The following is a 121,370-nucleotide window of genomic DNA, read 5'->3' as shown; positions in this document are numbered from 1 at the left end:
ACCTTGCAACTAGTATATCCTAATGCCCAGAAATTTATTATGTATATTAGGACATTAATTAGGTAGGGATAACACAGTACAGCAATTTGTGCATGTGAGAATTACAGTTATTGTTGAAGACTTAGTATTTGGGCATTAAAAGACCGAGTATTTGGGCATTGAAAATCTACTGGCAACCACAAAAGGCCTTTAAAAAAATCTGGCCCATACCCTCTTCCCAAAGCCAACCTCTTCTCTGCTTCAGCAATCTTCAGTGTTTTAAATCCAACTGAACGACAAGCTGAATTTCAGGATTTTCTTTCCTTCCAAGGTTGACTCTACATAAAACCCACTATCGTTTACATTCCGACGTAATACTATCATGAGAAAGGCACCCAGGGTTTGCTATGGCAACCCAACAGGAAATGCTCCCATTTCAAACATCTCCAATACAAGGATCATAAAGACAAATAATCTGTTGATGATTACCATTGATTGCTTTCCCCAGCTTTTGATTGAGAGCCTTGTTCAAATTCAATTTATTCTTGCTCGAATGCACCCACAGTTTTCACCCAACTTATTTTCTGCCATCTGCTGTGGGTGTTTCTTTAGCTTGTCAGATTAGACTCTTAAGTTTAAAAAAAAAAAAATACAATATAAACTTAAGATATATTGATTACAAATACACAAATCTATTATCTTTTAACCTATCATATTTCAACTTTATTAATACAAGTTTTTGATTTTAAATTTCAGCGCATTTTCCTCCCTTTGATAATTCTCTATCAGTAGTGTGTAACAATGCAACCACTTTAAAGTTTTATGACTGTAGCTCATTTTTTCAAATTCAAGTATTTTCAAATTTTTAAGTGTTCTAATAATTTGCCACAATGTTTTTGCTAACAACCTAGAAGCAACATCTACCATTTTGAAACATCTACCATTTCCAGCAAGTTATACTATGAAAGCAAAGAGGAAGGCAACAGCCACCCTACTCGTAGCTGGATTTTCTACTGGCTAAGTCCAGATTCACCAGGATATGCAGGTATCTAGCTCTCACCGAGATCTGGTAGCTACCAGTACTTGAACAGGAGACAGACACGTGGTGGGTTTGCAGGCCTGAACATTCAGGAAGCTGAAGACTTTGCAAAGAAATTTTTGGATGACGTGTTGTGGCTGTTCAGTCAATTGCCATTGACTTGTTGAAGCCAAGGAAGCCTGGTTTCTGAGTTAGGTCCCAGACATAAGACTCTGGGAATATAAAATAGGGAATGATACGTATTCACAGGAAGAGCAATCAGGTTAACCATGGAAGTTTAAACCTAATTTTTGCCTAGCTTTCAGATGCTCAGACCTGATAAAGTTGAAATTATCCTTTGGTCAGAGGAGGCAATTCTCTCCTTCTACTCTGCTCATGTGAGACCCCACCTGGAGCTCTGCATCCAGCTCTGGGATCCCCAGTACAAGAAAGACCTGGACCTGTTGGAGCAGGTCCAGAGGAGGGCCACAGAAATGATCCAAGGACCGGAACACCTCTGCTATGAGGAAAGGCTGAGAGAGTTGGGGTTGTTCAGCCTGGAGAAGAGACGGCTCCAGGGAGACCTTCGTGCAGCCTTTCAATATGTAAAGGGGGCTTATAAGAAAGATGGAGAGAGACTTTTTCCCAGGATCTGTAGTGACAGGACAAGGGACAACGGCTTTAAATTGAAAGAGGGCAGGTTTAGATTGGACATAAGGAAGAAATTTACAACGAGGGCAGTGAGACATTGGAAGAGGTTGCCCAGAGAAGCTGTGGATGCCCCATCCCTGGAAGTGTTCAAGATCAGGTTGGATGGGGCTTTGAGCAACCTGATCTAGTGAAAGATGTCCCTGCCCATGGCAGGAGGGTTGGACTAGGTGATCTTTATAAATGTCCCTTCCAACCCAAACCACTCTGCGAGTCTATGGTTCTATGACTTGAATACAGTGAGCTTGCAGAGTGCTGAATGCACTCGCTCTCAGTTAACAAAAAATTTAGCTGTAATGCACATTTACACAGCAAAGTGAGCAATAACCCCTGCCTCAAACTAGTGCAAGTAACTCACGCAGCAAAGTCACAGTAACATGTTCAAAGATACAAACATAACTTTTGTACTCTGGTTTCCCCTTTTTTACAATCTAGACTTGCCAGCTTAAGCTAGCACAGATGCAGTTGCACAACTTACAAACACAACTTCATTTTTGCTGCCTATGTGCAGAAACAGGTGGGACAAACCTGGGGCTTCTGCTTGTTCTGCTAATTTGGACTAATTACTCGCTCCATTTTGTCACTTTTTCAGGCTCACTATGTACTGCTGTGTTTGTGGATATGTACACATCTCTATGCCACAGAGGTTTTCTGTATGAGCTGCAGAGTTTTCCTCCAAGTTGTGGTAAACTCAATTTTCATTCTACAGACCTCTATCACTACGGGATTAGCTAAAGGACACGACCTCCCTGTGAAATCAGTTTTTAAACAGAAGGTAAACTTTGAACCTTGGACTAAAGTTAAAGAATAACAGAGATGGACATTAGATCAATACTTGGCAAATATTAGTCGCATGCAGTGGACAGACACTTCTCTGCTGTACTTCTAAATATTTCGGTATGCTGATGCAGAACGTATCTTTAGTTTTAAGGGTTTATTTACACAGAACAAAAACCAGAAAACACTTTGACCAGTTAGAGGTTAATATTTTGTGCAAGTCTAGGAATTTCCTTCCTCTGCAGTCCATCCAGAGTTCAGGGAATTGAGGGCTACTTGTTCCCATAACGGACAACATTTTCCCTACCATCTCAGTAATCTTCTTTGCTCCAGTGCTTTACTTCTGTGAACAACAGCTTTTAAGAAAATTGTCAAGTTTTAAGCAGTTCTACTTCCTAATCAAGCATGCAGATGGTTCACGGTCTCTGATTATTTAATAATAATGTAAACAGAAATTGTGATTACACATTATCTCAATGGCTTGTTACAACATGCACATCTTGGACTCAATATTTCCCAACTGTGCCCCTAGTTTTGTTTTTTTTTTTTTTTTAAAAAAAAAGAACATGCAGTCAGTCCAAATTATGAATTCTTTCTTCCCCTTTTATAAAGGACTTTGTTATTTGATAGCGAGGCAGGAAACATCTCCCTGTCGCTCCTTTCTGCCTTTTATTTGTAACAGTGCCCACCTAATACAAGAGTTTGCAGATCATCCAATATTCAGGGAGAATTAACCCGCAAGTCAGAAAGGCAGGTAGTGTTACACTACAAGGAAGCAGCTCAAGACAAATCAAAGTGTTCCTCAGAAACATAGATTTGACAAATGCTCTCTTGGCCTACATGTGGGCAGTGGCACTGTACCAGAAGAACACGAACTGGAACAGTTTAAGCGCAGGTGCAAAGGCTCTATGCTTATCTACTGTTAACAACTACAGTTTGGCAGCATACTGGCATAGAGAAGAACTGGTAAGAACTCCAGTAACATAAAAAATGCAACTATCTTTAGATTTTTTGGACTCTGAATTCTCATAATAATGGAGAAGCTGATGTACTGTTTGCTAAGAAAACCTTTTATGGTGAACTGTCACGAGCATTGTACCTCCTTCAGTGGCTTTTAGAACACAGAGAAATTAATCAGGACTTAAACGTAGAGACAAACACTAAAGAGAGTCACAGTATCAGTTCTTCTAAACCAGACATTTGGACCAGAATTTGAATCTCCCCCAGTGTGGATTCCCGGAAGCAAGTTTTTGCTTCATCTCTAACTTAGATGAAAAACAAATGAAAAAATATCCCTGCTTCCCAAGGAGACCCCTTCTCCTTAGAATTTTTAACAGTTGCTTTTGCATCTAGCCTCTCTCACGTCTTGAATGCAGGAGCCAGAAAACTCAGATCAGATCCAGTTCCCAAACCTCTGGCCTCTGATGCATTTACAGAGCACATGAAATCCCTGAAATACAGTTTAGTGATACATACCCAATATATATTGATAATTTTACCATAAACAATTACAGATTTGTGAAGTATACCGTTATCATCTCAATTGCTACTTATTCTTACTACAAAGTTATTATTTGTTGCATGGCAAACAGAGTCTTCTAACAGCATCAGTACAAGTAGCTCTGTATTTTTTTTTTTTTCTTTCTGATGATAAAAGCATAATTTTTCACCCCCTGTAGTTGCACGGAGCAGTAAGGACAGAGTCTGGCTTGGCTCTGAGCAATATGGATGGGAACATTCCTTCCAACTTCATTGAAAAGATCCATTTTCTTAACATTACCTTACACAGCTTTCACTTGGCTCTGTAAGAAAAGAAAGGGATGAAGAAACCATCCACTCCTAAACTTCTTTTAGCTCTTGTTCACAAAGTCTGAACATATTGTATCCCTTATTCTTCCCCCTCTGTTCACAGGACAAATAACTATTAAAACCAAGCCTATCACTAATATCTAAACTCACAGAAAAAAAGAATGGATGGAAGCAATTCAAAGCACTTCAGAGGGCAGTTATACAGTATTCACCACAGTTTAGTAGGAAGCGACAGATTCTTAAATTTTGTATTGAATGACAGTTTGATCTACAGCAACTTCTATGGAAATATTTCTGGTATGGACCCATGCATCTTCTCCCCAGAAAAAGAAGCCAGGCAACATAAGACCGTATTGGGGTGTGGGGAATGAAGGGAGAACTAGTCAGACTGCTAGTATAAGTAGCAGTCCACATCAAGCTGCTAGGGGAACAAACTACTAGGGAAACAACTTACGAGAGAAACAAACACAATCTCCAGGGGAGTCAGAGGTCTTTCTACACCTACTGCATGCACAAATAAGTGTTACCTAAGAAAATCCAGAACATTTTAAAACTTAACAATATCTAACAACACAGAATACAAGCATGAGTGGCATGTAACAGAGAGAAGTGAGACTCATTTAACTGTAACAGCAACTTTAAGTTAATCTGCAAAAAGAATTACCATCAGGTTTTACTGTTGGACCATTAGTAATAACAAAATGCCTTTTTTTCTTTCCTTTTTTCTTTTTTGCCTCTAAGGCCGATGTATGTATACACATATATATCCATACCACCTTTTATCTGTACCACTGGCATCTGTTTAAATAGCTTTGTTTGAGCACATCTGTCCATATCCTGAAGGACAGGAGTCCAACGACCAAACAGTTAGTTCATCTGGTCATCTACCAAGTAGCTTGTTTGTTCTTGGCTATCAGTCTCTATTGGCAGACCAAAAGGGGGGGCGGGAGGGTAACAACACCCAAAAAACTCAAGCCAGGGATTCAGCAAAACCATTCACATTGTGAAATGTGAATTATATCCTAAAATACATTGAAAAGCCCACTACAGATCCTTGAGAAACTCCTAAAGACCAAACTGACAACTACTGCCTCCATTTTGTTTTCTCTCCTATAGCTCGGTATTTGGTTACATGAAGACTTCCCCTTTCACCCCACCAGCTTCAGTTCTTTAAGAATTTGTTAGACTTCTTGCAAATACAAAAGCCCCATATCAAGCAGATTTCCCTTCTCTGAAGGCCATGGCATCCTTCAGATTTGGGATGCATGATTTTTTCCACACAAAAGCATTCCAACTCTTTCCTAGTATCATACTTCCCCCCCCCCCCCCAACTTCTACACTTTATTATAGTCTGTCTGACATGACATAAGCTAGGTACATACATTCATTCATGAGGTATAGCGAACAAGATGAAAAAAGTCTTTAAATCTAAACTGTCACACCACCGGTTTTAATCTGTCAATCAAATGAACTTGTTAAAATGGTCGTGCATGGAACACAAGGTCCTCTGGATTGAAAAATTTATCCTTAAAATAGCTGAATTAAAAAAACAGAGAGAGAAGTTGATTTCTATTAAAAGTTAAGGACTTAATCCAATACCCGTCACTTCCAATTTGTATCACTTCAATAGGTGCTGGATCAGAGAACTCAAATAAGCAATACATAGTACCCTTCGCTGGTCTGTGCCCAATTTCCTCCTGTTCTCCTCATGCTCCCAACCATAATATCTGAAAGCTGGATTAAAAAAAAAAACCAAAACCCCAAAACTTCAGGCAAATAAAATAAAAAGTATAATAATTTTAAATAAGACTTAAAAAGCAACATTTTTTATTTTAATTCAAACTGCAATATTCATGCCAGCTTTCAAGAATTAAATAAAAATGCAGTTACAAATTAAGTAGAAAGTTTTTTAGGTTTGAAATTTCCACTTGCGTTGAAATATTTTGTCAAATGATCCGTTTCAGGAAAATTTTATTTGAAGAAAACCTCACTCTTTGGGGCAGAGGTGATTCAGCCAGTTCTCGCGAACCCTGTGGCTGACACTGCCTGACTTGGAGATAACTGTATCCCACGCTCCTTCTCACAGATCAAGTCATTCATCTTTACGCTTTTCAGCAAAATCCTTTAATTCGTACAATAACTGCCTGTTGCAATAGTACATATAGGGTGAAATCCAGGCCCTATGGAATCATCGGGAATTCTTCTGCCAGTGGTGCTGCCATGGGGTTTTCCCCAGAATATTCACCAATTTCTATCACAACCACGGTCACAACAATTGGTTACAATTCTCTTCGCACTCCACGCGCTCTGCTGCAGCGCAGAGAGGTCCTGACAAGGAGCCTCTGGCCAGTCCCTCAGAGTCTCCGGCACTTCGCTGTTACATCTCCTGAGCGCTGCCGCAGTACCCCGTACTTTGTTCAACCTGTTACTCCCAAAGAATCACTGTAAACTACAGCAGTGCAGACAGGTTTGAGAAAAAGGCCTGGACAGCCCAAGACATTCCCCCCCGGCCTTGGAATTTTACAAATAACAAATCATGCAAGTTTGAAAGTCCTTGCGGTCTGTCCTGGAAAGGAGAGATGCTGTCCTCTGGACTACTTTGGTATTGTGGGCATGTAACATAGTCTGAGATAGAGCTGAAAAAAGTTACAAGAGTAGATATTTTCCCCCTCTTAATGTCTTTTAAGACAGTAACTGTAAAAATACAAATAACTCACTTCTCAGTCAATATTCTTCACATTTTGAAATAAGCCTGAACATAACTTCAGAAAATTGAGTGTGTGATTACTACCTAATTACCACCTCTGATCTTCCTTTTAATCAGTTTTTAGTAACAATTATGCCATTTGACATTTCCTCTTTATGGCCCCTAGAAAGCAGTATCACTACCCACATTGTGGTGGTGCCAAGGAACCTCCTAAACAGCAGGCTTAAAAAGTAAAATCAAGGGGAAAAAATGATGTTGAATGTTGTTTCAACTGTTTCTCACCTGCTGCTGCTCTGATGACATCATCTTACTCTTTGTAAATCTTCTCAAGCCCAAGTATAAACTCTTCCTCTTCTCAAAGCCTCTGTGGCCTAGCCTCACACTAACTATCCACTCTCGTTCAACACTGAAATGTCAGCTGTCTACCATTTAGAAAGGGAACCATCGCCTACCAGTTCAATTTTTAATGAAGGGCTTTCATTCTTTCACACCTGATAGAACAGACACATCAGTACTCTCAAAAACCAAGCATTAGCAGCCTTCATAATCCTCTGTTTTGAAACTACAAAAATAAACAAACGACCCACCCAGAAGCAAAAATAAACAAAAAACAAACCCCACAACACAGCATGGCAGGTAGGCTGCTAGTGTTTTTAAAATAATGCAAATTCTCATTGTTTCCTTGAGCTTCTTCATCAAGTTCTCATTCATCTTTTACCGAGACTGTAAAAACCTTATGGAAGAAATGGTCATTTTCACTACGTGCACTTCAGACATTCTGGTTTTGTTCAATCAGCAAACAGAAGAACCCAGGCCTTTTAGCCACTGTCCATTACTTCTTGCAGACTTCCAAAACAGAGGTGTCTGCACCTGCCACATTCTGTAGAAAGCGTCCCTTGATTTGAGTAGGTTGCTTTTTGACAATGCAGCTCATCTGAAGTGGTTTGACACACGAAAGTTGAAAGAAAGAACTGATGTTCTGTGTGTAGGTCCAAAAATAGGCAACAGCGTTACCAATTTCCTAGGGAATATTTCAGGTCAAAGAGCAGTTGTTTGATGTTATTTTGTTCGATATCTGGTAGTCACACAGCTGATCTACAGGCTCAGATCTGTTCAAGCTGAGAACATGTTGCCCAGAGAGGTTGTGCAGTCTCCATCTGGGGTGGATTTCAAGATCCAACTGGATAAAGCCCTGACCAGCTTAGTCTGACCTTACAGCTAATTCTGTTTTGAGCAGGAGGTTGGACTAGAGACTTCCTGACAGCCCTTCCAACCTGGATTATCCCAGGATCATATGATCTTACTGTGCAGCTAATGCTCGGTAGTCCTACCAGCTGACAGAGCGATGCTACTTTCTCATTGCTTCAATAGGAAGAAATCAGACATGGTTAGAAGAGAGATAACTAACCCTGCTTGGATTTTTCAGTGCCATTCTGGGCATAGCTTGTTTTCTCAAGATCACATTAGCACACAAATTCAACATGGGACCATCCCATTTTTTCTTACTTTCACTTAATGCATATTACAATATAGAACCAAGGTAACTTGTGCACACACCTTTTAGAAAAGAGTATTTCAGCTGGAAGGGACCTACATCAATCATCTAGTCCAACTGCCTGACCCTTCAGGGCTGACCAAAAGTTAAAGCATGTTATAAAGGGCATTGTCCAAATGCCTCTTGAACACTGGCAGGCTTGGGGTATCGACCACCTCCCCAGGAAGCCTGTTCCAGGGTTTGACCACCCTCTCGGTAAAGAAATGCTTCCTAATGCCAACTCTAAACCTCCCCTGACACATCTTTGAGCCATTCGAGGCGTCCTGTCCATGGATCCCAGGGAGAAGAGATCAGCACCTCCCTGTCCACGTCCTCAGGAAGCTGCAGAGAGCAATGAGGTCGCCCCTCAGCCTCCTTTTCTCTAAACAAGACAAGCCCAAAGTCCTCAGCTGCCCCTCAGAAGACATGCCTTCCAGCCCTGTCACCAGCTTTGTTGCCCTCCTCTGGACACATTCAAGGACCGCCACATCCTTCCTAAATTGTGGGGCCCAGAACTGCACACAGTACTCAAGGTGAGGCCGCACCAATGCTGAATACAGCGGGACAATCCCCTCTCTTGACTGGCTGGTCACGCGGTGTTTGATGCACCCCAGGGTGCGGTTTGCCCTCCTGGCTGCCAGGACACCGCTGGCTCCTACTGAGCCTGCTGTCGACCAGCACCCCCAGATCCCTTTCTGCAGGGCTGCTCTCCAGCCACTCCTCTCCCAATTCATACTTGTGCCTAGTGTTACTCCGTCCCAGATGCAGAATCCAGCACTTGGACTTGTTCAATTTCATGTAGTTGATGATAGATTGGAGCATTGGGCAATCTAGATCCCTCTGCAAGGCCTCTTGTCCCTTGAGAGAGTCAACAGCACCTCCCAGTTTAGTATCATCAGCAAACTTGCTCATGGCGCATTCAACTCCTGCATCTAGATCATTGATAAAAATGTTGAACGGCACTGGCCCTAGGATTGAGCCCTGAGGAACACCGCTGGCAAACCACAACTCTGTAATCTTCCTGCGAAGCCTGACCTAGCTTCCAGAGATCATCCAAGAGGAGTTCCCTGTTCAGCCAAGCTGGTCATCTGCCCCACTTGCTTGACTTTCGACACAATGGGATTGCCTGCTCCTGTGCAAGGTTCTTCTTTTTTTTTTTTTTTTTTAAAAAAAAAAAAAAGAAAAGGGGGAAAAAACCAAACCAACCAACCAACCCACCCCAAAACAAAACAGAAAAAGGTGGTTCTTAAAAACTGACTAACACTTATGGACCTCTAAGCCCTCAAAAGCAGTTTCTCAGGGGACATTGCTAACTAGCTCCCTGGGTAGCTTAAAGTTTGCTCTCTTGAAATCCAGGGTAACAGCTGTGCTGACCTTTTTCTCATTACACCAAAAAATTTAAACTCCACCATTTCATGATCATTGTGGCCAAAACAGCCACCTACTATCACACTGCCCACGAGTCCCCCTGTATTCACAAGTAAGTCTAGGAGGGCATCGTTCCTAGTTGGCTCACTGAGTACTTGTGATGAGAAGCTATCTTCACAAACTTCAGGAATTTCCCAGACTTGCTTGTCACAGCAGTATGGTTCTTGTGTCTGGTTGAGTTACTCACCAATCCTAAATTAAAATGGGACTTTATGTTCCACTAGCATTTAAGAATTGTGAAACAAACTGAATCTTGTACACAAACCACTTAGTTTCATGAATCACCCCAGAGCATTTGTTCATTTACGTGAAGTTAAAACAGAGCGCTGGCTTACTGCTCACAGAGGGCTGATAAGAATGATTAATATTTAACATTCTCAAGTTCACATATGTGAAATAGCTCCAATAAGCTATCCATGAGAATACCGTACCTTGATTCACCAGTCACACTGAAAACGCCTGTGCATTTTCCCCACCAGAAGGCATATTTCACAACATTAAAGCATACATTCCTCTCTGCATCAGTGACCATGCAGCATTAGAGCATACTTCAGTTCAGCACATTGTCAGTCTGCCGAGAGAGTCCGAGTACTGCAGTTACAACCTCTTTTATGCCAGAGGCACGGAAGAACAGCACTGTGCTCCTAAAACCTAACAGTCTCTAACAGCTGCAACAGAACAGGCTCCCAGTGACCGAACCTCTTGACAGGTGTTGAAATTGCAATGAATTTTTCTAGAGAACAGACCTTTCCAAATGCCACCCTGAGAAATGAAGCCCTATCACAAGGGTAAACAACAGCCCAGACTGACAAGTCCTGGAGAAATAATACTCTCAGTAATAATCAAATCTAAGAGAAGGCTTGTGCTTGATACGTTTCAGACTGAGTAATCTTTAACAAAGCCCAGCTCCACGGAAAGGGTCCAGTTCTGACCCCAGAGCAGCACATGCAGTCTGTGGCTTTGGCACAGCAGATACAAATGCCACCTTTGTACAGTGCCATTCCTACCACACAATGTCAAAGGAAGCTGCATAACATAGACAGTAGGATAACGTTCTAATGTAAGTTGGAAAAACATCAGCTAATATCTGGAGGAAATAACCCACTTTCCACTGCGGATATAGATTAAGATTTGTACATGTGGCATTTTGTTTTTTTTCCAGTCATAATAAACTTCCTCAGAAGAAAAACAAGTTTTCAGGAGTGTTCTAGGAACAGCAGGTGAGTTCTAAATTTCATTTCATACAGAATTTATCCTGCAAACATAAAATTAAAAACAATTTTTTTTTTTTACTGGGTAAGCAGAGAGAATAATCTCTGAATCCCTGAATAAGCCTTGAAAGTAAATAATGCTGAAATGACTGCAAATTGCATAGTTTCAGAATCTTCACTTGGACATGAAAATAACTAATTTTTACTTGATCTTTATGTGAACTCAAGCCTATCTCCTATTTAATAAAAATAAAAATTAATTCATTGAGATTACTAAAACAAGAATTGCATGTGTTGAATTGATTTCCAATACAACAGAAAAATAACAAGAGGTTGGAAAGTGTTGTTTTATTTTAGTGCCAATAGAAATTTTTAGCTTTTAAAATAAATTAAAAAACCCAAACAGAAAATTCAAGCTTCTTCAGCTGAAGAGGACTCCTCCGAGACTAAACATGTATTTTAAAAAGCTCACATGACGTAGAGAAAATTGTAGCTTGGATATATGATTTGTGTTCTGAGAAACAACAGCAAGATTATATCAATGATTCAGCAAAAGAGGGGTGTCATATTGCATTATGGGGACTATACAGTGGCTATGAAATATAATCCCTATAGGGACTATTATAGACTAATACAGCAAAAATTGGTCCAAAAAAAGCTACTGAAACATCTCAGCAGTATCGCCAAAAAAAATTTTTCAAGACATAGATATTTAAACTAGGCATTTGTTGCAAAGCAAACAGAATTTTCCTCCCTGCTCCCCCACTTTTTTTTCCTTTAAAAAAACCCCTCCTCTCTTTCACAAGTAGATCTTCATTCTTCCATTTCAAAAAAAAAAAAAAAAAAAGGAAATGAGTTTGACCAGCAAACTAGTTCCTCCTTCAAACACTAATACCAATGCAATGAGATATTAAGAAGTGAAGCACTGAAAAAAGGAAGTCTCAATTTTTCTTTTAACTGTATTCTGAGCAGAACATTGTATAACCTGGAAAACTAGTGAAGTCATGGCAATAGATTTAAAGCTCTGCTGATCTGAATTGGTATGTGATTACATAGGCAGCTAATTCCTATTTTTGCATCCAATTCCTAGTAGCTTAAAAAAACCTAGGTGTTTTTCTTAAAGAGCTCATGCATTCAATCACTTATCTCCCCTCCCCACCCAACAAGACAATGAGAAACTCTTCCCTTTTACACTGAGCTCAAGCTCCTTCTTTTGAAAACAAGCCCACGTTTGCACAGAGTCACATATCAATGGTGTATTATAAGAATATGCACAAGGAACAACCATATTATTGAATGTTTGTTTTCATGCCAGATATTTCATGATGAGGTAGAGGATAGGATGTTCTTTATTCTCAAACACCAGCAAAAGCATGCCCTGAAGCTTTGTTGAGAATACTCACTTAAAAAAAAAAAAAATTAAAAAAATTAGAGAGTTGTAGGGCACTACACCAAAAAAGCATTGGACATACGCTACCACCCACTGCCTACTGGACAGGGTAACAAGCCCATGAGGTTAACCATTACACCGTTAACACTGCCCTGCTAAACAAGTCCCATGATCCATGCGTAGCATGACGTACTCAGGGCTCCAAGTGGGCCCTGCCATTTGTTACAAATCTGCTCTGCCTCAGTGAGCGTGATGTTCAGCCACCTGATGCACCATTAAATACTGAGCGTCAAAACACTGCATGGGCTGTAATAGCTCCTCAGCAAAACTCATCTAAATCTAGCCTCTTCCTCAGCTTCACAACACACCAGACCACATTTTGACTGAGGATCCCTTGACGCCTGCATGAGATCTGGCATTCTGTAGCTATCCTCCAACCTTTCAATAAAAGGTCTCCATCAAGGAGGACTCACAAACAAGGGGGAAGATGACCTCTTGTCTCAGCTACTGGGACTCCAGTGTCAACATTCCTGTTTCAGTTAAGTTCTTCTATCAATGCATATGCTGCAGATGCTAGTGTAAACATCAAGCAGGTATTTAGTAAGGCCTAGACCTTCTAAATTGCTGGGACATGAATGCCTTAGCCTAGTCCATCAACCCCAGCAAAATATTTTTGGGAGCTCTGTGCCACACTGCTTAGTTAGTAGTCTGCAAACTCACCAATTTCCAAGAGCTGATCTGGAAAAGGCCCTGTTATTCTGCCCTGAACAACCTCACCCAGAAAGCCACCCTGCCATTCTGCACACAATAACAGCAGAAGTGACCGGACACCATCCCACTTGCCCAGGCTGAAACACAAGGCCACCTCTGATTCCATTAACCACACCCTTTTTTTTATTCTACCCTCAGAGATAGCATGAAGATGGGGGGGGGCAAGTTTTCTGGTGATTTACTTCTGATCCAGCTCATTTCCCATAGATGTCCATACTATAAAGGGCATCAAATCTAATACATGCCAAGGGAGCAACACCTCCTATTTTAATTGCTGAGTACTGGAACCTCAGAGTCATCCCATTATCACCAAAGATTAGAAGTCTACTTACTTGTCAGTTATAAGCTTCCTCACTCCAGCCGAGTCAGTCCAGAAGAGCAGTCTCAAGAACTCCAGAGCTGTTACTGCCCAGTAAATTTAACACCCAGTACAATAGGTAAGCTTCTCCAATTTAACAGAGACTATTCTGAAGACCTAGCCACATCGAGTACTTTACAGACTCAAAAGTCTCTAGAAAGGTCCCTGAGTCACCCTCACACCTGATCTTAATGAAGACTTACTAATTTCCTATTTGTCTAAACACCTGTGTAACTCCCAAACCCTGTTTCTACAGCCTCTAAAGTAGATTAATAGTTCCTCTTTCAATATTTTTGTTAAATAATGTTGCATTTCTCAATGCTAGGCCAGAAATTGCTACTGCTTCATTTTATCTTGCGCTCAAGATCCATATTTCACTCACCTGTTGTTTCTATGTGCAAGTTATCTGCAACATGTGAAGTGCTCAGTTATCACTGGCCAGTTAACAAATGCTATAGCCATTCAGGCTTCCAACTGAAAACCAGCTTCTGCTTACTGAAAGAAAATCCCTTCCATAGTATTAACAAATAAACTTTTCTTGTTGAAAGAGGGAGAGAGCTCTTCAACTCTTTTACAGGACCAGCTGCCTTCCTTTTCTCCTTGCTTTAGTCCTTTTTCTCTTTTCACTGTAGAAATCTCTTTTAACACATAAAGAGAACTTACGATGCCTGACACTCAGCACCTGCATTAATCTAAGCAAATAAAGACCAGCTGCACCTGAGAAGCCTATACCCTCCCCTACAGATACATTCTGTTGACAGGAACAGTGATTACCTGTAGAGACAGACTAGAAAAAGAAACAGCAGATTCATTTTCTCTGAGGTCTTGAAATCATGATTTTGTGAAAAATACTTCAGTTCAGCAGAGCTATGGCATCCAGGACTGGAATAACCACGTGAAATTCAATTTCATGCTGCATAGGATAGTAAACGAGTTAGTAAACTATCTGATTAGACTAAATATCATAGCTGTGTAAAGGAAAGTGTCTGCAACGTCACACAAAACACTTGATGACAATTTTTTTTTGTCACTACTCTTTGTCTCCAAAACATTGACATTATAGCCACACCATTTTTCTGTTTAATTGGGGGAATAGGTGCAGGGGAACATAGAAAAGGAAAAAAAACCACCTTACCAAACTGTATTTAAGTAGCCTTATCTTGGCTACTTCTTGGCTTTTACTTTATGCACTGTTACTATATAGGCCAGCTGTAGGGAGTTCTTTTCCAGTCACCATTTGGCCAGAGCCAGGTCAAACTGGCAGAGGAAGAATAGGTTAAAGTTTCAACATGGAGTTATAAAAACGTTGTCTTAATGATTTTGTCAACATGCCAAACCAATTTTTAAGTCTGCAATTTTTATCAAAAGAGCAAAAATAATAAAAAGTGTGTGAAAGTCTATACTGAATCATTTTTAATTGTGTAAGCTGAAAGGTTTCACCTGAAGCACAAGGGGAGGCAGGCGGAAAGTGCATTGTGACTACTCACATCTAGAATGAACTTCACCAATGACTGAGAAGTTTAAATAAATAATGATTACTTATAGTTGGCTACAGCAAGCAAAAGGTACGGAGCACCCTTTCCACCCTATTTCTAATGCTCTCTACCACAGTCTTTTCACTAACTGCTTCGGTGCTGGCCGCTGGAGTTGAATTCACCTGTGCAATGCTTCACCCCCCCAGACAGTCTGACCTTTCCTTCCAGAAAGGGACACTTTGGTTCCCGGTGCTTGGGCGAGGCTGGCAAGGACGGCTCTGCAGCCGCGGCCCCCGCGCTGCCGGTCCTGCGCCAGCAGCACTCGCCACGGCCTCTGAGCACGCACAGCAACGGGCGCCCGCAGGCCCAGCCGCCTCTGGCGAGACAGCGCCCAAGGGAACGGTCAACACGCAGAGAGAGAACATGCACTGCCTCAGCGGAGACCAGGGGCCCTGAGCCCTGCCCCTTCTAGAAGGTTCTGCTGCCCCTGCCTGGGGCCCGCCCCCTTCTGGAAGGCCCCGCCCCCAGCCTGCCCCGCCCCGCCCCGCTCAGGCCATTGCCCTTCAGCAGCCGGAGGCGGGATGGGGTCTCAGCCGGCTGGCGAGGCCGCTCTTCACGGTGTGAAGCGTGGGGCCTCTGCTCCATGAGCACGTGGCGCTCTGTGTCTTCTTTGAGGTGATCAGACTGGCGATGGACAGATTTCAGGCCACTAAAGTCTCTTAAGTTCTGAGAAGAGGATTTAAACAGGTTTTTTACTTGCAAATATAAAAAATGAATAAAGTTGCTTATCCTCATCTGCATCAAAGACCTTCATGTTGTGCTTTGTCTGCTCTGTTTCATGTGCAGCTCACGTGGCGCGAAAGAAAAGGTAGTGGATGCTCAAATCCACTGCGGCATATTGACTGCGTCGTGGCTGCTGTGTGGGGTAAATCCTGCAGGTAAAGCTCTGGAGACCTGTGCTGAGTTTAAAGCTATCATGCAGATACATAAATACATATGAGCAGAAGTTAGTAAGACATTAAAGTAAATTAATCTGTAACAAAAAAGAGTAGCAAATGCTGAGTGGGTTTTTCCGTCTTTTCTGAGGTAGGTGGCACAGGCCACCGCTGAGCAAAGGTTTGATTTACTATGGCGATTCCTAAAGATAATCCTACTGGGCCTTGGAATCCAAAATTCTTTAGGGCAATAGTCTTGAAATGACTTGCCTTTATTTACTGTTCAAAGATTAAACTGCCTGTATCGCACGTGTCTAGCATGTCAGTACCTAATGTGGTACGGAGAGACTGAAGTCATGGACACGAGAGAGGCTGTGATACACATTTCTCTGATCAGAGCACCATTTATGGCATATTGACTAAATTCCATGCATTTAGTGGCTGCCAGACAAAAAGAAATCACTATACAGCAGCGTAGCAAATTGATTCCCTGACCCAAATCCAGAAAAATACTGTATATAACGTAGGGGCAGGGCAGGTTTATGGCCATGCCACTCGGTGCTCGCAGCTGGCTGTATGTGGAGAGGGAGGCCTATCGACCTCCTGGTAAAATGTAGGAAGGAAGGGAAGTTAAAAAATCTTATGTTCTTTGTAAGTGTCCACCACTAAGCAGTTTATTTTGCTGTGGCTTGTGACTTATAGGATTAATGCTCTGCCTGAAATGTGTCGGCTGCAGCAGTGGTTGACAGGAAAAAGGAAGTTCTGTGCCTTTGATAACCGCTGATGGACAGTTAATTTCTCAGCTAATGAAGTAATATGGCTGGCCTGGGCAAAAGACTTAGCGCTAAGGAGCCAAATGACAGTGTTTGCAGAGGGAGTAGTTGTCTTGGGGGGTGGGGAGTTCCCCCCTAAGGACAGGTAAATAAACATAAGTTTTATCTGTTAGCCATCTGCTTACATCAAAATTGCTTAAATTCTATCCACAGCTGTTTTGCTGGGGAAACAGAAATTTCGTGGCCGGTACATTGTTAGACTTTACACCCTTAATCTGAAGATAATCCTCAACCTGAATTCTTTGTGTCGGATGTGTCAGATGGTGAATCGTTATGGGGAATGCCAGGATGATCTAGAACTGATGGAATGAGTTTGATGATTGGGAAATTCAAATCAATTTCGTTTACTGAGCCCCACTAGAAATCAGAAGAGATCATGGTTTCCAGGTTAAATACCTTTGCTCTACTTTATACTGCTCTAAGTTAATCTTTCTCTATCTAGTAGTCAGAATGACCAGAACAAGTAATCTTTAACCACTAGCCATTGACTTACAAGGGTCACAGCATTTTCCCTTCTGTGATTTAAATTGTCCTAGCACTACATATGCCTCACCTTTGTCTATTATATTGTGGTATTAGCGCTGGTCAATGTGCTTCCTTCAATGTTTGTGAAGGTTGATGCCCCTTGAATGCTGAAGTAATCTGGTTTAAACAGGTAAATATCAGCTTTGCCTACTTTGAGCCCAAGAATTCCTGTAGCAATTTCCTCTCAAAAATTATATGGTTATATCCTAAACTGATATAAGTCAGCATAGATTGACTGAAATTAATAGGTCATAGCAAGGGGATAAATTCAGTTATATTGTTGGATACGTGTCAGTTTTCTCCATAAAATGATCCGGCCTAAATCTTTGACCCAGATTTGTCTGAAAGTTTTAAACCAAGTAAGCCATGCCCACAGCTGGCAGATTGTAACAGGATTTTTCCATAGATGAAATAGCCAACCCCAAGTCAGTTTAAGAGTATTGATCATATGCTCATTAAAGATAGAGCTGGAGTAAAGCCATAAAGATACGACTCAAGTTCTCATATGTGAATGGCCATTAGTGCAACCGTTCTGAAGCTGGAATCTAGGGAAGGAAAATCGTTACATATCAGGGTTCCAGAGGGTGGCAGAATTGGGGTCTCCCTGGACTGGTGCCTCAGTAGTTCCTTTTTAAACCTCTGTACCTTATAGCATCAGATTTTTCAGATCAGAATCTTTTGCTCTAACTCCATCCTCAACTGAGGGTCTGGTTTCCCCTCTCCCTCAAAACTCCAACTGACTTTACCCTGAGGTTTGTGATAAATTAGCTGGATAATGTGAGGCCTTAGGCCATCCAAATGAGGAAGAGAAAGTTCTTCCCAATCCACTCGATTCTCCCCACTTACTTTACATGTGCACCATGATCCTCCTCTGTGTTATTTTTCTTTTCATGTAAAGTTCATACTATTCTGATTTTAAGTGTAGAGGAAACAAAAAGAACGAGAACTGATTCAGGTGAGCCTCTTTCATGTCATGTAAATGAACCCTGATTTGAAAGTATTCAGTTTGAACTGACTGGTGAAACTGGCTTTTGAAATCTACTTTAAATAAAAAAAGTAATTGTGTTTTTTGAGCCTTTTCAAACAGGCTTTCTAAATAAGCTTTGCTGAACACGTAATGTATTTATGATCAAAATTAACCAGCTGCAAAAAAGGTTTATTCTTCCAAAGGGATTTATACCACTCACAAACCCTTGTAGGCCCATAACATTTTGAAACAGAATAAAACAATTTTCCTAATACACTAGTGAGATCTTCATGCACAGAATATTTAACCCCTTTTTTTGCCAAAATGGTTGTTCTTAATTGAAAAATTTCATAATTAAGGTATTGCAGAGCCAAACTATAGCTTCTTACTGTTTGTTAAATCTTCCCAGTGTGAAAAACTTCCGAACATAGCCCTGTTTTTGCCTCTGTTGTAAGTTATTATTCCTTCAGTTTTGCAGTTGGTCTTTCACGCTTTCCACATAGAAAAGACGCCATTCCTCAGATTTCTATTTCACTCTTCGTATCCTCCACATTTTATATAAGAAAAATGGTAGGAAAGAACTCTTGTATGGATCAAATTTCATCCTTCGTATAGTGACACCTTAGTCAACAGGAGCTATGCACATAAAATGGAATGACAGAATCCCAGAATAATTTAGGTTGGAAGGGACCTTTGGAGGTCACAGGACTCAGTCCTCTGCTCTGAGCAGTGCCAACTTCAAAGTCAGATAATTTTGCTTGGGGTCATATCTACATATTTTCAAGGGCAGAATTTGGCCCTCAGATGAAATGTGCAATGTGTATTGCATAATTTGTCCTTGTGTCACCTTTACTAACATTTAAACAAACCAGTTCCTTTTTTTTTTTCAGGAATTTCCAAATAATTTGGCATTTAATTTCAAAGAATTGGACCCAAACCACTCTGCAACAGTAATGAATGTTGCAATGCTGTTTCAGACTGTCACCAGTGGCTTCACTTAAAATTGCAGATCACCATTTTGAGGAAAACAGCTTTTTTTTCAGAAACACATCACCAGAAATACCAGATAAGTGGTGTTTCCTCTGTGAGTAGAAGTAGCACATTTTAGTCTCTCTGCTGTTTTTGGACAAGATGTGGCTTTTTTTTTTTTGGAGGTCTTTTGCCCTCTTTTTATGATTAAGTAAATTGTCAGATACCTTCTGTAGACTTAAAATGCACATCCATATTTTGAGAATGGTATACAGAGTTTGCACACAGGATTCTGGTATAATTTTCTAGGTAATTTTTAAATAAATATTTTCCCCAGACCTTGTTCTACTATTATGGGCAGACTATGAACTAGTACTACTACTAGTAATTCTGTCATCTTTATACTGTGTGCATGTACAAGTCCCAAATGAGAGACTTTTCACCAAAAAACAAGTAGTATCAAGACCAAATGAAAAGCAGTCCCTGCTTCAGGAGGGTTTTCTAAATAGACCAAGAGCAGAAGGTAACACAAAGGTTGTGAGCACCATCGAAAAGCCTTAACCACTGGGACTCTAAACAAAGAAAATAGCTGTAACTGGGGGTATATTTTTCCTAATATTACAGGAAAGTCTATTAGTAGTAACAATCATGGCACAGTCGGGCCACTGCACAAGATGTCTGCATACACAAAGAATATACAGACATAAAATGCTGTAGATGCAATCCTAATCTTTCAGAAGTTAGTGGAAATGTTTCTTTTTCTTCAATAGATTCTGGTTCTGTCTGACATTTAGAGATCAGCCAGATGGTGATTCACTCCAGAATTTCACCAGTCATCTTCCTGTTAATATCTTTATAAGGATAAAAAGTGAGACTGCATCAGTGCATCCAAGGGGCTGCATAGCCAGCTGAGATTGATACGTAGCCATGGAGTCCCTTCTTGTACAGCACCTGAAGTTAGGTAGCACAGATTACTGGCACTTTTAACCTAAAAGCAAGTGACTAGGATTGTGTTGTTACAAAACTCTTCATTTCACTATGTTTGTCCAATACCCTGCCATATAGCACAGAATATGAAAGCTAAAACTCAGGCATGTGCTCTCTTTCTTTTCCCGTCTCATTTAATTCTCTGCTTCCCTACTAAATGTCACCTGTTAGCATTAATTTGTGCTTTGTGCTAATTAAAATCTTTTTCTTTAACAAAACTGGAAAAAAGTACAGTCAAGCAGTTGGATTATCTACATTAGGCAATTAACATAGTTTTTACAGCTAAGGTTATAAAAATGTTTCATTAAATCCCTGAGAATTATAAATTCTGGAGTTTTTCATAAGGGGAAAAACTAATCTTCAACTGTATATGCAGTGATAAGATTGCTAATAGCCTATAAATATAGCTTCATTATTGCATAGAAAGCAGAGTTCAGCACCTTGTTTTATTCATGACTGCTAACATTATTATTTGTGTTACTGGTGTATCTGAAGCTGTAGCTACACTGTGATTAGAAAACAGCATTTTAGGAAACAGCATTTTAGGAAACAGAAGATAGTTCTTGCCATGACAAATTTGCAGTCCAAATACATGGCAACCTAAAGGAGAAAAGGCATGCCATAAATTGGTAAAGATGAGGGTGTTCTAGTGGCTTTGTAGTTCAGGTTTTTTTCCATTACACGGTATTGTATTATGTGTTTGAATCGATTATGTGCAGGACCCTTCTCACAAAAGGAGAGCTCTGATTCTTAGAGCTCATCTATACTGGCCTGTCTCATCTCACCCTGGCAGTGGTGAGGGAAGGTACCTTAACAAGGACAGAAGTTGCATTTGGGTTCTATCGAAGGTCTAGTTATACTAAAGCTGGAAAGCAAGGAGAGTGCAAGATACAGAATTTTTTCCAGATTTTTTTTTCACAGTGGTTTGCTGCTGCTGGATGAACACATGCAGCCAAAGCCAGTAAAGTGACCTGGTTCCTCACTTTTGTGAGGTATTATATTGAAAACTTTGCTTTTTTAAAAAAAACATTACTTTTACTTAAGACTGTTACAAAATACTTATGTCCTAATGGAATAGAAGCAGGTAGTGGAAGTAAGCAATTAAATACTAATTAGTTAACTATCAGGAAGGTTATCATACTGAAGGTGTGACTTCAATTTATGTTTAGAGAAATCTCAGGTTCAAATCCCATACTAGCCTTCACAAAAAATGTGACGTTTATCATGCCCTAAATTTGGGAATTTATGCAATAGTCTAATTGTTGATTATCCAGATGAGGTCCTGAAATGTGTGTTTAATTTCTGGTTTTGCCATAGGTGTTCAGATAGTCTCAACTGAACTCAGGTTTTTTCCCCGTCCCATAGGTGTGCTGGAATGTAAAACCTATTAAAAATGTGACAGGCTCTTTGAGAGTTCTGAAAATTCCTATGCAGAAAAGACAGTAAATCAACATTAAAAAATGAAGAAAAGATTGGTAAGACCGGGCAGTGAACAGTAAGATTTGCACTGTGATCTGAGAAATTGATGAAATCAGTCTCGCTGGATGAAGTAAGCAATTAATATGAAGGCAGAGTAAACACTCTTCATCTCAGGGTTAAGCAAAACAGGCAGCTGAAAAAACCCTATATTTTGCATTTTTCCCTACCCACATATGCTCTCTCTGAAGGGACAGAGAAAATTGAGATTTCAGAGCTTTTTTTCCGTTCCTTAGTCTGTTTGACTAAAGGTGACTCTGGCTCTGTGCAGTGAGGGCCATCTCCCTCCCCCAGATCAATATTTTAATATGACTTATCAGAAAGAGAATGAATTGTTTACTTTAAAACCTCAGGATCCCATAAAGGGCGAGAGAAAGGTGTCCATTGGAAACAGAGGCTTTCAACAGCTGACCACTGCTGGGAACTCAGAAAAGAACACGAAGACGTCCAAAGATCCGAATACAGTGATACTCAGCAAAATGTCATGCACGAGAATCTGACAAGCCCTAACGACACACCAGAGGATCATTTGGCAGTTGTGTCAGATGGTAAGTGCCTTCCTGTGCTTGATTCATGTGACGAAAAGGAAATGCTAAAATGCACTAACAAAAATAAAATAGTGCAAGTGATTTTTGAATACTAAGCACTTCAGCATACCAAAGTATCCACAAATGCCTGTGGCCTGTCTGTGAAATTTAACAGGATTTAATGTCTTTTACATAGTGATCTCTGCCTGCACTTTTAAAGAGATTAGGCTTTTATTCATGTCGGTCAGCAAGCCACCCTAAATGTTTATTTTTTAAAAAAAAGGGGGTGGCGGGGAAGTTGACAGTAAGCATGGTTAGACTTCACCAGGAATGCTTCCAAGTCCGGATATGCAAAAAGTGGAGGTTCTATGATCCATATTTCTTGAAAAACCCTCTTGTTCTTCACAATGATCTTCTCAACTGGAACATTCTAATAATATTCTTTATACAAATGTCTAGCAAAAGAGAAGCAAAAAGTGGATTTTTTTTTTCTCCGATGTTTATACTTTGCTTTTGCCCTGTACTATCCAGTAACTTTCCCATTGTTTCAGGGTTTTTTGCTCCATTGCAGTATTAAAAACTAGTGGCCATTTCTCTTTCTTTCATACCTTTTGTCTTGGAAATATTCCTGTTGAATTGCTGGAAGCTTCCATGTAGTTGTGGAACTATAAAACTGCCTGCTTACAGCTGCGTCATTTGCCTGGCTATCTACTATCATACACATTTCACAGTAAAGCCTAGAGGCACTTCTGCCAGGGCTCTGCTGCTCTTTGCGCTGTATCTGCCAGCGATTGTCAGCCTTTTCCTCAGAGAGCTTAATTAGAGTAGGATTTTGCCTGACCTTTCTTCTCAGCTGCAGAGAGAAAGCTGAGTCAAATGTGTATGAGGAAAGGTAAGGGGAAAAAACACTAATATTGTGATGAATTAGAAAGCAATGTACAGTACTTATGTTTCTTTGGCATTCGTTTCTCATTATCACCAGCTAGAGCATAGGCACATTTATTAAAAATAGCCTCGTGGACCTCAGGTCTACAACTGCAAGCCGCATCCTGACTAGACAGAGTATGTTCTGGGTGTGACCGTGTATTTGCCATCGTTAATTCAAAAAACTCAGTGCTGTTTTGATGCCCAGGGTGTGCTACAGCTCCTTTCCTTCTTTTAGAGATGCCTCCTTTGTAGCTGTGATTGCACAGTGGCCTGACCTGTGGATCTGCAAATCTGCCTGACAGTTCTGTGTATTCGTTCAGATGCACAACTCTTTCCCACTACAGCATGTACAGACTCAAAACACACACAAAATCAATGAAAAATGAAAAGCACTTGGAAAATTTTCAGCCCTACCCAAGCATTTATAGCCTTGCTTCCTTGACAAGGATGGGAATGACAGAGCAGTTGTAATAATCACGTTTGAAAAACAAAACCTGGTAACCAGCCAGTGAAGGTTCATTTCTCTGCTATTTACCAGCCAAGGGCCATTCAAACTCAGCTCATACTGCCGGTTCATGCTTTCACTGAAGTTTGATGATATGTACTTGCAAATCAGTAGTTAAACTGGTCCAGAACCCCAATGAGTCTGCATTGACCGATCAACACTGGTTGAGCTAGATTACATTTAAGAAAAAGATCCAGAAAAGACTCAACGTTGGATCAAAAGCTAAGGATTGCAGAGGAAATAACACAGTGTGCTGGTGGTTCAGGTGTATTCAGTACATGCAGGCAGCCAGCTAGTTTGTGTGTGTTAGTGTCTCCTCTCTGCTGGCACTTCAACTTTTAACGCTGTAGAATACTACGAGTGAGCTAAATTTCCCTACCTGATGATCTGCATATAAACACCTGTATCTGGGAGCCCTGTGCCCTTATCCTTAATCATCTCCTGTTACAGCTCCTTCCACTGTCGCAAACCAGGGCTGCTGTTTCTGCAGTAGCCCTCAACCTGCATCTCCTCTGGAGAGCAGATTCTTTTCTGGATCATTTCCTTCAGAGAGCCTTGTTCTACTCCCCGCAAGCTCCAGTGCTTCAGCTGACCTAGCGGTTGTTGCCCATACACAATCTTATTTTGGGGCACGCAGAGCTGCACTTCTCACAAATTGCAGCATGCCCTGATTCAAGCTAGGGACTGCCTCTCCTCCTTACAAAAGCTGGTATTTAAAATGGCGACCACTTGGTCTCAACAGGTACAGAAATGTGATTTTCCTCCGCAGCTGTACCACAGTCAGCATACATACCTCAAACGTTTAGATTTTACAAACAGCTGATGATAGAGACTTGTGCCTCTCTCTCTCGTTTCTCAGCTGGGACGCACGATGGGAGTGCAGACAGCAGACTGAGAATAAAGCAGAGGCATTAAGGCTATTGATGTGTAGAAGTGAATTAGGAAAGATAAAAAATGAGATTGACAGGAAGGCTAAGCCCGTAGGAGGAGCTCTCTGGGGATCTGAGAGTCTGCCTTTTGAATGCTCTAACTTGCTTAACAGTCTTTTGCTAAAATGCAGCCAGATCCAGAAGACTATTGGAGAGTCTAGTTTTATTACATATGGGTAGCAAATGCTCCCGAATATGTAAAAATGGGAATGCATTTACTGAGCTTAAAAAAACATGAGACGGATAGTTTAAAACCATTATAGCAAGACATTCTGTCCTCATCTCTTGGCACAAAGAGACAACTCCATCCCCTCCCACGGTGCTTCTAACCAGTCCATACAGAATTCTTTTCTGAGTCAGAAAGTTCAAGTTTTCAGTAGCTACAAAAAACATTTCGGTACGCAGCACATACAAAATCTACCCAAATTTACGCAAAATGGAACATTAATATTTAATGTACTCTGCTCTCCTTGGAAGATTTTTACCAATTCCAGGGGAATAAAGGAATTCCACTCTGTGGTCTGTCTCTTCTTTTTTCTTTTTTTTTCCTTTCTTTAAGTTAGCAGATTTTATTACAGTTGTCGATTAGTTACTAGTATTATTTTGTTATTCCTATTAATGAACATTCACTAGCTGGCTTACACTTTCACAAAACTACATTCTATCTGCACAGGTCAGTGTTTCTTCCAGTTAATATCCAATATGATCTTGCATAGATGATCACACTAGTTGACAGTCTTTATAGACTGAGGAAAAAGCGGATACATGGAAGAGTAAGATACAAAGGCTACTACTATTCACCCAAGCTCTGGTTTCTAATCTCCTCCCTTCCCTGTGCTCCCTTCTCTGTTTTCTCTACTTCTCTGCAGGATTCAGATGTGATGATGACACATAACTGAATTTCCATGGCTTTACAAATCACTGTGCATCATGTGACCCTCGGTTACCGTTTGTGTGCTCTTAGTCCACTCCTGACTAACAGGATCTTTTACAGGTTTTTTTATACTCACTGAGGATGTGCAGAAATGTTATTAGACTTGCAGGCTAAACAAACACAGAAACACACTCTGTCCTATTAAACCAAAAAAACTGTCCTGGGAAGAAATGAAACACCACAGTCACGTGTATGTTAGTTACATTGCTTAATTCACTGTTGCATAGGTGTTGACGTGTCATATAAGAACTTGCATTGAATAAAACAGGTGAAGTGAGACTAGGAGTACAGACCAACTTGCTGTCTTGTAAGTGGGCTAGCTCTAAAATGCTGGTAAAAGCAAGTATATGGAAAACAAATATAATCTTTAGCATCGTGATTCCTCAGATTTAACATAGCTCTATAAAAGTCAGGTGCTTATTCTGAGCTGTCTCCATCAATAAGAGGAAGACACAGGTCCTTGCAGAGAATGATTCATCCCTCCCTTCTTAAATTTGTCTCTTAGGACAGGACCAATTACTTTCTCAAGATGCCTGTCCATCTCCTTTGCCTGTAAAGGCACACTTAAAGCTACTTAGCTTTTAGATGACTACAGCTAGCTGAGAAAAAATATTCACCTCAAAGAAATTCTAAATCCTGTCTCCCACTTCCTTGGTGAGAATCCCGATGTACCACATATAAATAAGCATAAACATGGTCTTTTCTCTGTGTTTTGCAGATCTTTGAAGCCCCCAGGCTGAAGTCTGCAATGCGTGCATATTACTTCTTCCATGAACTAATGATCTACTACTACCAGAGCTGTGGAGTGTGACAATGGTGTTTGTGTCCAGTCTATCAAACGCCATTATCACACTAAATAGCTACTGGTAGACAAGACATCAATTCAGAAAGGTACGTGAACTGTAGCAATACATTTTCCCACCGTGCTGAGGAATAAGTAACCTTTTACATCTATGTCAGGATGACACTGCTCTTTCTTTTATAAGCAAACCCACCAGAATATGTGGGAAATCCATCTCTACTCTGCTACATGCACTTCCAGATTCCCATTGTAAAGCACACAAGTCATCTTAAGGAATCATCATTATAATGTCATCATTAGGAATGTGGATTTCATTGGAATCAATGGGGTTGTGATTACCTCTGAAAAACAAGGCCAGCTTGGGATTTTCTTTTTCCTGTTGGATTGACCATGACAATAGAATACTGAAGCCAATTAGCTGATGTAGTCAAACTCTGGCTCTTATTTTGGCACCAAATTAAAACATACGTTTGGAACATTAATTGACTGAGATGCTCATGACATTTTTCAGACAGAACACTTTCCAAAATTCTGATAAAAAGCTACTACCTCTAATTTGAAACATCATTTATTCAGGTTTCAAATGCTTTCAGCTTTGTTCCCTTCCGTGTCACAACTGTATGTATGATTTCAGCACCACTCACAAGTCCATTGTCTTATATTCTAAACCTACTGTTTTGGAAAGAGTCACAGTTTCCTCAGAGAAATTCTTCTGAAAGCTATTTTAAAGAATAGGAATCATCTGTAGGAACTTCCAAAGGGCTTAATGAAAGCCAGGCACCAACACTGCACTGAGAAGTTTAAATCCCACTGAATAATCCAAGATTTAGGCTCACAGAATGTTGCACTCTGATTTGCAATGAGAGTGGTAACCTTAATATTCATCAGCATGTCCCAAACTCCACCTTTCCTCTGACTTCTAGTGCTAAGTAACCAGGCATGCATAATGAATAGGACGTCCCTATGGCTGTGATGTGTAGAGTGCTGCTGGAAGAAAGCATAGATGGATATGTGAAATTTATCATTTATAGATTATACTCTGTTTCCATTTGCAACCAATTTTATTACACAGTGTTTCCCAACAGAACATCTTCAATGAGTTACTTAATTTTATTCCCTAAACCTTGTTTTCTTCCATGAGTTATTGCCATGGAACAGTCATTAGCAATGCGTACTGCTGAAAATTTATGGAAGAACCACAATGTTGTATATTAAAATTAAGTTCCAGTCTAGATATTTTTAAAAGAATTCTCAGCACTTCAAGTTATAATAATACAACAGATCTTCACAGAGGAACCCAGAATAGTTTTCCTAAACCTTATATGTATCCTAATCACTCTTTGCATTCACAATTTTCTTTTGTGACCATCTGTTCTGAAAACCTGCTGTATCAGATACCTCTGTGCAGGTATCTGATACAGCAATAAAAGGTGACTGAATGGAGAGTAATCCAGTAGCCTCCTGATAAATCAGTGCAGAACAGCTCTTGCAAAAGGAAGAAGATAAAGCTTACTACCTACATGAAGAAGAAAGACTTTTTGGTGCTTTTTTTCCTCTTCCAACCCTGCTGTCCGAAATAAACATGAGGCACAGTGACAGGGAAGGGGAAGGAGCAGAGGCAATGGTAGAGGAGGTGGGAGGAGAGATGGGAGAGCAACAGTGGACATGTGAGCACAGGGACAAAGCAAGTGGTATGGGAAGCCGAGACCTTAAGCATGGCACCAGCTACGCAGCCAGTCATTCATCTATTCAATTGGCCTCCTTTTCCTCGAACCCCCTTCTCCAACCGGGAGGATAGAGGAGAACACCACCTGTGCTCCTGATCCCTTTAACACCGCTCTGAGGGACATAAAGTCTCTTTTGAGAGACTTGTGCCAGATGCTTATCCGCTGCTGTCCCACTTCCCTGACGTCATCCTTCCAGTATATATTGCACCCGTTGGCCTTCTCTTCCCTGGTCCAGATTTTCTCTCAGGAACAATGAATCTTAATCTTTACTACCAGATAAAGCATGAATGGATGGACAGAAATATCCTGATGTTATTCCTCCCTTCTGACGTTTCCTACATTACACAGGAAGCTCATTCAAACACATTTCTGTAGCAGCAGTACCAGCCTTTTGGTGTGTGCCACGAAGGCTTTCTGCTGGGTCCTGATGACAAGTCCATCCCTGTTATGTCACTTGGTATGGACCTGTCACATCACTGCAGCGGTGATACACTGTGCTGCCATGTACATGGCACAAATCTAGCCACAGCAAACAAGCAGCTCTCATCACCTGATCCCGTGTGCACCCCTATCACAAGACCAAATGCGTATCTACTGTGTATTTGGGGCAACATGAACATGGTTCATGTGGTAAGTGAGCTTTTAGTTGTATAAAAAGAAAAAGGCTGCAGGTCCTCTGTGAAAAGGGTAGAAAGGGAAAGGTGAGGGCTGGGCTGCCCCATAACATAAGGCTGGGTCCTATCTTTTGTCTGAAAGGAGCAGATAATGAATTGGAAAGACTGATGTCGTGGGCCAGATCCAAAACATCTGGCACAGACTGGGCATCTATAAAACCACTAAGCATTAATACTAACAAGGGACGTTGTTCTGCCACCGCTGCAGAACAAGCAACCTCAGTTATCCATAAACACAGCCAGAATCCAGCAGCAACAGAAAGGCTCCCAAAGCCCGTATTCTCCTGCTGTCCAAGACTCAGTAAATCACAGTAATTTCACAGCCACAATATCTTATGGCAGACTCACAGTGAAATCAGCAGAGCTGCAGATAATTATGGCTTATTTTTCAAAAGGTCTTTGCTGAGAAGGAGCTTCTAGCTGAGGGAATCTTTGTGGAGGTAAGTTGGGGGGCTGGGGTGGGCAAGAGAGCTGGAACTCCTTTCCCTTTTCTCTGGCTTTGCAGGAGGAAAGCAAAAGTGACCTTGTCTGCAAGGCCCGCTGTATAATGTTTTTGCAGCAGCTACTTTTCTTCTCAACCTTTGATTGAGAGAGAAATGGAGAAAGTCCCTTCCTTTCCTCACCACACCTGCAGTGCTTTCTAGGGAGCCTGAACAGTCTTGCTTGCCCTTCTCCTGATTACTGGCACTGCAATTTTTCCTATTTGAAGAACATCTTACGCTGTTTCTCTCCTCCCACTCAGTAAGCATCATGTGCTGCTTGCCTGAGCACAATATCCCTATCATGTCACCAGAAAGAGCTGGCGATTAGGTCTGTCATTTTGAACTAGCTCCACGATTTGCAATGTCGTCACAGCTTATTCCACGTCATTCATTCTTTTGGAGATGCAAAACATGAATCACCACTGCTGGTCCTCCAGTGGTGGAATGGCAGTACGGGCTCGCCAGCTTCTACTTGTAATGTTATTAAAGAAAACCCATTTAAAATATTCAAACATCCATGTGGGCAAACAGTTCCTAACCTTCCCCTGGTGCTCTGTGGCAGGATAGCAGTGTAGATTAATTCTCTCTCCCTATTACTTTCTTACTGCTGTGCTCTTAAAACTCAAAAATGAACTTATTTATGGAGGCTTTTATTGTAGAGCAACACGATCTTTACAACACCCACACAAGTATTAGATACACTGAAGTTTTTTGAAGGAAAAAAAGTAATTAACGCATAAGGAGCTGCATCCCTGCAGTTCACTGATAGGTTACATGAGGTTAAGCTGCAGGAGTTATACTGAAAAGTTCCTCCAATAAGAATTGCATACAAATTTCTCCTGCTATGTGGTATAGGGAATATGGGAAACATACTGCCTGTTTTCTAATCGGGTCCTCCATCTTACATCTCCTTGAAGTGGATAAATATTCAAGGCACAGCATTCGAAATACATCAGCTGCCTTCTGAAGTTGCATCCTCTGGAGACCTGGGGCCAAGCAATTTATAAAGCAGGTGTATGCGTAAGGACTGGGAATACGTATCGCAGCGCTGCAATGATCTATTCATCCAAGACTAGTCAGTCATAGATTCTGGCTTTTTTCATTTGGAAACTTGAAATGAAGAATAATCTAACTTCTATGGCAAGGATCTATCTTCCCGCACAGGTTAAAAAATGCTGCAGACATTTTGGTTAAAAGTTTCTCAATTTTCCAATTTTAGAGAAAATTCTTCGGCACCCCAGACATATCTCCCCATATTTCAGGATGAGGCTGACTGTTTTCTATACCCACTGACTTTCTCCTTGTGGGTGAGATCATTATTTAAGATCTAAAGCTGGAACCAGAGTCTGCAGCTGATTCCCAGCAACTGTGCACTGCTCTTCAAAAGTGCAAGCTGTCATCTTGAAGCTGTGGAGGACTGATGTACTCTGATTCATTCATTGCTACCATTGAACACTTCTGAACATTCAGGTGACATTTTCAAATGTACTCAAGGTTCTATTTCAAAAGGGACTGAGGAGGCCAGTTTCCACTGAGCAATAAAGTTTTAAGGATCACAGACACTTTTTGGAAAACAGATCAACTTAAGAGTTATGTGCCTCATATTTTGTGGATATGGACCTATACACTGAAATCCCTTAGGTGTTTTTGAAAAACATTACCACTGGAGCTCAGATGTTTTTTAAAGCACTTAAAAACTGCGAAAGAACAGGTAGAAATATCAGTTTATCTATAGGGACACATACATCTAAAAATTCAGTACCTATAGGCCATTCATGTGATTAACTACTTTTGAAAAAGAAGAAACATCCTGTAGAAGCTTTATTGACTCTGTTCTTGAGTGTTTTATCATAGTCTGTATAATAGAATTTAAATCACAAAGCATTAGTGCTTCAGCCTAAACTACAGTGGTGCCCTATGAAAAGCATAACATTTTAAAATTGCTATCATCAGGACAGTGCAATTCATTCATTCTGTGTGTGCTTAAGAATATTTATTAACATAATAATACAACTGCTAGCAGCAAGAATTAACTTCTAAGTGCTCCTTTAAAAAAATGGGTTCCAGTTTCTGCTTTGCTGATGTCTCTGCTGAGATTAGAATACGTATTTATTTGACTTGCTCACAAAACCCATGCTTTGGTTCCCTTATGTAAAAGGCAAAAAGCAAACTTTGTCTCAGATTAAAACAGTCTGTAAAATAGGTAGCTGTTTCTCCCATTCATCTCAATGGGCCATTAAATCTAGAGCCCAATGAGAATACTGTTTACCCTACTGATTATTATTATTTCACTGCTTATGATTTTGCAGACATCCACCTGATGCACATTGGTAACACAGGTACACCAAGGTAAAACCATGGTTCTACTAGGTGAATCTTTCTTCTGCCATTGAAGTAAACCGACATAAATAGGACCAAACTTCCTTTTCGCGGTCTGATTTCTTGGTCTAGACCTTTGTATGAAGTTGAGTTTAGATGCACTGAGCTTTCATTCTTTTTCAGATAGCGAGGAAATACTTCCTGATACAGGGTATATATGTATTTTCTGTAACAGCAAGGCTAAGGTGGGTAGAGTGGCTAGTTATCAGTCTACAAAGAACAACAATTATTAGCAAAGTCATTTTAAAAAAAATCTGGCATGAAAATTAAGACATGGGCAGACAAACAGTCTGTTAATCATCATCATTTCCCATCAGTTTTTGACATGCACACTGGAGCTCTCTCTGTGTCACTGTCAGATTATCTAAATTTTAAACTCTTTATATCATGACCCAGAAACGTCAGTAAGGAACTGAGGGTGTTTTTGAGAGGCGCCTGCATAGACAAGGTATTCCTGCCACAGAGTTCCTACCTGTCAAACAAGACAGACAGGAGGGCAGAACAGACAGCTCAGCAAATGTGAAAGAGGATGGGGCAACAAGGAAACAAATAAAAGGCAAGGACTCAATCCTCTACTTCCCTTAGATATGCCAAACAGCAATCATCTGAGTATCATGACAGAGCAAGGTTTTAAAACTTGTCAAGATGGCTTTAACCTGAGGTAATCAGTCAAGCATTTTCTACTTTTGGTAGCTATTAATGTATAATTATTTCAATGAAATTGCATATAGCTGAACTCAAGGGCAATGACTGAATTTTAACAGGATCATGTGACATTATTATAAATGAAGCTTTTGTTCTGTTACAGAAAAATTACTGCTTTAAACCAGGGTATTGCCAGGTTTTCCTATTATAATCAGTTAGACTTTCCACTGACAGAAATTCAGGAATTATGACTCACACAGTGTTGTAATACATCAGCAATGTAATATGTCTATTTACAAACAAAATACATTCAATAAACTCCTGAGCAGTGGAAAAGCATCCATTTTAGCTGGGTGTATGTCTATTTAATCCAAATATGATGGCTTGTTATTATATAATGCTCCATGTACACATTTACTCTGCAAGATCAATAATAAGAAAATTAAAATCAGCTTTTGAGTAGAGATGTCAAGTCTAGTTGAAAGATGAATGAAAAACATCAAATCCATCAAAAGAGAAATACATCCAGAATGTGGCCTGAGTCCTTAATTAATGCTCCATCAGTGGGCTTGGAGGACAGTTCCCCACAGAGGAAAACATTCTAAAAGATTCATGTGTCCTCACTTTCAAGGGACAAGAATGTCATCATCTTTTCTTTAGAAGGCAACACAGAGCACAGCGCCTTTCATTGTATTGTGTTCCATGGACATGTGGAGCATAAACATCCTCATTCACGTCTATGATTTCTGCCATGCTTATTTTGGCCAACAGGTGTAAACAACATTTTCTCCAAGTTTTTGATTAATGAATAGGGAAGAAAGTTATGACTCAGTCCTGCAAACAACTGCAGGGATGGAACTATGGTCACAGATGGGTGCTCCAAGAATCCATCTGAGCTTAGTCCCTTGCAGGATCAAGACCTCCACCTTTCCAGACAAGGATAATATTCATTGTCTCTGTGCTGTCATCAGTATTGAACACACCAGGTAAATGCAGTAAGGTGATATTTTTACACAGGCATGAAATATCAATGAAACTAATTCTCTGAAGTGGTGGGGGTGGGAGAGTGTTGTTTTCCCAATACCCTGTCTCTTAGAGATCAGAAATATCAGGAAGCTGAACACTTAAGAGGGGAAACAGGGGCAAACTTCCTTCCCAAAGATGCTTCATGCCACTATCATACTTGGTGTTTCTTGAACGACCAGAAACTGTCTGCTTTAGAAACCTAGGGAACCATTTTTCAGCTCCTACATGACAGACAGACAAGAGTACCTTAGGTAAAGTAAGGGTGGCTGCAAACATACACACGTGCACACATGCAGCATCTGGATCAGGCAATAACCCCCGAGTGAGCCTTCTCTAGTTACAGCAGCGCATGAGCGAGTTCAAGTTCAATGGCTATACCAGGCCTTACTTTTTTTATGCAGGCTTCTTAAAATGTCCCTTGGCGTTGATGAGCAAGCAGCCTCATAACTGTGTTACATCGTCCAGCATGGCTACAGAAGAACTGGAAAGACCTGTGGTAAACTCTCCTTCCCATATTGGCATTCTCCATTGATGGAAAGCTGTCAGGAGGTGGCTGAGACCCTCTCCGATCACCACAGAAGGGGAAAGGGCTACTCAGCTACTCAGCTGGGCCCACGGACACACACAACACACGGTGTTGGTCTAACAGCATGGTCCCCAGGCTGGCTGGCCAGCTTCACGCTAACTGCCTGGCACTGACATTCTTGCCCCTGACTGACCCAACGGTTCCAGCTGCAACATGACAGAGCGCCCCGTATGCCCCATTCCCAACATCTTCTCTTCCCCACCAAACCTAGCCAGAACCGCAAGCAGCAATAAGCATCACAGAGTACAGAATTCCAGGTTCAAATAAATGATGCACTGCTGATTGCCAGGTGGCAGCAGGAAGCGGCTTGCTGCCATCCCCATCGCGAGGTGCGCTGTCTGGCCCTGCGCGGTGTCTCGTTCTCTCACACGCACCGACTTCCTTTAGGTTGAGAAAGATACGTGGCAAACTCAGACTGGTTCCTGGTTTGAAGAACTGAGACACCAGAACAGTGGGACTTCCCTGGGAAAACCTCTTCCCTACAGCACAGCCGCTATCAATAGAACCATCTGCCTCATCTGTGTCACATCTCCCTCTGTCTGCTGTGTTTGATAACTCCTTCAAAACTTCTGCTCTGTATACTTTTCTACCTCCGTTCTCTTGTGATACTTCAGATTCTCTGCAGTAGCACAGCATTGTCATTCGCCTTTATTTTGAAATGAATGGCTTCCCATCCTCAGTACACTGTAATTGTTTTGTCAAGGTTTCATTCTCAATGTTTTGACCCAGCTTTCAGTCACAGTCAAAGTTTTCACCTTCCTTTGGCATTTTCTATTTAAAAACTCATCTTTCAAATAGTCTTTCATACATTTAATTTTATGTGGACTATAATACCATCCTCATTTCTGCAATACCATTTTGTAGTTGGTCTCCTGCACCTAAGTTAGCAGAAAACTATTAAAAACTCAAATGCTTCAGAGCAATTCTGGAGAACTTCATCCCGCGTAACAGTAGGAATTTAAAATGCAGATGTCTGTCTGACACTTTGCTTCTTTTTCCCTCAATGGAGAGACACAGGCACTTTTTTGGCACAGTTAATCTAACCTATTCCAAGTGTTTGCTTTTCAGATGACCTGCACTTTGCTCTAAATTCCATTGAGAAGACCTCTCCATTAACCGTAAAGGGAGCCCAGGATGACAAGCCTAGATGTTACATCGACATTGCAGTCAGAATGAGTTTCTGTCCCTAGCGTCAGCTAGTCCCCAACAGTTAATCTCTTACTTGGCACCCACTGCTTATCAATACAAAGCAGAACCTAGTCTGAAATCCTTTTATCTTCCTCAGTACTGATGGGACTTCTACACACAGGTATTGGTTTTCTGGCATGACCTGTTATTTAGTAATCACACAGGGATAAGAAGTCTGACAATGTTCAGTGTTTGTATTCTGTGTTAGGCACTGCAGGTTGGGTTTTCAACTGCCACCTCCAGTAAACTTGTTGCAGTGCTCTGACATGCATAGTTCCCTCCTCTGGCTGCAAATCTCCACAAAAGCTACACTTAAGTTTAATGGAGCACAGTATCTTTTTTCAGTTCTGGCCCTGCCTAGGCATTTTGGATAAATCACGACTCTTCAGCAGACAGGTACTGGCCCAGGGCAGTTGTCATGTTCCTTCAAAAAACAACTCTATGCTACACAGAAAAGTCATTGTACTTATTCTAGTTGAAAGTGCTGCAAGGTACTGAAACACCCTCCATATGTAATGGTTTATTTCAGACGGTAGCTGTTTGGCAACATGCAGACTCCAACCCTGCATCCTACAATAGGATCGGTGCACGTACAACAGTACTGTGCCATAGGGTTCACCGTAGATTCAAGGAAGCTTGCATGGAAAGCAAGGAATTCTAGGGAGAATCACCCAAGGCACTCATCTTTAAGCTGATGACATCACTTTGTGAGGACCTTAAAGATGCTAGCTAATTTTGTGGGGGGCAATGTCCAATCATGAATGGCTTTGTCTTGTATTAGAAGACCAAAAAAACCCACTACAAGAATAGGATTATAGCAGGATTACAACATGCAAAAATCTGGGAAAGCAAACAATTTTTCTATAGCAGCCTGAGCAACAATACTGTACAAAACTTTTACTAAGTGGCATCTTAAATATACTGATCTTTAGGTGGCAGATGAACCTACAGGGTCACAGGCACAGACACATAGAAGGGAAGATGTTCTCCAGTGACCTGTGGTGCACTCAATGTCCAAGACTCAAAATACGCAGATACCAATACATAGAAGGGTTGTAAGATAATCCAGGCAGATGGCTTAGTTTGTCTTCAAAACCTTGCCCCAGTGTTAAATCTCAGGTACCAAGATCATAGAATCAGCTCCTTTCTTTGTTGCTGGCATCAGCATCAGGATGACTTCAAAATAATGTCATAAGGCAAAAGACTAAAATTATGCCCCCACAAGGTCACTGGTGCCTATCACTACTACATATCCTCTAGAGGAGTTTTCACAAGATGAGACAGTGCAACTCAGTGCTCTGAAGAAATGAAGTCTCTAGGTTCTCTTGCTTTCTTGGGCACTGTGTTCTTTATAGTTGATGAGTTTGGTAGATTTTTGCTTTTCATGGATGTTGCTTTCCTCTGTTTTTGATGAGTGGTTCGGAGAGATTTCAGCCCCAGCATCTCACAGTACTTATTGCACTGGTGGAGGGCTCTGAACTGCTCAATGAAGGAAATCGAGCAGTTGCCTTTAAAACCTTTGTATCTGTAGCAACAAAGAAAAAAAAGCCAAATGGGATTTCAAGATTCATTTTCAGCACAGGGAGGCAGAGTATGACTGTTGATTCATAAGCAACTTGAAAACATTAAGCAAGTCTCTTCCACCCATGCTGTTTTGAGAAGCACTAACTGTCACAGAAAATCAAACTGAGTCACTGGGAGGTGAAGGAAACCAGGCAATAAATAGTGACAGAGGAGGGAAAAGGGTTAACCCTCAAAGGGTTAAGAATTTTTTTTCCTCTCCTCTCCAAGTAAGTTATGTGCTTGTTTACCCAAAGGAAGTTTAAGATGAGTGCCATTGTTACTTCAGGACTATATCCTGGAGCTCAGCAAGAGAATGAACTGTTCTCTCACTCCTTTGGAGAAATAATAGACTTGAGACTTTATACTTGAGCTCCTTTACTAGAGCCATCAGGTGTATGCTCCAGACACATCAGCGGAACATAAGGTCCACAGGCAAACGTGCCTGTGCTCAGCAAGAAAATCTCTATATAACAAGCATTGATCCTGACTCCAGAAACTAGTTAAAGCAGAGCAATATACTGCCAGCGAAGAGTAATAACTTAGACCAAAATATTTTGATTAATTTATTGTGAATATTCAATTAACCATTGGGCCTTTCCAGTGACTGCCAGTGGCAACAACAGCTGTTACAGCACCTTCCACTGTCATGGAGTGTCACTGCTGGATGCTGCAGCACTGTGTGTAACAGAGATGCAGCTGCTAATGTCTGAGGACATAATGAGGCTCTGTGCAGACAGCCTTTGGGTGGCATCTGCCTACTCTGGTATTTGAAATTCTCCATTTCTGCTGCAAGACTGATTGAGAGGTTTCATTTCTCCTGCACTCTGTGTAGGCGTGACTTCCAGAGCTATCAATTAGGTGAGAAGTTTCACTGCACTGAATGCTGGCTATTTTAATTTGTGGCTGCAAAATGACCGCGCACTCTTTCTCTTGCTCTCGCTTTCTTTTTTTTCCTAGGTAGCCATTTTGTTGCAGCTAAAGAAAATTTTTTCACGTGTTTTTGTCATGCTATAAGATTCTGATAATACTCATTTCTTTGTGGGAATAATCTTGGAAAGAAAAAGTTGATCTAAAAAAATCCACTTTTCTCTTGAAGTAAATAGAAGCCTGTCTAAATGGCTTTCCTATCTGTATTTGGTATTTGTCACTTCCTGTATGTTTTTGAAGGAACATCTAAACAAAGAGCAAAACCAGCAGCATTTGCTCAGACGATGCTATGAGTAACAGACACTTTAAATGAAAAACTGAGTGCTCTGCTAACTAACTTTAGTTTTAGAATTCAACAAATGCCAGAAATATTTGCAGTAAAAGTAAGAGCATAAATATCTTGTGAACAAGAGACAGAACATTTATATTAAAAACACATGATTATTTTTATTTTACTAGCTTTGCGCCTAAATCAAGCCATCCTCATTTCCCTTCTCTTAAAATAACAGGTTTGCATTCGATCTTGTGGCTACAGATGTGGCCTAGGTAACATTCCTTGTCCATTTTGGAAGTTGAGAGGCATGAATGAGCCTAGTTTGGCTCTGCAGTGCGCAGACAGCCCCAGGTCTTATAGCGGGCCACAGAAAAACTAATCTACAGATGTGAGACCAAATTTTTGCATCTAAGTTCTCCCAGCTGTTTGCTGTTTGTTAGTCATTGCTTTCACAGAGCCCCCCTTGTGTGCTTCCAGACTGCATCATTTGTTCTGGACAGACCTAATGACCATAGCTCTGTTGTAATCTGGCAGGACTTGTGAGCTTAATTCAAACCATTCTGTGTTGTTATAGTTTGCGGTATGTGTAATCGGGGGAAGGTCTCCATTAGTGAACGGCTTCTAAATTGTACAGTCCGTATTGCGCTCATATGTTTTGTGTTCAATAATACCGATCTATTGACCATTCCAAGCCTTGAAAAATATGAAGCTGTTATTTTGCACAGCATGCACTACTAATTCACTGACTAGATGATAAATAAAACCCGGACAGAATTCCATTTCTCAAACTTGACAGTTGAGGGTTGGCCCAAATCAAATCTTCCTTAAATCTGAAGGGGGAATGCTGGATTTGTCCCCAGGCTTAAACTCCCCAATGCCTCTTGTTGCCACGTTGAGTAAAACTAAATTTGTCAATGCCCTGAAACCAGACAGACTTTCAGATCCACATCTGGCAAACAGCACTCCCGTTAATCATCATGACTGTGGGTCACTGTGTTCCGGATTCCTTCGTCTTTGTGTTTACCATTCTTGGATAAATACCTGGGCACTTCTGCACAGCTTCTAAACTGGCTCACTGTCTGCACTTAGAAGCCAATCACTGTGTTGTATTATTTTTGTTTACGTTCGCCAACGAATCTACTAGGGAGCTTATTCAGAGGGTGGATTGCCTGGCTCTGGTGCGCCCCAGTGGCTACATTAGAAATACTTCCCAGGCTTTTCGTTTCTAGTTAGGCTTCGCCCTCTACTGACAGAAACTGTATTGCAGCTACTTCAACGCATTGGTTTGGGTTCGCTTGGTTTCCAATTCACTGGTAAAAGAGACATAGAAAGGACCAAAGATCAGAATTACTTTGAAGAGTGTTAATTGCTGAAAACATCAATCTCTCCACAGCCTCTATAGGAGGGAGGGGAAAGATAAAGACAAAGGATACATAAATGCTCATTCAGAAATGTTTGTTCAGACTTGGAATATGAGTCTGGACCCCCAAAAAAATCATTAACAGCAATGAGCAATGCTGAATGCAGGCACAAAATTCTAATATATGCTATTTATTGTGCTTGGTTTACAAGAAACACTGGGGGATAAATAATGGCCATGAATAATTCATGACAGTTGCCATATTGGCTTTTGCAAATTCATCACTAACAGTTTGTACTATGACATTAGATTATTTGAAAGCTTGATTATACTATAAGCATGGCAGGGGTGGGGTGGGGGAGATGGATTCTTTTTTCAGGTTTTTTTTCCCCTGATCGCAAGTTTAATCTTAGAGTGAAATTAGAATTGTATTTAATTTATATTCCAACCAGGAACAATATGAATGTTTTTCCATTTATCAAGGATCACAGAAGCATTTCCCAAGGATATTTTTGGTTTGCCTTGATGTGTTTGGCCCAGGCTTAGAAGAATTGGAGGCAGAGGACCTGTCTGTGATCAGTAAGGTCATTACCTCTGCAAAGAGTGGTTGAGGAAACTATGGGAATTTCTATAGGCAATTACACAAAAAAATCAGCTTTGTATCTTCTCTAATAATACAGTTAAAATCATAACAGTATCATACTGTATTTTTTAGTTAAGTAGCACTATGTATGTTCTCCCCAACATGTGACAGAGATAAACAATCTCTCATTGGCATGGCTGCACACGGCCAAAAGCAGCAGTAGCCAGTAATACAGATGAATTCTGTGTACTTGTTTGTTTGTCGCATCCATGCTCGTGGAATTAAAAATCAAACTGCAGATATTAATGCAGAAGTATCCTTTCTGGGAAAGGAGCATGAAAGAAAAATACAGGACCAGGAAAAATCTGTTGTCTTGTAGCAATATCATTAGCTAAATGACAAATCAAATGATACTCAACATTTTTAAGAGGTTGTTCATGAAGGGAAATTATATTCCCTTATATATGACTGAGGTGATCCTTACTACAGCTTGCATTGCACATTCATTTTCTCACTTCACCTTCCTCTTCCCTAGTCCAACGTGTGTTTTTATAGGAGTAATTTCCCATAGTGAGCTGGCAAGAACACCCATTAAAGCATTTCTATAAATCTTTTGATTCCAGAGAACAGTGTTGCCTCAATAAAATTTTTATGACTTCTTTGTTTTATAACAGGATGATGCAACTTCATTTCAACTGATTTCACTTTGGATCCACAGCTAAAAGAGTAAATCAATGTAAGTTTTGAATGGATGCCAGCCTGCAAATGTTAAGGATTTTCCCAGAATACTCTGGGGTCAAATTTTTAATAATTTAAAATATATTGTGAGGTTTTTTCCTGTACCACAGGCATATAGACAAGCTCCAGTTTAGTATAAAGACTGAATACATGTATTTGGATCTGCATTTTTCTATCAGTTTCTCAAAAAAGAATATGAATTTAAAGCATTGGTCACAGGCATTTACCGCCATCCCTTTCCCTTTCCAGCAGCCAGCTGATTTGAATGACTGCCTACACTGCCTATTTCTATCAATGGCTCTTTTGGCCTGTGGTATAACTAGACACTTTAATTAACAGAAACTTAAGAGAAGTGGAAGAAAGTTACGACATTAAAGGCCTGTATCTTTACACACATGCTTAAGTCTCCCAAAAAGACCTGAAGCCATTGCAAAACTACTAGGAAACAGGCCTCTCTGATGCACAGATCTTTTGTTATAGCTCAGAATTACTGCTTATGAGAGAGAAGGGAAAGAGATACCATCAAATCCCGTAACACATTTCCTTTTTCATCACATAAGTGGCCTATAGAAAGCTAAACAGACATTTTCCCTCCCCCAGGCAGCTGACAAGAACACAGGCTCAGGAAAAGCTTACGGGTCACTGCCTGCTATAGGAAGACAAACTAACTCAGAGTTCTAAACTGAGAAAAGTCTTTATAAAAGCTTGTGTCATAAATACATATTCTAAAGCTTTGGCACTTTTGCTGGCTGCAAGAGGGATTTCAGCTGTGTTCTCTCATGCAGTCCCTGCAAATTCCTTGCAAAAAGGGCAATACAAATTTTGGCCCCTTTCAGGGCATCTCCTTCCCTAGTTCCCACAGTACTGTGGTAGATAGCATCTCTTCTTCCAGTGGAAGGGTAGGAGGGGAGAAGGGTCACTTTGGCTACTGCCAGCAGGATCTAGTAATAGGGCTGGAGAGGTATAAGCGCTTGTATTTGCATTTGCTGGGGAAGTGCTAACGAGTGCAAGCCCAGCTGGAGCTCTGCCTCCAACAGCATGCAGGGGTTTGATACATTTCCTCCATGGTCAGAAGCACAAACATTAGATCTTTCATTGTATCCCAGGCTGGAAGCAGTGTTGGCTCTGCATTTTCAGCCCTACCTTCCTCCAGCTGATGTACCACCAAGTAAAGCGCCTTACTTGCTTGTAAGTCACCAGAGACCTTGATTTCACTCTTGAAATGCCCTTTGAATAAGCCTATTTTAAGGGAGGCATGACAGAAAAGCAAAGCCCAATCTACATTATAGCCCCATCCTTTTAGAACAAAATAAATGTGCTTCCCTTATAGGCGGGTTCCCATAAATATGAAAAAAAAGAAGTTAAAAGAGTCAGATGAGGATTGTTTTCTTCCAGAGTTAGAGCAAGAATGAATTTCCAGTGCACCCTCCCCCAACATATTTACAACTGTGAAGAAACTGATGTGTAAAGCAAAACCATGCTGTTGAGAAATAATTTTTCACTCACCCTTTGGCCAATGTTGCTATGCCAACGTCAGTTAACTTCATTCCTACACCTACAAGGCATCAAGGAAACATAGAGCTTATGTTACACTAGAATTTCTAGGAATATCTTCAGATTCAAGAGCACCATACATAGAAGCATTAAATATTATTTATTAATGTTTTTAATTTTAATTATTTGTCACCATTTTTTCAAAATGTTTTAAAGTACCCCAATTAAAAATAGGATGTTTATGCTCTGTATCACTAGCAATTTCTAGAAGTCAGTCTGATACCAGTAGTTTACAGACAGCAAGGTGATAGAGCATAACTTGTTTCCCGTGCTAGACAGTCAGTGGGGGGAAGGAGGAGTTACACTTTGATGTCTGCATTTTAGGAAACATGCAAAATCTTCGCTTATGCACCTGCCCTGAGATGTGTCTATTTACTTATGGGTTTTGATGCTTTGCAAACTTGGACTAAAATGTTTATCAGTAGGAATTGCGTATTTGCTTTGCTAATCAAACATCAATAGGTCAGTCAACCTTATTTTTACTTTTTGGGTGAGAGATCCAAAATCCCTTTCTTACTCAGTATTTCCAAAATCTTGGTTTTTTTAACTTGTCCCTTTGTTGACTTGTTTATAGGCAAAATCCAGTCCTGTAGTGTGCAATTTCTTCTGCACAGGAAAGTGACGGTCTCAAGACCATTTTCCTTGGAGAACACCCTCAGAAATCTCAACTGGTATGCCTGAAAAATGCAGCCTAGATACTCAAATGAGAAGATTATCAGAGAGGAAGATGTTTCTCTTCAACAGCAGCAGGTATATTGCCCTTTGTGGCAGCAATCATTATAGAGGCTTGGATACCATTTCTGCTGTTCTGCTTCCCTCAGGCTAGGATTTTGTTCTTTCTTCTCCCTTTAAATTACTTCAGGGGTCTTGCTGAGATGTCTTGTTGCTAATTTTCCTGCCTTCTCTTGTTAAAGAATATGGGATATTGTCTAAGATTCCACCTTTCTTTGGTTTTCTTTCTTTCTCTTTTTCAAATACATCTACGTATACTGTGATGGGTACAGGCCCAGCATTTCAGCAGTTAGGAGGAGTCACACGCACAGGAGCATAAGGGCTCATTTAGTAAATGCAAGGAGGGCATTTCTTCACCATTCTTTTTTTGAAGGAACATGTTTCTTCAAACCTAGCCAGGACCTGAATGTGGAAAATTCCACTGTTCAGAGATTGTTGGTAAGTATTTAAATATAAGAAAAAATAAGGACTAGGATGTTATTAACAACTGAACTCTTTAATTCACAAGGCATTTCATTAAGCTCTGGGAGGTGAGACAGTAAGCCAGACTTGACTCATATTGAGTACCCTGATTTACTAAGGGGACATGTGGAAGAACAACTCTCCTGTTAAGAGTGCAAGATTTGTTTTTTCTTTTCCAAACTGTCTTCTTACAAGAACATAAGATAGGTAAAAATTCCCTTTCTCTGTTGATTAGATAAACATCAGGGTCTTCTGTTCCCTAGGGTACACACACACAAATAAACATAGTGCACCTGAAAGAGGCTGGAAAACAAAATATCCTAACTCTCTCTCCTCTCTTTTATTCTGATCTGCATGAGATGCTGTATAAAACAGGCACAGGGCCAGGGTACTGTCCGCATCTGCAGAAGACTCTGCCCATTACAAGGTTATGGAAGGAGCACATTCAGCATTACCAATAGGACACAGAAAGTGAATAATAACATTGCTCAGAAATAAGTCTCTGGAAGTTCTGCAGTTACGGGGATTGACTGTGAGCGGTCACCAGCCTGTATCATGGGAAAGCCATTTTATTGCCCCCACTCAGGCAACTCACCTTGCAGGTCAGTGACAAGCAAGCTCCCATTGGTCTTCTCATACACCCAGTGCTGGAAGGTGCAACACTTCTGGCCAGCCTCTGAGTCTCTTCTCAGGAAATTTACTTCCTTGCCATCCCTGACAGAGTATTTCACAAATTCCCCAACCAGCTCCTCCTCCACTGTCGCATAGGGGATGTTATTAGCAGGGCGATGAACAAGAAAAATAGGAATGATCCTGAAATCAAGGGATAAAAACTAATAAAATCCAGAGAGTTCTGTCAATGAAGGGGTAAGAAACAGACAAAGTGGCTAGTGATCTCAGAGAGTGAATGAACAGCTACCAAGTCTAATCCAAGCCAGGAGACATCTGGATAAGATTCAGATTTCTAGGTAGCTCTAGAACACAATCGCATTATCCTCTATGTGCTTATTTCTTTGTATTATTTACTCAGATGTAAATTTTTTCAAAGCGTACTTTCTAATGTTGTCCTACTACATCCCAAAACCTAAACTCTGCACAATAAAGGGTGCTTGCTTATTTTGGGGTATCGCTGCTTTAGCTGCTCAGTCTGCCTGATATATGATTCAGTCTTTCTGAGGTGTTAAGCACCTGCAAAGCCACTCCAGAAAGTGCTTTGCCCAAGTCCAGTGTCAGTGGACGATTTCTCAGACTAGACTTCTAAAATCTGACACATCCAAAATTAGCAAACACTTTTGATAATGAAAATACAAAGCAACTACTTTACCAAAAAGTAAGAGGAAACAAGAAAGTCTCTGAAAAGATCATCGGATTCTCAAAACAAGTTGGCCTAAGTGAAAATCTAGAATCTAAAGATTCTTGGGCTTTGGCAAAGTTTGGATCCAGGTCAGAAAACTTCAGCTAGTTCTGTATGAAGTTTTCAGGAAATTGCAAACCTGACAAAATTTGTCTCATTTTATTCATTTAGAAATTGAGCTACTTTAGCCAGAAAGACTTATAAAGTTTTGTAGGCATACAGGCTAGGTCCATTTATGTCTAAAGATACACCATGCCAAAAACTCACATCCAATATCAAATAAAATTTTGCTTGGGGTTTCACCGTCTTCCCAGAGAGAAAGATTGAATGTGGAGTGATAATGACAATAGCCTGGAAGGAAGTATCTGTCTCACTGGCAACATGAACTTCTTGGTTACCAAAGTTCCTGCTGTCTGGAAAGCAGTGTTTTACCTCATGGATAGTCATCTTCTGTTTGTACTTACACTGAAAAAACTCAGCATTCTTGTTAGGCAGCACTCTGATACTACAGTATAAATCTCCAAAATTAAAACCTTAGAGTAAGGAAAAAAGTGACATCAGTGTATATTACAGTGGAATTTAATACTGCTCTGAGATAAGGTCATTTTGGAAAGCTGTTCAGCTGGAGCTGGAAACAGAACATAACTGTCTTTTATCAGCTAGCTCACAACAGCTCCTAGCAGTATCTCAGAACACATGGGGGAAATGACTGTCACCACAAAACAGGTTTCTAGTTACTTGCTTTCTTACAAACAGTCTTATCTCTTAGAGCAACACTGCCAAAGGGGTAGTATAGTCGCTTCCAGACATAATTGTACTGGATTCTGGAAATGGCAGAATTGTGAATGTATGTGCTCTATATACACTGAAAGAAGGTCTAGAAGAATTAGTCATGGGACAGAGAACCACATATAACCACAGCACTTCCGTGTAAGTCTTCCAGTCCTAGTCCACAATCAAGCTTTACTGACACCATTAATTTATTTGTTGTAATATTTTACTCTTATTGTTATAGCACATGCAGTTAAACTGGTACAAATGGCCTTTATACCAGTAGTTATTATCTTTCTAAGGAACAATCGCTGTAACTGTAGGCACTTGTCTAGTTCTAACCTGCTCATTCAAGGCATGATATCAGCTTAACTCTACCAGTATCATTAAAGTGAACAACTTTTATTAGTATATAAGGCTCCATATGGTTTTGTATTACTGCACACCGAAAGAAAATAAATGGATCACTGCTTAATAGAAATGTTAGTACTACTCCGTTGTGAAAGTATCGTAAGTAACCTCAAGACCACAGAATCTCTCTCTCTCTCTCCCCCTCCTGCCCTTTTATAAATGTCTAGCTGCCAGGCCACTGACTATTATAGGGCAGTGCTTTCTTTTTCCTTTCCCCAGGTTTCTCTTACAGTCAAATGTGCACAGATAGGCTAAGGCTGTAGCTTTAAAGCTAACTGTGGAGAACATGAATGACTTTTCTCTTGCTCTATTCCTCTTATAAAATGTTGCAAGGAATATATCCTCTTTTAAATACAAGTTTGATCTGACAAGGGCTGGCTAGAAGAAAGGAATCTAGCCTTAAAATTTTGAAATTAAAAAGCAAACCAAAAGCATATGCACATCGTCTCTTTTTGGTCCTAGCTGTCTTCCAGCCAATTGTTTAGAACAAAGCACCAGATCTGAACCTTCCATGTGCCTGTTATTTGCACCAGATTTCTAGTTTTCATAGGGTACATGCTCTCTCTCTCATATCAAAACTAGAGGTTATATCCTGTGCCTGGAGAAATCTCTCAAACATTGAATTTTACCAAGAGTAATATATTTCCAGAAAAGAAGCTGACTTGCACAAATGTTTTCCATAAAAGATTTCACTGCCATCTCCATCACTATTTCTAATCCTGAAAAGGTTGCTTTAAGGAATCATTCCAGAGGCTGCGTTTTACATGGTCCTTTTTTTCAGGGAATTAGTGCAGCTGAGCAGATCTTGTGTCATCTAAATGGAGATGGAGATTTAGCCTGCTGTCAAGCATGTAGGGCTTATCCTTGAAGCAAGGCAGATGGAATTTCAACCATCCATTGCAAATTCAACTCTACACAGTAGCCTGACACTGGAACAGCAAATCCTTTGAAAAAGATCTATTACCAAATCCTCAGGGTGCCACTTCCCAGCCTCAGAGGCAGAGGTGAACCTGTATTGAGCTATTGGTCTGATGTACACATATTCGCGAAATGGGAAACTGATATGAAATAAACCAGTCTTTGGGAAAACCTAGCATCAGAGTTGAGCTTTCCGGCTTAAGCCTCTCTTTACATAGAAAACTTGTCTAAGGAGTGACTTCATAAAAGCTTCAGAATGATCGTAATTTCTCTCAAGATTTCATTTTTAACGGAAAGTTGGAATTATCCCCTGACTTATCCCCTACTGCTGTTAGTAGATGATACTAATAGCATCACCTATTGGTGTTACTTCACTAACATGAATAATTTCCTCTAAATTTATGTCAAAATCATGCCTTTTACCTGCTATTTACTGTCTTTGCTCCTTGTTATCCTTCTCTAACGGGAATGGAATCTCTCTCATCACCTTGATACTCAGTATTATTTAGGTCATGATTCCAGCTGTAACACTGTTGTCAGGATTCCTCTTTCTCCTTCTTTAGTAATTACTCCTAGCAGTCAGTGGGCAGCTGTGGTACAGGACAATATATATACACATACATATATATGTATATAAAAATATATATATACTCACTCTGGTACCTCCCCAAAGCCTTCCAAGGGTTCAGCTTCAGCTGCATATATCTTCGCATACTCTCTTGCAGTATTTTGGACATAGCATTCCTATATTACAAACAGATATGCCTATGGACTATTACTCAAAACATTTAACAGATCATCTGTTTGAATATTTGCAAGACAGCTTTTCCCCACACTTCTTGCTTACAAAGGACAGGGGAAGCTTACCTGCAGTGCTAGTTTGTAGTTCTTTTGAACTAGATCATCCTTACTCTTGGTCCCATATGTGATAGCATTGTGCACTTTTAGAACACAGGGGTGGCCAGGACTGAACACTGGCACGAGGCCTTGCATCACTTTACTTCGGAAGGCTTTCCGGTGCATGCCTTCACCAAAGTGAAGCTCTTCTGTAGCTATTATTCCATGCAGGTTACCACCAAAGTAGCTGTCACTGATGAAATCTTCTCTGAACATGAGCTGCATGAATTCAATTTCTTCCACACCTAAAACAAAATGCCACTTTGTTCTGCATGACATCCTTCCGCAGTCACATGGGAAGAGGTGGACATGGGAGACCAAATGCATCTCTCCATAGAGTATTAAAGAAGATGCTCAATGGACACAGAATACATAGCCTCACTTGTGTTAATATGGAGTTGGGACCCTGCTCCTCTAAATGTAGCTTGTTGCCGGTACCATCTAAAGCCAGCATGGAGAAAGGTGGCAGTTCAGGTTCAAAAGGAGAGAATACAGAGTGTAGCAAACAAAAAAGAGAGGTAAAGACCACAAAAGCTGTTTTTAAAACTATTGGGGGAATTGTAAACTGGAGCTTCAAATAAATGTGAAGTAAGTCAAGCTGACTGAGAACTAAAGAGGCATTGAGGGAATGCAGAGATCCTGCCAACTCTGCTTTTTTGGGAAGACAGAGACAGTAACAAAGCTAATGTGCAGCAGTGTATGTAGATATGAATTTAACACAGTTCTGTGCCCAATGTGCTCAGAGCACATTCTTCTGAAGCTAGCCTGTCTTTTCAGAAAAGCCAGAAGTTACTGGTACAACCAGAGCTTGTTTTAGCTTTCAGCTTCGAATCTTTTCAGGGAAAGATTCTACCAACGTGTTTGTAGAGGCAGTCAGCTGAAAGAGGTCTCAGTCCTTATCCAATACGACCATGATGGAAACATGCCTTTCCTAGTACCAACCACATTCACTACATCAGCTCCAGTGGTGCAGACTGGCATGTTAAAGTGTTTATTTCTTTTCAATCTGGCAAGCACCAGCTTAAAAACAGGTTCATTAGCAAAGGCAGAAGAAAATAACAAGATTTTCATTTCATAAGTTTTTTGAATTTTTTTATTCATTTTGAATAAGAGCCACATTTCTATAAATGACCATGTTTGTTTCAATCAAAAAGCAAATATATCAATTTCAGTGATCTTTATACCCAGGAGAAATTGGTACAATAATATTTCTCTTATGCCCCCACCTGTGGATTTTGAAGGTACCAGTAGCACAAGAATGTGTGCCTAAGTTTGTTACAGCTGAAATCAAGCAGGATTATGGATTTCACCCTTTTAAATGATCACTGGAATACAAATGGAAAAAAAAATATAGGGGGAAAAAGTAGTGGTTAATGTTAAGCACTGAGAGAAATTAAAAAATTCTAACTGCACTTCAAGTCTCTCTAATCACAACATTTCAAGGAACATCAGTGGAAAAGATAAATAGGAGAACAAAAGGTGTACACTATGCAGCAATGAAGTCCTTCCAGCTCCCCTTTGTAGTTATCTCTGGTTTAGACTTTGTACACTATTGCCTCTCTTTGAAGCACAGAGGAAATAGTGCACATATAAAGCTAGAATTGGAAGGCTCCTTAACTCCACCTAAAATTCTCTGTTGATCAAAAGTTATACAGTGCTCTTACATGAAAAGTCGTCTTCATTTTAACAAGGAACTAAATGTTTAATTTAGAAGAAAGAAGAATCAATTGGCCAAATGAAGTACTTGATTAGTACAGTGTGTTCAGAAACAATAAACCAATTTGCAATGCACTGTCTATCTTTAGCTGCAGCACAGCAAGACATATGCCGAGTGTGATTAAACACAAGTTAACATATGGGGAAAGCACTCCAAATCTTCATGCCCATCTTTCTCTTGGAGTAAAGTTACATAGCAGGTGACTTGCAAAGACCATGTGTTCAAACACCACTGGCAAGTTTTTCTGCCAAAAGAGCTTTCATTACTCTGTGTGTGTCTGGGGCTCTCTGTGTATGATGCGATGCAATGCTTTTTCACTGTTTACTGTATGTGAAGTGCTAGCGCATCAAGCTAACAAGAAGTTACAGAGTCAAGTTCAAATCAATAGTTTGTCACAGTGGGTACTACATCACTCTGCACAAACCATTGCATCCTACAAGAGGGTATTTCACCTACAAAACTCCCATGAATTAAAGCGAATTTTATCTTTGATGGTACAGCAAAGGTGAGTGCAAAAAGGGAAAGACAGCTAGAAAAAACACAATACTGATTCAATGGCTTCAAGGGATTCCCATAGCTTCCCATGGGATAACTGTCAAAATGTCTCAGTCTGGTTATATTTTTCCATCCTTCGTTTTATTTGGAAATCAGAAGGAACAAAGATTTGAGCACACATTCAAGCAGATGTGTGTACTTACCTTCACAATTCTGAAAACTTGAGAGATGTTCCAATACTACAAGGAAACAAAGAAACAGATTTTGTAGCAAAAAAAAATTTGAATGGAAACTGCCATTGTCGTTATTATTAATCAAAATTATAAACTGGGATTTACCTTCAGAAGTCAGATTAAACTCAGCAGTCACCTTTCCATACACATTATTCAAGCAGCAATAATACATTCCCTGGTCTTTGTTACCGACTTTAGCTATTGCCAAAGAAACGGGAGAGTCATCCTGGGCACTGGAACAGAATATGTTAATTTTCCACATTAATATTTTAAAAAGATCTTTCTTGATTATTCCATGTATCTCTCCTCCTGTCCCTGGAATTTCTGTCCCTCACTGATTCAAATATGATGCAAGTAGATAAAATATTTTATTTCACCCTACTTAGAAGCATTCAGTGTATTATGTGTTTCACAATAGATGATCCTACTACGTTCTGAGAGAAAAGTACCTCAATCAAATCTAAAAATAATTTAATCAGACCAAAAGGCATTCTAATATTCCTATGAATATCATGGCGAAATATATAAAGTATGAACATATAAAAGCCCAAAATGTTGTATGCTGTTCCTCAATATTGACTCCTCACTCAACTTCCTCTGTTCCTTTGCTTTTTTCAAGCTAGAGATTTACTCTCTGATGTCTGTGTATGCAATTTCACAAATGGATCAACACGGATATTAGCAGGGGTGCAATGACATGTGAATGCAGTTACAGTACTTGCAGACCCAAGATGGCTCTGGCAGCAATAAAACCACACTGAAACATGCTATACCTGAGTGAAAAGTCCTCTTAGACCATGAAGGTTTTCACATGTACCACAGTGGATGTCCATGGAAGTATTTATCAGCAAACGGGATAATCTATGCAGGGATTATGGAGACCTGGCTATTGTGCTTTAAAGCTTTTGTGAAGTGAATTATTGAAGGTATGCACAGTTTTGCTGGCAGCATGAAGTTTCATGGTATTTTGGCACACTGGAGAACATATTTATCCAACAATAGTTTTTAAATTAAATTACTTAGCATGTATTAATATTACTAGCAATGCGTATTTTTCAATACACGTTTCCATGTGTTGACAGGTAATAAAAATCTAAAGATTTGTTGCCTAATTTCCTGTAAATGCCCCCTATTGAAAGTAAAAGCTAAGATGTACCAAACAGTCCAGATTATGTATTTCTGTAGATTGATGTATATTTCCAAAAGAAGAAACAGTGCTTGGGTACACACAAAACAATTAGTTGGATTTTGATTGTGATGGACTACCAGTCCTTCAGAAACATTCACTCACCTTCTCTGCAGTCGTGCTAATAACTTGGAATCTTTAGTCCATGTAATGGTGGAGTCACCATGAATGTCACCAAATTGACAGCATAGCTTAATATTTCCAGAGCAGTCAGGGAACAACTCTGCTTGGATCTTCTTCATCAGCTTGGGAGCTTGAAACAGAAGAGCCACAGTTTAGGATTAGAAGATAATAATATTGTTTTGGCATTTTAAACGAATCCTAGAATGATTTGCAGATGTTAAGAATATGAATCTGACAACACTGGTAAATAATTATGATTTCTTATGATGCAGAAACCAAGGCTTTAAAATACGGAGGTTTTAAAAGACTGAGTCAGTGCCCCAACACGGTCAATGGAAATGTTTTCAATGCAAAGACATTTTGAATTTATGGAATAGGACCCAAGGGAAGTTCCAGCCTGAAAAGGCATTGACATAAAATAATTTCTTAATCAAAACACATTCTCTCTGATTAAAGGACCAGCTGGTTTTATCAGTAAAAAAAGACACCACAAAGGTACAGAATACCATATGGTTACATAGTAAGAATTCATATTAACTGAATACTTGTAACTAGTAGATTTTTTTAACCGATCACAGCCTTTGAGAGAAAAGACTTCAAGTCCCAGGAGATGCTCAGTCTCCAAGGTGTTCTTGGAACATACCTAATGCACACTGCCAGGTTGAGACTTTTTGCAAGATGCAGTGATGGCACCATCTCCTTTAAAACACAGCTGGAGGGAGGAACCCACACTTAGTGGTTAGATATTTGCATTTGCTAATGGCAGTGGCCTTTGCTTCCCTCTTCAGTTTCAAAGGATTAATTTCCCACCTCTAAAGAAAGTCCCTATCTTTCCAGCCACAGGGCACGGTTCTTTTGCTAAATATTGACCACCGTGGAGAACAAATCCAAGAATCACTCAGGTTACAGAAAGAGAGCAATCTGCCCAGTCTGGGGAAGGTCCTGATAACCTGGTTCTCTGCTAAGACTTGTTTTCTGGCACTCAGAACGCTCCAGTGTCTTGTGCACGTGGGCATGGTGTGAGCAGGAGGATGGAAAGAAAGGGAATCAACATATACTTTGGGATCTGACACATCCCTGCGCTCAAGTGAGACACCCCTGCTAGATGTAAAGGATGTAAAATGCAAGATGTTATGTTTCCTACTGTGTTAATTCTGAGCTGCTATACTCTGAATGAGCTGGTATGACACATCTCCCTCGGGGATCCCATTCCAGCAGTCTAACTTTCCCCGTCTAATGCCGAAGGAATGCTGGATCCATCTCAAAGGGTCAGGCACCTGGAATTCACTGCTATGTTTAACTTGCAGTCACTTAAGTCCTTAGGCCCAAGAATCTTGCTGAATCAGGGCTAAAATGACGCAGACAGTATGTGACAGAACTGTAAATAGAACTAACAGCTCCAGATTCCCTGCCCTAATCACAAAGTCGTCCCTCCTGCAGCTGAAAATAATACAAAAGAGAACACTGAGTATATACCAGACTAACCATACCAACCTTCCCATAATGCTGGGCAAAGCTCCACACAATTCTCTAAAGTACAAACACACATTCATTTCAATCTAGACTGAAACAGATCAGAAGCAGGTTAAGAAAATTCAGTCTTATCTGATGCAAGCCTGAAAGTTTAAAACATTTTTCAAGCATAGCCTCAGGTACATGGAAAAACATCAGGCATTTCTCAGTAATTGCAGTTTGCTTGCTCTGCTTTGAAGGAATGTGTCTCTCCTCCCACACATTTGGGTCTCTGTCTCTTCAAACAGAGAAAAGGTTGGGGTTTTTTTAAATGTGATTGGAAAAGTAGAACTCTCACCAGATCGCACCGTAATTAGAATCTCTGAAGAGCTTCACAGTTTTGTAGCTTACCTTTAGTCATTGTTCAGTCTTGCTCTGATCTATTAAATTATTTTATGAGGTGAACATGAAACGTAATGTCAAAAGGTAAAAATAAGACCTTGGTCCTTGCAAAGCACCCACAGAAATCACAAATACCTCAACTCTCTAGCTGTTACACTGTTGCTACTCCTGTCTCCATTTTGTTTTACCTGTTAGCACCCTCCCAGAGACTCTTTCAAGCAACCTGATTCTCATTTCAGTTATATGTTTTCCATGCCAGTTTAATACTGCTAATTTCATTAGTGTCATTTATGACCAACAGTGGTGAAAAGGAATGCAGAATCAGCCATCAGTCATCAGATAGGACTGCAAAATGTTTATCAGTGGTACCCTACTAATAAAAATAATACTTTGCTAGTAATAAAACCATTTGGTAACCAAGAGAGGGTAATTGCATTTGGGAGCCACAGCAGCAACATAACAACATGCAAGTACTGGGTTTGCAGTTGCTATATTGTATGTGGTTATGTGGTACCATTACACTATACATCCCTGAAAAGTTACTCGAAGAAACAAATGAAGAAGTAACTATTTCAAACAGGTTAAAAAGTTCATAAATTTAATATATTTGCCAGCTAGGAAAAGGATGTTATGGAGGGTTCAGCTCTGTGGCATGGGGACAGCCAGACTAGTTACTAAGTTCACAGAACTGGAAATTAACATCAGTGAGGGCAGGACACCTTTAGCTGGTATGATTTAGACTGAAGGAGGCTTGCAGTGTGTTTAACGAATTTTAATTTCATACTGTAGCCAGAACGATGGGAAAGGACAGAAACGAAAATCAGTTTTCTCTTACCTTTGCTATCCTTTTTCAAAATCAGTTTCCTTTGCTCTTTTCTATCTTCTTTATAAACCATGCCTGCCTCACTCTTCACAGACCTTTTAACACAGCTAGGATCCTTGCTGACATTTCCTCTCTCCTCCAGTCGGGGTTTTTTTGACAGTGTTGCTGGTGGTAATTTCTTCTTAGCGCCAGTAGCTAAATGCCCACTCTTTGCTGTGTCTTGTTTACATTTGGTGGGCTCAAGCTCAGCAACAGCTGGTGATGTCTGGTAGGATTTTGACCTTTCTTGATTTCTTAGCCTTTCCACATTGACTGGGAACGGATCATATGTGGTCAACGCTATGGAGAATGGCTGAGTAAAATAGGGTGGCTGCTCTTGAAAATACTGGCTGCTCCCTGAATCAACCGGTGGCAAATTAACTAAACCACTTACTCTGCTCTCTGATGTCATGACTTCTTCATCTTTATCATACTCAGTAGACTTAACTGAATTATCAACTTCAGTTAGCTTGCTGGAAGAGATCAAGTCAGGACAGGACTGCTTACTGCTAATATTCATAATCTGTCTCTGAGCCTTGGAGCCAATTAAAGTGTGCAAAGGAGACTTCGTTTCAGCTTCATCCGGGTTATATTCAATAGCCCTTGGAATCTCTTGTTTATTTTCACACAAGACTGCTTCCTCCTTGTTTTCTTCAGGTACCCTATGGAACTGATCCTGCAACGCTTTGCAGAAAGTTTCCAGTGTACTCCAATTTTCATCTACTTTGACTGCAGTTTGTGTGGATTCAGTTTTTCCTTGACTTCCTGTGCCAGGACACCCCATTGCTGATATTCTGGTAAGAAGGCCCTCTGACTGGCTTACAGGTGTGAAGAATGGCAATGTTTCTCTCACAGTCAGTTGTTGGATATCTAACTGATTACTGGTATCTCTGTAATCCTCATTTGCTGTGCTGTGGCATTCATTTTGAGCCTTTCTAGGCAGTGGGGTTCTAACTGATGTTACACTTTCAGCTGCATATGTGTGATTTTTTGAAGAATATGTTTTTAACTCTTCATCAGACTTAAAGGTGCTGTCAACAAAAAATACATGTTGTTCTGATGTATTATGAGGGGAAACTGCAGTCTGACTCTCTGAAACATGACTAACTCCTGAGTCACAGGAAGTTTCAGCCCTTTGTTCACCACCTATGCAAATCTCTCTCTGATCTTCCCCTGTTTCACATGGTTCATATCTGGGCACTTCTACATAAAAATCTCTTAAAAATGGATCCTCAGAAGAGGGAGTGAATGCCACTTCTTGTTTTTCTATTTCTCTCAGTTGGTCTACATTTTGGTGTAGCTTCTTATGTGTTATGGTTTCAGGAGTCTTAATTAAATTACGCAATTGCATTAGGTAATTGTATTTCTGTGCATTAGAAACAACTTGAAAATCTTGACAGTCACCATTTTTTGAAAGATGATAACTGTCAGAATTAGTGTCATTTTGTGCATTCAAGTCTGATTGATTCCATTTTTCTTGTAAATTCTCTTCGTAACTTTTGTGTATGGTGTTAACAGAAGGGTGTTCTTCGTGTGTAAACTGACTGGGGAAAATGTCTTTCTCTTCAGGGAAATAAGGCAGTTCTTTTCTTGCTGGATAACAGTGTCTAAAATGACACCCTTTACCAGCTACAGACTCATTTACCAAGGATATGTTGTACTCAGTATGAAGTAATTGTCCAATTGTCCCATGCGACTTATCTGACATGTAAGCTGGGTTTTCTTTGTCATATGCTAAATTACTACTCTGAGCATTTTTCAGTCTTTGAGGAGAATCTGCATCACATGTTTGGGAAGCATTATTAATGGTAAGCTTTCCTTCCCAAGCAACAGTCATTTGAATGGATCCATTACTGTCAGTTAACATTTGATTTGGCTTCTGCTCCAAGCACTCCCCTGTATTTAAGACGATACTATTTCCTGAAACACAGATGGATGGTGCTTCCATTTTATTTCCAGTGCTAGAATCTAGACATATACCATCTGTTTCTACCACTTGTGCAAGACAAATGTTTCCTATGGATGCACTGTTACATGCTTCATCTGTTTTAAGTAGGATATTAGAAACATTGCAGTCTTCTTTCTCTGTTCTTGGTCTACTAGCTGGCTGTGTACTAGGTTCCTGCTCTTCTATTAAATTTATTGGCAAAGGATGATCAGAACAAGTCTCCTGTACAACGTTCGATTCTGTGACTTTGGTATCTGTCGGCCTAATTTCTAAACTTGTGATCCCCCAGTTTTCAAACGGGATTTGATAGTCTGAGTCATCTTCACGAAGAAGTTTCCACAGCTTGTCATGCACTGCAGATATATCATCATCTCCTTTACACTCAGGTTCTCCAGATTCCAAGACTGACTTGGGATTAGCTTCAAACAGAGGTTCATCACATGACAGACTGCAGAGAATATCTGTGTCATTGCTATCATGTGAGTCAAAACTATACCTCTGCTCTCCCTTCCTTGGCTCATCACATAGCTTTGCAGAAGAGAGAACAGCACATAGACATTCTTGTTTATCAGGAACGGAGTCTGTATCCCATAAAGGAAAAGGTGAAATATCATTCTTTGGTTTGTTGCCATTACTAATAATATTAATTCCTTGTTCACAAAAGACTTGTTGGTGACAACTTTCTCTCTTATCACAAGGAGCGTGGTGTTGAGAATAGGTTTGTAAATTTGCATTTTTTGCTTGTAATGTCTTTTCAGTACAGAGCATTTCTGAAGCTGGATGGATGGTTCCTGCACTCTCACAAGACATGAAGATGCCTTTCTTTTCTATTTCAGGCTCCATACATAGTCTCTCACAATTCTGGGTAAAGATTTTAAGATTAGCACCTTGATTCTACAAAGAAGAAAAAAACAGAAATGCAATTAAAAATTAGAATTGCTGCTTGACACAGGCCTGAACTAGAGTCCTGGCTTGAAACGCCCCTAATTTTTTTTTTTTTTTAAATATTTGTCAATAGTCAAGTTTCTGACTTGTAGCTATCAACCTAATGGATTGAAATCAAACTCCTGGCTCTTAGCAGCCTTGAACCCTGGTAAGTTTCAGATCTGGATCCAAATGCTAAGAAATATAAAATTTGATCAAGATGAAGATCAATGGCTGATATAGTCCAGCTAGTTAAAAACGGACAAAATAAAATAAAATAGTCATGTCTATGCCTTTTGCTAACAGTCGGAGTGTCCCACCACACTTATGTAATTATTACATAATCCAGACTGATGAGTTTCTGGAACTACCCAGACTAGTTTTTTGGGAGCTTGCCTTCCCCTTTGCTTCCATCACGGGCATTGTCATCTTAAGTTTCACAAAGATGCTTTCTTAATATATATCAGTCTTGAAAAGTTTCAGAGAATGCACCCCACGTCTGCCATGCTATGCACTTCAGAACGAGACTCCTACCAAGAAATGAACATCTCTGGGTCAGTTTTAAGCCGTCTTCGAAATTTGTCTTTGGTCACCTCTGACCCCTTGAGGTGACAAGTCCCGCTTCAAAAGGGAGTGCCAGAGATCATTCCAGATCTTGCCTCTGTTCAAGTGGTAATGAATTGCTCAATAAAAGGCACATTCAGCCCTCCACTAGCAATGAGACGTGCATTGCAACCTTAGGAGCACTGCTGGGGAAACTGGGGCAGGAAATAAAAATCCATATTCCTCCTGCATCTCCTTCATTCTTCTATATCAAAATATTCCAAATTGTCACTTTATGTAGAAACAATCCATTCCTCAATTAAACTAAGCCAAACTGAACTTAATTTATGCAAGGAGTGCAGACCTTATCAAAGAGAACAACTGGCTGATGTTTGGGCTTGCACGGGATGAAGAAAGTGCTGCCATCTGCCTGGCATACAAAATCTGTTAAAACTGTTCACCATTCCCCACAGAACTGAGCTTTCACTCTTAAATTCTTGTTCCAGAGTCCCTGCCAAGCTTTTGTTCTCCATGATTTTCTCTAGTTCTCTTCAGCTCTAAATCAATTCCATGGAGGTGGTGAGCATGTTTCACCCATAGCAAATCATAGACGGAGAAGCCTATAATTTTTTCCTAGACAAAAATGCATTGTTTCCTAAAGAGATTATGCTTTATGCTTTTGGTTACCATTCATTTGCCAGAACAATCTGTAAAAGTAGAGAGCAATTTAGCAGTTGAATCTTTGAAAAAAAAATTTACTTTCAAGTAGCCATTAACAGGCTATAACAACATATACCTCATGAATTAGTTTGTACATTTGACCACATATCTTTCTAGTGGTTGCCCGAAGCTTTGCACCTACTCCCAGCAGAAATTAAGAAACGCTAAAAACCATCAGATTGAGTTTAAAAAACACCAGTATTTGTAGACATTTTACATTTTTTAGCTTTTATCCAGCCACAAACTCAACTTCATAACTGTTTTGGGTTACTTTTTTGCTCATGAGTCCCAGTTCCATCCATAGTTGTAATGAAATGAACAATTGTAATATATAATGGGTGAGTCCTCTGGCTACAGCAAAGCTGTAAATGTGTAATGAGTGCTGGCAGACACATAATTCAGAGAAGCGGTTCTGAAAAGAAGCAAGTGTTGCTCTTAGTGAAGGATATGTAATGAAGGATTCCCCATGTGTTGCTGTGTGCTCAGGTGAGGCAGGGGCTGCTCAGACACTAGGTTCTTAGTTTCCATAAGTTCATGGTAAAAGGATTACCGGCTGTAGTAAATATTGCTTTCCTTTGCTGCAAAAGCCACCCACTTCAGCTGCAATTCCTTTCATCCTTTCTGTTTCTCCATTCAGCTTGAGTAGGATGTGGAGCTGACTACATGCTGTGGACAATTGGGAAGGAAGAGATATAGAAAATTTTTGTCAATTACTTTAACTGCTGTTCCCACCCCAAGCACCATGCAGTTGCCATCACACTGTCTTCAAAACTCCTTGGCCAGTGCATACTTACCTAGAAACCCTGAGCCTAGGAACCTCAGCTCCAGAAGTGCAATCCCCTCTGATTCCCAATGCCTTAGTCTCCTGCTCAAGTCTGCTCTGCAGGAGAAGATGCCTGTCTCTAGCTGTTTGAGCTTAGATGCACACCTTCTCTTAAGTCAAGGGGAATGTGGGCCTGGACGTGTCTCTACAGCCAGTTCCAGTTCTCTTCTCAGTCAGTTCTGAGCATTTGGTCTGAGCCTAGTGCTCCTTCTGCCATTTCCACTTCCCCTGCAAACCTCTGGAAAGCAGAGTTTATTTTTCTGTTCCTTACAGCCACAGCAGCCTCAACCACAGCTTTTACTAAAACCTGTGGAATTCTTGTTAATACGTTAGACATATGATCAGTCAGTCCCTACCTGCTGTTGGTATGAAACTGAAAATAGACAGCTCTCTCATGCCCACTGAAAAGTGGGCTTATTATCCCAAGAACCCTTTTATTTATCTGATCTGTGTGACTGTCCATGTTTGGACAGTCTGTCTGTCTCAAGCATTTATAGACATGCAGCACTGTAGAGTCTAGACACATGTTTTGATGGCTGGAAAACAAATACAATGACAAAAGAGGGCTTGTAATGGAATGCCTTGCCTTGCACTTGACAAAAGTAGGTCTGAAAGCAGAATGCAATTTGAAATCTCATAGTGGCACATTTATTAATTTTTTAATTGATATTTAACAGGGATATGTGCTCCTAGAGTACGTGGTAATCAGCTCCACGTTACTTTCATTTGAAAGTACTTATATCCAAATCCTTTATACATGTTTTAGGAAACCTTGCTGGCTTTAACTTTGGTATTTTCTTAGATTAGATTTATTTCAGCTAACACAGTTCTAGAACTATTCATTTTGATTTGGTTTTTTGTTCCCTGTTCTCACAGAAGATTTCTAGGGTTTAATGCCATACATTTTAACAATTGCTTCAATTACTGGACAGTCTGCTTGACTCCAGGGGTGACAAAAGAATGGTAACAACTAGAAAATTTTATTATGTGAATGCAGTAAAACAAGCAATTTTAATTTGTGCGTGTGTAACAAACTGTCTGGTGCGTGACGACAGAAAGATGGAATCACAGTTCTGTATTTAAACTCATACATGAAATATACAGTCCATGTACCTTCATTATAAAGCCATTGTTACTTTGAATAAAGGAGGGATAAACAGGTAAGTCAGTTACATAATAGCTACGTAAAAGGAAAACGGAAACAGCCACTTCAAAACGAGAGCTTTCTTTTTAATCTATTGTAAAATCACAATGTAAGGAGGACCCTTCCTTCATTTTTTTGCTCTGCTAAGAAGACGCATTGTGTTCCAAAGCCTGACAGGAACAATTAAATGAAAAGCAAAGAAGGACCATAGGGAGTAAGTGAGCACTTAGGTCACCTCTGAGTTATGGAAGGAAATAGAGGAGAACATAAAGAAAAGAAGAAGAAATTTAAAAGGATTCTACTTCTTCATGGCAATCTGGTATCAGGAACATTTTCATCTGACAGTCTCTGTGGAGATCTAGAAGACATGGATGACCAAACTGATGACCTACAGACCTCCTCCCAGAATGTTTCAAGTCACCTCTTGAAACATCCCTTGAATGTTTCAAGTCACCAGGAACAGAGGAACAGCACCCAATCTGTGGCCTCAAACAGTAAATCAGTAAAACTGATCTGTCCCTTCAGCCCAAGCTGGGTTGGTTCATTTTCATATCTGGAGATCTTCTATTCAATCCACTGTATCATCCAACTTAGTGGTCTACACATTACATTTTTTACCCTTCTTTTAATGCTTTTACTGCCATACTATGTTTGTAGACTGCTAAGTTATACGCAAGCTATGCATAAGTTTAAATCAGGACTGGATCAAAAAGCATTTTCTGAAAACAAAGTTCTGGCTCTGAAAATGTGGCAATAAAGAGAGATCCATTTATGTTGTCTAGTTGCCTTGCACCCTACATCTTGTTTTGGTATTTGCACTCAGTATCCCATATTCACTCTTGTTTTTATGAGTTGCAGTGGATCCCATATTGGTGGGAATGACAGCTTCCCTGAAGTTAAAAGAGATCCCTTCTGGATCTGACTGGCTCTTAAGCTTGGCAGGCTGTGTGCTCTTCAGTGATTGGCTTTAAATAACACTGAATTAACAAGCAATAGCAAATACTTGCGGGGCATTCTAAGAAATGTTGTATAGATTGGCTGTGCTTCAACATATATAACTGCATCAACGGGATGCTATCCTACAGGTACTCTGGTTCCAGACTTGTGCCTGGGTTGAAACTGACCCAAACTCAAAGACAGCAGTTAATTGTTACATAAAAGTAAACTTCAATCTGGTGCAGCCTGTAGTGTGGTTGTTTTTAATTTTTAGCTTGTTTTATGATTTTTAAGATAAAATAATTCAGCCTGTGGAAGTTGATGAATTGATACTCTGAGATCCACAATTACCAACAGGAAAAACAGCACAGGAAGCCTGACTGGGAAGGATTATTGTTGGTGTTCAGAGGGAAGTTTAGGTAATTACCTCCACCAATCATTGTTCAGACCTTCTAATAAAACCATCTGCAGAGAGGCCAAATGATATCAGATACTAAGGAGACTGGGGCATTTCAAGAACTTGAACAAAATACAATTAGTACCATATCTGGGAGGGTTTTATTAAATAAATACTTTATTCTTAAGGAGAGTTTTTAATGTACTAGGCAATGGGAATATAGCACATGAGCAAGCTGTGTTATTTAATTTCGTTACTGATCTGGAAGAAGAAAGAGTCAGCACACTTTGAAAACAGCAAGTGCTAGCTTCTGGAACAGCATAAAGGAACTCAAAGACTACACAGACCCCAGTGGCCTGGGAGTGCTCCCAGTTCCTGGGACCCAGTGTGCCCTGCAGCCACATTCCAGTCCCATTTCAAGAGAAGGTCTGCGCTCTTGCCGGTCCTTTTTTCACCCTGGTTTCCATTCAAAGAAGGAAGCCAGAGGAGCCATTGCATCTCAACAGGTGATCCACACATACCTCATATACAGACAAACCCAAAAAATCATGAATCTGAGCAGGAAATAAAACAAAATTAGATTTAGAAAAAAGCAAAGTAATGCACTTGGGAATACCATACCTACATGGCAAGGGGAAAGATATCAGGGGTAAACTACACTGCTGACCAAGGCATATAGATAATAGAGGGAAAAAATTAAATATGGCAGGTAATAATAAGGTCAATAGATGTTGTGGTATGATACAGGAGCAGAGCTACAATTTCCTCTCTTGGTGTCTCACATGTCACAACAAATAATGTTCAGAGACTTATTAAAAGAATAAATCATATAATTCCAGACAAAATATTTTGATAGAGTGAAGGTTAAACAGAAACATCAGTACAAGTGCTTTGCTTTGGAATTAAGGCAAAATTAAAAAAATATACTTCTGCTCTGCAGAAACTCTGTTGTTAGCTAGAGTCAATAGTAATATTGGCACTATCTTTACTTATCAGTATTTCCTGACAACAAAATTGACAGGTAGATCATAATTGTCTCCTAAATAAATATATAAAGCTGGGATGTTCAGAATATGACAGAACACTAAAGAAAGACAAATACATTAGATTGTGATAAAGCAACAAACAGAAAGGCCACTAAATCACCTTACTGCTGTGTGATAAAAAGGTATGAATAAAGTTGGAGTTAAAATGACCCTTTTCCACATGATTTTTTTAAAGGCACCTCAGAGCACCACAAGAGTCTTCGCAGTATAATCTGAGTTTGCTGCTGTTCTCTGCTCCCTTTGCCATACCTGAGAAATGGAACATCTTCACCCAATGTGACAAAATTTGTGTCTGGACTGAGTGACAAATTGTCACATTCACGTGCAAATAAACTCAGTAGGCATCTGTTAAGGCTATTCTGGTCCTCTTTCCCCTACAAAATGTAGGGATAATTTATACATCAGTCTCTTACCTGATGAGCTGAACCATTTCTGTTAATGAAAGCAAGAGGTTCATCTCTGAAATGAGATGATTAATTTTACCTCATGGTTTCTCACTGGTTTTTAAGAGGAAATAGTTTAGCAAGGTAATTCTTCACTGTAAATAAAGTCTCCATGTTACATTTATATCGCTCTGTTTATACAAATGGACTTTTAACAAATCATCCCTAGAATATAGACAATAAGCATATCACTGCCTCTGGATGAGAGCTCCCTCAAATCCACCATGTTTGGAACTGCTTTTGGTTTACACTGTTCTCCAGCAGAAGCTTAGTGGCTCTTTCTATTTCCCCATTTCATGCAATGCCACTCAAATTCCTCTTTCCTAAAATAACACTCCGCTTTAAATGGCACACCTGCCTTGGATTAGCTTAAATAACTCAATACCTGTAGTTATTTCAACTGCTTTAGACAGGTGAAACAAAAAACATGAGGTGTATTTTATCCTGCAGATGCTTACTGACAGGCACATCCTGCTAGCATCCTGCTGTTCCTGCTGAAGAGGCAGAAAAAGAGGAAGTTAACTAAGAACTGCAGTATTTCAAAGAACAGAAAGCGAGTTCTCTGCCTTTGACAACAACATAGAGCAATAGGCTGACCATGCACAGCTGTCATGGGTCCATGCTCTGAAGTGGTGAGGATTTTCCAATGGATGGGTTTTTTTGTGTGTCTCCCAGGAAAGACTGGAACCAGCTATAACACAGGTGACAAAATGGGATGTTATCTGCCAGCCCTAGGATGGATCCTATTGAACGAGCAGGGTTGGCATCACAGCCTGCATGAGATCTAGTTACTCAGACTAGGATTCCTCTGCTCTGATGCAGAGCTCCTGCCCCTTAGCACACTGCGCAGGCTCAGACCGTTCCCTGGGAACATTCAGCTCCCGTCTCAGCCAGACTCAGAGCAAAAGTCTGAGACAAGACCACCTTTTCAAGCAAATGTACCAACCACTCTAGCCTATCAGAAAGGATGAGGTGTAGCCTCTCGAACTCTCTTTTTGGATCTGTGGCACATAGTATGAATGTAATATTCAGAAACAAAGCATGCTAACCACTTGACGGAGAGTTACTGTGCACCCAAAGACTACTGAAGTATTTTATACAGAGTGCAAAACTTTCCAATGAAGTGAAAAACTTTGAGACATGAGAGACCTAATTTCTGCTAAAATTCAACGTTGGAGGCAATTTGGATCCCAGCTTCCTCTGTCATAGGAAACAGATTTAGGCAAACTGTTTTTTCAAAATTCCAGCAAAAGATCTGTGAGTGGGGCAAGTTGCACCAAGAGGGAGCAAGAATACGTGTCTCAAAAATTATAACTGACGAGGTTTTGAACTCAGATAACCAAAAAGCCTTCATTTTTTCCAGCAACTATTCACTCAAATGAGAGAAGAGGCAGAGATGTACTTTAAAAACATTTGAATGAAAAATGAAACAACTATAAGCTGATTGAAAATGATGTGTTGGGCATGCACAGTAATTCTTACTCCTTACTGTTTTGGAACAGAAGTCCTCACCCATTTTGTATTCAAAGCCAGCCATTAAACCAGTTCCCATCCAACAGCTGCTTATTGGCTGAAACCATTTGCTGGGTTTCAATCTAACTCCTCATGGGCAGAGTTAACCCATCATAACTGCTCTGACACCCTTTCAAACGGTTTCCTTTTGCTCTTCCTTTGTTGTGTAACCCAACTCCTTCCTCTCCTCTCACCTTTCCACCCTTTTCCCACATCTTTCTCATGTTGCTCCCAGCACACATCCTCTCCTTCATGACAGTGTTGGAGTGAGTGCACATGACCAGCACCTGCATTTCTGTACTAACTGCAGAGCAGGGAGCTCTAAACTTAAGAGTGTCCCAGCAACGAAACACTCTAAATCACAGTTCTCCATTACACATGGCAGCTTCTAGGACATCACACACAACAGCAGATAGCTAGCCATCTTAACATATTGAACAGGGCCAGTAGCCCAACAGATGAACAGCCTCATTGGCCTATGCAGTCCTGGCAATTTTGGCTACCCTGGAACCTAACAAAGCAGAGTTATGACACGCTAGACAAAATACCTTTTGTGCACTACCAGATTATCCGATTACTTGGAAGTTCTGGGTCAGTTCTGCTTCTCTCCCTTTTGTACAATAAAATTTAAAATTATCTAGAAGTGACATAAATTTATGTCAGGAAGATCAAACCAAGTATCTCTCAAATTTTTTGAGAACAGGCTGCTCTGACATGAGCGAAAATAAAAAAACGGCAGGATGAACAGTAGATCTAATCAGCAGAAAAAAAAAATGCTCTAGAAATATACAAACACCACATGCCATTCTTCCTGGGGCATCAGGGTAAACATTAAGTATTTTGCTTATGCCCTGGAATCCCTCTGAACCTGTCAGTTCCAGCAGGACTTCACCAATGTCGCTGGCATACAGCAGGCCATAGACATGGGCTCTGTAATTCAGGAGTGACATCAGTACCTTGTGCTGAGGGTGCTGGCTGAATACTAAACAGAGACCAGCTCTTGAATGACACACTGCAAATATGAAGCCTCCTGGCTCTCTGCACAGTATGTAATATCATACAGCTGGCACAGTTGGCTTTTGGGACCTACTATTAATTAAGCTGCTTTGAAGCATTAGATAAATAAAGAATTTCACCTGGGGCTAGACCATGAGGTCATGAGAGGAGTCAAGAGCTTCCCACCTTGACTACCTAATGGAAGGAGAAGTCACCCAGAACAGCAGTTGCTGCACAAGACAGACTGCAAAGGTTGTTCCAGTTAGAGGCAACTTGGCACTAAGGGGAAGTGTAAATCCTTGGGTAATTAGTGCTGTGGTTCTCTGGCTGCTATGTACCTCTCAGCAGACCTGATTCACCACATGGAGAGGGAAAATACAACACTCTTCAGAAGCGGTCAGCTGCGTTTTTTGCTACGAGTCCCTCACTTTGCTCCTAGCAGAGCTGTCTCAAACGCCGGGCTCTAGCTAATACCACACTGTACTTTTACACAAACCTGTGTGCAGCAATAGGAGGTTGATTCTTTCTTGCCTTTCTTAGGTTACACAAGCAGATTGCTGAAGAGTTTCTGGCTTACTATATGGGAGCTGTGAGCAGCTGTCCACATTTTCCTTTTGCTATAAAGAGTAGTTTCCAGATGGGATGCTTTTGTTTGGCTCATTTTCAAGACCACATAATTTTGAACCTACAACTAAATTTCATCTTCATTCATGCATGTTTAAAACCAGGGGTTTGGTTTGTGCTCATATCTAGCCCTTTTGTGTACACTGATACTTCTTTCCTACTTAATTTTTATCTAATGTAAAATTTTGGTCATGGACACACAAACAGAAGAAATACATACTGACTGCAGGTAGCAAGAGTCTAACTAGCCAATCTGAAATTTGGCCTTGGCACTTCCAGTAACGTAACAGCTGCTCTTTGCTAAGAGGGTTCTGAGATTTAAATTATTGTACTGCACTTGGAAAAGAAAGAAACAATACCTCTTGCAAACCATGGTAATACCATACTGTCAAGAAATTCTCGGTAGGTTAATTTCAATAGGGGGGTATTCCCCATAATAGGAACATTATGTGCTGCTAAAATGTGATAGGAATTTTATGTACTATAAAAACAGAGAAACCTATGGATGTTTTTCAAGCAGAAGTTCAGTGATTTTTGACTGCTTAAGACACCCCAGTGGTGAGATTAAAGTCAGTCTACTACCCAGAACTGGGAGACATTTTTGCTTAAATAATATAGATGAAGAAAAGCATGTGGAACTGGAAAAAGCTTGTCTTTATTTATCATAAATTTTTTTTTCTGTGCAATTAGCTATGCACCTTCAAATAAGTAAAGTTAGTGATAATAAGATTATTCATGATTTAATACTCTCATATATATATTTATATATCATCAGTCTTTACTATGTAAAATAAAAAGCATGATCCAATTCTCCCACTTATGAAAACTGGTGGAGCATCATATCAGTGTGCACAACTATACTGATTTCCCTAGTTGATTTCCTACCAACAGACATAAAATATGCAGGTACACAGAGAGTACCACTTTGGGTTTTTTATTTTTAGCTATTTTTTACATTTCAACTGGAATATCTGACTCTTTCATTGTTTTATTTTTAAAAAGCAAAGCTCCATTCACCTCCGTAACATGAACTCTCTGGATTAAATTCCCCTCCTTGTTATAAATTCAGACCAAACCCTGTTGATTTGTTTTAGATTTCCAGCACCACAAATGGATGACAATTTTGTTCTTTGAGTATAAACTGAAAAGAAAGTAAATCAAAACATTCTCTGCTCACAAGAGGTATTTGAGAAACTGTCTGGCTTGAAAGAAACATTACTTTGATAAGACCTGTGCAATAGCCTACATATCGGATTTCCCTATCCAGCTGTCCAGAGTCCCATTAGTGCCTCTTACTATTATCAGTCTCACCCTATAATTAGAACAGCTTATGGTTTATTTGGGCCTTTTTCAAAACCAGATTTCCTTCCCAGGCGTAGCTGTCATTCAGAAGTACATGAATAGTATCTTTCAAAGTAATTTAGATTTTACATTATTTTGCGACAAACAAGAATCAAATGCATTCAAATCAGTACAGCAGCTCTTTCTGTTAAATGATAAACACTTTGCTTACCTTGGGTGAGGTGTTTTCATTTGGCATCTGATTTTGCTCAGACAGGCCCCAAGCCCTTTTCCTTTCCCAATGACAGTCTTTATCTGCCTCTTCTGTACGACACAAACCAGCCTGCATTTGCAAGCTTTCCGGCTCCTCGGGGATTTGTGTTGAAATGACACCTTCCTGACTGGGAAACAGAGCGCTAGATTCCCTAACCTCTGCTGCAGTCTGGAAAGATTGTCCTAAATTACTTACGTATCTGCAAAGCTCTTTAGGGTTTAACAACTTTAAAAGGTTTCTTCGTAAACTTTCTGTTAAGGTACAGACAGCATGCCTTGCATTTTCCTCCGGCAAATTTCTTCCCCCCTCCTCTAGCAGCAATGAGCTTTCGCCCAGCAAGTCCTTGTCCGTAATGTTTTCTGTCATTGTCTCGGAAGCCTGATTTGTCGAAGAAGCACCTATGCCACTAGTAGAGGAGTCCGCCTTGGCACGTACATTATCCTTGTTCTTTGATTTGTCAGTTGAGAAATCTGCAGCTGAGTGGCCACTTCCATTATTTTCTTCTTCAGTTCTGGGATGGTCATTTTCAATGCCTGCAGATGCAACAGGCACTTTATACTTTTCTTTGTCTTTCAAACTGGTACTTTTATCTCGGTGGTGTCCAACAGTGAGAGTCATCTCTGTCTGCAAAGTTGACTGGCTGTACATAGAGGGGTCTCTCCTTACATTTACTCCTTTGAATTTTGAGTGATGACCACAGAAGCCAATGGTGGTATCCATAGGCGTAGTGTTATCTGACACTTGGAACAGACAAGGCATTTCACTGAGGAAGTAAGCACACCCATCACAATCCTTACCCAGTTTTAAATCATCTTCATCATCACTTTCTAATAAAAACTGTAATTTCTTTTTCCAGATTTCATTTTCATGCACTGTCAGCACATCCGAACATTCGAAATACTCCAGATCATCATCAGAAAAGTCAGCACTCACACTTGGAATTTTCTCTGCATAAATCTCCAGAATAGTGGCAGAATTTTCAGAATCATCTTTTACACAATAATTGTGACTTACTGTGGGAGTATCTGCCTGCTCACTGCACAGGGTATTCATGTTTAGAGGTCTACCAAGCCCAGTCTTTTTACATGCCTGGACATCTGCCAGAGACTGACCAGAGACAGAGTCTTCCGTGTTAAGGCAGCAGTTGTCTGTGTGATAAGTGATTACATTTGAAGGGCGGGAATGCACCTGTCTGCTGCAGTATTGCTCTGCTTTTCCAGCAGTGGCACTGACCATACTGTTAAAATGAATTAGGTCATCACCATTTTCTGAAAAATCCCTCAGGCAGGAAATATTTTCCTGAGTTTTAAATGAATTTTTTACATCCATGTTGTCTTCCCGGTTAGGCAAGTGTCTGTGGGATTTCTCAAATGGGGACAATAATTCTGCTTTTCTGAGCTTCTCAAGCAGTAAACCACTGATTTGAATTGAAGAGTTAGAATCTGGTGAAATTAACATTGGCTCACCCTCATAGGGGTAACTCTTGTGTTGTGCAAAATGTTTCTCATTCTGCTCATTTTACCCTGAAGTCTCCCGCATTGTCATTTAGGTCAACAACAAATTCTGGGGAAGTTTTGGGTTTTGTATCTGATTTCAGTTCAACAAAAGTTGAACAGCAGGTCATTCTAGCTGTCAAACTGCTTCCAGGTACTGTTCAATAAAGTGCAGGTCCTGCTCTGTGCACCTGCAAATAAAAGAAACCTGAAGTTTAAAACTACTTCTAAAATGGGTATACATATTTTCTAAAAGGTGGTCAATTGACACATAGTTGCAAGCATTTTCAAAAAAGAGAAATCATTATTTTAAAATCAAGATCAAACATTAACTATAAGTAGTAACTATAACCCAGCTATCAGTAACTATAACCCAGCTATCTATGCAATGACACTTGATGGAAACACATGGTTAACTGTCTGGAGCGATTTCTGCTAGGAAAACAAATTATTGAGCATGCAGATACACATAGCAGCACAAAATAGGCTTTAGCACATGTTGTTTAGACATTGCTAAATGCAAATAGTAATCTGCAGACAATGTAAATTTTCACATGTGCATGATTTCTACAGGTACCAAGTACCTGCTATTTTGGTAGTCACATTGACACAACAGTAGGCTATTCTTTGAATTGGCATCATAGGGACATAAATTCCAAAATCTGTTTGTAGAAATACTGGAACAATCAGTCTGTTTGGATTTTATAGGGCTATTTCTGTTTAAAGCAATTCTATTGTATTTTGGCTTGATATTTGTAATTTCTGTGGTGAGAGAACAATGAAATGAGGCTGGTTAGCTTCAATTTCCTGTTCACATTGAGTCTTACTTTCAAACAGCTGTGCAGTAGCAAAATGGTGTGGCAATGCAGGATTTACATAAAAACAAAGTGAAATATACCAAAAGGCTTCCATTAGCTGAATCCAAAGAACTATGGAATCATCTCCCTCTTCTCGTAAAAAACCCTTTTCTCCTAAGCATTCCCAGATCTTAGGATTTTAGATACTTGAGATGTTTTTGTATACTACTAGAGGCACTCTGGGTCAATCTTCACCACAGGGTACCCATGCTAATTACAGCAGGACTCTTCCATGATCAGGGATCCACTCATCAGGGAAAGCAGTGTAGCAGAACTGAGTTTCAAGTAAATTTGAACTCATGAAGGATGCCAGACTAAAAGCTTTGAAAAACAGTGACCTATTTTTATTCACAGAACTGGTATGACATGAAGAACAGCAGGAAAAACTTTCCTGCCATCCTGCTAATCTGATGAAGCAATTTAAAGACACCTCTATTCATTCTCCTTTTCCTTCCCTCTGCTTCTCCCATTGAGGCTTGGCTAGAGATGCTTTGCAGCATGAAACTAAGAGGGGGAAATATGCACTGCTGTACACTGTGTTGCTGACATACAGAAGGTTTCAGGTTATCCACACCGGAGATACAGGGCAGGAAGCTGGTATGCAGGCTTCCTCAGACTACCACCTTTGAGCCTGAGAAGCAGTATAGTTCAAAATCCCTCGTAATATGGGCTTCCCTGCTGAAGATGACAAGAAGAGGATATTGAGAGGATATTAGTGCATATTGTAGTGTTTTTAAATAATCCAGACACCTGTCAACTGGCCCTGGGCCAATACTCTACACTTGCTTCATGGAGGCCTTTGAACTACAATCTAGACCATGCATCCAACGGGAGCCTGGAGAAAAAAGGCATCGGATCCCATTATGTTCAGCCTTTCAGATCTCTGATCACATTTTGCTTTCCATTTCAACTCTGAAAAATATAAATATTTAACAGGAAAAAAAATGGAGCAGTAGAGATTAATCTTTTCCTCATCCATTTTATTACAGTGCCATGGAATTACAACCCAGCATTCACCCATCTCCTCTTAAATATGTATTTGCCTAATGTTCCCTGCTGCATTCTTTCAAATCTGCTTTCATCTTTGCTTTCATAAGACCAGATGCCTCTTCCCTCTTTTTTGGAGGGTATAAGTTATTTTAAAAGCATGGTAATTTTCCCAGCTGAAAAGAGCCTTGGGAACACTTTTTTTTTTAATGCAGATTGACTCATGAATACTCCTTATAAAGCAATTGTACTACACAGTTATCATTATCTTAGTTCAGCTGCATTTTGACATCGAGCGGAAAAGAGCTGTCAGATTTCTCGATATGAAAATTAGATTAGATTGCTGTGCATTTTGTCAGATCCAACAATGGAAATTAAAGCAAAATAATGTTCCATGAGGAAAATGGCAATAAATGCTGGTTTTCCACCCAAGATAAAGAGACATTTTTTTTTTAAATCTGGGGAGAAAATACAAGATATTAGATTAAACCATAATTTCAATTATTGAATTTAGACAGAAACTGGAAAAAGAACAGTTAGTGTAATACCCTCCCAGCTCCTCAAGAAAACTTGTGATAGAAGATGCACAATGAAATTCACCGAGGAAAGGTGAATGGGAGATCACAAGTGACCATCAGCTATTGACTAGTAACCTGAAAATAAGCTCAATTCCTAATAAACTGAGTTTTGAACATTTGGTGAAAAGAAGACAAGAGAACATTTAAATGTATAAGAGTGTTCTGGCTGCTTGGCTCAAGTCTTGCTCTGGAAACCAATGATGCTAGCTGCTGAACCAGGTACTAGCCAATGACAGGAGGACAGTGAAGCAAAGCCATGGAGGAGAGCTTAACATCACCAGGTTTGAGCAAGCAATGGTAAGAAAGATGCCTATTTTGGTTTTCTAATGAACTGTAAACATATTTTCCATCTCTTACCGATCAGAACAGTGGTGATTGTTGGGGAATTTCTATGGTACACCTTGAGGCGAATTAAACATGCATTTGTGCTTAAATAAAATAAAAACATATTTAATGAACAACGCACTGGGCAGAGTCCTACCGCCATAAGCGGTTCTACAAGGTGTCTGCAAAGATCGCCAGGAGCCCATTCCTTACATACACTGGCACCAGCACCAATCCCTCAGCGGTTGCATGGCTGCCTCAGCCCGGCCGTGGGTCCATCCCCCAGCCCAGCTCTGCTGCTCGAAGGTGGCCCCTGAGGGCTCACGTTGCAGGATGGCTACAAGACAATACTGTGGCTGTTTCTTATCTCATCACCAAGGGAAATCTCACTCCCTTACTGGGAGTAGTTCCGTCTCTGGCATCCCTGCTTCCAGCCAGCTTACCCCCTCCTGCAGTTGGGCTTTCTTGCCCTCCATGACAGATCATCCCTCAGTCACAAATTACCACTGCTGAGCAGTACAATTTGAAGTTCCCCTTCACTATCCCTGTATACGTCAGCTTCCCCTTTCCCCTTCCTCACCCATCTCTCAGGTCTGTCTTCACTCCCACGAAGAAAACCGCACGCGTATCACCAGGGTCTGATATTCCCTAAGCTTCATGCCCTAGGAACTAAGGATAAGGGAAAACAAAGCTGGCAGCAGCATGAAAACGGTAACCTGAGAACTGTGCTTGGCTATGGATTTAGGAGAGATATAGAATCGATGAAAACCTGGAATGGTCAGATTAACAAGGCAGCAACAGGCAATAAAGACGTTTGTAGATGCTTCACCAAAATCCTTTTATGGCAGGAAATAATCAGTGTGAAAAACAATCAGTTTCAAATATTATTATGCAAAAGAATGGCTAGAAAAAGCATCAAAATGGCTAAAATAATCACTCAACATTTCTCTAAGGAAAATATATAATAAACCAAATTCAAGTAAATTTTCAGAAAAAAAATGCTTTTTTATTTAAAATTCATACTTTGCCGTAATTCCATATTGGTTTTGAAAAACTTACTCGTAGTGAAAAAATTGTCTGAACTTCCAATTCTAAATAAAAATTTTGATTGTTCAAACTTATTTTCATTAAAAAGCCAACATTTTTCCCAATTTGAAACATACTTTTAAAATAAAAAATGTTCAATACTTGATTATTTATTCCAACTGAGACCAAAACATTTTTAAAAATTACACTTTAACATGGAAGGAACAATGTTTAAATGAGTTTAATTTTTAGTAATAGACATTTTGCAAGTTGTTTTGGACCCAAAGTCGCTTCTAATGGTTTCAGAAGAAACTGTGGGCTTAACCCTAATGTCAGCAAAAAAATTTTTAACTGACAAAAATATACAAATTTGATTAAACTTAAAAAGTGGCCAATAATTTCCCTCTCTTGCATCACATTTTTTTTTCCTACTTTATTTAGTTATAACCAAAATGGAAATCTTCCTTTGTAAGCAATTTTACATTCACAGAAGTTATTTCTACAGAAAGCTTATGAATTTTACAAGTCCAGGGGGGAATTTGTGTCTTTCTGTTGGGTTCATTTCACCTAGAGTCAGTGGAAAAAATTACCTTTTCTACCTCTCTGAAGTTTTTTTCTCTTATTTACTATCTATTCACCATGTAATCTCTGTTCTCTGTACAGTCCTGCTCAGCCCACACCGTTATTCAATAGGATTTATTCCTATCTTTCAGATGCACTTGCTCCTCCCCCTCTTTCACAGGACCTGTCAGTCTATACCCATGTATTGTCTCTCTCCTTATCATTACAGCACCAGCTTTTTGGGTCAGGGACCATTCTGTGTATTCACATGCTGCCTGGTACAATGGGCACCTGATCTATGCCTAAACCTTGTTTAGTACTGTAGTACAATTAATGTATGTAAACGTGCTTTGACAACCAAAGCATTGTCTAGGTATGTTAAAAGCGCCACATCAATCCATAAATACCCCTGTATGGCTGTATGTGTTCTGCAAATGCCCCATGTCACACCCACGTGAGCGCAAAGGAGTGGGAAAGAAGAACCTGCGTTAGCCCACACAAACGGTTATCTTAGCCAAACACACAGGAGGAATGAAACTGATAATCCTCCTATGTTTCATATTAAGAAATATCCTTCCACCAACTAATATTTTGGTCTCTTTATACCAAGTTGACACTGGATCTGGGATACCTGAAAACACAAGAAAAATGGATAGCTACATAAATAATGTGTGTCTGTAATAGCCTTAGATCACACAGACCATGTCTTCAGTAACTTATCTGCCATTGTCCACACTTGCGGGGCCACACAAAATCTGGCAGATCCCTTTTGCTTAACTGGTCAAGGATTAACTTTCACTGAACTTCTACACACAAACCTACAAATGTGTAAGTCCATCTGCAATGCAGATACAGCTTTTTATAGTCCATTCCTATGAATAATGTAAAGTTTGTGGTTAAATCATTGAGTATTTCCTGCTGTTGTTTCTGCAAAAGGATTATAACCGATAGTCTACTCCCCATTAATTCTCTGTGTTAATCAAAAATCCAAGGATGTATTTTTGAAGGTTCTGTGCATCAGGTAAGAATATGAAAATCTCCATTTTCAGTTTCCAGAAAATTAAATCTCCAAACCACCAGCCACTACAACAAAGAAGAAACCTTGAAAACATGAAAAATAAATTTCCTAAAATAAAAAGAAAAACAGAAAGAGGCATATCTATTTGTATTCTTTAAGCTTCATGATTTTCAAGCCAAAGCTCATTAATTTCTTGAGTCCTGATGTGTTTTTTGAACACTGCTTGATGACAGGTGAAGTGGTAGCTCTCTCAGACACATGAGTATTAGTCCAGCAATTCAACAATTCAAGCACTGCAGTTCAGAGCAGATTTGTGCTTAGAGACTTCCTGTGCAGCTTTCAAAGGAGGACTTCTACATAGCTTCTCAATAAATCTCTCATCCTCTTGAGGATACACAGTATAGACAAAAAATTGGTGAATGTCACAATTTGCAGAAAAATTCATTTCATACAGCTTCTACTGAAATTTTATGAAATGAACGTGAATGCAAAATTAAGTAACGTGAACATTAAATAAAATGTCACAGGCAAGGTGCTTTTATATTGTATGCCATGAAAAAGTATTTAAGTTGTACACAAAACTGTTGCAGAGTCCAACCTTAGCTCTGTAATATTTCAAATAAATTATTCTTTTAGTATCACTGAACACATACTAATTAAAATTACGCATGTGAATAACGTCTCAATAATTTATCTCATATTACCTAGGAAAAAGCATTATTTAGACAATTATATTTATTTGGGTATAGCTGAGTGTAATTACATTATATTTAGATAACTACATTTATAATTATATCAAATAAAAATATATGACTTATCACACACTCTATCTCTGGGTCAAAAGTTCAACTTACAAACTGGAGTAAACAGGTTTCCTCTTGATGGCAATCATATTACTTGGTTCAAAGTGTTTGCTGCCTTTTTTGTATATTTACTTAATTAAACGCCAAGAATTGCAGTTATTTTTCTAATAACAGACTAGATGCCAATTGCTAGTATAAACATCAGCAGTTTTTTATGGAAAAAAAAACCAAAAACAAAACCCAAAACAAAACAAACAAAAAAACCCCAGCACATGACAGTACAGCACCAGTTTGATCCAAAGTCTCTCTTCCGAGTAACCTGGTTTTAGGGCCAGGTCCTAAGGCAGGTGTTTTAACCCCTGTGTGGAATTCTCCTGGCTTCAAAGAAGCCATTCAGATTTGCACATTTTACAGAAATAGGTAAAAGTCCTTCATGGTAAAGTCAGTTACAGTATAGGTTCTGGATTAAAAACTATCCTGCAAAGCATGGGAATTTGAGCAGATTAGCCCCTATAGACCTGTTGGATGTTCTTATTTCTCTTAATATAAAATCATAGAATGCTCTGGGTTGGAAGGGACCTTTAAAGACCATATTGCAAAGACTATTTTAAATCTGATTGACCTGGTAAAAGAAGTATGTTTTAAAACCAGGACTGACAAAAGATGTGGGAAATAGTTATGAATGAGAAACTGTTTCAATGGGGCAGAGGGAACTTCTCCTATATCAGGATCAAGCTCTTTCTTACAAAGTTCTTTATTTCTTTGTCATCACTGATTTTTGGTTTTGTCTGGCTGGCTTTTTTTGGTGGGAAAGAGAGAGCTGTGCTGAATGTCATCACTGTGATAAGAAAATAGAACTACACTACTTTAAATGAGCTTGGAGGAAGACTTGAGCATACAGAAAGCACAATCTTTCTCCTGTATACATATGTGTATATGAGGAGGATGTGGATGCATGCATAATAGTCTGCTCACCCACACTTTTAACACTTCTCTATCAGACTGATCTTGTAGAAAGTCAGTGGAGTATTTGCTTATGTGCTTCACTGTTTATTCTGAGATACTTGGTCTGAGACAACAAATTCCCCAAATGCCAGCAGAGTTTCCTACTATCGCCTCCACTCCATAGGCCAAACTTTGGGATCTGGATTTGTCCCTTTGAAAAACAATTATTACCCTCTAAACTATCCTACTAAATTTGGATTTATCAATAGCTCCTTCTCCATTTGCCTGGGCATATTATATACATTTTCATACATCCCTTTTTAGAGATGTTATATTGGCAAGTAGCTTAACCACGAAGAGAGATGGTGGATATAATTAGACTTCAGTTAAGATAAACATGAAAAATCTCCAAACCAAAATGCTAATAACCACAAAACTTTTCTTTATGATGAGCAGAAATGGTCACATACTATGCAGATCCAACCAGAAAGCTAGCTGGTACGGACAGCAGGATATAAATATTATATTGATTAAAGGGAGAGAAAGCAGCAAAAGCAGAACAGAAACAACAAAAAAAACCAGAAAGGAATCTCCACTAACCACATGATCCCAAGAAAACTCTAAAAGGGGCAGTGTCTAAAAAGTGGGACTAGGCGGAACTTCCACCGCCTGGGTCTGTATCCATGCCCCTGCCTCACGCTGGCATCATGTTGGAATAAGCACTGCATACACAGTGTTCTTCCCTTACCCTATATTTGGCACATACAGAAAACACAAGCACGTGGAATATAACGGAGTCCTGCCACAGCCTGGCCAGGTTCTCACTCTGCATGATCAAGTACTGAGGCAGTACTGAGGAACGCAAGGTGATTTAGTCTAGATATAAACAGGAAAGTTTGGGATGAAGTGCTGGCCACAAAAAGGCTTCTATATGTAATTACTGATTTCTACGGTGCTCAGGGAAACAGGACTTTATATGCTTTTCTGTCAATAAATATGACTGTACTGTTTAAGATTAGGCATGAAAAGCCACATACCACAGACAGAAAGTCATAGCGATTCCTAGCATATGTATATGAGAACTGAAAGAGTAACATTTACTGCAATAGCTTGCATAGCAAGTAACTTGAAATAGCAAATGTAGCTTAAAATGAAATATTACTGCTAACAAAGCTTGTGTTTTTATGACCCTCGCTCTTGGGCTGCTTGCGTTTTTATGACTCTGACTCTTGGTTTGCAGAGATACAAAGACGTCATAGGCCTAATCACTCAAATAACCTTACAAATGCTTTCCAGAATGACCAACTATGACACCATATGTATAATACACATCTTGTCATCCAGTCATCTGTGAAATCTTAGTGTCCTGCTTAAATGCAGTTATGTTCCAAGGTTAATGCTAATTCCCCTTCCATTCTCCCTGGAAACATTTCTCAAATATGTCTTAACTTTCTTGCAGAGAGTTTGCATATGGTTTGTATAGCTGCAATGTTCCTCTAAGAAAATAATAGCCATAATTCCATCTGCTCCCCATTCCCAGCCTGCCAACTGTTTTGCATTTGGGAATACACGCATTTTTTCACTTCCTCATCCAGGGCATCTCTCAACAGAGATTTTTTATTTTGTAGCAAATTCCATAAGTTTAGCATTTTTCTTCTTCCAAAACAAAACAAAACATAGACCTTTCCTGTTACACAATAAACACAGACATTACACACCAATTTAGATTTCTTAAATGAGGTATTATATTCTCTGTATGGAAATACATACAATATATTTATATTTACGATTGGAAACGTACAACTTTTTTTTTCCAAAAAGGTTGCCATGCATGTTTTGCCATATTTAAATGCTTATTTTCATGTTCTCTTTTTAAACTTTTCCTTTAACAGAAATCAAAGCTTTTACTGAAAGTTTTCCTTTAAAAGTTTCATCAACGTTGGCATGTTTCTGTGGTTTTTCTTTCGTGCATCCATCAGTACTGATGGAATCAAATTCCACATGAAATTTCTGACCCGCTTTCCTCCACTCCTAGTCTATACAAGCTTTCCAAAGTGATTGCGCTGGACAGCCATAAAGACATTTTCCAAAAGTGTTGTGATCGTGCCTACATTCTTAAATGTTGTTACCTTGTAAAAGTTAAAACCTCCAAGACAACAGAAACTGGAATTCTAGAATTCAATTATAACTTTGTGAACTCTATTCACAATCGGGTTGTAGTAAGTATTTATACAGCAGTTTGCTTACTATAGAGTCTAACATTTGATGAGGTAAGAGTAGTGAGAACCCATGCACGCAAGGATTTACAATGACTGCATTTTCTATTTGTTTCTGTATCTCACGGTAGTTCTGCCTGACTCAGTTCTGTCTGCAATCCCTAATGCCGGAACACAAACAATAACTAAACCCGTATTATTATTATTCTATAAATCTTTCAAGACACTGCAATCAGATCAAACATTTAAAGCAGCATACTTGTCAAAGAGCATGTAATGTCAGAAATCAAACTAGCAAAATACTGTATTATCTAAACCAATTATCGTATATCTATTGTATTAACAAGGTTTGGATAAGAAAAACATCAGTGAAGTTTTGGCTGTTCAAAAAGCAGATGTCTGGAAAACACGTCCTTGCCAAATATACTGTGATATGTTGTCTTTCTTCAACTTCCAACATCCAAGGCTTTTTGACAACTTTTATATTAACGTACTACCCATTGTAAGCAGCACCACAGTATAAAGAAAACACCACAGCTATAATTCGTTAGCTAAAAGTAAGAAGAATAAATGACTGGCTCTAGATCTCTCTAACAAAGACCTTAATATAGAGTAATTAAAGTAAGCAATCACAGCACAACTCTTAACACTGATCTGTCTTAATCTATTTTTAACATTTGTCAAGCATCTGGCACTGTCAGCACAAGCAATTCTTGCATCTAACCTGATAATCATCTAAATGCTACCAAGTGACCAGATTTTTTCTCAGGAATGGAGGAAATTTTTACCTAATGAGTATCAGGCCATGCAATATATATTTAGAAAGAATAAAATGCACATTTCAGGATAGCTAGTATCACTTACACATTCTTTAAAGAAGGAAGCTTGCTTTTGTACGATTTTTGTAATTTTGTCTTGCTGAAACTCAGTGGAAAAAGTACCAGAGTGTAATTTCAGAAACATTTAGCAGAATTCTAAATGCAACATGTTTTTAAAAAAAAAAAATCTATCAAAATTAGCAAAAATTACTACACCTTAGCAGAAGCAAATAACAAATCATATTTCCTGTTCAATAACAGTATAAATCACCATATTCATGTAGTGCATTAAGAATAAAATAACTTGCTCTTCTTCATTTATTTATCTTTTATGATACGCATTCTATTTGCACACAGGAGAAAAAAGTAGACAGGTAATTTTAAAAGTATAAACAATTTTGACCTCTCAAACCATAAATGTGCACTTACCCTTGAGTGCTCCTTCTTTAAGTTCTAGAAGTGGGCCAGGCCTGTGGTACAACTCTGTGTTACAAGACAAAAGACATTTAATTTATGCATGTTGTTTCAGAGCTGAGAAGCTAGCTGAAAGCTTCAGTGTTGCTTTGCTAGTGTGACCTTAGTATAGTGAGTCTGATCACAGAACAGTTTGACTTTTAAGAGAGACTATTTCATTACATGAGCAGATGGCTCTTCCTGGGAAAACCTCAGCCAGACAGAGCGAGAGAGAGAGTTGGCAGTGATGACAGGGTACATCCTACTTCCATAGAAGTCCACAGGAATTTCCTCATGGCCTTGAGAGAGAGGAAGTGTTGGCCTTAGCTTTTCATAATAAAGCAGTGGGTTGTTTTTTAAAGCATCTGCTTAAGTGTGCTTAATTGCTTTACTAGGCACGTTGGGAATTTCTTACTCGCTCGAAGTTAAGCACAAAAAAGTTCTGCTGAACATGAGAAAATCTGCAATCCCTAACAAGTAGATTGAGGAACCAAAGGTGGATAGTGAACTTCTAACAATCACTACATAAAAATTCACCTAACAATTCACATTCCTCAAAGGCAAACAAGTGAACCCTGCAGTAAGAAAGTATTCCCACTCCTGTTACCCAAGAAGCCAAGTCTCACACAGGAGGAACTTGAATGAATTGCACGCAAACTGCTCTGAGTTCAAGGGATCTAGAAAAGGCTGAAAAGCAAGTTTTGTGCCAAGTTTTTTCTTAAGCATTTTGCTGAAAGTGCAGCTAAAACTGGTTATGAGATACTACGCTGCTAAACATTTCTTGCTCCCAGTGTTATCTAGACCCAGATAGGAAACTGGTGTGTTCAGCAATAAATATAGCACCTACAACCACCCTCATTCAGGAATAGCAGCAGGGATATCTATGTTTTATATAATAGCCTAATAGTCAAAATAATCCCCAAAGAAATGAAAGACCAGGATTCAACACCATATTCAACCTGAGGTAATTTAACAGTTTGACATTGTAGGAAGACACCCAACAAGCACAGACCATAGGCTGAGGTGGGTGATAGGCACCTGCCTGATCTTCCAGTAGCTAAGTCATACACAGCTGTGGATAACTACATATCATCAGGAAGTCAATTTCACCGTCTTACCTGTATCCATTTTGCCATGTAGATTGGCTTTGCACCTAAATTAGGAGAAATAAACTAGTGGTTAATGATGTAGGAAAAAGGCACTCAACGCAAATTCTTCAAGTTAAGCCTAATTAAGTGGCTTGTTTTTCAGAGACTCTGGACCCCACAGAAGTAAGGAGAGATGCTATACTGTCATCTGCTCTGCAGGCAGATGTGTATCTCCAAGCAGATGTAAGCCTGTTTTGACTAGTGCAATGCATCCCATGAGACAACAGACTCTACTGAACACTAATGCTCATTAGTTTGGTCTCAACGCTGTGCTACCGCAGCCACTTGACTTCCAGCTTGCTCGCTGGGAAGGCAAGGGAGGCTTGCAGTCACATGAAAAAATACTGCAGAAAGACAGGCAGCCACCTTTGAATGCTTGAGCGCTGATTAAAAATGTTAGTAAAATTACTTTTTAAGGCACCTTCAGTCCACTTTGAGCAAGTTGTAATTCCAGAGAGATAAGAATTCCCCTTAGATCATAGCCACACTCATCTGCCCATTAGCAGTGATGGAGAGCAGTCATGGAAACATCTCTCCTTGGAAGACTCTTCCCGAGCAATACCTCCTCTCCCTCACTAAAAGACACTTAAGCACCTGACCCCTTGTCTGGGAACTGACAGCACACTGGAGGGAGAGTGTGTGTCATGGAGAAGAGTCCGTGGCTGTGTTGGCTGCGGTTAGATACAGCTGTTTCTCCTCAAAGCAAGACCCCTGCCCCCAGTGTTGTATGATTTTTTGCCTGGTTTATCCCCCCGCCCGACTCCTCTCCCTCTCACAGGAGAGCTGCTCCTGGCTCTCCAGCCCTGTGTGGCCTTCTCAGCGCCAGCTGCCCGCGCTGGCAGCAGGTCTCGGCCTCAAAGTCAGACACTTAACTCGCCCATTTCAAAACGGGTAAAACCAAACCCTGACCGGCTCCCTCACGCTGTCAGCAGCGCCGGAGCGCGCACTCCTGGGCCGAGGGAAGACTTTCCGCTGCGAAAGGGCCACAGGCCTCCCCAGCACGGACATGGCGAGGGTCCTCCCAGGCGAGGCGGGAAGCCGCGCCGCGCGCGGGGCCGCAGCCGCGCCGTGCCCGAGGCGCGCCGCACCATGCGGCTGCGCCCGGCGCGTTCTTCCGGGCGGGAGCACCGCCCCAGGTGGGCCGTGGCTCGCAGCCGCTGGGGAGGCAGGAGCGGGGCGATGTCGGAGCCGGTGCGCAGCGCGCCGGGGTCCCTGCCCCTCAGCCGCCTGGCGGAGCCGCTGCTCCGGAGGCTCAGCGAGCTGCTGGACCGGGCAGCGCCAGGCAAGGGCTGGCGGGACCTGGCGCAGCGAGCGGGGAGCCGCGGCAGGGTCCGGCTGAGGTGAGGGCGGCCTGTGGGAGCGGGCGGGGAGCGCGGCAGCCGGCGGCGGAGGCGGCGGGCTGGCCCGCGGCCCTCGGCTGCGCGGGGGACGGGAGGGGCCTCGGCGGGGCGGCCGGCCGGCCGGCGGGGGCGGGCTCCTGCGGCGGGGAAGCCGCGGGGCTCAGGTGGCGCAGCCCCCGGCGGAGGGGCCGGGCGTCGTGGCGGAGCGAAGGCTGAGGCCGCGGTGCCACCGCGGGGTGGAGGGTGGGGGACGCGCCGTCGCCAGGGTCCCTCCCGGAGCCTTCCCGAGGCCGCGCTCGAGCTCACCCGTTGCTGAAAGCACACGGGAGCGTGACGTCATTGTGAAAGGAAGGGCGCTCCCCTGACCGAAGCCCTGTGCTGGGGCAGATAGCATCGAGGACTCGTAGCCCACCTCTTGGAGGTGTTTGCTTCGTCCCACGTGAGGGCTTCCAGTGGAGAAGTAACAGCGCGCAAGCAGTGTGGTTTCTTGCTTTGCCACCTTTGTAGCTGGAAAGCATCCCCTTGTGCCTCACCTGACCTTCCTCAGCGCGAAGGCGGCCAACTGCTTGCCCTAGACAGGGAACATGGAGAATGTTTGTTGACTGTTCCCTGTAGCTCCTCTTGCCTGTATTAGCGTAAATACTCATTTTCTTCAACTCTTTCTTCCTAGGTCACGTTCTGTAGATTGCTTCCTGATCGTTTTACTTCCTGTGGCTTTTAAGATTTTGTTTAGAGGGTAGTATCTCAAAAAAATATGAGGCATTTCAAGCGCAGTACTGAATGTACATTATGAAGACGTGTCCTTTCTCTATTATGACTATATTTATTAATATAGGGAAATAGGATCCAAGGACTACAATATGACCCCTCTGTAGGGCCTGTGGCTAAGTTTGTTTCTCTGTATTATCCAGTAAAATACTATAAAGTCTATTTGGTAAGTGAAAATATCTCAGCTCCAGGTTTGCATGGCTCTGATTTAATGAAAGAAACATCGATGAGTCTTTTTAGTGAGAATACATAAACTTGCATTCCCTTTCCATAGCTGTATTCATTTTCTTATTATCTGGGTTATTTTAATCTGCTGTGAAGTGCATGAAGACTTAACACTAGAATTTAAAACAATTCATGTGTATACCTGGAGATGAATTCGTTGGAGCAATTAACTGCACTGCAGCAGTAGATGTGTGCATCAGTTAAGCTGCAGCAGTCACTTGTTCTAACAACTACTCTGAAAATCAAAGTCTTCCTGGACTTTCAAGTTAGATTCTGACTCACTCTTTACCGCTTCTGAATTAGGCACATGAAGATGAAAGGTGCTGTACTTGTTTTTCTGCTGAGACTTTAAAAAGTGAAAATTAGAAGATTTCTTAATGCATTTGGTCAGAATTGTTAGGTACAAGCATCTCTTGTTTTGTATGCAGCTCACTAATACCACTTTCTGTCTGTGGAGGTGTCACTGTATAACCTCTGAACTCCTGAAACTTGAAGGAAATACTGTAAATATGTCCAAATCAGCTAGGAATTTCCCATCTTTTTTTTTTTTTTTAATCTTTTTTTTTGTCTAAAAGTGATTTTTAACTCTGCTCCTTTCTGAGGAAAAAGTAGTAAGAAGGTCTATGCCCTGACTTTCTCATATTACTTTGTAGTCCTCTGGATTTAGAGCAGTGTTCCCTCAAAGTGCTGGAGCCAGAAGGAAGTCCCAGCTGGAGCCTCCTGAAACTACTGGGAGATCGGGGTTGCACTGTGGTGGAGCTTGTGGAGTTCTTGCAGGCCCTGGAGCATACAGAGGCTCTCCAGTGTCTCAGCCGTTCAGGTCAGTTCTGGTTTGTGCTTTCACGGCAACAAGTGTTTCTTGTTTTTACACTGGAAACACTGAAGTAATTGTTTTCTACAGTAAGTAAAAACATCTTTAGTGTTTGAATTCTAGTAATTGGTATTCATATGATTACCATAGTAGTTGGCTCATATGGTTCTGAGATGAAAAGTAAGCCAAGTAGATAAGCAGGCTTAATGCAGTATTGTTGTAGATTGGACTTGGCTGCATGGATATGACAGGTGCTGTCATTCCCTCTGCTGACTTGGGTTCTGTATCAAACTATGCCCTTCAGAGATGCTTATGGAACTGAAATGGCTGAGTTAGAAAGACAAGTAGTGTTGCCAGCCCTCTGGTCGGGCTACAGGTTTCGTTAACTGCATTTCATAGCTTATCCAAATTGAAGGGGAAGGGTCCAATTACTGCCAGTTTTGGTGCATATTGGATCCAGCCCAACTTGCTAACTGGACAGAAAAACAAGACTAACTTAGGATAGAACTAGATTATTTTCTGCTAACACATTCAGCTTGCTTCTTCACAAAAAGTCTAGGAAGTGGGGCAACGCAAGGGAATGCACCGGTAAGACCATGTAGACCAAATGCTTCTTGCTACAGTACAAAACCAGGGCCCTTTTTCATGTCCTCCTCCTTCAGGAGGTGGTGAAATTCAACCTACTAGGAAGTTGCAAAAGCTTCTCTTCAGAGCAGGGAGTGGAAATGAGACTAGCAAGCTCCTTGCCATAGTGATAGCTGTCCTGTTCTTTGGACAGTGTGAGAAAAGAATGGGGCTGAGAACCATTGTTAAGACAACCTTGGAATTTTTCAAGTAAATTATAGTAATGCTTTGCAGTCGTTTCATCTAGTTAAGGCGGCTGCTTACTGTACTAGGACCGTGGTGTGTTGAATGAGGTGTGATTGAGTTACATGATAGCTTAGTCTAGAGGAAGTATGCCACTGTAGGCTTGGCAGAGAGATGGGAATTGGTGTTATATCAGTGTGAGTGGGTTGTGCTCATAGGGGCAAGAGTTGAGGTGGAGGCATAGACGGTAGTATGCTGTCCTGCACTATGAAAGCTTGCTCCTTTTTATTGTACTCCATATGGTGGTTACTGGGGGAGTACTGGAAACAAGAATGGTCCTGATTCATATTTGTACTGCAGACTGCCTGCACGGAGCCAAAATGTTGTGCTTCCTTCATCTGTGATCATCTCAAGTATCACCACTGTTGAATTGAGGATTTTTGTGTGGCTGTCAAGTCAAGTTACATTTTGAAATACGTAATAAAGACTAAATCCTGGGTAAAACAGAAACTTGCTACATAGCAGAATTGTGAGATAGTGGTATCAATTAGGGAACTGCATAGACAGCTAAGATATCCTTGTATTGAGGAGAACAAGCCAATAAGTAGACTTTTGTCAAGACCCCTTGGAAGTGCAGAGATGGTCTTGTTATAAATGAATCTCTTGCAGAACAGTATGATCTGTGACAGAATGGATTCAGCCTCCTCTAAGAAGGACTGGGTAGCTTCGTAGAGACTGAGAAACTGGAACGAAGATAAACCAAAGCAAAGGGTATTTGAAGAAAGTTTAGGTCAAAAAGAATTTTAAACTATTTAAAAAGAAGTGGTAGGCCTTGATATTTGCGGTGAGTTTATTTAAATGTTCTGAGGTGGTTGATGCCTGAAGTCAAAGCACAAATTCGTAACTGCCCATTTCTTCTGATACACCAAAAAGAGTTTAAGTGTTGCTCAAGTTCCTTTAGGAATGGGATTGTTTAATGTAAGACCTCTATAGCTGTCATACTGGTTTGTTAAACTGTTTTCTACCAGCTTAGTTGATGCAGTTAAAAAGACACAAACCTTTGTGAGCCTATGAGCGTACTGGTAAATGAGTATACAATTTTGATGCTGCATAGTGGTCTGTTTTGGCAGTGATACTACCTCAGTACCTTTACAACAGAGATGTATTGTTACCAGCTGGGACATCACTTTGTTTGCAGCAATATAAAGGATCTCTTGGAGAATCATAGACTCCCAAAACCAAGTTCCAGAACTTGTTTCTCAGAGCTTAGAGACTTGCCTGTCACATTGCATTAAGTCCATAGAAAATCTTCGTCCCATAAAGACACAAAATAGTAGTGATAATAACTTTAAAGCTGCTTCTTTTTGGTAGTGAGAAAGCCTAGGCATCTTGTTCCTTGGGTCACTTCTCTGTCCCTTTTCTTCCCTTTTTTAATCTTGTCATGTTGTGAACTTGTTGGAAATGAATGGAATGCGAAGAACTTTCTTCCAGGCTAAGGAGGAAAGAAGGCTTAAAACTCAATTTGTGACAGTCTAGTCCTTGTGCAACCTCATTGAGTTGTGGTGATTGAACCAAGAGCAAAGAGGTGTTTTCCCTCTGCTGGCAGGTCTCTTACTGCAGCAGTTTAGGCACTTCAATCTGAATGTGAGTAATTGAGGCCAAGTTTCCAGAAGTGACTGAAAATCTTTACCAGTGTGTAAGTTAAGGATGTAACAGTAGGTTATAATTAAGATCATGAGTACTTAATTCGCACTGCATGTTTCAAAGTCTGGTAAACATAAATGTCAGTTTGCCATCCTCAATTTTCCAAGGAAAATCAAAGAAGTATTTGTGTATCTTTGTAATAATTCAGAAAATTGAGCCAAAAGGTTTTCTTTTTGACCCATTAAATTCTGTGATGCTTGCGGGAAGTAGCTGTATAGTGCTGAATGAATTGCAGGAAAATAAATGAAACTGTGAAGAAATTATGAATCAGATTTCTTAGAACTTGTTTGTAATACTTCCAAGGAAAATACTTTAGTATTGCAAAACACTAATCTTTCAGAGAATTTGTTTTTCTCAACTGCTTTCTTAAGAGATGTTAGTGATGCAAATCAGGAGAGATTTAAACAAAAAAGTCAAAGTCTTTGGAAAGAGCAAGTTGTCTTAATTTTTCTGTCCTTTAAATTGAAAAAAATATAATTCCTCTTTGTCTTGGTTAATGTTACGTGATTGTGATGCTTAAAAATTGTACTTAACACACTCCCTTTAACTGTGAAAAACAGCGGAGGAAGTGTTAAATGAGGAACTGAGGTAGCGATCTTCAGGGCTAGGATATAGAGGCAAGTTATTTTAGAGAAAGAAAGGCAGGGAATTTTCAAGTCCTGCAGCTACTTTGGAGTAGCTGCCTGTGTGATCAGCTAGCAGAATAAGACTGTGTGTGGAGGAAGTTAATATAACCCACTTCCCTGCTAGGCAAAGATTATATGATTTCCAAATGTGGTATAATCTCTGTTTCAGTCTGTTGACCACATGGGTTTCTGCTCAGGTTTCAGCCTGTTGATCAAATTATTATGGTTTCTTTCCTCAAACATTCTCTGTTAGGAAAAAGTTCTGATGTGCGGCTAAGCCGTTAAACACATGAGGGGAAAAAAAGCAGACAAAAAGAAAGCTCCTGACAGAGTGTAATAAGAAGGCTTGGAGGAAATTATAATCTTGAGTCTTGTACCAGGATATTTGCGATCTCTTTGCAGCTTTTTTTTTTTTTTTTACACAGCTTCTGGTTTGCCCTATACTATTATATAAGGTTATTCTCCTAGCAATCTGGAATACTGCTTCTGTACTACACTTTCCTAGAATCATAGAATGGTTTCTGTTGGAAGGGATCTTAAAGATCAGCTAATTCCAACCCCCCTGCCATGGGCAGGGACACCTTCCAGTAGACCACATTGCTCGAAGCCCCGTCCAACCTGGCCTTGAACACTTCCAGTTGTGGGGCATCCACAACTTCTCTGGGCAACCTGTTCCAGTGCCTCACCACCCTCATCATGAAGAATTTCTTCCTTATATCTAATCTAAATCTACCCTCTTTCAGTTTAAAGCCATTACCCCTTGTCCTGTTGCTACATGCCCTTGTAGAAAGTCCCTCTCCAGCTTTCTTGTAGGCCCCCTTCAGGTACTGGAAGGCTGCTCTAAGGTCTCCCCGGAGCTGTCTCTCTTCCAGGCTGAACAACCCCAACTCTCTCAGCCTGTCTTCATAGGAGAGGTGCTCCAGCCATCTGATCGTCTTTGTGGCCCTCCTCTGGACTCGCTCCAACAGGTCCATGCCCTTCTTATGTTGGGGGCCCCAGAGCTGGATGCAGTACTCCAGGTGGGGTGTCACGAGAGCAGAGTAGAGGGGGAGAATCACCTCCCTCGACCTGCTGGCCACGCTTCTTTTGACACAGCCCAGGATATCGTTGGCTTCCTGGGCTGCAAGCGCACATCAACCGATACCCCCAAGTCCTTCTCCTCAGGCCTGCTCTCAATCCATTCTCTGCCCAGCCCGTATTTGTGCTTGGGATTGCCCCGACCCATGTGCAGGACCTTGCACTTGGCCTTGTTGAACTTAGAGGTTCGCATGGGCCCACCTCTCAAGCCTGTCAAGATCCCTCTGGATGGCTTCCCTTCCCTCCAGCGTGTCGACCGCACCACACAGCTTGGTGTTGTCGGCAAACTTGCTGAGGGTGCACTCAATCCCATTGTCCGTGTCACCGACAAAGATGTTAAACAGTGCTAGTCCCAATATCGATCCCTGAGGAACGCCACTCGTCACTGGTCTCCACTTGGACATCGAGCCGTTGACCACAACTCTTTGAGTGCGACCATCCAGCCAATTCCTTATCCACCGTGTGGTCCATCTGTCAAATCCATGTCTCTCCGATTTAGAGACAAGGATGTCGTGCGGGACAGTGTCAAATGCTTTGCACAAGTCCTGGTAGATGACGTCCAGCTGCAATGTGTTTTCATTAAACTATAAAGAAGGAACTACTTTCTCCCAAAACAGGGAAATAAGACTGACGCTAAAAAAAATGAAATTTTTAGTATGTATACCTATTTTGTATCTGATTGTTCATTTCTGCGAGTAATGAAATGGTGATGAAGTGGCCCTGTACCATTCACTGTTTCTGTGCTTTTGCTGTAACTCGTTGTACGGGGCCTAGCTAGGATTGAGTTAATTTTCTTCATAGCAGCTCATATGGTGCTGTGTTTTAAATTTTTGACCAAATCAGTACTGATAATACCAATGTTCTAACTTTTGCTGAACAGTGTTTGCACAGCATCAAAGCCTTCTCTGTTTCTCCCTCTGCCCCCCCAGTGAATAGATTGGGGGTGTGCAATAGGCTGGGAGGGGACACGATCGGGTACACGACCCAAACTAAACAAAGAGATACTCCATACCATATAACATCACGCTCAGCAATAAAAGGGAAAAGACAGAGTCTTGGAGAAGCTAGCCATCTTTTGCTTGGGAACTGGCTGGGCATCGGTCTACCCACGGGAGGTGGTGAGCTGTTGCCTTTGCATCACTTGTTTTGTTTTCTTCCCTATTCTTCCACTCATCCTTTACTTATTAAACAATTTTTGTTTGTTTGTTCATTTTATTTTGACCTCCAAGTTTTCTTGGTTTTATTCTTCCTTTCCCTCTTCCCCCATCCCACTGGCGGTGGGGGACTGTGTGGTGCTTATCTGCCCACGGGGTTAACCCACAGCACTAGTATTGCAGCAGCTAGTCATTAATGTGTAGCATTGCTTGTGGTCCCACTGGGGTTGTTAAATGCATTTTACCATCCATAGCAAATAATGCTTTAAACTAATGATTTTTGGTGGCTTATCAGCTCAGTGTTGCTGAACACCTTGGTCATAGGTCCATGTGTTTTTTGACAGCAATGTGAGGTTAAACTTTCTGTTCTGCAGTTGACCTGCCCCCCCCGATGACCTTGGTTATACCAGTGGATCTGTGTTTGGGGTCATGCTGTAACTAGATCCCTGGAATGGTCTAGGTTAAGAAAACAACTGGATCATATCAGACCGGTGTCAGAATTTCACTTATGCTATTTCCTGGCAGTTAAAATTTGAAGTGGAAAATTTTACCTTGCAGACTGGCAAAAGAAAACCCCAGCCCTGTGTTCTACAGGAGTCAAAGGCATAAAGCTGAAACCAATGTTTCAGCTGATAAGGTTGCATGAGGAATAGTAGAAAAACGCACTCTGTTGTAGTTAAACTAACTCTTACTGTTTTGATCCATCCCTCAGGCTGTGCTTAATCTTAATCTGAAGATTAACAACTCAAAGAAGTTGTTGGGAGTAAGAAACTTGTAAAACTGAGAATACCTTTCCCAGAGGGATCTGTGATGCCATTGGAAGTAGTATTTGCTTTAGTGAGTAGAGAGCAAGAGGGATTGAAGTATCCTAAAATTAAAATCTCTGAATTATCTACTTTAAATCTTCAATAAACTCTGTAGAGTACTGATCAATTTAAGCATGGATTTTGTGTAATGGAAGACAATTTTGAATGTTTTAAAGTCATATAACTAATTGGAACTGCATGTATATACAGTACAAAAATTATTTTCAAGTATATTTAATGACAGAAACTTTCTTTGCTCAAAGGACAATTTAAATGCTAATTTAAATTGTGGAATTGTATTTCTTAATAACTTTCCTAAGTGTAAATTCTTTTTTAAAGGTATAAAGATTGTTGTACAGCCAGACTCTCAAGCAGTGCTCTCTGGTCAGGTCGTCAAGCTGTGTTGTTGGGCAACAGGACACCCATTTGTGCATTACCAGTGGTTCAAACAGGAAAAAGAGGTAATAGTTGATACAGAATATAGGGCTTTTTAAGTGGTGAAAATAATAGGTAATGATTTTGGCTGATATTTTTTCTTTTTTAAAAGACTGTTACTGTTATTTACAAGGAGAGAAGATTGGTATATATACTAATAAAAACAGAAGTTTAAGAAATGCTGCATAATTACCCTACCAATGTGCTAAAATAATAAAGTGGTTCCTTATATTCAGACCACTTCATCCTTGGAGGCTAATCTTGGAATGTGACAGTAAGGAAGCTCTAAGTTTAGTTGTCTCTTGGCCTACCAAGAAGTTTAACGTGGGCTACTGAGAAACTGCCACACTGGAACAAATGCTAATCACTGATGGTCTTGGGCAGATCGAAACTGGTTTCCTAAGAATGAACAGTTGAAGGCCTGAATTCAGTGGTGCCACAGACTTCTTCAACAAAATACTGGCATGCATGTGAGCTGGTGTCTCTGGAATTTGAATGGCAGCACTTATGCCCATATTTCTGGTCCAGGTTATCTTTCTAGAAGATGAATGCACTTTTTTTTCTTAATGTTATTGTATTGTAAGTACTATTTTTTAAAATGCAGTAAGTTTATGTTATTTTAAATTGCTGTTAGGACTGAAATTTTTAACTCATTTTCTACACCTTTCTAAAAGTTTATCTAGATCATCCAAAATATGGCTTAAAAAATATGATTACAGTCATTTCCTGCTCATTACAGTTAAAATATAGATGTAGTAAAAAATTATTTTTCTGTGAACAAATGTTACGGTTTCGTGGTCATAGTTGAATATATCTTAAGATTAGAGCTGAATGTAACACACATGTGCATTGGAGTAGTGCTTAAGAAATTATTCTGAGTTATTTGTGGAGAAAGGTAAAAATTATTAATTTCAGGAAGAGCTTTTCAACTGGCTTAAAAGCTCAGAATTGTCTTAAATAGAGGCATATGAATTATTCTTGGAAGAAAGTCTGTCTCTGAGCTACTAAATACATAGAACAAGACTTTCTCATCCAGAAGTTTCAAGTAAATGAAGGGGTTGAGGCTGGTGTTATGGACATTGAAATAAATATTCTAATGTTAGATCCTGGCTTAGATTAAATCAATCTAAATTTAAATACTTCTTGGTTCATCTGTAATTCAGGTTCCCCATGGTAATTCTCCAGAGCTGGTTTTGAATCCAGTGAATGTAAACGATTCTGGCTTTTACATCTGTCGAGTGAACAGTGAATCTTCCTTTGTGTTCAGTCGGTGGGCACGACTTGAAGTTTGTGATCTCCAGGGTACATCTCATGGTGAGTGGCAAAAACATGGTCCTCTGAAAGTCTGTCTTTCCACTTGTTAGAGGAACTTGGGTCCCTGTTGCTGCCTTGCACAGATGTGAAAGAGGGCTGATTAAAAATGCGGTATCTGATTATTGGGCTCTTGTGCTGGTCACAAAAGCAGAAGAGAAATGAAGTTCCACAGCGGTGGGTAAGAATAGATAGATGGAAAACATACACGTCTCAGATCCTTTTAATTCTTAGAGGATCCTTGGACCAGAAAAGCAATTCTTTAACTCTCTTGTTGTTTACCTGTGTACCTCTTCTTGTAACTCGCTAGTGACTGGACACACACAGTCTATTCTGAATGTCTGCCGCAGGGGCTCTGGCCTAATAGTCAGGACTGTTTGTTCCCTCTTCATCTGTGTGCTGCCAGTCTGAGAAGAAAGGTACTTGGGTAAAGGAGAATCTAATGAGATTCTCTGCCTTCCTAGGAAGAAGGTCCTCTGCCTTACCTGGAAGGTCAGAACAATAAACTACAGAAGAGCACATGCATGCTGGAGGCCTGGACGCTTTAGAAAACCTAGATACCGTGGAATGGAAAGAGTGTTAGCTGCACTCTGAGGAAACAGGACTGAGGTCTGGAATAAGGTTTGGCAGGTAGCAAAGTGACAGATCTCCCTTCCAGTCACTTTTTCAGATCATAATAGGCTATCACAATCTTAGACATGTACCAGCCAGGAAAGATAAATTGGTCAAAGGCCAGCACATTCTTTCTTTGCCAGAACACCTGGGGAAACGAGAGAGAGGCTGGGGCTCCGTGGATATGTCTGTTGCAGAATGTATGTCTGCTAATGCAGTCTTTTCAACTTCATATAACCAACCCAGAAAATAGTGAAGACATGCCAACAATTTACTGAAATAAACTATGAGAGGAAGAAACACATGAGTTAAACTGAGTCTTTTTGGTGTGAATTGCGTCTTCATGGGTTTTGTAAGTGGTCAGCTAACAGTCAAATGTGTGTTACCTGCATAATAAAACCCATAGTAATTCACCTGTACCAATGTAAGTCCGTATGAATTTATGGCACTGGCTTGAAGATACCTCTGCTTCAGTGATGGGTTAATCTCCTATCTGCAGCATACGTGACGAAATATGGAAGTGGAAGAAGCGTGAGGAGAATGGAAAAATAGCAGAAAGCAAATAAGATTAAATAACTGTCTACTCAACAGTATCCAGCTAGTACTGGAATTTGTTCGTAGAGCATAAAGAAAATCTTGGAAATTTCTTGGATCTAGTATATTAATACTGCGCATTTATTTCTAGTTTCTGAGGTTGCTGGAGTGGTGTCTTTTTGGTTTCTGGTGTGGGTAGGTTTTTCTGGGGTTGTTTTTTTTGTGTTTTGGTTTTTTTTTTTTTTAACAGAATAGTCAGTTGCATTAACTAGGCATTGACTTATGCACTAAGTCTACCCTTTATAAACTTTCTAACTAAATAGACTGGACTTGCTTGCTATTGGCCTAAAGATGAGTGAGATAGAAATCAACTGCACTGTTTTCAGACTGTGAAGAGTATTTATTTTGTCTTATGTCATGAGTCAAAGGTGTTTTCCACTTGCATCCCATGTATAAAAATTATTCGTGTCAGGAAAAGAGATGGAGAGAACTGATCTTCCAGTAAAAGATCAAAAGCTATTGCAATGTCATTTGAGGTGACCTTTTTACATCTTAATCTTGAACATATTCTCAGTCCCTTATCTAAGCGATCATTTCTTCTGCTTTTCCTTTGCTCCTACTTCAGGTTCTATTCAGTTAGAAACCTGCAGTTTTAGATCTTTCTAAAGATTACACCAGGAAGCTGAGATGAATAAGCTTGTAATGACTACTTTAAAAAAAAAAAATCTGAGAAAAACAGACATTTCTATATGGGCACATGTCAGTGGCTGATGTTTGTTAAGTGTTTTTAGCTTTGGGCTTTTTTAAAATATTTACCATAAGGTTTGATGCTCAGTTTAGAATGAGAAGAATAGGGATATGCTAAAACTAACTGATTTTCAGTTTTAAATTCTTACTCCTGTGTCCACACTTGCACACAAGATGGATCCTCAGTCCATCCTTTAGTAGCCACTCTTCTTTGTACTTGGCACCTTTCTGTAGAGCCTTTGTAATCCTACAGGCAGGAATAAATAATGCAAAGAGGGCTTTTATTTTTTTTTTACTTCTGGGGTATATTTAATGTGCATTCCTTTTTATTTTTCAACTGAAGAACTGGAAAGCCATTGCTACTCTTAAAGGACAAGTAACTTAATTTCATTGCTATTAAAACAGTCTGTTGTAGTTACAGGAAGATGTGGCCATATGTTGTCAATTCTTGTTAGTCTACATGCGGTTAGATTGTCTCACCCTTTCTTTTCTTTTTTCTTCCTTTTTTTTTTTTTTAAGGGAGCTTAATTGGTTTGCCTGAAAACAAGTTGCGCATTTGTATTCAGCCTCAGTCACAAAACCTGACAGTGGGGGATGCTTTGGTACTAGAATGTGGAGCTGTTGGAAACCCAATTCCTCGTTACCAATGGTTCAGAAATGGATTTCCCTTGGCAAATGGGAGCAAAAATGTCTACATGGTAAGTTACTGTGAAGTGCCAGCCTTAGGGGGAGTAATGTGTAACCACCTTTAACTTACCACATAAAGCTTCCTTGAAGAAAATAACTTCTTCATAGCCTTGATAACCTCTTATGGAAGTACTCGCTATAAGTTTTTCTCCTGTTGTGTAACTGGCCCGTACTGTTCTGAGGCTCTTGGGTGCATAATTTTAACCCTGAACATGTTTCAAGTCGTAGTCATGGGATGTAAGGCTATAGTGTATTTTGGATCAGTGTGACACATTGACATAACAAAGATTAAGTATCAGTAAAAGTGAAAGCTTCTCTTTCTATCTTGCACTTGAAAGCATCTGATTTGTACGAGCTGTTGCATTCAGTGCTTAACGCATCTCAAGCCTGTGAGGTAGATTTGCATTCTTTCTTCAATTCTTGAAAGCATTTCTAGAACATGCATGTTGTCCATGAATGAGGGTATCGGCAGCTTTTGGATTTGATTAGGCTTTGCTTTTAGTTTTCACTCTTTCTTGCATGTGGGCTTAAATGAAACTGATACCAGTATTCTTTTGGGGTCTGGCTGGATGACTGTGATGATGCTTGCATAGGTAACTTATGTGGATGTGGAACATCAAGGGACATATTGGTGTCACGTATTCAATGACCGGGAAGATCAAGACAGCAAGAAGATAGAAGTCGTTATAGGTAAGAAGTTTTTCTGTTTGATATAGGTCAGCTGATTTATCAATTTCTTCCCTATCATTAGAATTTATTTTTGAAGCTTGTAGTATTAAGCCAGGCACATGCCTTCTGTATTTTTAGTTATCCATTTGTTAAAATAGCTGTGCTTGCTTGCAGCAAATGGAATTTTAGAGCTTTATCAGTTATAAAGTGCTTTGGGGTTTTATGGTAACCAGCATAGAAATGCTACCATTTTTTGGCATTACTAGCATGTACATGGCTTGTCAGCAGATTGCAAGCTCATTTCTTCATGTTTTTTGACAACTAAAAACAGTTTAACCCTTGTTGGTGATATGAACTATGTTACATTGAGTCCTTCAGTTAGATTATTCATAGCAAGCAGAATAAATGAATATGACACGGTTTAGTGTGTGTGCATGTATTTGGAGTAAACTAAAGAGGAGAAGATCTGTTTGAATAGCCTCCAGACCTATCTGGGAATACTATTGTGTAATTTGTATGAAAAGTTCTTTCCTATCCTAAGAAATATTCTAGTTTAGTACTCCTGAGTTTTAGTAATAATTACTATACAGTGTTGTGGTCAGTGCTGATTTATACTGCTGTAAAATGAGCCAGATTGCAGAGAAGCTTGGAAGTGACCTTTGTCTTCCACTTTGTGTGCCAACTCTCATAACTGAGAGCAATTGTCTTCCAATTCCCCCCCCACCCTTAAAGCACAAGGAAAGAAAGCTACGGCAGTGGAGTGCACAGAAGGTAAAGTAAATCTTTAGTTGTGAATCAATTTTTAAAAATTAATGATGGGGATGACAGATTGTTGAGTGTGTTGCTGAAAAGCATGTGTGAGTTAAGAGCTTCAGTCTACTTTAAAGCACTGATGTGTGATGCACCGTTCCTTCTGCACACGCTTCTCTCTTCTTTGCCTTGATACCGTGATCTAGAGCACACAGGAGAAAAACCAAGCTACTTTCTTCTGTAGTATTCAAAGTTGTTGGATTTTTGCATTGGTTTTGTGTCCTGCACTTACAGTTTCTAGTGAAATGTAAAGATCTTGAGATTTCTTTGACTGGGCTCAGGAGGTAACATCCTTGCAAGAAAAGCTGAAGATGTTCGGGAACCTGGGTGACCTTGGAGAGCTGGATAGAGCTAGTTCCACTTTCAGCTCTGTGTATGCAAGAGGGGTTTCCAGCAACCTTATTAGCATGATTTCTGTTCTCCTCTGCATTGCTGCAATGGGGAGGAAGAAGCGTATTGTGACCTTTAATGTTGATACCATTCCTTGATTACTGAGCATCTCAAAGGCTGTAATCTCTACGTCATAGGGGATCATATATAAAGATGTAGGGCTGCTTACAGCAGCCACTGCCCAGCTTACCTACCAACAATGAAAAAAACAAATGTATTTGCAAACTACAATAAATGGCTCTCTACCCTGTTTTTTCATAGAATCATAGAATTATCTTGGAATTAAACTGCTCTGCAGCATTTCTTGTTTAACCAGCGCTGATGTTCCCTTTTAGCCCTTTTGTTAAAGGTTTAACATTGTGAGGGGATTGTGTATTGTCACTCGCTGGAACATACAAGTGACACACATTCTGGTGTCAGCTACGTCCATGGCATAGCTTCCGAGACTGATCATCTCTTTGAGCCTTCACATCTTTTCTGGCTTGGAGGTGTCTGCATTACCTGACGGAGTGCTATGCAGAAGCCTCCTACTTACCTGTAATTCAACTACCCTTTGAAGCAGAAGATAACCACTGTATTATCTGTGGGGGTCTATACCCAAACTACAGTTTGCTTGGATGCAACATCATTCTGCTACTAAGCCACGTTAACACCTACAGTGGTATCACCTCAGGTCGCTACAGTCTCCCACGTGGATATATGAGCCTGCTTTTGTGGCTTAAGAGATCTGCCTGGGGCTCCACTGCATGGAGGAAGCCTGCTCTAAGAGACCTCTGCTGCTTCAGATAAATTATTTTTCTTTTCCATAGTTTCCAGTGTTCTCAGAATAATCAGGTGAAACCTGTGGTAGCTTAGAATGTTTGAAAATTGTATCTGAAATCTTTCTGAATACACATGGCTTTACAAAGTAAGATTTCTTGCTCAGGATGTTGCTTATTCAGCAGCCCTTCAAACATCTATTTTTCTGATTCTGACATCTTGCTCCTTATTCATTCAAACTGCTTGCATGCTTGTGGGATTGAGGCATGGTACGTGTTTCTCCCTTTGTTTTGAGATCTACTATATTTTAATGCTGTGTCTATCATAGCTTAGTATATTGATGTAGGATTTTCTCTTCTCTGTGTGTGGAATAAACATATGAAAGGTTAGATATACAGAAATGCAACCTTTTAGAAAGGTGGTTTGTTTTCTAACATTCGGCTTCTATTAATAATGGCATGACACTTATTATATTTTTCTTAATAAAAAATGTACTTTTTGCTTCTTGTTTAAACTATGATTTTATTGGTGTACTTCTTCACAGAAGATCTAAGTGATCTTCAAAAACCAGGTAAGTGATAAGTTTTGAAAAACTTTAATTTCGCATCTTCATTTTATGTTACAAATCACTGAAGCCCAGCTGGGTTACAGTATATAGTTTACATTATTTGGATGCATTTATAACTGGGGATTTAATAGGGGCGGATCTCACGTTAAGAGCAGCACAACCATCTGGTTCCAATAAATTAACTTGAAGAATATAGTGAATTATAGGGTTGCTGTTATCTTTGTAAAATCACACAAAACTGCTCTTTTACACTGCATTATACTTATACAAATACAGAAGGAATTATCTTTTGCTTTCATGTCTGTGGCTTCTTTGGACTCTAAGTTTTAGTATGTTGCTGCTTTTTCAGATGATTAAGGAGAAAAAGATGTGGGGTGTCGGGCTGTCACGCATGATATGTTGAATTGGTATATTTCTTAAATTCATGTTGGAGTGAGCTAATGTGATTTGAAGCCTGTTTGATGTTTGTTACTATGGAATAGTACTCTATAATGGATTATCCCTGATACAGTGTTCCCAAAATCTCAAATCACAAGTCATATAATTTCCTGGGTTAGACAACAAAGATATGTTTACTTTTGCCAAGACTTAGTTTTAGTCACTGAAGTGGTGCTGTCATGATACAGAACATATTATCCAAAGTGTACCCCTTTGGCATATCGCTTACCTGTTCCTCTTGGCAGAGCATTGGCTCTACCATCCCTCTGTGAAGTACAAAATAAATGAATTTTCACAGATGGTCATTCCTGCTAAGCATCCCCTCTCTTGCATGTCTGCATTTCATTTGGAGAGGATGAACTGTTTCGGGTGTTACTGAAAATGCTGATGTGCCGTTTGTGAGATTCAAAATTATACTGTAAGCATCTATTATTTCTTAATTTGTAGAACTAGCTATTCATATCCTATTAGGCTATGTTTGCTGGAAGAGGGTGGAGGAAATCAGGTAAACAACAACAACACAACACCCCGAAACCCCACCAAAACAAAAAAAAAGAGTACTTTTTTTGTCTTAAACTAGTAACTTACTAGGCAAAGCAGTACCAATAGACTGGCTGTATGGAACATGGGGTTCATTTTCTGACATTGGCAACTATGACTGTAGTTACTGACAATCTGCTCTTTTAATTTATTTCAAGCAGACCTACAAGAACAATCGAATCACAGACCTGTTGGTAAGTAGTTTTGTAGCTGTGATGAATGTATGTATTTCATATCTAGGAAATGGATTTTACTTCTGAATATTGCTTCTTCTGCCACTGCTAGTGAAATAACTGTAGTGCGTGTAAATAGCTGCAGGGAGGGAGACTTCTGTGTATTTTTATAGTCCTTTATAATGCCTGCATGCCCTTTCAGTAGTAAACTGTGGTGAGGGCACCAGTATTTTTAGTGACTCGGTGGGGCGTCTACAACTTCTCATCTGTTTCAGTTTACTGTTTCAAATTCCTGTGGCCACGACCTTAGCCAGTGTGTTACTCCATTACTTTGAATACTTCAACAGTTGGAGATAGTGGTATTAGGATGATGTGATAAAAAAGCTTGGTACTCTGTCTGCTAAGGGTATGCTGCCCGGCGAGCTCAGCTCTTCCTATGCACAGTGTGTAGGTGCTTTGATCCTGAGCTGAGGCTCATAAAGATAGATGGATAGCATATGTGTGTTGTGTTATGACGAATAGTTGCTGGGGTTTTTCAATCACATTCTTAAATTTGCGTGGTAGACTTGACTGTGGTCAGGCATGTTGTCTTGTCGATGCTAAACGAGGTGGAAAGGCTGCTGGCCTCTCCCAAAATTTTACCGCTCTTTCAGGTTCATCAGTGTGAGAGGGAGTGTAAGTGCTCCCCAGTCCTGATTCACCTTTTCTAAGTTAATTAGAAGGCTTGTACTTTTAAAAATGTTTTTCAATGACGGTATGCCACTGTCACTCAGTCTCTGCTGTTTAAAATAGTTTACACTGTTCAAGACCTTGGAGGTTTTCCAGCTGCAAAAATGTTAAAAACATCTTGTTTGAAGGAGGTGAAATGTCAGACGTTGAGGCTACGGACAGAGATTCTCTTCTGGATCTAGCTGTGTGGGCGTACTGACTCTGAAGCAGGTTTGGGGCATAGATGCGATCTCATTTGCCACCGGAGCTGTGGGACAATAATTCCTATTGGAGAGGAGAAGTAACAAACCAGAGAGGAAATGCCTTGCTTTGAATAAGTGCCTTTCTGTAGTGTGCAATTTTTGGATAAAAATCAGGCTAGTGGTCTCTAAAGCATTTCTGTCAATGTGACTTTTTTCCCTTTTCATTGCTGCTTTGTTTACTTATGACAGAATTACTTCTGACTGTATTAAAATCAATGTGAATGTATCTCAAAGTATATCAGTAGACTTCCCTCCGAATTTTGTAAATTTCTAGTATCTCTGTATAATTGTTTTTAACCAGAGCAACAGTGAAAAGAAATGTTAACAAACTTTTTTACTTCTGACCTCTAAGAGTTTCCACCTAAATGTACTGTGTTTTAGAGAGACGGGACATGGGAGATGAAGATGTGAAAATGGTCTTTTGTGTGTGGTGGCTTTTTGTTTGTTTTTTAAGAAGGATAAGAAAATTTGAGTTTTTTGGGAAAGCATACTGGCCGTAGCTTTCGCAACTTGACATAAGAATTTCCATGTTTATTAAATTTCTTCTTGCATGGAGGAATTCAGTAGTAGTCTGTGCTTTCAGAAAAATGAAAGAAATGGGAGATAGCCCTAGTGACTCACTTCTTGACAGATTATCCAGTCTGAGATGCATCACAGTTCAGATATGTTGACTGTCAGATCATGCTGAAATGGTTTTTTTGGTTTTTTTGGATGAGAAGAGAGTTGAGCTGTATTGTTGACGTAGGATGACTTCTAAAATCATATAAAATATTGTGCCTGAAGTGAGATTGGATACTATTTTCACTTTAGAAGAAATTAAATTTAAAGGTATTGAACCCATGGAATATATAAGCATGCTGTGGTTTTGTTTTTCCTTTGTCTTTGCAGCAACAGACAAGGTAGCTCTGTTAATAGGAAATATGAGCTACTGGAATCACCCCCAGCTCAAGGCTCCGATGGTAGATGTCTATGAATTGACCAATTTGCTAAGACAGCTGGATTTCAAAGTTGTTTCTTTGCTGGATCTTACTGAGTCCGAGATGCGAAATGCAGTGGATGAATTTTTACTTCTCCTGGACAAAGGAGTATATGGTAAGAACATGTGATACCCCTTCTGAAGTAGGTCAATTTTATGATGTTTCAAGTACACAAACATCTGGTATGTACCTCTGCCAGCTCACTATATATGTGATAGCAAAACAAACTTTATGGTAAATAGCATGTAGGTAGAATGGGAAAAGTAAGTTAAAAACACCCACCAGCATATCCTTTGACTTTGGTTAAAATGTTGTTGTTTCTTTATTCTTAGAACGGATAAAATGTTTGAACTTTTTTCTTTAACCGCACCTCAAACTGCAATGCACTTTTTTGTTTGATAGCACTGATGTGTTTGTCTGCTAAAAGCTGCTGCATCTGTATAGCATCTTTGACAACATGCTCTGCAGAAGATGCACATTTGTACTAAGAAGTCATTAGTACTAGTTTGTAGTAGTCTTTTAGCAAGAGCAAGAATAGTCTGTTGTGTCACCTGTATTAGTGTATTAATGGAAACGAGAGTACGAGACTACTTGAAAACTGTAACTGCAGTATACACGTAGTCTTGGGCAGCAGTCCTCGCTGCTTTTAGGAGACCTCTTAAACACCTTCTTCGTAAACTTCTATTCTGCTGTCCTCCTCCCTTCCCCGTGCCTGCAAGTTAATGATTTGGTTAGGGCTGGCCAATCCCTTGGCATACTTAGACTGCTAGGTTACATTTCTGTGGGGAGGTGGGGAACAGCCCTAAGTAAGCATGGAATATGTTCTGGGCTTGCTGGTGGGACCCTTCCATTCATCCCCTGTCTTTCTACTGGATGTCTGCAGAATGCTCTTTCCTTCTGGATTTCCGTCCTTCTGGCGCTCGTTGGGAGGGGCTGCTCTGCTCTCTCAGTCCTCGCTCGCCAGCTCTGTAAAGAACAGAGGAAGAGGGGTGCTTGTCTTTGCCTTGACAGTGAGCTGCACTCTGATACCAGGTGTGTTGGGTGGGGAGGGCAGGAGAGTGGGACTTGGTAGCAAAGCATCTCTCTCATGAAGATGTTACAGACTAAAATATGCAGTACAGAAATAAGAGAAAAACATCGTGCTTTAGAGTTAGGGGGTAACACTTAACGGATTGGATGCAATCTTTTTTGCCCTCTTCTTTTTTGCCAAGTTTTCAGGTTAAGTAGAAATCCTGATTTTGAATTGCTGGTTCCTTTCAGTTATTGTGATACTGGCCTGGCAAGCACAGAGTTTTTCATAATGTCCTTGACAGGGAGTGAGAGTTGTGCAAACCTGGATTTCTCCTTCAAAAAGCAAATGGAAAAGATGTTTGTTTATGTAAAATGAAAATGTAGTTCTCTTAAGTTATGTCTATGCACTTTAAAGAAGTAAAATAAAACAGAGAAGAATTCACATTGTTCTTTGCAGAATATACTTTGCATAAGGAAAGGCATTAACCGAGAACTCAGTGAGCTATTGACTTCAGGTTCTGACTTTCTGCAGTTAATAATAAAGGACTTTTTACTGAGTTGAATACTAAGATTCCTGTTTGGGCACAACTCACGTACAACTATTGTTTCACAGCTCTGTGGAAAGTCTGAATATAAAGTATAAAATTTATTCTTTCTATGTGTCTTTGCACGTTAGATGGAAAGCTTAATAGTGGGTATGCTGCTTAAGCAGGCAGCAGCCCTCTTTTTTTTTTTTTCCTTTTTCTTAAACTCTTGAGACTTAAAAATAACACCCCATAAAAATCCAAGACTCTCACCTCTAAATTGCAGCATCACTTTAATGATTGTACTGCAGCATCTCATCAATATTGGTTTAAGTTATAAGAGGACAAATTAAGCAAAGTATGCATACCGGAAGATGTGTTCAACACATTTCTCTTTTTTTCTGGAAGTTTTTGTTATTTGAGTCACACATCCATTTATAAGATACCTGTAATAGAGTATTAATAAGAATTTTAAGCTCTCCTCCACATACTGCACGTGAGGTGCCTTCTGCTGGGATAATGACTAACCAATTGGGTCTGGTTTAGATTTATAATCTAAAATAAAATTACTGTACAGATGGAGAACAGGCATTGTAATCTTATTTACTGACTCTTTGTTATTACTTGCTACTTGTTATTATTGCTACTACTGATATGCATTGACTCTTAGATGATTACTCATATATTGGGATTCCTTGTCTTGCATAAACTTGATTCTGAGGGACAAAGCACAAGACAGAACTGGTGGCTGTGCTAGCTGGGGGAGGGCACGGTGGGATTGATGCACAGAACAAAAACCTTCATGTCTTGCATGGAAAAGGCCTAGAATGACCTGGCTTGGAGCGTAAGAAAAGTTCTTCTGTGGGCTTTGAGGAGTTTGCTGCTGATTGCCACTATTTTTGTCATTTTTCTAAAAGCTAAGATTGCATAAACGACTCCAGAAATGATTTAGAACAGAAACCAAAAAGTTCTGCCAGTTGTCCTACTTAAATAGCAGAATTCCTGTAGTAACGCCTACCCAAGAAAACATTATTTGATTCTTTTTTGGAACACAAGGTCACATTATTTCTTAGTATGACTTTTTTAATGGTGTGTTACCTGATGCTCTGTCTGTGCAGAACTGGCTGATCTGACATTTGGGCATTTATGTCAGAGCCAAAACTTGCATGACATGAAGACTAATTATGGCAGTAAAGTTTAGTAGACTTTGTGATAGCAGTTTTCTTTTTTTGTTCCCTGGGAAATAGATGTGCTTATACATTTGAGTGAGCTTTTAGATTCTTGCACCTTCTCAATTTTTTTTCTGTAATTGTTGGCATGAATTTAGAAAATAAAACACTGAAAGGCTGTAGTGAGTTTCTCGCCAGCACCATATGAAAGCTCTCATAGGCACATTTTTGCAGTTGTATTTTTCCAGTTGATATTTCTGAAAGGTAAGCGGAACATTCTTTCAGTAGTGTTTGGCAATAGCTACTTCAATTTAAATGGTTACTTTGTTCTTTCTCGATAGTGGCTATTAATGGCTTAAAGCATATAAAAGATGCTGTTAGTGCACAAATAGATAATGATTTATTGCATTTTTAGTGGGCATAGCTCCAAATAGAAGAGGCATCGTGGCTACTTCTGTTTAGTCCTTGTTACACATATTCATGATGCCTAATACGACATTGTGTAATTCTTGCTTACTGCCAGGAAAGTGGCATTTCAGATGGTGTTCTTTAAGAGCAGGAGTAGTATACAAAGTGATGATGATTGTCTCCTCTAATGTCTTGGTTTATGTTGTTCTAAATGGAGGCTGCAATTAATATGGTATTCCACAAAGGGTAAAAGCATAGACCCATATGTTTTAAAGGCTAAAAATAGTTAGGCTGCTTTCTTTTTAAAAAAAAAAAAGAGGGAGAGAGAGAGGGGCAGATATCACTTAAATGCTGACGTCTATGAGGAACTTGAGCCTACTTAAAATTGTTGTGTCAAAGTGTCTAATGAGGCCCTCCAAACATGTTTACTTACTCTGGGTATGCAGAGATTTATTTCTGATCTTGAGCTCAACATATTAACTGTTGCAGGTACAGCATAGCACAGTCATATGCCAAGGTTATAAAAGAAATGTAGTTGTTATTTCTGAAATATTTCTATTCATTGAGGAAATACTCTGATAAATCATGCTTTACATTAAAGAGACTTGTTTCCTTCAGTCAGTCCAATTACATATCTAACATACGGTCAGATATATATAATCTCAAATATAACCTTCATCCAGGTCCAGATCCAAACTCTGTGGAAATCAAATTTAACAGTTTTCTTTTAACTTAGGACCTGACACGGAGTCATGCACTTGGCGCTTAACTTCGTTTTTAACTCTCTTGAAACTACCCGGTCTCAGGTAACTATTGGAATCTTATAAATAGCCCAATAGTACCTTTATTTGTTTAGGTTTTTAATCATACACTTTAAATTCTGTGCCCTTTAGAAATCTAACCTTTAACTGAATAAAGCTGTTGTCATTTTCCAAGACTCTGACAGATGAATAACCATTAGGCTCTTTGTTGAGGTGAAGCCTTGCATCCTAGAGTTTACCTTGTATGCACTTGCTGGCTGCTTATCTTGGCTGTGCATGTTTCCCATAAAAAGAAATTGAGCACTGTTGATTGAATGGAGCAGTTTGCAAGGTCTTGGCATAGTTGTTAATGACTTGAGAGCTTGCAAGTAAAAGAGCACTGAAGGCTTAGTTTGAAGGGCTATAGTTGTATCTTGGTATTCCTTTACAAAAAGTGCAGGGCTGTGTGAGAGAAGTATTTTCATTTGTTGTAGCTATTTGTAATGAAAAGGTAAAAATATCTAGCATACCTACCTACGCAAGCTGATTTAAATGTGGGTCATTTTAGTATGTTAGGGTAAGGCTTGTTTTGTTTTTTCTGAATATTCAAATTTTGTAGTGACATAAATTTCACAGCTATTTTTAGTAAGAATAATGACATAAGATGACCATATCTCCAGTTAGCGTAAAGTGTCATATCTCTGTTGACTTTTACTCAGCTGCAGCACTATGTACTAAGTGAAGATCTGACCCATAGCCTGCTTTGTATAGATAAATAAAAATTCTTTTTGGAAGATGGAACTTGCCATAGATAAGCAAAACCAGAACTGGGAACAGACAATAGGAAAATTCCATTCAATCATACAAGCTTCTGGTTACTGCATTTTATGGCAGTGGAGATTATTAATGCTAAAATCATCTCATCTTACTGCAGATTGATATGACTTTAATATTTGACATTTTTATTCGTATAAGTAAAATCTAAGCCCTAGGTTGCAGTTCCCTTTTTCAGGGTTAAGAAAAGCTTTTTTTCATTCCATTGTAAGTTTTCTTTATGCAAAACTATTGCATGTTTTATTGAAGATTTTAAATCTTAAAATATTGTAGACAAAATATTGTTGTGTATTGACACGAGGGAGATGATTGTAGGATAATCTTTTGTGTCTAGGTAAGCATGCAAAGAATTTGTTTGTTTAGTAGACCCACAAGAGTCATGAATCTGTAAAGAGATGTAAATGCAATCAACTAAAAATGAGTTATTGGTAGTTTGGTAATGGGAGTGTGCTCTGGAGTCCTACCAAACATGATCACGGAATAATCTTCCCCCCTTCGCCCCCCCAAAAATGTAAAAATATTTCTTATCCCTCCCTATAAAAAAGACAAAAACAAATGGAGAAACTGACTGTACAGAGGAAACAGCAAAACTAAAAACTTGCAAAATGTTCTCATAGTGCAAGCAAGGTTTTTCTCTGATTTTTTTTCTAGTTAAAGTACTTTTAAGAATTGCCAATGACTAATGGTAAGTAAAAAAAAAAAAAATCCATTCAAACTCTTCAGTGCTACTTTTTTTCTATCTATAAGATCTGCACTGACCCGTGCTACTCAAAGCTTTGTAATTGCACATGTGGAGAAGATGTTTTATAGTTGGCACATTTCCTTGTTCATATCTGTGAGTTATATGTCATACATAACAGATTATTTCTGTTAGAGGTCATAATTCTACTTAAAGCGTTTTAAGAGTATTTAACTTTGTGTGTTTGATGCAAATACCTAATTGTTTCTATTGCATGAGTGATTTTTTTTTTTAATTTGTTGTCTGTGTATTGTGCAGCTGATGTTAACATAGTTCACCCTGCCCCGCCTCCCCTTCCTTCCTGTATTAACAAAGGCATATCGATATTAAAAAAACTGCTTGGAGTAGCTTGAATCATCTTAAGCTCCCACAGACACGTAGTGTGAACATAGTGCATGAAGGTTTTGACCATGCTAAAATTTATGGAAATGTTCCAATGTACTCTTGAGCTGTGTTTTCAGTCACATGTATTTTGAACTCTTAGGTTTGTTATACTATGCTGGCCATGGCTACGAAAACTATGGAAACAGTTTCATGGTTCCTGTTGATGCTCCAAATCCCTACCGATCTGCAAACTGTCTGTGTGTGCAGAATATCCTCAAACTAATGCAGGAAAAAGAGACAGGACTTAATGTATTCCTACTGGATATGTGTCGGAAAAGGTATAATCTCATCATTCATGAATAGTGAGAACTGACATTAGATGTTTGAGGGATGTTTTTACTTCATGATAGAGGGAGAGGGTATAATTACTGTAGTTTTGGGAACCAACTGTGAAGTTCAGTTTATTCACTGAAGCAACAGATTAAAACTGAGCCTATTTTAAAAATGAACAAATAAAACTGAACAGCCACTTTGAGAGAATAGGAAGGGATCTTGAGAGAAAGCTGGACTTCACACTGAGAGACATCTTTAGTCTAGGCTGAGAATTCACTGTACTTGAAAGTTCATGGTTCTGAGAATTCACAGCCTGCATCTGAGTGCTTTTAAAGTCAATGGGATTCATTCATAGACTTATTTTGCCCTTGGCCTTGGATGGAAATGTGAAGCTGGTGATTAGACTTTCTGTTTCCATGGGCAGATACTTGCCTCTTGATTTGAATGACATTCATTTCTTCTTTTTTTGTTGTTGTTTAAAAATTATAAAGCGTCAGTCTTATTAGATAAAAGTGAAATTAGGCATCTTAAAGAAGAAAAATTACCCTTTCCCCTTGCATCATTAACCATCATCATTACAGGGAGGAAAGAGAATCCGTATGATCAAAGGCATGTTAATTTGACAGAAGGGCGAAGTGAAGTGCTTATTTTAGAACTCTTCAGAGGCATGGATTTTGTGGACGTTTTTATGCTAGGGATGTTGTATCTTTATTTAGAGCTTAAAAATCAACTGGTTTGTCGGATTTTTCTGAACAAAGTACTCTTTTCTTTCAGTGTTAAGAGACGACTATGCCTGATTAAACTTGCACTTGAAATCAGCTCTTCAGTCAGCACTTCTGAAAATTGGTCTCTAAGGAATGTTTCATAATAGAAAATTGCTAGTGCTGTAGTGTTTGTAGAGCCTCTAAACTTCACTGCTAATGAAATGCCAGTGACCCAATTCAGCTTCACAATCTGCTGTCCAAATAGGAAATACTGCTACATAAGCCTCATGTTAACTATGCAGAAACCATGTTTTGAAGAAGAAAAAAAAAAAAAATCCATACAGTTTTTTGTTATAACCTAAAATGACTAGTTATCAGAAATCATTTTTGAAGAGATTGTTGCCAAACTCTGTACTGGTTAATATAGCATGCTCTCATCTGGGTAGTGCGTGATATCTGACTGTGTCTTTACATTGTCTTCAATACATTGACTTCAATGTTGACTATGCTGATTTTTGTCTTTTAGCAGTCAGGATTCGTTCTAGAATTGTAGGAGAGAAAAAAATTACTGTTTCTGAACTATGCTGTTTTGGTATTTTGAACAACTGTAGAGTTTGTTACCATTATTAGTTCTCAAATTATTATTTTACTTTTTTGTGTTTCCATTTATTGCAGAAATGAATATGATGACACAATTCTTATCTTAGATGCTCTGAAGGTTACGGCCAACATTGTTTTTGGATATGCAACGTAAGGAAATTTTTCTCCTGCTATGCCATAGAGGTTTTGAAGCCAGAAGTGACCACTGAGATTGTATAGCTAATCTTTCCTGAAAAATACTAACTGTGGCATTAAAGGACCAGTAATTTATATCCATATCTGTGTCCTTATACTATCTTTTTTACGTCGTTCTTTGAATCGTTCCATAGTCTGACTGTGGAGATGCATAATGATTCCCAGTATTTAACATTCCCATTCAGATACAGGGTAACTCCAGTGAGAGAACTGCATTCAGCAACCAGAAACTGCTGGACAGTGTTCCTGATCTTTTTCTAATGGTTACTTGTGGGAGTGCTCTACTCCTCTAAGTATTATTTATTAGAGATGAAAAAAATGCAGAGAAGAAAAAAGCAAATTTTGCCCTCAGACCCCTCTTTGTGCTGATGGGGAAGGGGGAGTTAGGTCCTCTGTGTTCCTAACGATACTTACTGCACTGTGAGCTTGTACAGAAGGTCAAGTACTGTGGAACAGTTGATGAACTATAACCTACGTGCTGTACCCTCTTTGGTCATGTGTGTCCTCTGTTAATGCAAGTTAAATTTCTAGAAAAAAATGTGTTAAAAATATAAATGGATGAATTATTGGAGGAGTAGCATATAGATTGGCCCCTGTGCTTCTTATTCTAGGTGTAAAGAATAAAGTTACAACTGCAACTGAAACTATTGGAAGAGGTTACTTAAGCAGAAAGCTAAATAACTTCTCTCTATCGGTTTTCAAATCAAGTGCAAAAGCTGTTGAATAGAAGTAGTCAAAAGCTTTAATGAAGTCGTCTATGAGAAATTTAAGCTCCTCATATAAACAGTTTGACATCAGCTCTGGTCTGTGGCTTGATTGTAAGTGAAATCTTCCCAGAATGAGTTGCTTGCAAAAGAACATGAAGAGCAGGTTGGCCTTTGACGCCTGGTTTTCAAATTGTAGGTTTTCTTTCCCCCATTCCCAATATACCTTTACTCCTTTTGTCCTCATGTTGATCTTAATCATGCAGATGTTTCAGTGTTTTTATCTTATCTGATATTGGTGATCTCATAGGTGCCAAGGAGCAGAAGCTTTTGAAATTCAGCAGTCGGGGCTGGCCAATGGAATCTTCATGAAGTTCTTGAAGGACCGTTTGTTAGAAGACAAGAAGATTACTGTACTGCTTGATGAGGTTGCAGAAGGTAAACTCCAGCTTACTGCACTAACAGTCTTCTCAGCCTGCATTATTAGAAACTTCTTTGCTTAAATGTCGTTCTTCTCGTGGTGAATGTGTTACACTACTTTAAGCTCTTTCTTGTTGCATTTTGTTAAAATAGCAGCTTTTATCAAGAAGCAGGTGCTACTGGGCAGCACATTAACAAAGATCGTGATACTATGAAGGGATTTGAGCTTCTTTAATAGCGATCAATTTTATACTCTCCTTTTTAGTGAACCTTATTTGTGTTGAGTGTCTTTCTGCACGGAGCTTTGAATTGTCCATCCACAGAAATTACTCTTCTGTCTTGTGGCGTCAGCTGCTAGTGGTAGTCCAGTCATTTCCCCGTTCGTTTAAACAATTAACTGCCTCCTACCTACCTCAAAGAGTGCTAGAGTGATGATAATTATTTGCTCTCTATCAAAGGGTATAAGTGCACTATAAAGGGCAATCCACTGTTTTAATATCCTGGTTCAGTAATTGTCTTTTATAATTGATGGGAAAAGTGCTAAAGTGAAAACTGCTGAGGGAAAATGTATTGCTTCTGTGCAAACATCTGCTGAAAACATAGAAGAACAGATATGGCCATTAACAAAGAGCTGTCTGTATAAGATTCTGTTATTTGTAGGTAATGTACGTAATCAGCAAAGTTCTGCTGTGGTTTCCAGTGTACTTGGTGCAACTGCAGGTGTCAGAATTGTGCTCAGTCTGTCCTTTGACAAGGATCCAAAAAAGCAGAAAAAAAATCCAAGAGGATCGTGAATGCATGGTAAAGTTCTGCTGTCAACAGGTCAGACTGTTGAAAATGAAATGCAAAGATTAAACCGACAGAGCTTCTGTCAGTGCTCTACTGAGGAAAGGGAAGAGATCATTGATTGGCTAGCTGAAATATGAGCATGGAATTTATGTCAAATTGATAGCAATAGGAATCCAGCATACCCCCAGGATGTAAATTGAAATGTGATGGTTCTTCGTTACCATTTGCTTGTTTGTCTGGTATATATTCTCACATATATTCTCTGTCTTTTTGCTTATAGTTGGTGTGCTGCTTGACTAGATCCCATAAAACAAACTTACCATTCTGTATTTTCAGTCTTATCTGTTAAACTTTCCATGAAGTTTCTGTGAAAAGTTAAACAAAATTTCAGAACATCTCAGAATTATCCTGAAGAAATAGGATCTGTAGATGGTAAAACTAAAATGATTATTCCAAAGCCTACGGCTGAAGTTGATTTCCCAACACCCCCTCCATGGGGCGATGTTGCCAGGTGCAGTCAAGCAAAGTGCTTTTTGCATTAAGATTTGTATTTTTTATTTGCTTATGGTACTACCCAATTTTGCCATTATCTAAATACAAAGGAGGAATTTGAGGACTTGCTGTCCTCTCATTTGCAGCTAGCTGTAGCTATGTTTCCTGAAAGCCTGGCAGAAGCTCTGATAAAGTTCCTCCTGCTGGATGCTCACCAGCTGCTCTATTTAGGCCCAAATTCATTAAGCCATCATTCCTGAAACTCTGTTTTGAAGCAGGCCCCAATATCTTCCCTTTCCTTCATCTTTCTTGCCTTCTGGGACGTTCTGACTTACTGTTTTGTGAAAAGAGAACCCTGTAATCCACTTATCCTAGCATCAATACTGTATCTGTAGTATATGTATATACTACGTCTTTAGTTTTTATCCCGCATTCTCCCATTGTCAGCCTGTTCAAGGCAGGAGTAGGAGTAGAACAGACACCCGCTTGTATGCTGCAATGGTCTTTCAACTTCAATCAATCTTTCAACTTGCATGAGTTTACAAATTTTATAATGAACAAACACCCAAAAATATTCTCACCCTCTTCCTCCCCTCATCCTTTTTGTCATTGCTTTTGGGTGTTAAGTGGGTTAGTATTCTCTGAGATGTCACTCTCCTCTTCCCCCCACCTTCGTGGTTCCCCATAAGAACACGTCACAATTCTGCCAGCACCCATTTTCCCTACAGTTCCCCAAATGTCCCGTAAAATATGACCGACTCTTACTGCTTCGTCTGTACTGCCAGGTAAATGTCACATGTTGTAGATGTTCTGATGTGTGACCTGTTACTTATCTCATTCTTGAACTCAGAATGGAGAGAAAGATTGATTTGTCAGGCAACATGAGAACCATTGTTGTCAGCATTACCAGATATTGGGTGTTAGTGAGGACATTGGTGCACTTGTGACACTTGAAGATGTTCCAAAGGAGTGTTCACGTTAAAAGTGTTCCATGTAAATAGCCTTCGTTTTTTTATGAACTCGTAAATGGAAATTTTCCAGGATTTTTTTTAATTCACTTTGAGGCCATAGGTTTTGACTTTCTGCATGCAGCAAAACTATCTGAAAATGTCACCTTTAAATGTAATTGAACTAAACATAGGGAGACCCTAATAAATTGGAGTAAATTTGAATCGCAGGCTGGTTAAAGTCGGAGAGGACCTGTGGAGATTGTCAAGTCCAACCCTGTTGCTCAAAGCAGAGTAAACTAGAGCCGGTTGCTTAGGACCTTGTCCATGTGAGTTTTGAATGTCTCCAAGGATGGAGACTCCACACTCTCCCTGCACGACCTGTCTCAGTGTTTGATCACCCTTAGAGTAAAAAGTTGTTTCTTATGGTTAAGTGGAATTTTCTCTATTCCAGTTTGCATCTGCTTCCTCTTGTACTGTCACCGGTCTTGACTGAGAAGAGCCTGGCTCTGTCTATTTTACTTTTCCTCGTCAAGTATTTATACATACTGATAAGAAGTCCCCTGAGCCATGTTCTCTCCAGTCTAAACAGTCTCAGCTCTCTCAGCATCTTCTCATACAAAAGATGCTCCAGTTCTCTCATACTTCTCTCATATGAGAGGTGTTCCAGGCCCCTCATCTCTGTGACCCTTCACTGCACTCTCCAGTAGGTACATGTCATTCTTGTACTGGTGAGCCCAGCACTGGACCCAGCACTCCAGATGTGGCCTCACCAGTGCTGACCAGAGAGGAAGGATCACCTCCCTTGGCCTGCTGGAAACGCTATTCCTGTCATCCAGGTCATTAGCGATGGTGTTAAATAAACAGTATTGGCCCCTTTATCGACCCCTAAAATACTCCACTTGCCTCCAATTCTTTAGAAATCCCCTCCAATGGTTTTATTCACATTCTTCAAATTAGTCACTTTAATTAGGACTTACTGAATCAGAGCTGTGATATTGCTTGAACTGGTTTTGAAAAACCTGTAAGCATGTTGACCAGGACACACGCAAAACCCTCGGGATTCTCTGCAGGCATCTGGCATGCTGTTTTAGCCTTAAGTGAATGAATAGCTGAGCAATGAATACTTCTGAAACGACAGGTTTTTATGGAAGTGCTGATACTGGCATAACCATAGCAACCAGACCACATTGCAGCGATGTACCTAATTCAGTTCGAATTTCAGCAGCATTGATTTTGAAAGAAACTATATGCATCTTGTTTTTAGATATGGGCAAGTGTCACCTTACCAAAGGCAAGCAAGCTTTGGAGATCCGCAGCAGTTTGTCTGAGAAAAGGGCATTAACTGATCCCATTCAACAAACCATATCTTCTGCAGAGTCTCTGGCACGGAACCTACAGTGGGCCAAAGCTCATGGTATAGTACAGTCTACTTTTAGAAGATCCTACTGGCACGATGGGAAAAATAAGGGGATGTCCTTCCTTAATAATCTCTAGTCTGTGGGTTGTGATATTGAACGGAAATGGAAGAAATTCAAGTTCATAGCTGAATTTTCATTGGTATGTTCAGATCTTGGAAGTTTTTGTGTTGGGGTTTACCTCTACATGAGATTATAATGAACAAGGTGACATGCAGAACTCATCCTGAGTAAGTATATTTTAAGACCACTCAAAAACTGTAGGGGAGACTTGTATGATGTCTACCTCCTGGGATAATCTCCCAGTAATCTGTTTGTGTCTAACAATGACACTTTTAAGACATCATTAATCTCATTCTAAAGTCGTCACCTAAAATAGCCGGGTGAACTGTATGGTAAAAGCGCATGATGAAAAGGAGTTTTTAATGTATACAACTAAGAAAACTAAAATAAGGGTGAGATCAGTTCCAGGCTTTCTAGACTTCTTTTAAGAAGGGCAGTGGGGTTTAAGACCTTTCTATCTTTTTCACCTAAATATGTTGGAGAACATTTTAAAATTTCTTTGAGAGATTGGGCAGAGGGTCAGGGGTGGCATTTTTAAGACAACTAGTCATGTAGGCAGACTCTTTCACACGTGTAAATTTTTATTTGTGGAATCAAGCCCTTAATTCTTGGTTGTTAAATGATTGACATGCAAAACAAAAGTTGTAAAGATATAATGTTATCTTATGGTTTATTTGTTTTAAGCCATGTATAGAAGAGAATGTGTTTGGAATTTGGGAAGAGAATAACCTTTATATTTGTATAAAGGTATGTCTATGATAATGTTAAATAATCCACTTCCAGTGGGAGTAGAAAAATCCATACAAAGCATATAGACACAGAATGATGTCATTGACCCTTGAGCACTTTCAGGTACATTCCTATGGATTGAGAAAGATCCAAAACATAAAGAAGAAAAATGCTGCGGGCTAGGCTTTGTGAATATGTGCATAGGCTGTGAGAGGAAAAAAATTAACCTGAAACTTGTTCTGCTGTCAAATTCAAAAGTTCTTCTAATGCTATGGCTGTGTCTCCTGTATATTGGATATATACCATATTAACCTTACTGGTTTGATTACAGAAACGTAAACCAATTATTGGGTCAGTAAGCTATATCCGAGTTACAGTAAATGTTGCCTTGCTAGTTGCCCAGAGATTGGAAAGAAACCTGCGAAGCAGGAGCTGAGTCAGCGCGCTCTGGCAGTGTCTGCCAGTTACCGTGTGATACCGGCGAACACTGTTGCTGCCTGGTTAGCTTCTGAGCTGGTTTGCTTCAGCGTGGATATGCAAGTGATAGGCAGCGGGAGGGCAGAAAGAAAAGGTCTTTTAAAACTTTTGTATTTAAAAACAAAATAAAAAAATAGAAAATACATATGCTAAGTTTTATTTAGAATGTAATGATGTGTTATTTATTTGCAGAGCTTCCAGAAAGTATGTATCTTGAATTCAGATGCGGTGTTCAGATTCAGTTGGGGTTTGCAGCCGAGTTTTCCAATGTCATGATAATCTACACGCGAATAGTAAAGAAGCCCCCTGAAATAGTAGTTTGCAGAGCCTACGTTACAGACTTTGCACTCGTAAGTGCTTCCTGTTGATGTCTCAGTGATCTCCCTCCACTGAAATTGCAAACTGTCTGGTCTGTCCATGTCGAACTGCATCTTTTGTAATAAAATGGGTCTAAACTGTTGAAATAAGTGCTTACATGTGTGTGTCTCTTTTTTAATGCATATTTTTAATATATATAAAAATACATTAAAATTAATTTGGGGTCATCTTTTTCAAAGTCTCCTTTGTTTTTCAATGTCTAATATCAAGTATTTGTTGTATTTAATTAAAGAAGTTAAATGTCAGTAGCTCCTATGTGAGCTGAGGACACATCTGCCTTGCAGGACAAGGTTTCTTAGACTTTAGTTTTACAGTTCTTTGCACTTGGGTGGTCCTGTCCAGTTCCATTGATATTACTCAGCTGATCACAGTAAGTGAAGGATACGAGTAAAACGGAAAGCTCCTTGAGGCAAAAAACCCTTCTTTTCTGGTGTTTGTGGAAGAGGACATGGGGCAGAAAACCTTCTTAGATAGAACAAACAGGAGACTTCTGATACTTTATGAATAAAATATTTGAGTTAATGTGCATAATAAATACATGTATTTTTAGCCCACAGAATTAGTGTTGTAGTACTGTACTTCATAGTAGAAGTTACGTAAAAAAGAGCAACCCTGAAGCGAGAGGGTAACCTACTCAAATGTAACCCCTTGTGCCTGTGACTAACAGTGATTTCAGCAGTTTTTGCAAGTAATCCAAGATTGATGTTTTCCTTCTTTTTAAGAAGAAGAAAATGCTGACTTTATAAAAACAAATACTGCTAACTATTTTATGATCTACAAATTCCGTACCTTAATTTAAGTTTTCTTTTTTTTCTTGCAACAGGACCTGGATGTGGATCCTAAAGAGGCCAATAAAGGAACTCCTGAGGAAACCGGAAGCTATTTGGTATCAAAGGACCTTCCCAAACACTGTCTCTACACCAGGCTAAGTTCACTGCAAAAACTAAGGGTTAATATATATTATTCCTCACAAGTTTGTTCAGATAATTTAGATTAACCATGTTGCTTTGCAGTTCTGTTGAGGTAGCTGTATATTGTCTGCCTAATAAGCAACATGTTCCTTGGAGGGAAAAAATGGCCAATAGCACAATTTAGTGACTTTAGTTTCTTAGCTGAAAAATAAAAGCCAGGGAAGCAATGCATATGCCATCTGATACCATCGTGCAAGGCACTTTGTATTTTCTAGGCCCGTACTGAACTTTGACAAGATGATTATTTTTGTGAAGATCAGCTATTGCACACTGTGGGGATGTTCCTATGCCCTGTAGTACAAGAAAAACATGACCTGAAGCAGAGCTGCATCTTACAAAGTCGTTAGTAGGAGGTGAAAATTATGTATCATCATCAAAAGTTACGTATCGTCTCCTTCCAGTCCGACCTGTGCTCTTGGGCATGCGGTTTTTGAAAGGTTCTCACTTCAACATAAGTTGAAGGCACTGTTAAGTTTATCTCTGTATCTTTGTGTCATGAACATTTGTGCTGGACATCACTTGGTATCTCTTCTTCAGTGCTTTTGGCAGCTAGTGTAATATAAGTGCTTCTAGAAGTAAAGACTATCAGGTGAGCAGTAAACAAGTCTTGCCTAATATGTGTCTTTAGCTCCTAAAAAGGTTAGTCTCCTTCTCCAGCAGACTATGCCTCTTTAAGTGTTTCCTATGTAGTTTATTTGGGGAAGAAGTGTAACATTTTTTTTCTTTTTTTTTTTTCCCCGCCCTCCTCTCTTTCCTCTTTTGCAGGAACAGTTGATTTTCACTGTTTGCTTGCACTATGAGTATCCAGGAATAGAAGATACAATGGATGAAAGAAAGGAAGTTAATGTTGGGAAGCCCCTTATTGCTAAATTAGGCCTTCATCATGGATTCAAAAATAACAACTGTCTCCAGACCTGTTGCATGGCTAATAATCCTTTTCATAATCAAATACAATCAAGTCCAGTGGCAACTAAATACTACGTCCCTAGTCATTGCCAGCCAAATTCCTGTCCAGGTGTTTACCATCCAAACCGTATTTTCTCAGACAGCATCAGACAACCAGAGGCGTGTTCTTGCAATGGGACTTCAAGGATATTAGCTTCAAGACATGAAGTACGGAATTACTCACCCCCTGTGGAAAAGAGTAATGTACCAGTAGAAACCACTGATGATACTGTTGATCTGGAATTCCTTCTCTCTGACAACCTCAGATTCTCTAAACAGCAGTAGCTGTGATGTGTTCAGAATAGACCACAGTATCATCCTTGAATAAGGAACCTTCCACTCTGCTTATCTGTCTCCTGGAGTTTGGGGCTTCAGGACAAAGGATTGGAGAACCTAGAGGTGGTACTGGGAACGAGGTTGTGATGAAAATTTTTCAGATCCAAAGAGACAAAACTGAACTGATAGATTTAGGAATGAAAAAGGCTTTTTTTTTTTCCTTCTCCTACCGTTTGACATTTGATTCAGGGAAAAACCTGAACTCCTCAGAGTTTCCTATTCCATTCTCTGGCAGTCAGGCAGCTAACGAACAGAGGCAATCATGCATTTCTGCGAGGAAGCTGCCAATCTCTGTTAGGGGATGAATGCATAAAAGCCTGGCTGTGGTTTCAGAGTTTCTCTTGAGATAGTAAAGCCTTGGATCTTCCCAGCTGCTTCTCCAGTACCAGCTGGAGTTGTAAGATTTACTGTAAATGTATGTTTCGTAAATCTAATGTTTTCAGAGGGGAATTGCTTATCCTATACAAAAACAAGATAAACATGTATAGCTGTCAGAGGAAAAAATGTTGACAGAATTAAGGAGGAAAATTAATTTCCATGTCCTCTATGATTTAACATGATTTTTAAAAATCCATTAGCCCCAAAATGATAAATACACCTTTCTCTCTTCCATCTTTCAGTTTCAGTTGTTCAATATCCAGGGGTTTCTTTTTACATACTGCATTAAAATAAGGTTTTATGTGTTTATATATGTTGTAACAGCCTCCTATTGAGTATATAAAATGACACATAACATAAATGAACTGGGCAAAGAGGGACCTTTTACAGAAGTGAAGATACCGTGTTTTAACATTCCAGTGTTAAGAATATGTTTCCTTCAAGCCTCAGTTTCTTTCCTTCCTCCTGTATGTATTAGGATCAGTCACTGACATTCCAGTCCCTTGGATGTAGCTAGTAATCAGCTTTGCCCGTGTTCTCCTCTGTCATGGTCAGTTGTCCAATGTCTGGCAGCAAGTGACAGATGGATGAAGAGCTGTGCAAGGAAGACAAAACCTGAACTGAGCTAGTAAACTAACATTACCGCTTTTTTTTGTTTTGTTGGTTTTTTGGTTTTGTAAGAGAACTAGTTTATAAATCATCAGAGGGAGCAAAGTCACAGATTCGTACTGTGGTGGATTGTTCTTATGATAAACTTTCTCTTATGTTACACACTTAGGACTTTTACTGATCTGATTCTGGAAAGCTGTCTTTTCATGTTCTGCAAGAACACTAAATGGAAACGTGAGGAAAAAGTGCCTGTTCATAGCAAGCAAAGTATTGTTAGCAAGCAAATTGTATAGTTAGTCAGGCAGTAAGACATGCTGAAGGCTAAAAATGAATGGGTGAGATGAGTGAAAACTCTGGGGTTCTTCAAAGGTCCCGGGATGGTGTTCCTGGACACCAGCCGTTGCTTTTCTGTGGTGATTTTAAAAAACAAACAAACAAAAAACCCTACTCAGTTGTTTTCCAGGCCAAATGAATTTATATTCATTCAAATAAAAACTAATCTGCAAATGAGCTTGAGTTTCTGACTTTCTCCTTTGGAGGGTATTAAATAGTGAAATATTTATTGATGAATGGGATGTACCTGTGCATTAATTATTCTGTGTAATTGACTTATAAATGAAAAATTATAGTTTGAGACATGGTCTAGTACTGTAATATTTAGCTGATACTTTGTCACAGTTTTCTAATTTGTATAAAAGCTTTTTCTGTTTCTTACTGTGTAATAAACTGTTGTCCACAAAACGATATATCTGTGCATACGTAGTTGCTATACTCTTCTACTCCTCCCAGTTTAAAAACCCTCAAACTGTGTTAAAACAATGCGTATAATAAAAGAGTTTCCTTAACAAAAAGGAAGGGGAAATCTGAATCATGAGCTTCAGCTCAAGTTAACATATCTGCCCCCTGGGCCTGTACAGGTTTCTCAAACTATGACCTTAAAAGATTTTTTTTTGCAAGTTTATGTGCCTTCTAGCTTCTGATATCCCAACTGTACTGCTGGCTAAACCTAAATGATCCTTCTCCATCACTTCACAAAGGTATCCAAATGAGTTGCAGTAATATTTGGACAATTTCCTTGAGAAATGTGGATAGAGAAAGAAGCCAATTATTAAACCTTAAAAGTTGTCCAGGGAAAGGCCGGGGAGCTCGCTGACTGTATTTGCTTGTCTGTTTGCAGGCGCGCTCCTTCGTGGCACGGGAAGGGCTTGCAGGAGCAGCAGTGCTGATGTGCGAGTAGTGTCCCTGGCGTGGTCTCAAGCCAGCTGCGGGCAGTCAGCTGGTGCCTGGCGGTGGGACAGCTGGTCGGCGCGCGGGGAGCTTCTTGCTACTAGAGAGCTCCAACGCGCGTCGATTAGTTCTCAGGTTTAGTACGTGCTCCGATGGCACGCAGTCCTTGTCAGCCTAGGTAGGAACTGGTTAACTTTGAGGATCTATACCTAAGATGCTTGCACTGTAGCTCTATTTGAACATGGTGAAGAGAACATCACAGAACTGTAGAGATTGGAGAGGGACCTGTGCAAATCGTCTGACAAAACTCTACCTGTGGCAGTAGGGCCTGTGGAGGAAAACTGCCGTTCTGAGTCCTACTTAGAAAGGGAGTGGGGATGGAAAGGCATTTTCTTACTGTATCACTGCCTTTAGGAGCTGCTTTGACTGTTTTAATCATTGATGTTAAGGGTGAAATATTCCGGTTCTTAAGGACAAGCTGCAAGACACATACTTTCCTTTGGCCCATATCCAGTAAAGCACTTTAAAAGTGCAGCATGCATAAATTAAGCCAACATTTAAATCCCTGTGAAATCAGTGGGATTAAAATACATGACTAAACCTAGGCATTTGTTAAAGCTCTCTGTGGCTTGTGATGCCCTTTCTGAACTGAAGCCTTGGGGTTTTTTCCCTGAAGTGCAATTGTTTGGGGATAATACTTATTTTTTACTTGAAGTATCTGCGAGGGTAAGTTACTTACGTGTTTGTTATTTGGTTTTGGATGTTGAATAGGTTTGGAAGAAAGGTTTTAAGGTGATCCAGATAAGCTCAGGCTTCTCTGGCAAAGGAAGAGTTCATATGCTTCAGAAAGGCCAATACACTTCTTCCATTTTCCCTCCCTACACTGCAGTAAGGTGGAGTAATTTAAACGCAAGAAGCTGTTAATGCAGCATTAAACTTCTGAGAGTGATCCTATTTCTAGCGAGCGATAGGAATAGAGGAGTGTGAGAGGCTTATAAAGAAAGAGTTCTCCAAAGTTAATGGTTTGGGATTCATTTGGTCCTTGGTCTGCGTTTTGAATTTCACATCCTTGGCCTTTGCTGACTATGCTGGCCATGCTCTTCGCCGATCTATAGAAGTCAGTGCTGGGATTTAACACGGCACCAGCTGCCAGTGGCTTTGGGTAAGCATCCTCTTGTGTCGTTCTGCGTCGTGGCAACCCGCCAAAGGAGATCCGTACCGTTATAAGCAGTAAGACATTTGTGTTGTCCTATATGAGCATCTTTCTCTGCTAGTCCACTTCGTTTTCTGTCTTCTCCACTTTGTCCAAGTTCTGTAGGGCAGAAGATTTCTCTCTTGAGGTGTTTCTTGAATAGCACTCTAAAATCATAATGCTGTTGGTAGGTTTAGTAGGAAGGATTTTACAGGTCTGCATATAAGTCTGTCCTAGTGCACCGTTCACCATTTGTCACACACTGTGAGAACGTCAGAACAGCTATTACATCGTGAAGGCATCAAGTGGTCAGAATATCATTTTGGAACTCAGGTTGACCCTGGCTAGAAATATTAACTGCAGTAATTCTCTGACCTGATTTTTGGCACAGCTAGGATCTGAAACCTTCTTGCGGTAGAGACGATCAGCTGGTGTTCCTGGATTGCACCATTTGACACCAGAGGTCACGGAAACCAGTGAACTTTGTACCTAATATTGAGATTGTGGGAAGACAATAGCCAAATACCATGGGTAAAGTTTTATCCTCAGTTTAGTTCACGTAGTGCATTGACCTAATGGAGTTTTTCGAGTTTTCTTTGCCCAGTATGAGACATTGTTATTTCTCTCAAAATGCAACTATTTGAACAGCAGGAGGTATTTGAATAGTTCCATCTTTTGACTTGCTCAAGTCATTTCCTCTTGCAGTCCAATCAAAGCACTGTTGATACCGGATTG

The 121,370-nt window shown here is 39.9% G+C and overlaps 2 protein-coding genes and 1 long non-coding RNA gene across 17 annotated transcripts; 2 read left to right on the top strand and 1 right to left on the bottom strand.

The window, feature by feature from the left end:
• The first annotated feature begins 22,254 nt into the window (after positions 1-22,254).
• Positions 22,255-54,895, top strand: LOC142074913 (uncharacterized). 13 transcript variants are annotated; one of them, XR_012670743.1, is made up of 6 exons: positions 22,255-22,405; positions 26,398-26,570; positions 33,816-33,910; positions 40,570-40,631; positions 42,762-42,937; positions 50,797-51,344. It is a non-coding gene; the product is annotated as an uncharacterized LOC142074913 (long non-coding RNA). The 13 variants fall into 13 exon arrangements; XR_012670742.1 differs by lacking the exon at positions 33,816-33,910; XR_012670740.1 differs by lacking the exons at positions 22,255-22,405; positions 26,398-26,570; positions 33,816-33,910 and adding exons at positions 34,514-35,309; positions 39,796-39,896.
• Positions 35,339-82,148, bottom strand: LOC142074912 (alpha-protein kinase 2-like). Its single transcript, XM_075135881.1, has 13 exons — positions 81,950-82,148; positions 81,011-81,045; positions 79,869-79,922; positions 67,772-69,497; positions 54,176-57,044; positions 51,469-51,616; positions 50,283-50,410; positions 50,148-50,183; positions 47,703-47,977; positions 47,491-47,579; positions 43,977-44,194; positions 42,140-42,188; positions 35,339-36,713 (listed from the first exon to the last, which is right to left on the bottom strand). The coding sequence occupies exons 4-13, from the start codon at positions 69,269-69,271 to the stop codon at positions 36,479-36,481; spliced, it is 5,547 nt and encodes a 1,848-aa protein (XP_074991982.1). The 5' UTR covers positions 69,272-69,497; positions 79,869-79,922; positions 81,011-81,045; positions 81,950-82,148; the 3' UTR covers positions 35,339-36,478.
• A 22-nt stretch (positions 82,149-82,170) lies between these two features.
• LOC142074910 (mucosa-associated lymphoid tissue lymphoma translocation protein 1-like) lies at positions 82,171-118,962 on the top strand. 3 transcript variants are annotated; one of them, XM_075135878.1, is made up of 17 exons: positions 82,171-82,380; positions 84,027-84,193; positions 90,698-90,819; positions 91,957-92,107; positions 94,517-94,695; positions 95,278-95,374; positions 96,086-96,124; positions 97,857-97,883; positions 99,017-99,052; positions 100,891-101,094; positions 106,889-107,066; positions 108,441-108,515; positions 109,575-109,702; positions 113,180-113,329; positions 114,792-114,949; positions 115,801-115,926; positions 116,714-118,962. In XM_075135878.1, exons 1-17 carry the CDS (start codon positions 82,220-82,222, stop codon positions 117,176-117,178), a joined length of 2,463 nt encoding a protein of 820 aa, XP_074991979.1. In that variant the 5' UTR covers positions 82,171-82,219; the 3' UTR covers positions 117,179-118,962. The 3 variants fall into 3 exon arrangements, with proteins under 3 accessions (XP_074991979.1, XP_074991980.1, XP_074991981.1); XM_075135879.1 differs by lacking the exon at positions 96,086-96,124 and having other exon boundaries at positions 99,020-99,052; XM_075135880.1 differs by lacking the exons at positions 96,086-96,124; positions 97,857-97,883 and having other exon boundaries at positions 99,020-99,052.
• Positions 118,963-121,370: the final 2,408 nt, after the last annotated feature.

The sequence above is a fragment of the Calonectris borealis genome, chromosome W (genome assembly GCF_964195595.1).
Source record: "Calonectris borealis chromosome W, bCalBor7.hap1.2, whole genome shotgun sequence".
NCBI lineage: Eukaryota > Metazoa > Chordata > Aves > Procellariiformes > Procellariidae > Calonectris > Calonectris borealis.
Note: the sequence above shows the minus strand (reverse complement) of the source record. Positions and strands in the feature narration are given on the sequence as shown.

Coding starts and splice junctions, on each gene's coding strand:
- LOC142074912 (XM_075135881.1), bottom strand. CDS start 69,271: ATGTTAATTTCACCAGATTCTAACTCTTCAATTCAAATCAGTGGTTTA. Junction 50,411..51,468: donor TTAGCACGACTGCAGAGAAG/GTGAGTGAATGT, acceptor ATTCTGTTCCAG/TGCCCAGGATGACTCTCCCG. Junction 44,195..47,490: donor GGCTTTGGGGAGGTACCAGA/GTGAGTATATAT, acceptor CCTTGATTTCAG/GATCATTCCTATTTTTCTTG.
- LOC142074910 (XM_075135878.1), top strand. CDS start 82,220: ATGTCGGAGCCGGTGCGCAGCGCGCCGGGGTCCCTGCCCCTCAGCCGC. Junction 92,108..94,516: donor TCTCCAGGGTACATCTCATG/GTGAGTGGCAAA, acceptor TTTTTTTTTAAG/GGAGCTTAATTGGTTTGCCT. Junction 109,703..113,179: donor GCTTGATGAGGTTGCAGAAG/GTAAACTCCAGC, acceptor TCTTGTTTTTAG/ATATGGGCAAGTGTCACCTT.